Source organism: Sciurus carolinensis, chromosome 6 (assembly GCF_902686445.1).
Source record: "Sciurus carolinensis chromosome 6, mSciCar1.2, whole genome shotgun sequence".
Lineage (NCBI taxonomy): Eukaryota > Metazoa > Chordata > Mammalia > Rodentia > Sciuridae > Sciurus > Sciurus carolinensis.
Genome location: NC_062218.1, coordinates 4,272,548 through 4,416,726, shown reverse-complemented (window position 1 = coordinate 4,416,726; position 144,179 = coordinate 4,272,548). Strand labels below are relative to the sequence as shown.

At 45.3% G+C, this 144,179-nt stretch overlaps 1 protein-coding gene across 4 annotated transcripts; it reads right to left on the bottom strand.

Moving 5' to 3' along the window:
• Positions 1-84,405: 84,405 nt before the first annotated feature.
• Ice1 (interactor of little elongation complex ELL subunit 1) lies at positions 84,406-141,008 on the bottom strand. 4 transcript variants are annotated; one of them, XR_007109086.1, is made up of 20 exons: positions 140,701-141,008; positions 129,466-129,524; positions 128,893-128,927; positions 125,705-125,723; positions 124,803-124,914; positions 122,902-122,978; positions 121,860-121,897; positions 119,891-119,973; positions 119,660-119,699; positions 119,521-119,577; positions 113,448-113,534; positions 110,500-110,912; positions 104,001-108,788; positions 102,682-102,850; positions 99,832-99,992; positions 97,110-97,300; positions 95,200-95,306; positions 93,796-93,945; positions 87,693-87,791; positions 85,425-85,464 (listed from the first exon to the last, which is right to left on the bottom strand). XR_007109086.1 is itself a non-coding variant. In XM_047555491.1 (19 exons), the coding sequence occupies exons 1-19, from the start codon at positions 140,782-140,784 to the stop codon at positions 85,283-85,285; spliced, it is 6,801 nt and encodes a 2,266-aa protein (XP_047411447.1). In that variant the 5' UTR covers positions 140,785-141,008; the 3' UTR covers positions 84,406-85,282. The 4 variants fall into 4 exon arrangements, 2 of the variants coding, with proteins under 2 accessions (XP_047411447.1, XP_047411448.1); XM_047555491.1 differs by lacking the exon at positions 93,796-93,945 and having other exon boundaries at positions 84,406-85,464; XM_047555492.1 differs by lacking the exons at positions 93,796-93,945; positions 124,803-124,914; positions 125,705-125,723; positions 128,893-128,927; positions 129,466-129,524 and having other exon boundaries at positions 84,406-85,464.
• Positions 141,009-144,179: the final 3,171 nt, after the last annotated feature.

Below are 144,179 nucleotides of genomic sequence, written 5' to 3'. Positions count from 1 at the left end.
ATATACTCGACTTCAAAGAAGAATGAAATTATGGCATTTGCTGGTAAATTAATGGTGTTAGAGAATATCATTCTAAGTGGAATAGGCCAAACTCAAAAAGTCAAGCCTGAATTTTTCTCTGATATGCAGATGCTAATTTATAATAAAGGGGGAGGCACCAGGAAAGAATAGAGTTACTTTAGATTAGGTAGAGGGGAGTGAAGGGAGGGAAGGGGTATGGGGTAGGAAGGACAGTAGAGTGAAACAGACATTAGTACCTCATGTACATGTATGACTGCATGATATGTACAATCAGAAAAATGAGAAATTACACTCCATTCATGTATGATCTATCAAAATGTACGAATGCATTCTACTGTCATGTACAACTAATTAGAATAAAATTAAGTAGTTTTACAAAAGAGAGACAGAAAAGAAGACACAGGGAGGGAAGGCAGGGGTAGAGGCAGAGAGCAAAGCTGCCGGAAGCCAAGCAAAGCCAGCAACAGAAACTGGGGGAGGGGGAGGGGACAGACTGTCACCTCCCCCAAGAGGAGTCAACTCTGCCAAAAGCCTTGATTTGGATGCCTGGGCTCCAGATGCAGGAGGAAGGGAGTGTCTGCTCTTGGGTTCTGTGGTGTAGGCCTTTGGCTTCCACTTCCGTACCCCAGTACGCCTCTCTTCCTGGAGCATCCGTCCTAGCCGCGAGTAGCCCCGCCTGGGTGGGCAGCCCCGTGCCCTCACCTGCCATTGCAGAGTGGTGAAGGAGTGACACCTCCAGGTGCTTAGACAAGGCCAGCAGAGGGCCACCTCCACCCCAGCCTCTGCCACCCTGCCTGGTCCTCCGGGTCGGCCTCAGCCCGGCAGCCTCTCCCTCTTCCTGGGAACCGGCCTTGCTCCTTGTTTTCTGCAGACTCACTGTGCCACTTGGTCCCCCTCCTTATTTTCTGCAGACTCACTGTGCCACTTGGTCCCCCTCCTTGTTTTCTGCAGACTCACTGTGCCACTTGGTCCCCCTCCTTGTTTCCTACACTCACTGTGCCACTTGGTCCCCCTCCTCGTGGCAGCCATGCCCCTCCCCTCACAGGTGGGAAAAGAGAAGCGGCGCACTGCACACGGGTGGAAGCCCCTGCTGCTGCCGGAGGACGCTGCATCCCGGCTGCATCCTGGGCACACGTGTCCGCTCTCTTTAGAGCCCGTGACAAGCCACTGTGTATGTCCGCCCCCCGCTGCTCCACACTCTCTAGCCTGTCACCGTCCTAGGGAGAAATGGAGCCCGCCCACTAACAGGACCAGGCTCAGACCAGCAAGGAGCCAGGAGGGAGACCAGAGGGAGAGTCTCACTTCCCGACAAGTCACCTGCACTGTGGGCCCCTGCTCTTTGCCAGGTAGCTAATGTCTGCCTGCGTGCAAACATGGCTGGGCACAGTCCTCACACCAGTGAGCATCACGCCCGCTTCCGGGGACTCTCCTGGGGAGTTCTGCACTCCTCAGAAGGCTTTCTCCTTATTGCAAGGGGTCAGACTCTGTCCTCTGTGTACAAACCTCCAGACGACTAATGGAATCTATTGCAGTGAAATCAATACCTCCTCGTTGTTTGCACATCGTTTGCAGGAGGCAGACGCTAAAACAAAGCATTAGCCAATATTGTTTACTGGATGATAGCCAGAGCAGCGAGAAAGTGTGTTTTAATTTCCTTCTTTATGAGTTTCCAAGGAGACCAGCCAGATAATGAAGGGCGAGCTCTGTCAAGCATGCGCCTCCCCATCTCCGCTGGTTACCGTTAAAGCGCCAGGCGCACAGGCCTGATGTCTGTGTTGGTGGCAACTGACCCCTCAGTGGGCAGGTTAGACACAATGCTGCCTGGATGCCCTGGCTCCCTGTGGTGGCTCTGGCAGCAGCAGCCACACTGTTCTCCAAACCAAAGGAAAGGGTCAGAGGAGAGCGTCAGGGAGCACCATCCACAGAGCCATTATTACCCGAGTGCTGGCAAATACCAATAATCCATGGCAACTCTGCCAGGCAAAGTCCCATTTCAATCCTAGCCACAGAATACAAAGTTTCTTTTCATTTCAAATGTGTCAGGGGGATTAATATGACCTTGGCTGGCGGGAGCTGGCAAACAGCTCCTGTGCCAGATTGTACCAATGCATAAACAGCTTCCCGAATGGAGCTGACGCAGGGAAGGCGTGAGGACCAGCAGACCTTGCTGGCCCACATGGCCCTGCACGCCTGGACACCGGGCTCAGTTCCAAAGACCCAGGGTCACTTTGGGACTGAGCCACGGCCCCTTCAAGCCATCATCCCGTGCCTGTCACTCTGCACACCCTCCAGTGCTACCCAAAGCCTCTCAGGGATCCTGGGCTCAAACGTGGGACCACGACCCTGTGCTCGGAATGGGATGGTGTCTGTGAGCTAGCTCCCCCCAGGCTACCCAACCAGGTGGCAGCTAACCCATCCACCATAGGGTGTCTGCTTAGATTTTTGGTTCTATTACCCTGCACTTCCACTCGCTCCTTTGCTGATCACCTCTCAGATAGGGCACAGGTAACTAAGGACCTGGTTGCCATTCCGCTGGTCTCCTGGGGAGACACCCACACCGCCTTTAGCCCACGCCTGACATGAACGTGGCTGGACGGGCGGGGAGCAGCGGGAGGTGAGCCTTCCTCCTGCCCGCCTGCTGGGCCTCCCGCCTTCCTTTTCAGCACACTGGGCTCCTGCCTTCCCTCTTCACCCATCGGCAGCCTGACCGGTTCTCCATCAAAACCCACAGCCTGGTTTAGAAAGGGTAACGAGGGCCCACAGTTACTTCCTCCGCTGCGTGAAGAAGGAATGCATGCGGTGGGGGTGGGGCACACGGCTGTCACCCGCCCTCTTAGGGACTCCCAGCCGCTGTCCTTGGACGCCTCCTCTTCACAGAACCAGCTGGCCTCTTGACTCCCCACCCAGTCCTTGTCCTTGGACACTGAACTCAGGGTTCTCTACTCTCTATGGGGAGATCACGCCCCCCAAGTTCCCTGTACCCGGCCCTACCATCTGCAGGTAAGGGGGTTCACTGGATGCTCGACTATATCCCTTGTCCCTTTAAAACGTACATGTCTTTCCTTTTTCCCAACCTTCTTCTCCCTGACCTCTTCCCTGACCCTCTTTTCCCTGACCTTCCTGCTCTCTCCTCCCTAATCTTATTTCTCTGAATCACCTCTTAAAAAACCCCTGTTCCTCATGATGGGCAGAATCACAGGCTCTGGAACAGGAGTCCCCTACATTTCTCCTTTGCTAGCAAAGCAACGAAACCTTTCCTTTTCTCAAAACCCATCCCATCTTCATTACTGGGTTGGCGCTGAGGACGACGCCGAGCTTCCAGTCACGTGCACACCTGTGTGGACGCCCAGCTCCTCCCCAGCCTCTCCTTCTCACCTGCCCCACCAGTGGTCAGGCATGGCCATTCCCAGAGTGCAGCCAGGGATGGCTTTGAGGAAGCCTGAAGCAGTGAGCTCAGTTTGCGGGATGTCCAACTCGGGCTGACCAGGGCAAACTGGCTCACAGCACCCCCCACTGACCCACTCCAGCCCAAACCTGCACGGCGGGCCTTCCTCTGGTTCAGTGGCCTTTTTCGTGTGTGGCAACTCGGGCTCATAGCCGGAAGGGGAGGTCACGGTAGGATTTTTGGTAGTGGGAGCTTTTTCTCTTTCCAGTCAGGCATAATGGGTAAGGAGGGGAGAAGGATCCTGCCCAAGAGCCAGAGGGCTTGGCTGTGCACCCGCACCCTCAGCCCACCGCCTGCTCCTCCCTGCTTTCACTCTCCACCGGCTCCTGGGAGCAGCCCCTCCCCAACTTCCTCTTCTCCAGACACCATCAGGCCCTGGATCAGGCTCCTCACAGCCCTGCGGAGCAAAGCCCTGGCTCTGAGGCAAAGTGCAGGGCACGGCCCACCTGCCTACAGTGAGACCGACGACAGGAGGAGCGGCCATCGCAGCTTCCCTTCACAAATCAGAGCGCCTGGCAGCTGTCCGTCCGCATTTCCTCATGGCACCTGGCGGGGCCGGGGTCCCTCGGGGCGTCTCACTCTGTACAGAGCGCAGCCCTCCCTCCCCGCAGCAGCTTCTTCCAAAACCCATGTGTTGAAATCCAGTCCCTGAGACAACGACGGCATTTAAAACGGAACTTCGGAGGTCATGCCATTCACGGGTAGAGCCCTCATGACTGGGGTCAGTGTCCTTATAAAAAAGAAGCAGAGAGCCTGCTGTCCCCTTTCCACCAGAGGAGGACACCTTCGGAAGCCAGTGGTCTGCGGCCTCACTGGCACTCGGTCTTCATCCAGCCTCCTGAAATGTGAGAGATGGATCTCTGTTGTTTATAAGCCACACAGCCTGTGGCAATATGGTTAGGAGTCCGAACAGACCAAGATGCCAAGTAAATAAGCAGTCTACTCACAGAGGGCAGCTCTTACTGCTGGGACCCTGCACAGGCAGGGCCAGGGAGCATCCGAAGCCTCCACAGCACGGCCCTCAGTGGCTGCTCCCAGCATCACTTGGACCTTATGAAACACTGAAGCTCTAAGCCGCAGCGTGGGCATCAGGATTTAGGAGGTGCCCATGTGAATCTAAGCTGCCAGCACATCCTGCCCCAGGGCCTGAGGAGTCCCTTTTCTCCTGGGAACCCTGTGGCCTCTCAGATCCTTTTCTGTTTTCAGATTTCCCTGTTTCAGATTTGTTTCCTTAGTGTGTTAGAAATCTCCAGAAAGAAGAAAAAGTTAGCCTGCATGGTTTGATAAATATCTTGAGTTTTCATTTTATTTCAAAGGAACCTTACAAGAAATGGATAGAGAATGTAAATCTTTTGGAGATTCTCTGGTTTAAAAAAATACACATCACCTGTGAGATAAAAAGCCACAAGCTAGTAGAAGCAGAATTTGCATTTCAATGGTAGCACTAAATTGCTTAAGGGTGACATTCAGGAGTTAAGTATTTGGGGAAAGAGAAAACAGTTTCTTGCATCCTGACCAAAATGACTAGAACTTAGATTAAACAAGCAAGATAGTAGGGCTTCTTCACGTGGGTTAAAAGCCCACCATTGGCAAGGACAGTGGGGCAGGGAAAGACAGGTGGAAGGAAATTAAAGGCACACTATTCAATGGTGAGTGACAGATATTCTTCTCTATATGGGACTCATTCATCCCCACGTCACCAAGGACGGGATTAGAATTATTCACAAATGACAGCAAGGACATAGCCTTGAAAGGTTACAGCCTGCCCAGGGTGACACAGCAGGGAAGGGACAGAAATGAGAGTGACCTTCCAAAGCCTGGGATGGTAACAATTGTGCTCTCCTCCTGGTTTGGCACAGGAGGAAAGGGCTGGGCCAAGCTCTGTGCCCAAAGACACCCAGCTAGCACCATTCAGGTCAGCTAGCCAGAAGCTGTGACAAGAAAGGAGCCAGCCACCGTGTGTCCACAGGACCAGTGCAAGGTCCCAGGCAGAAAGCCAGTGAGTGCACAAGACCTGCACGTCTGGACCTATGGACGTGTACGTGTCCACGGTCTCCTCCCTGCTCTTCATGGGTGGTCGCTCCAGGACCAGAGTTCATCCCACCTCGGCTGCCTTGTTCTCCCAGGCTGCGGAAAACAGGTGCCACACAGATGGCTTTGCCTGCTGCTTTCACAGGACTGAGTGTCTAGTGGTGGCCAGTGGCCACAGCACACCACCTGGACTTCCTTTGGCTGGGCCTCACGTTGTAGCCATCTGCATACCACCTTGCGTGAGCATCCAGAAGCCCCCTCGTGTGGGGGATGGAACACGGTTGCTCCCTGGTGTTTTGTCCACACCAAAGCAGCTATTAAATCATTAGTCCTCACAATGTGTGCCACAGGGTACTGTCACTTGCAGTAGAAGGCGTTGCCTCCTAGCATATGGCCGGTGAGCACAACCAAGGAATTTTAGAGGACACGGTTAAGCTGCCCACAGACACTGTCTGGGTCTTCTCACTGTAATCACATTAGAAGATGCAAGAACGCGATGAAAATGTAATGAATGCAGGCACAGCTTGGTGACCTATTTATCCCTGGTGGTGGCAATTCAGTTAAACAGGTGCTTGGGAAATTTCCATTTCACTGGTAGCACATTCTGTCCTTGATGGGGTCCTTCAAGTTAGGGGAGCTAAGGATTCAAGCCCAGAGCTCAGGATCTTCCTTGACCACTAATAGAAGAAGGGTCAGAGGAGCTGTGTGGGGACGCACCACCCCTGGCTGGCTCCTAGTCCTGTGTCTGTGTGAACGGCCTGTGGTCTGACCAGCACAAGGTCATGGAGGCCATCTTCAGCTCCTCCTTTCCCTTATCCAGGTGGTTTATGTCACGTGGTGAGCTGCCACTGATCACCCAGACCCCACTATACCACTGAAGATATTGTAAGGGGCTTTATTTTCTCAACAACTCCTCCATGATTACAATAAGCCAGAATGCACGGTTCCCAGGGTGCATGGGGTTGGAATCTCGGGACCATGCTGCTGGCCATGAGACCCTCCACCTTCCCTCTGCCTCCCGGGCTCTCGCACACTTCATCACACCCAGACCCGCCAGCCCATGGCGCAGGAATATCACAGGGCACAGCTAGAGCCCAGGGAGCAGGGTCTCCACGTCCACGTGGTTTCAGCTCCCTCATGTCCAGGGCAGCCGGAGAGCAGCACAGTGGGGCTGGAGCAGAGCCTGCGGTGGAACTTAGCTCGCTTCCCTGCACCTGTCCCGTGAATCTGCATGATATTTAACGTCTCCGAAGATGCAACTTCAAATGAACCACCAAACTTAGGCTCCTGCAGGAACCGTGAGAGCCCAGCCTGCCGTGAAGGTCTGGCGGTCCTCTGGACTGGGAGGGAGACCTGGCCCGGGGCAGACGCAGACCCTGTTCTCAGAAGGAGCTGGCCCTCGATGAAGCCGAGTCCCTGAAGGCCATCTCTGACTCTGTGACTGACTGCTTTCACAGTCCCATCTCATGACCCGCCTTCCTTATGCCTTGGGGTCTAGGGACAGTTGTGAAATCATCTTTTCTCAAGTTACAAGATAACCCCAAGTCATAAAAGATGCCAATTATGAAACTCTATCCAAATTTCATAGCACGAGTGGAAAATCTGACTCTCAGAACAACAGTATGGTAGCACGTTCTCCCCAAAAGAGTTCTCAACACACCTTCTTACTTAGAAAACTAACAGATTCTTGGGAATCTTTCTGTAGATGCTAAAAAAAGAAAAGAAGAAAAAGAATATAATCATAGCTTCGATATTCCATTTAAGGTCACAAAACTCAACTTCAGGGAAGAACAAACAAGCCTCAGGGTAATAGAGGTGTAACCACCCAGCCCCACCTTCGCACACCCAGGGCTGTGCTGCGGATGCCATTGCACTCATCCTGGGGTCTCCTGCAGGGCAGCCCACAGCCTGTCCTCAGCCTTTAGCCTGGCTCAGGGACGCCCGAGGCTGACCGGCTCTGTTTCCCCTCCGCCACGCTGTTGACCTGGAACCCTTTGGCTCTGCTCTTCATTCTTGTGGCTTTAGGCGTTGCACCACGAGGATAACTCACAGGAATACCCTGTCCTGGAGTCTCCCTAATCTCAGCCTCCACCCCCAGTGGGCGGGGGTCACCTCCACTGATGTGGCGCTGTGGTGGGAATCAGGCAAGAAGCAGCAACGGCACCCGAGGAGTGGGAGAAACAAAGCTTTCTTTCACTCCTGGGAGCCCCGAGGAGGTCAGCACTACAGATCCTGAGCGAGGCCTACCACCTGCTCACAGTACTTATAGGCCATCCAGTGTCACAGATTTTCTGGTCTTAAACAATACATAGTTGTACACAAGGCTTAGAAAACGATATATGATCCTGAGTGAGGGTTTTCAAGCAGGAAGAGAGTTTGCAGAAGCAGCGTGGGTAGGACTGGCTCCCCTTGCAGGGTCTCTGGTAAATCTCTAGCCTTAGGCAGCAGCCTTCACAGGGCATTTACACTTCAAAGGAAAGTAGTTGGGTCCTGAGGAAAGTCCTTGACAGCCCCACAGCAAGGAGTGAATGGTGCTGACTGGGTTCCCTGAAAACCAGCGGCAGGAAAAGGGAGGTGAACGCTCTCCCTTCCCAGGCACTGATTTTCACAGACAGTGTCCTGAGTTCATCTTGTGTCCAGGCTGGGCCAGTCGCCCATACAGCACGACTGTCTCACTCAAGACGTGGAAAGTGGAGCTTCGCATACCTCCCCAGTTCACTCTGCCTCCAAATAGCCCGATGTTCCACTCCTGTTGGGTGTCCTCATTGGAAGAGCCCCCCGGTAATGCCCTCCCATTCTTTCAACGTTGGCTTCTGGATTTCTCCTGTCTGGGTTCCGTTTCCATTTGCACCGCTGCATCTATTCCACATGCTTGGGCTGCACTGATGTCCTTACTGTCACTCTCTGTTTTCCTCAGCTCACTTTCTACATGTATTATAAAAATTCAGCACAAAACCCAGTTTTGGATAGGAAAGTCCCTGCCCAGTGACCACCAGTGATGCTCATTTGGTGAGCAGGTTATTTCTCAGCCTGATACTCACATGACAGCTCCCATTACTCTCTTGACAGCTGTGCTAATTTCTTTTTTTATGATTCCTTCATTTCCTTCTTCAGTGCCAGGCACCAGGGCTAGTGCTGACCATTTGCCACTTTATTGTGTGTGAAATACCACAACCATCCGTTGGCAGATGTCAGTGTTCCATTTTGCAGGTGAGAGGAATGAGACCTAGCAAAGCAAGAGCCCTGCCACCGCCTCCTGCACCGTCCCACCACTGTGGTGTTGGCCACAGCCAGTGTCTTCACCAGAGCATCAATCCTGCCGCCATGTGGCTGAACAGTAGCTTCAGTTACGTGGCTCACCTGGACTTCAGTGGATTTAAGGAATCCATACTGGCTGCAGACTCTTTGGGCCAGTTCAGACCATCTTTGCAATGATCCTCAGCGTGGGTTTCGCCAAGTTCCTTGAGTCACCATGTCAAGATCTTTTAGATGATGATTAAGCCTCCCCAGCACCCACATTGTACCCTTAAGGGCATCACTGGGCAACGGATAAGAGTGGGAACTGCAGCTTCCTGTATCTCTTGTCGAACTAGGCACCAACCAAGGGAGAGCCCAGGTCGCCATCTCCATCAGCACTGAGCCCTGTCAGATGCCATCACAGCAGAGACGAAGAATAACCTCAGAGTACTAAAGAGAAAGGCAAAGGCCGGTGGAGGGATGTCACCTACAGGAGAAAACACCGATACCAGTTTTTTTGACTTTTCGCTTACTTTAGACACTAGCGAGGCAGTGGTTGAAGGATTCTAATTCACAGTCCAAGCATGGACACTGTATCTTCACCAAAGCACCTTCTTGAAGTAGAATGCATGTCCTCAAGCTTCACTGCATTTTTATTGTTCCCTGAGATCCAGTGACTGACCTTGGGGACCTGGAAATACTGGACTCCTAGGCCTGAGACCTGAGTGCTGTAGCATCCTGTGGCTTGGGCGGGGGGAGCAAAATGACAGGGTAGATGATGAATAATTGGGTTTGATCGGGAAGATGGGGACTGGGTGGGAAGGAAAGGAAATCAAATGCTGACCTCCCCAAAGCCCTCCCCCCTCCTCCAGACTGTCCCTAAGGTACCCTGCCCAGGAATCGTTCCTCCTGGCAGGGAGTTGCAGGAGTTGTTATTGAAAGCTCCCTGGGTTAGTCGCTTTCTGTCCATCCCTCTGAGCAGCTTGGTCTGCCCTGCTGGGATCACTCCTTCTTCACCTTGTGGCTCATCTTCTGGCCACATATGCAGGATGAGAAGAGGAGAGAAGATGATAGGGCAAAGGGGGCACGAGGAATTCTAAATGTATAAGAGGGGCAGGACACCTCCACTTCCTCGGATGCCCAGCCCCGGGCCCCTTCTCGAAGGAGAAGTCTGTCTCTGTCCTATCCTTTAAATAACTTGCTTTCTAGGTCTGCCTCAGCACCTCTCTGGTGTTCCATCTTCACATCTGGGGAAACGGAACTCGGCCCTGATTGATTCTCATCACCACCAGTGTCAACTGTGTGACCCGTGGGCTTTGCTTCTAATTGTCCTCTCTTCCTGGGCCCTTGGAACCTCCGGTCTGTGTGAAGGTCACAGGAGTGGCCCCTGCAGGGTAACTTATGCTCTTAGCAGCAGGGAGGAGTCTTACATCCCTCCACCAGTAGAATAGCCCTAAGGATGCCAGGGTGTCCCGGAATGTAAAGACCTACTGACCGAAGCCAGGCCAGGCCGGAATGGCCTTAGCTAAGGTGATTCAGGGTAAATTTCTTTCCAGGAGGAAACAGAAGAGGTCCAGCACTTAGACGCAGATCACATATCAACCCCAACAGCATGTTCCTAGGGCTTTTGTCTCTCTCCTACCTATCGCAAGAACGTGGTGCAGAAGATGACCAAAGAGTAGTTTCTGGAAATGCCTTTTAAGGTATGTTGACCAATAAGAAGGACTCAGACATGCAATTTGAGTGGGAGGAGCTTCTAGGCAGAAAGAAGTAAGACAAAGCCCCGCCATGGGAAACCACTTGGTGTGTGTGGAAGAGCTGACTGCTTCGTGGAGGAGTGAGAGGAAAGAAGAGGCAAGAGAGGAGGGGCAGAAGAGCCATCACCGTGTGACAGCGCCTGCAATACAGTGGCCAACAGTGAAAAGTGGAGACCTTAGTCACAAGGTAACATCATCAGAAATATGATAGAATAAGTAAGGTGTGGTGATGGCCCGCTTGCGGGCCCCCGCTGCACAAGGCCCCGTGCTCGGCTTGGTGTCTGCACGTGATGAGCATTCAGGAAGGACAATAAGCCACTCTTAGGGACTGGGAGGACTCGAGGATGGGGTGAGACCAGCCTTGAATAGCAGGATTGGGCCCCGTTCCCCCCATGTTGAAGATCAAACAGCCCAGAGATGTTGAGGCAAGAAAACAAGTTTTATTTCAGGGATAGAATAGAGAGAGAGAGAGAGAGAGAGAGAGAGAGAGAGAGAGAGAGAGATACTCCCTTGGAGAGGAGGGGTCCTGAGCTGGAGCCTGAGGGAGGGGGGGTGTCTTGCCCCTTTATAGATTTTAGTTTTCCTTTCTTCTTGTGCCTGTGTGACCAGAAGTGACCCAAAGGCAGGAAAAGAGCCCATCCAGGGGGTGATTGGTTGTGTTGAAAACGTGATTCTTTCCATCCCCCAGAGGCTGTGAGCAACCTGTTACCAGCTGGTGGTGGGAAAGTGCTATCTACCCATTTCCCTTTCTTTGACAATCAGCTACCTGTCCTTTGTCCCAGTTTCAATGGCTCTGACAAGATTGGGGGAGAAAGAAGGAAAGTGGGATTGAAAAGAATGGGTTGGGGGACGGGTTCTATTTCCACTGACGAGGCTCAAGTACTGGTGGGGTCCAGGAGACGTAATCACGGGGTAAGATAAGTGTGCTGCTGGTGCTGAGAAGGACAGGGACCAGAAATAAGTCTGAAGACGGGCCCACAGAAGTGAGAGCAAGGCACTGGGTGAGATGAGATTCCTAACAGCAGCAGGCCCAGGCGTGGAGCCCTGAGACCTCAGCGTGGCGAGGAGAAGAAGACTGCCTGAAGAAGATGAGGCAAGACAGGGAGGAGAACCCGAGTTCAGGGCAGGAAAACCAAGGAGGAGACGGGTCTGTCAGAAAGGGGCATGGCCTTCTCAAATGTCACTGTGGGGACTGAACCCCAGGAGAGCTGAGAGGAGGCCGGCTCCCACTTACATCACAGAACCAAGGCCAAAGAGAGGCTGGAAACCACTATAGAGGCTGCAGTCAAAATAAATACATGACAACAATAAGGAAACTAAAATATTTAAACCAATGGTCAATGTCTGCTGATTTAGAACGTCCAGAAAAGGAAAGCCTCCACACATGAAAAGTACCTGAGCCTGGCCAGATAGGACCCTTATGGAGCCAAGGGGACCTGTTTAATAGAAAAGGACAGGTGTCAACACCTGCAAATCTATCCTTCAGAGGGAAGTTTGCCAGAGCATCCCAAAAGCAATGGAAGGCAGAGAAGTCTTTCTAAATGATCCTTCTAGAACCCATGGATTCTCTTCCTTATGCTAGTATCTGTATCTGTTCACCTCCACAAGGTGTGGCTATTCAGCCCAAGTGAAAAGGAGGGAAAATTCCTACTTACTTCATTGTCTTCATTTAAGAGTTGGAGTCAATGAGGATGGAACCCACAGGGAAGTGCATTTTGCAAAATGACTCTTTGCATCCCATCTCCTGGTCCTCATTCTACTCTGCCACCCTCACATGTTAGGGGACTGACATATTTTAAGACTCTACTGTGTGGTCAGGCTAGAGAAAATCCACTAGTACTTCCAAACTCCAGGATCCAGTCTTTTTAACTTCCTGGGGATTGAACCCAGGGCCTTGAGGTGCTAGATAAGCACTCTATCACTCCAGCTCCTTTCTAATTTTATTTTTGAGACAATCTTGTTAAATTGCCCAGCCTGGCCTCAAACTTGGGATCCTTCTGCCTCAGCCTTCTGAGTTGCTGGCATTAGCCACAGTTCCTGGCTTCCAACTTTTTTAACAATAAAGATACAAACTTAAGCATCTTAAACCCTGAAGATTCAATTTTAGGGGAAAAAAATCTGTCCATAGGACCCTTTCCCAGTCTCTGGTCAGTGCCTGGTGAACAGTTTGGGAAGTGTTGCCAGGTGTCTTACCTCCCTTTGTTCCCACCATTCTGTACTGTTTCACCTCTACTCCCTCCAGGAGCCGCTGTCACAGGTCAGAAGACCAATGATGCCGTCCAGGACTGCATTCCACTCCTCATCCGGGCTGAGCCCTTGTGCACTGCCCTCTGTGACTGCAGGACCCTGACAGGTCACCACTCAGATCTGAGGGCCACCCAGGCCTGGGACTGAGCATGTTTGCAAGGACTGTAGCCCCGGGAACATGGAGACCACCTCCCGCCCCTGCCTCTGGGTCTCTAGCCCTCCATGCTCCCTCTTCAGTGTGTGGGTATCACCGGACATGGGTTCATCCACAAGTGCCCAAACAGTATTCTCTCACAGGAATTGACTGCTTCAACCAAATCTCAATTTCAGAGTCTCATACAGAGTGAAGTTAAACAGAGATTATTTTAAAGACCTTTTTCTAAGTGAAAAATGAATGTTTTCACAGTAGAAAAATGTGGAAGATCCAGCCAAACACAAGGACTACATTTCAAATCACTTTTATTCCCATATCCAAAGACAACTGTGCTGACATTTTGTTTAGTCTTCTAATATTTACAATATAAACATATTTAAGTACATCCTATGCATGCACACCTACCTTCCTCTAAAAAGAGAATCTCGCGGTACTTGCCAAACAATTCACTTTTCCACTTGCTGTGAACACTTTCCATTCGGCAGTGGTCGGCGCCAGCTAATCCAGCACAGTCTCTATCACGAGGCCACCCTGCCTGTGACCAAGCACTGCCGCAGCCGAGATCCCACCCGAGGACAGCGGCCGGGCTCAGCATCCTTCTCTGCAATCACAGGCCCGCGCTCTTCAAACTCAAAGCAACCGTGAGTTCGCAGGTGGGAAATCGAGGCACAGCTGGCTACCTGCCCAGTGTTACACAGACTATGTATGTGTGGTCGTGTCCAATTTTCTACTAAAACAGAATGATGAACATCTTTATGTTCGAAAATATAAAATATTTATTCGAGTGCGTGCTCATATGGTAGTTATTTCTCTAGGATGACATTTCTGTGAGCACAACTGCCGAGCCTGACAGTCTGTTTCCCGAGTGCTGACGTGCACTTTCCCAACCGTGCTCCATGCTGGTTTTCAGCTCCGTGGACCCGTGGGGCGGGGTGGATGCGGTGGCTTTTGCGTGCACACTTCCCGGGAGGCGCCGGCACCCTCACGTCAGGCCTCACGCCCACTGCAGGGTAGACGCCTGTCCGGCCGCGCTGACGTCAGGCGACCTCACGTGGGGTCACCGACGCCCAGGCCTGATGAGCGCTGCTTGTCCGGTGCAGCTGCGGAGGGAAGAGATGCAGCGGGATCGACCCACAGACCAACAGACCTTGTCTGTTTTCATTCGAGCTCCAGCGAGACGCACCTTTCCATTCCACATCCTCTTCAGCACCGCTCCTCGTTCTCTAGAAGCTTCTGAGCACAACGTGCTCTGCTCTGAACTAAATGACCCCCGGTGCTAGCATGCTCCAAGGCGGCTTGGGCGACCTTGCCCCAGGCCTCGCCGGCTGTTCTGCAGCGCCTCCCCTTTGCCTCCAGGACGCAGGCCCTGCCCAGACAACGCCAGGCTAATTGACCCCTTGGTGAAAATGCGCCTACCTGCCACTCTCGCTTCCTTTGCTCATCATGCTCTCCCCGAAAAGCCGGAGGAGCTGTAATAAATACATTAATTAGGAAAATTATTAAATGCAGTTGCCTTTATTACCTTGGCAGTCGATCTGCTCCCCGAGATGCTTGAAAAGTCACCCTCATGGGTGCAGAGCCGGGTCGAGCGCATATGCTGTCTTGGGCCTCCTGCGTGCCAGGCGCGGAGAGGGAGCTCTGCTAGCAACGGCCACACATGCCAGGGAGGGCCCCGGGGCCCTTTCTCAGGGCACTGCACCCTTGCCTTTCCACAAGCAAAAAGCACCTGCTCCCTCCCCCACGGAGAGGTGCTCAGTGACGAGGAAGTGTCTCAGGATGCAGGGACCCAAAGTCTCAGGGGCAGCTTACGAGAAGATTAGTATTAATATTCAGGGTTGACAAGGGGTGACCTTTCCAAAGAGAAGCAAACCTGTCCCCTTGTCCCCTTGAAGTAAGTCAAACAGCTCTCTCTGGGGTCGACTCCTGTGGTCTTACTTCCTGCTTCTCACCCCAGGTGGTACAGGGGGATCCAGTATATCTTACTCCATCTGGAACATTCTCAAGGACTGAGCTAAGGAGCACCCAGAGCACCCACCATCCGGAGCACTCCCTCTTGTCTGCTCTGGATCCTCCCAGTGAGTTCCCAGATGTTCTCCCTCCAGTTTCCCTTCAAAACCCAGCTGGGGATCGCCCAGCCTGGCAGCCCTTCCTGAGACCTCCAAACTCCGTTTCCTCCTCTCTCCTCTCTCCCACCTTTCTAGGGAGTCCCCTGTTGCACATTTCCCAATAAAGAGACAATCACTTGCACGGCATTCATGCCCACATCCTCGGGACAAGAGAATGTTGCCCAGTCCACAGTAGGTGCTTAATGAAAGCTTATAGAGTCTAAATCAGAAGCCCATGATACCTTTTGAAAGATTTAGGGAAAAGAAATAGGTCACACTTCAATTTCCACGTGAAAGTGATAGTAGCTAAAGTTTGTGAGGCCGTGTGACTCTGGGCCTGAGGCTCAGGGGGGACAGGTCATGGGGAGCTCACAGTCAAGCCACAGGGAAGGTGCAGGTGCTTCTTGGAATGACTGTGAACAGCACAGTAGTACCTTCCAGTCGCTCCTTGTAAGGTACAATCTCACCCTGACTCTCTATCTTGTCCTTCTATACCTCTCTGAAAAATGTAATCAAATCTCATTACAGGAACAGCTCATAAGTCAGGGATTTGGACATTTTCCACTTTCTGTGGGGAAAAAATTACCGAGTTACTGAAAAGAACCCAAAGTATTGAAAATCTCTTTTCCCCAATGAGTTCCAATTATTTGCCATTGACAGAACCCTTCCTTCCCACATACCCCGACCCCTTCCAACCACCTTGGGCCTCCAACACCTGGGGCAAACTGAGTCCAGGCCGAGAAAAATCCATGTGCACTTCTTACGGAACTCTGTACAGAGAATACCAGCTTCTGAAGACTGGCCTCCTTTTCATTAGTCTCAATGAATGAGGTGCTAAAGTCTGTCTCCATTTTTGGAGTAATTTTCTGCTCAGTTGGAGCACAACCACAAGGTCCCTGGATCCTTCAATCAACTCCTTGCAAAGGGAAGTCCTTCCCTCCCAGCTCCTCTGAGGTGTTCCTCATCCTTACCCCATGGACGTGGGCCGGAGGTCACTGCTCTTTGTGACCACTACAGCCCTGTTTTCTTGTGTAGGAAACACAGAAACTAAGAAGACGGCCAACCTTGGCTTATCTTGGATTGCACCGTGTTCCCCTGAAGTTCACATGGGGGTGCCCCACCCCAGTGCTTCAAACGGGACCTTCGGCCTCTGGGGTGCGAGTGGTGTCCTTAAAAAGGGACGATTTGGAGACAGGAGCATGCACACGGGAGGAGCCTTGTGAGGATGAAGACAGGTCGGGTTTCACGCGGAGCCATGCTGAGGGTCGCCAGCATCAGCCACAGTCAGGAGCCGCCTGGAACAGATCGCTGCTGTTGGGGCCGCCCATGAGCCAGTGTGTAGCCCTGCAGGAGATGCCCATTCCTGGCTGCTTTGCCATCTTGTGTCCAGCAGGAGGATTCCTGGAGACGCAGGGCAGGTGCCACTCTGCTGAGAATAGGACTCCCTAGAGTGGGGCCTCTGCTGGGCCTACCGTGGAGCCACGTGACCCCGAGGAGCGGGCTCTGGCACTCTGCCCACCCGGGGACAAGAGCAGCAATGAGGTTTTGCTCACCTGACAGATGAGTTGTGGGATTCGGATCCCCGGCCAGTCCTTTGACCCGACTGTCTCTACAACACCACTGCCAACCTCCCGCTGGGGTGCACGTACTGTGGAAGCAGTTCTCCAGCAACGTGAACCCCTTAGGACCACGTTCCCTATGAAGCAGAGGAACCGAGAGCCAGGCTGAGAGAACAGGAGAGTGAGAGCAGAGTGGGAGGGAGGCAGAGGGATAGCGCTGAGCCGTTGCTCCCAGGGGAGATGTCCCTGCAGGCAGCACCACCGCCAGGGGCCCCTGTAGGCCCCAGGAGTCAGCGTGGGCTGTGAAGCAGGTGCTTGCCCAGCACCTTCCTGGTCCCTAACCCTCAGTCCTCTGGCGTTGTGTCAGGAAATGTCTCCACCAGGGACCCACCACACTGGCCATGTCCCCAGTACCACACTAGGCCATGAAAACATTTCAAAGCAATGTTATCTTTAAATGCACAGGAAAGGTTAGAAATGAACGTGTGCAACGTGTGGGTGACGGTGTGGCTGCCCCGAGGAGCTGGCATCGAGCCCACACTGGGCATCCAGCTGCTGTTCACTAAGCTTGGAGAAAGGCAGGGGAAACTTGGGACTGGCCTCACACCCCAGCTGCCCAGCCAGACGGGGCTTCCTGCGCACCATCTTTACCAGTCTCAGCTGGAAGAGCAGCCTGAGCATCGAGGCTTGGAAATGACTTCCTCTTCCCCTCGCCTTGGAGCCAGTGTCACTGTGCTGCTGCTCTGACACCCTCACCTTGAGGAGACCTTGTGCTGCACCATCTGCACGTAAGTCACTCCTCTGTCCTTCCGGGGGAGGAGTCTGAATTCAGCCGCCTAGCCCTCAGCGGCGTCTCTTCTTCCTGGTATTCACACCTATGTCTTCTCAACATTCTAATGACTTTTAAATATGCATAATCATTTCCAAGAAAGGCATTCCACACTTTATAATCACTTGCATCAACGGGCCCATCTGGGGAGCTCGCCCCTGGAAAGGGGCACAAGCGAGCTGTAAATTTAATTTGCTTTCACATCTGCTGTCATCACCACAGGGCCTCCTGGGCTCCAGAACTGTCCAGGGCTCATGTGTTCCAATGCCTCATTTTTGTTGTGGCTGCTTTTAATTATAAGCACTTCCACCAAAATGAATCACCATTCAAAATTCCAGCTGGGGAAGCAATTTTATATATATATATATAAATATTTAGCTAAACTGAACTGAAGCACATTTGGGCAAGAAATGCAGAGGCTTAGAAGGAATCTATTGCAGGACAGTGGTCAGTGTGCTGCAGTCATCTGGACGCTCTCCTTGGGGACAGGAGAGCCTGGCATTCCCACCAGCACCCCAGCTTCCTACCTCTGAGGCAGTCACAGAGAGGCTAGCTCAGTCCCTGGTCCGTGTCAGTTTCCGAGGACCCAGGAGCCTCTCACCTTAGCAGCGACTCTGAGGTGCGGAGCGCACACTGCCCTTCGCACTTCCCGCGGGCGTCCTCTGCCATTAGTTAACGTTGATGAGTGAGAGCTCTTAAGACGGGGTGGAAACCGTCCGCCCCGCTTCACACCCAACATGCCACTGTCTGTCAAGCCAAATGGCTAAGGCCTCCCAAGGGCGCTCAAGACGCCAGGCTCCTGAAATGCTGTCGTGACTTGGGCTCCCGAGGCGGACACTTGAGGAGTCACGATGGAGGAGAAGAACACCGTGTGAGTTGGGAAGAGGATGAAATGGAGGCAGAGGAGGAGGCGGCTGAGGGAAGGCATTCCCGGAGAGCAGCCAGGAAAACCAGGAGAAGGCCTGCCTGAGATCTGGACTCTGCTGTAGAAGATCACTGGGTGGCTGTTTCATGTGCGCAGCGGCAGCCAGGACTGTGCTGGGCCACGTGCACAGGGGCTCAAGGAGACACTCAGCGGCGAGGTACCCACAGCCCTGGGGCTTTCAGAAGCTCAGCCGTTTCACTCAGTCCTTTTGTCACTGTGACCAAAGGACCTGGCAAGCACAATGTAGAGGAGAAAACGTGTATTTTGGCCCACAGTTTCAGAAGTTGAGTCCATAGTCGGCTGATTCGATGGCTCTTGACCCAAGATGAGGCAGAACACCGTGGCAGACGGGCGTGATGGAGAAAGGCTGCTCAGGACATAGCAATCAGGAAGCAGAGGGAGCTCCACTCCCCAGGATCAAAATGCAGACCCAGAGGCGTGCCTCCAGGGACGCACCTCCTCCAGCCACCCTCCACCTGCCTGCAGTCACCACCAGGTGAATCCATATGGGGGTTAGTCCTGTGATTAGGTTACACCTGACTATCAGATCTCTTCACTCTGAACATTCCTGCATTAACTCATACCTAAGGTTATGGGTGACACCTCATGTCTAAAAAACAAGAGTTGCTCTGTTGCTGAGCTTTCTTTGCCCACCCTGGATTTCTCCTCAATCTCCTCTCCAGACTGGAAACTGGCCAAACAAAGCAGAATAATCCTATGCATTCTACATGTACAAACTCCTTGAATCCTCCCCACGACCTTGGAGAACAAAACCATGCATATTCTCCCTTGAACAATGCGCAACTGAGGCTCACAGAGGTCTTTGCCCCCCTGACCAGCCACCAGGAAGAGCTGCCCCACACGCTGCACCCAGCCCTGAACCAAGGCTCACCACCCCATCTTCAGATGCTATTCTTGGCTTCCCCGTGTTGTAGATGGGGAGTCCGAGGCTCCAGAGGGCTTGCTGACTTCCCCTCTCCTCAGTGATTGGCGTGAGGCATTTGGCACCAGCCCTGGGACTCCATGCTCCTAGCCACTCTGCCTCCCCTTGTCATGGACGTGCAGGATTCTCACTTTAAAGTAAGGACCTAGTAAGTGGCTAGCAGCTCTCTCTATCACGCTGCATTGGCACCATGGCAGCCGAGGCTGTGGGAGGGCAGCTCTGCCCTGAAAAGAGGCTCCGCCTTGTTCCCTGGGGCTCCTGGGGTGTCAGCTCCCTCTGATGCTGGGAAAGCATCCCTGGATATGGCAGCCAGCGCTGTGGGCTCCGCCGAGCTGGAGCTGCAGGTGCTTTGGTGGGAGTGGGACAACGCTGGTTGGACACTGGATAGGGTCACAGTGTAGGACTCTGGTGGCTGCTGCCTCTGATGCCTCAGGTAGCTTCTCAGCAGGTGAGTCGAAAGCCATGACTTCCATGAAGCAGCTGCCTGGTGGGGACGCTGGGTCCTAGCTCTCCCTCCCTGGTTGAGATGTGGGCTGGGGCATCTGAGGAGGGAGCTCCGAGGCTCTCTTCTCTCCAACGTGATGGCTCCTGGGATCTCCCTGGCATTTTCCTCCCAGTGCCCATTGGCCTCAGCCAGGCTTGGCCCAGGCCCTGCTTGCACAGCTCCCTCTGGCTCTCCTCTGGCCACAGGAGACTTCCACAGTGAAGACTGGGGGCCAAGGTGGTGGACCTTCTGGATCCAGTGCACACAGCTACTAGAAAATTCTGCAGAGACTTGGAGTCCCAGAACTCCCTGCCCAAACAGCCTTGCTCTGCTTCCAGAGTTCCTCCCTAGCTGCATTCTCCTGGGACCCCGTCACCACGGGGAGGATCTCGAGCTCCTGCAGGCGGGCTGGTGAGAGGTGGCAGCCTGCAGGAAGCCAGCTGTCCCTGCAGGGGGGGGGGGCAGGGGGCTGGGAGGTGGAACGCAAGCCAGGCCCTAATGGAGCCATTTATTCCTCCTCACCCAACCCCAGAAGGGACCTTCCATGTCCCCAGGTCAGAGACACCAGGGCCAGGAGCCTCACCAGGGAACACACATGGCCCACAGAATTTGTGTGCGGTCTGCCTGACCCCAAAGACCATTTCCTAGTCATTTCACAGTGAGGTCAGAAAAATGCTTCTAGATGCCATAAATCTGTAAGACTTGGTAGTGAACTAATTGTGAAGCAAGAAAAGAAGGAAAATTAAAATGAAACCTGAAAAATCATTCGATGTATAAAATATGAGTGTGAAGACTATGTGCAGTCATCTGATCCCAGACACAGGTGCTAAAAACATACAATGGGGAAAAGACAGCTTTTTAAACAAGCATTCCTGGGAAAACAGGATGTGTATATAGAAGACTGGAACTAGATCCCTGTCCCCACTCTGCACAGAAGTCAGATCAAAGTGGATCAAGACTTAGGAATCAGACTGTAATACTGCAGCTGCCAGGAGAGCCATAGGGCCAACACTCCCAGGTCTTGGTGCAAGATCCCTAGAGCTCACGAATGAAACCGGGAGTCAGTAGGTGGATGGCGTCAAATCAAAGAGCTTCTGTACAGCAAACGACTAAAAGTATGAAGAAAGAGCCCACAGAGTGGGAGGAAGATCCGTGCCAGCTAGTTTCATGTCAAGGAGCATATACAGAACAAAAAACTCAACTAGTCAATAAATGGACAAAAGAAATAGACATTTCCCAAAAGAAGAAATGCAAATGACCAATGAATACCTTTAAAAAAATGTTCAAAATCCTTAACAATGAGGGAAATGCAAATTAGCACTACACTGAGGTTTCATCTCAGTTCAGTTGGAAGGGCAGTTATCAGGAATACAAATAATAACAGATGCTGGCAAGGCTGTGGGGGGAAGACACACTTGGATACTATTGGTAGAACTGCAAAGGAATACAACCTTTCTGAAAAGCAGTCTAGAGATTCATCAAAAGACTAGGAACGGGGCCTCCGCATGACAAGACAGCTCTTCCGCCCTTTGGTATTATCCAAATAACTAAAATCAGTGCACTACAGTGATATATGCATAGCCGTGTTTATAGCAGCACAATTCACAATAGCCAAGTAATGGAACCAGTCTAGGTGCCCATCACCAAATGAGTGGATAAAGAAAATGTGGGCATGTGTTCACAATGGAGTTTTACTTAGCCATAAAAAAGAATGAAATTATGTCAGTGACTGATAAATGGATGGGACATCATGTTGAGTGAAATAAGCCAGACTCGAAAAGTCAAGGGTCAAACGTCATTGTTCTTATGAAGAAGCTAGGGAGAGAGAAAAATATGAAAATCAAAGTGGGATCTCACGAAAATCGAAGAGGAAGTAGAGGAAGATGATTGAGAGAGAGGGAGGAGGGAGTACCATAGTATCACTGGAAAGTAGCTGGGAACGAAATCTGCCACATTGTGCCACATCCCGCTTACATAATTACAATGCATTAATTGAAATAATAATAACCGAAGGGAGATCAGTAGAGTAGAACAAGCCTTTGGGGGAGGGAGGATGGTAGGGAAAAGGAAGGTACTGGGGAAGGAAATCAATCAAACTGTGTGCTGTATGAATATGGCACCCTGAACCCCACTATTACGTATAAGTATAATGCACCAACAAAATGTGCTTTTAAAGTTAAAGTACAAAAGTGGGAGGTTTCTTGGAGGGTCCTTGGGGGGAAATATCATTTTCTCAGCACTAGGCAGATGGGCTTCATGATGAAGAGGAGCCAGGACAGACCAATCCACGGGCACGCTACACGTCTCCTCAGTTCAGGAAGTGATGTGAACCCAGGACCAGGGAGAGCGTTGGGAGTCAAGTCACGGCAGTCCAGGGCAGGGTCTGGGAGACAAAGGGAAATTAAGGAAGAGGAGGGGTCCACAATGTCAAGGGCCTCAGGGGTCAGTAAAGTTTTAAAAAGAACATCCTCAGTTTTGTTCCCAGCATGCTCTCTGTCTGCACTGTCCCTCAGTCAACAGGCTTACCCCACAGCATCCCGTTTTCTGAATAGGACTAGACTCTGAGACGTACTTCCGAACAACAGAGTATGGGAGGGGGAAAGTGGGTGTACAAGAGCTCCAGCGCACCCCTTGCCTGTGCCCCTGTCTTTGGGGAGGATTCTTCCCACAGGTGAGCCAAACAGGGCCCACGCTTGGTAGGCGGGCAGAGGCCACCTGCCTTCACGTGGGAACCTGCTGGAGTGCTTCATACCTTCCAAAGAGAGAGCATCCCAGAACCAGGGGTCTCCTCCGCGTACCATCAGCCCCCGGAGACTGACAGACAGAGCCGTGTAGCCAGAGCGCAGTCTCACTGAACTAAGACCAACCAAACAAGCACATGCCAATGAAAACACAGATGATCGGAAAGCAACGCTCGGCTGCCGGCAGATTCCCAGACAGGGAACCAGACCAGATAAGGAGTCTTGGCAGCCTCGCGGCATGCAAAGAAATCCCGTCTCCTGCTGTACCAGAACATCCTTCCCTGCCGCGGTCCACTGCAGCCACGTCAGAAAACAGTAACAGATGGTCCCAGCGCCCTCACTCACTGCAGAATTGCCAGCTGTTTGCTGAATGGGGGTTCAACTCCGCCGTTCTGGCGACCTTTAAACCAATGGCTTTGGAATACCTCCTCCGTGGCGGGGCTGAGTCCTTCCTTTCTGAGCACTTCACAACATTTGCGCATGCCAAGAGGTAAGTCACAAAAGACTTCTCGGCCTGCTTCTCTCGGGCCTTCCATGTTGTTCCTTGCATGAGAGAATGAGACCTGAAGAGAGATGTCGGGCAAGTAGAAGACGCTGGCATGGAGTCAGGCAAGCCGTGGGGTGGAGTCTTGCGTGCTCTCCACAGCCTGACTCGGGTCAGTGATGCCATAAGAGCACATACCTTTCTGAGGCCATTCCTTCACCTGGGAGCAAATATGGGAAATGACACCTTGCGCTTGCAGCTCTCCCACTTCCATGGGACGTGGCAGAATCCAGCAGAGACGCTGCCACACACCATGCCTAGTCCCAGCGACCTCAGGAAGGGAAGAAGTTGTGCAAGCCAAGCTAGAGGCTGGAAGACTTGGCCTCCAGACCCAGGGCAGGAGCCCGGTGTGCAGCGACCTCTGAGGTTCTAAGAGTCTGGCTAGTCACCTCGTTCATTTAAGCAACCATTTTCTAGGCTTGTCTGGATGAAAACCACCTGGGACGGCTATGAATTCTGGATCCCAGGCTGTGATTCAGTCTTCCAGCATCACAAGAGACCTTGAGACTGCATGAGTTTGGACACCTAAGTGTGGCCTTGTATCTGCAGGCGGGACTGGCAAGCTGAAGATCGGTACTTCAGACCTCGCTGCTGCGGCTAAAAATGTTTGTCCCTCCGAAACTCAGGTTGGAGTTTATCTGCCATGGGCTCAGGGTTAAGTGTGGGGCCTCTGAGAGGGACCAGGCCGAGAGAATTCTGCCCCTGTGGATGGATTAATGCTGCCATGGGGGCATGGTTTCGGTGTAAAGGGGCAGGTGAGGACTCTCCCTTCCCTTCTCCTCCCCGCTCTCTCCCCTTCCTGCTTCCCACCGCGTGAGGATGCCGTAAGAACGCTGTCACTGGGTGCAGGAGCCTTGTTCTTGAAGCCCAAGTCCAGAAGAGAGAAAGCGCTGTCTTCTTATGAGTCACCATCTGTGGAGTTCTGTTGTTACGTACAGAATGGACCAAGATGTTCCGTGAGGCCTAGCTCCACATGTCATTGTGGCTGACCTTGAATAGATGTAAAACGCACCTATCTGGAGTACAGAATAGAACCTACCACCTGCTCCTGGCGTTCATGTGTACGAGATCCTGTGTGGCCCTGTGCTGGGCTGCCCCCAGCATCCAGAGAACCTGGAGCCAGGTGTGGTGATGAAGGCATGGCCAAGATGGAGAAGAACCAGACCAGGTGTATGGGGCCCGGGAAAGGAGCTTGCGGCCCCCGGGCCACAGCAAGACCCTTCCACAGCATAGGTCCTTCCTTCCTTCCTTCCTTCCTTCCTTCCTTCCTTCCTTCCTTCCTTCCTTCCTTCCCACAGGACTGTTCTCCTGCAAAGGATGGTCCAGTAGGATCAATGGAACTACCTCTGTTTGATAATTTTGATTCATTCAGAAAACACCCATCACATTCCCCCTGTGTCCTAGACTCTCCCAGATACAGGAGAAGCACAGGGAGCAAAATATCCATCATGCTTGGCCCACGGAGTCCTGCTCCATCAGGAGGGACATTCACTGGACAATCCTTGTGCACTCATCCTTGATACGACACAACAGCAGGGAGGGGACAGTAGAAGCTGCTGAGTCCTAATTCAGGAGTCCTAATTCAGGAGGCTCCAAGACCCAGCATGAAGCTGAGGGGTGGCGGGAGCAGGCAGGGAGTGGGGAAGGGCTGGGGCCTTCCTGGCAGGAAGACCACATTGGGAAGTCTCCAGTGGACATCCATTGTCCAGACTGAACGTCACACACTAATATTAAAAGTTTGTACACAGCGTCAGTGAAATCTGCTTTGCGGTTCTCTTCCTCTTCCCACAATAACTCAGAGCCCTTGAAATCTCAGTGCCTGGGTTTTGCAGAGCTAAGAGCCCAATCCAGAGGATGTCTGCGTCTGGCCCTCTCTTGTCACCCCTCTGCCAGATATCTTAATGAAGACTTTTCTCATTGTCAAAAATGTAGAAAACACAAACAAACCAAGAAAACTTAAAATTACCCTTAAAATTAAAGCTAGCCGTTGCTGATAAGTGCTGAGTCTGGCCTTGAGGGTTTCCCACACATTATCTCATTTTGTCCTCTCACTAGTTCTGTGGGACAGAGAGGTCAAAGAACTTGCCCAGGGCTGCACAGCTGGAAAGTGACCAGGCCAGTATGGACCCGGCTGCAGCACCGGGCTCTGCCTTTCTGCTCCCCAGCTTTGGTCCTACCTCCTAGACAGAACCGCCGAGGCACGTCACGTGCAGACGCTCTTCAGCCTTCTCTGTGGGGTGTCCCCATGTGTTCAGCGACAATGGGGTCTCACGTAGGCGCTTCAAAACATAATGTTTGAGGTGACACTCGCCTAATAAACTTGATGGTTTTAAGGTGAAGTGTTCCATGGCATTTAATACACTCCAGGCTGCGACCACCTCCATCTCCTTCCAAAGCACTTCCATCATTCAGTCCCAGTAAGTCCCTTCGCCATCGAGCGGTTCCTTACCGTCCGTCCCCCAGGCTTCTGCAGCTGCGTCCTGGGCTCTGTCTCCAGGGATCCACCCAGCCCGACTCGTCCGTGAGAATGCAGTCGTCAGCATCATGTGACCCTTCACGTCAGGCTTCCCTCACTGGATAACCTTTCCTAGGTTCAGTGATGCTGTGTCCTGGGCCGGTGCTTCATTCCATTCCGTAGTTTCATGGCACAGCATCGTGTGCATCTTCCACCGTCTCTCTGTCCTTCTGTTGATGGGCATTTGGGCTGTCTCCATCTTCTGGCTGTTGCTCATGTATGCTTGACTTTGACCATGGACTTGTTGAGCACTTGTTTTCAATTCCTTTGAGTATTTACCTAGAAGCATAATTGCCAGGTTATATGGTTATTCCAGCTGCAGCTTTTGGAGGAGCTGCCAAGCTGATCTCAACAGGGGCTGAATCAGATTTTCTTCCAATTATTGGTGTACAAGTGTCCCAGCGTCTCCACATCTTCCCCAACACTTGTTATTTTCCTTATGAAATTAATTTTAACACTACCTAGGCATCTCATTGTGATTTCGATTTGCATTCCCTGATGACCAAGGATGCCGAACACCTCTTCATGTGCTTTTGTGGACATTCGTATGTCTTATTTAGAGTCATGCCCATCTTTTAGTTTACCTGTCTTCTGCTGTGGTGTTTGAAGTGTTTTCCTGTGTTCTGGACACTGGGTTCTCCTCAGATAGGTGACACACGAATATCGCCTCCACTCTGCACATTGCCTTTGCCCTCATTCAAGATGTCCTTCGATGTTTTAATTTTGGAGAAGACTGGCCTAGTTTTTTCTTTTGCTCTTACTTCTGGTACGTGTCTGAGAATCCACTGCCAAGTCCAAGGTTCTGGAGATTCGCCCCGTGCTTTCCTCTAATGGCTTTATGGCTTTAGCTTTCGCGTTCAGGTCGCTCATCTGTTTTGCATTAGTTTTGCACAGGCTGTGAGGTAGGGTCCTACTTCATTCTTCTACCCATGGATGCCCCGCTGTTCCAGTACCACATATTGGCAAGATTACTAATTCCACATCCAGTGGCGTTGGCACCCTTTTGAAAATCAGTTGACCAAAACATACGGGGTTGCTTCTGGATTCCCAGTCCTACTTCATTGGCCATGTGTCTAGATTTTTGCATTTTTGATCACTGTGGCTGCATACATTGCTTTTAAACCTTTTTGGTTTGACATAATAAATGGAAGAACTTCTGTATGACTTAATATCACAATAAATCATACTGCTCTGTTTAGTTTTTTCATATTCCTTTATTATCGAGACTGCCATCGTAAACATACTTGTGGCTTAATGAATGAACTGGCCCACAAGTAATTCCTCGGGATAACACCTGGAGCTGTGAACATTGGGTCCAAGAATACAAAATTCCTAGGCTTTTGTAGCTATTACCCAACTCCCTCCAGAGGAGCTCTGTTGGATTGTCCTCTGTCCAGCCTGAAAGACCTGCTCTGCTCTTGCTGTCCACTCCCTTCTCACCTCTGAAGATGATTATCTCTTTCCTCTGTCATCAATTTGTTGAGTGCCAACTCTCCTTTTTACAGCTTTAAAATTAATCACAAATTAGAAATTTCAATGCTCCCATTTTCTTTCTTTGGTTCTAAGGTTTAAAAGACCAGATTTCTTAAAAAGACCAGAAATCCCTGTTTCTGATGTCATGGTCCATCGAGGCTGTGGTACGTGTCATATGTGCCTCCTGGCTGTTAACCAAGTCCTACTGAGAGGCAATGGTGCCCTTAGTAATCAATCTCTCAGTAGTTATCCCAGAATAGACATGATGTGGGAGTGAAGAACAGTGGAACCCATTCAGCATTAGTGAAGTTACGAGTCTCCAAGATGAACCAGGTTGGTAAGCAAAGTCCTGCCAAGTCCCTGGGTAAGGGACACCAGGGAGAGAGCCGATGCCTCCTTAGAGATAGGAAGCAGCCCTTTCTCTCTGTGCTCCTGCGGAGAAGCCATTCAGGAAATCCCTCCATCAAAACCTCAGGGACTGTGAAGTTTCACTGAGGTGTGACCGGCTCCCTCTGCCAATGAGCTCCCAGTGGTGAATAAGACCATAAACTCTCTCAGCTTTCATCATTGCCCTGTGTACATGTATGATTATGCAAATAGTATGAATCTGCATTGTGCACAACCATAGAAACGAAATTATGTACCCCATTTGTGCACAATGAATCAAAATGCAGTCTGTAAAAAATTAAAAGCCAAATAAAAATAATAAAAAAAAAAAATTAAAAAAAAAATCAGCTTTAAATGGCTGATCCTGGGCTGCTGATGCTTGGGGCCGACCAACAGAGCTTCCTCACCCAGGTCTTTTCACAGAATGAGAGCACTCTAAACTACTTCTCTTTTGAGCATTAAAGCACAAAAGTGTAAAAATTTAAAACTTCGAAGATGAACCAACAGAGCTGGCTGAGCAGGGAGCCTGGAATTCAGGGGTGCCTGCCATTACATCCCACCAGCCCTTGGGCAGAAGGAGCCATCCACAGGCAGATGCCTTTGTGCTGAACCAGCACTTTCCCACAGTGCTTTCCCACAGTGCTCCAGGGCGCCAGCTGCCGTTCTGAATGAGGCCTTCCCTTTCTGAGTGGATGGAAAGGCAGCCCAGTGGGCCAGGCTAGGCCAAATGCTGCCCTCTGCAGGCCAGAAGGAATGAACTGCTATTTTTACTCCTCTTGACTTTTCCAGGAAGGAAGAAATGAGAATGAGAGAAAAGAAGATAGGAGAACTTCTGGGACATCTCGGTGTATTTTCTGGGCATGATTCCCCCGCTAGGAATGGAGCGGGAGACTAGAGAGGACATTCTCCCATTTAGAAGGAATGCATTCCCCTCTCGTAGAGCAAGGTGGACACTTTTGCTCCAGAAGGCTTGGTTAGAGCCAGGACGTCAGCATCAGGGACACTTGGGGGGAAGGATCTGGAGTTGGCATGTACTTCCATGTTACATGATAGCATACTGAACATGTGAAATTGGAAATGAGGGGAAATGGGAAGGATTCTAGGATGGGACAAAGAAAACCTGCTAGAGAGAGAGGGCCTGTTTCCCCCTGTGGAGCAACTTGACGAAGCTCGAGAACTATCAGCTCATACTGTGGTACCTCCATTAGCTTGGCCTTCCCTTTCTGAAAGAACAGTGAGGCAGAGCAAGGTCCCAAGCTCATCAGTGATAGATGGACTTGGCTCACGTCTCCTGATTCCCACGGGCTCACTGGCCGATGGTAAAGACAAAAACTGAGAAGAACAGGGATAGGAGCCCAGAGAGGAAGAGGGCAAGGAGGGGGTAGGAGCCCAGAGAGGAAGAGGACAAGGAGTTGCAGGAGCCTGTCTCAAACTGTCTCTGTGCAGAGAGGGTGTTCACAATTGCAAAGCCTCTTCCTGAAAGGAACAAGACACGGCAAGCTTGAGGTGGGAGGAAGGTGCTTATTTGCCAAAGTCAAGGGCCCAGCTGGACCAGGGTCTTCAGAACAGGGGCCGTTGGTAGAAGCACAGAAGCCAAAGGTCAAAAGAACAGCAAAGGCAGCAGATCCAGGGCGACTTCCACCCTGGCCGCAGGAGCAGCTTCCACTGCCCGCGTGCAGGCTGATCCTGGAGACCTGCCACAGAGGGGCACCTGGAGGACACTCAGCTCAGACACTGGCCACAGCTTGGCAGTAGTTCATGTTAAAGATTCTGCTGATACACCTTGTTTGTCTTTGATGTTACTTGACAAGGATGTTTTGAAGAAGGGACGTGAAGCTAATTGGGCAATTCCCATGAGGACACTCTGATTGGCTCTGACCTGCTACTTCTAGTGTCTTTGTTTCGGGGCTCTGTATTCAGAAAACATGGTGATTAGTTTTCCTTGGAGAAATGTTGGAACAGAATAGGTTTGAGTGGCCATTAATCCCTGTGACCTCATTCACTGTCCTCTTCAAAGAGCAAAACCCAGAAACAGATTTCAAATGAGATCTCCTCTAATGGGTGCTGACAGTCGGGTCACTTGGGAGGAGCCACCCCGTGCCTGTGATCAGCCTCTCGGTGCCCAGATGGAGCGGTACCGGGCCCACACAGAAAGCATTGCACCTGGCACAGTGTCCCTCTGCAGGTAGCCCTCTCGGACCTGTGATTCATCTGTTCCCTGTTCCCATCAAGGCCAGGCACAGAGGTCCGAAGGTAATGAGCCCGTCTTATTCTGTCTGACCCAGGGGTTCTCGGGCAGGGATGACGTTGTCTCTCCAGGGCACATCTGGCATGTCTGCAGAGTCATCAGGACTGGGCAGAGCCACAGCGGTGCTGTTAGCATCTGGTGTGTGGAGGCCAGGGGTGTGCTAACAGCCTGGGGTGCACAGGACTGCCCTGGGGATTCCTGTCAGGCCAAGCGTCCTCCAGCAGAGGTGGGGAAGCCAGATGGGGATAATCGGCTATTCTGTGCCGCCTCTGACGCAGGAACTCCTTGCCACTCCTGAGGTCGCCTGCTTTCCCAACAGCAGGATTCCAGCATGCACGGAGTACAGGAGGCCGGGTGAGGGAGGCCTGCTGTTGCCAGTGAATCGAGTCACCTCTTCACGGTCAAGACCCTGCCGGTGGATCATTCAGCCGTGGGCACGATGATGCAGGGCGCAGGACTGTTCCAGAACTCCATGAAGGCGGGGGAGGGCAAGCGGCAAGAGAACATGAGCAGAGTGTCCCAAGCCAGCTTCCACCCAGGAATTCAGGAGACCTGCCCTCTTACACGTCTCGTTTGATGCTTGACTGACAGAGGTCGGCGGCTTTCTGGCTAATTTTTCCTTTCAGGACAGGATCTAGTCAAAAAGGACTCTAGAAAACTAAAGGCCATTCTGTAATCCTGAACAAGAGTCTACAGAGAAAGTGGACCCTGTTCTATGCTTAGCAAAGGGAGCTTTGTATTTTTAAAATTTTGTAGCAAAAATCACTAAAAAATGAAAGCATTTATAAAAGTAGATAGATCCCAATGGACCAAAGGTGGAGACAATGATGTCCTCAACCAATGAGTGGATAAACAAAATGAGGTCCAACCACATACGGGATATGATTTGGCTACAGAAAGGAATGAAGCACTGGTAGGTGCTACGCCGTGAGCAAAACATTATGGGAGGGAAGGAAGCAGACGCGAAGGAGCGGCCGTGGTTTGGATGTGTGGAGTCCCCCAAAGCTCACGTGTGACACAACACCAGAATGTTCGGAGGTGATGATCAGATTCTGAACTGGAATAATTGGGTGGTACGTGCAGACTGGGGTGTGGCTGGAGGAAGTAGGTCACTGGGCGCGTTACCTAGGCGACTGTGTTTTGTCTCTGGCCAGCAGGGCTTCCTCTCTGCTGCCTGGCTGCTCCTGCACGCCCTTCTGCCAGGCCCAGGGTGATGGGGTCAGCCGAGCATGGACTGAACCTCTGCAACCATGAACCAAAATAAGCTTTTCCTCCCCTACACCGCTCTTCTCAGGTCTTCTGGTCACAGCAACAAGACAGGTGACTAAAGCAGGAGTGACTGCGGATAGGCACAGGGTTTAACATCAGAGATGGAATGTTCTGGACTAAGCCACTAGGATTGCAGGTGTGTGCTCTCAGGCCCAACTGTAACTATCTCTTAGTAAGTGGCTCCCTTTCCTCCTCCCCCCGCAGTGCTGGGTGTGGAACCAGGGCTTCTCTACCATGGAGCTACATTTCCAGCCCTTTTTATTTTTTATTTTGAGACGAGTTGCCCAGGTTGGCTTTGAACGTGCCTTCCTCCTGCTTCAGCCTCTCTGGTTATGGGAATTATGGGCGTACTCCACAACTCCAGGTCTAGCCATTCTGAAAAGCAGGTGGTTTTAAACCAAAGGAGCACAGGAATAGACTTGGGCATTTCCAAACAGAGGTGGTAGAATCCCAGGACCAGCTCACATCCGTTCACAAGCCCTGCCTGGAGATTTCCACTCAGCCTGCCCACTCCTCCATCACCATGTGACATGAACCAACCTTTGTCTATACCAGAATCTCCCTTCTTTTTAGATGCCACCAGGAAGGGCAGATTCCAGGCTTCCAGAATATTCCAGCTACAAGCCAATCCTGCAATCAGGGGAGTGCAGAGATGTGAGCACACTCTCTTCACAAGAAGACAGGCAGGCCTGTCCGGGAAGTCCACCTACAGTAGCCTCTCTGCTGTGGTGAGGTTGGATCGCATGTGGGTGTTCCTGGCTCTTGGCAGGCGGAGGTGCTTTCTTCTTTGGTTTGAGGCAGAACATAAAACTCACTGTGGCCAAGTCAAAGCTATCCAACCATGAGGAAAAACCAATTCACCTCTTAAGGTCTTAGCTGCTCAGATAGATTGGGTTTTCCAAGTTCAAACACAACAAGAAAACAAATGAACTAATAGGTAAAGTTCCCCAAGTAACAAAAATGGCGTCCCAGGCTTCTCTGGCACGCAGTCACATACTTATGTGGGGCAGCAGACAGGCCACAGAGGGACAGCATGCACCCCGGGCCCACACACAGAGACAGCTGGCTTGTGGAAACCTGTCCTTAAGGGAACACAGCAAGAGGGCCCATGCATTACCACACCTCCCACTGTTCATGCCGGGGCGAAATCCCTCCCCAGGGTCCTTACTTCCTCCTTGGGAACCTGAACTGCTCTTACGACTGTGGATACACATTCGATTCTTAACTGATGGACGGATGGTCAGAGGGTCTTCACAAGGCCTCGGAGAGCACAACCTCATGAGCAGGTCCTCCATGGGGTGTGAGCCTCTCCTACCAGCGCTCTCACTGCAGAAGGTACTGGAGGATGGGAAGCAGGCAGAGGCGAAAGCTGGTCTCCTCCAGTGAGGCACGAAGGAGAGAGAGGGGTCGGGTGGAAGCTGGGCTGGGCACTGACCCCAGACTGCTCTGGGGCCTACCAAGAGGGGACCTCCTTCTGTCACTGAGGACAGTGGATACACATGAGCCCAGGTGAGGGGGGACCGTCTCGCCTTGCTCAAAAGGACACTCAGGAGACTCAGGTTGGGGGAATCGGAGCTGGACCGCAGTGGACTTGGATGCCGGCTGGTTCTCCCACATCCAAGTGTGATGTCTTTCTTCCATTTGTGTCTTTGTCAGCTGCATCCAAAGGCCAAGGACAGCTGAATGAAAAGCAAGTTCTTTTTATTATGGTCTGAAAAGCCACCGCAGGGGTGCCTGGAACCCTTCCTGGTTGGAAAGTCAGATGGAGGTCCCTCTGCCTCCACCGCCAACCTTAAAGTGTGCTCCTCCCCCCAGCGTTCCTGTGTGCACGGTAAGCCTTCATCCTTAGGAAGGTGTTATGGTCTGATGTGACGCGTCCCCCAAAAGCTTACAGTGCAGGAAGGTTCAGAGGGAAAATGATGGGTTGTGAGAGTCTTAACCCAGTCAGTGAACTAATCCGCGAGGGATTTATTGAAGTGGTGGGTGTGGCTGGAGGAGGTGGGAATTGGGGCGTGGCTATGGGGTGTGTATTTGTATCTGGTCTCTCTTTCTCTCTCTCTCTCTCTTTCTGCTTCCTGATGATACCAGCTGCTTCCCTCTGCCACGCTTTTCTGCCATGATGTTCTACCTCACTTGAGCCCTGAGGAATGGAGCCAGCCTTCTATGGACTAAGGCCTCTGAAACCGTGAGTCCTCAGATAAACCTTTCCTCCTCTGTAATTGTGCTGGTCGGGTCATTTAGTCACAGCAGTGAAATCGCAGACTAAAATAGAAGTAAGCGCACGCCAGCTCGGGAACAAGGGGTAGAGAGGCCAGAACGCCAAGGGGGGAACCAGACCCATCCCACCTCCTGTTTTTAAATGAGGATTTTAAAAATAGTACTATTAAATTAATTATTTTTAAACCAACAGATAATACTGTATGTGACACTGTTCAGTCGCTTACACGCTGTAAGCAGTCTGCTTTCCCACAGCTGTGCGGGGCGGTTCGAGGGGACTGTGGTCTGCAAGGCCTGACCGACGCACTGCCTGACCTCGGCGGCTCAGCCCAGGGCCTGGATGGAGGAGAGATGCGGGAGGCCTGTGCCATCACGCGTGGAAATTGGTGGGAATGAGCTGCGCTCGCCAGGTCTCAGAGCTGGTGTGGGTTTCTTAAAGCACTTGAGCTTAATTTCACATCCTCTAAGCAAGTAGAACAACACTTACTTCTTTGGTTCTTACGAAAAGGACGTGCAGCAGTCAATACCGCAGTGCAGCACACTAGGCCAGTTGTCACTGGGCACGGCTTCTGCGTGGGTTCGTCACTGTGACTAAAGTCCCTGACGTGGACAACTAAGAGGAGGACACATTTACTTTGGCTCACACTTTCGGAGGTCTCACGTGTGGCCAGCAGAGCCTTGCTCTAGGCCTGAGTTGAAGCAAAGGTCATGGCAGAAGGGCCTGGTCGAGGGGAGTTCCTCAGTTCTTGGCAGCCAGGAAATGGAGAGGGAGAGGAGGGAAGGGTCCAGGGGTGAGATGTAGTCCCCGAGGGCAGGCCCCAGGGACCACTCCCTTCAACATGGGCCCACCTCCCAGAGCCTGCACCAGCTCCCAGGGTCCACTCAACACAAGGGAGTCCACGCACCGACGAGGTCAGAGTCTTACAGATCCAATCACCTCCCGAAGCCCCACCTCTGGGCACTGCTGTGTTGGAGGCCAAGCCTTCAACATGGACTTGTGGGGAACATTCCAGATCCAAACCACAGCAGCATCCAATATTAATTAGCTTTCTTTATCTAGGGGCCTTTCCTCCATTCTAAGAATTCTCCAAGTTCAAAGTTCTAATGGAATTTTGTTCATGGGTGACTCACACTAGTAATTCATCTATAGACAGCTATTTTCCCAATAATGACTTTATTGTATCAAAATTAGAGTTAAGCACGGCATGGCATAAATGGTAAATTGTGCTTTTTCTTTTGCTATTATTAACTATTTAGGACTAAGTGCTAAAATTTTAAGCATCATTTAGTGCTACACCTTTAAACCAGCAATGAGCCTATGACTCAGAGCCAGGCTGGTCGACACAACCAACCCTGGCTTTCCGTACCACCGGTGGCAGGTGCCACATCTGTGGCATGACCTGTCTGTGCTCCTGAAGATCCCAGAAGAACTTCCACAGATCCCAGGCCCCTGTCTCTGACCACTCCACAGCTGTAGACAGCTCCCATCAGCCAGGAGTCTCCGAGCGCCTGCTCACAGCCCACAGGCCTTCACAGAGAAAGCCCCCTCCAGAGGAGCACTGGATGAAAATGAAGTCAGAGCTGGGCCTCTGTTTTCCTGGGTGTAAATGGGAGGGAATATGCCAGAACCCACCTCCTTCTACTTGAAGTCCACAGTTCCAAGAGTGCCGAGGTGTCTTCCAGATCACCTCAGAAGCCATGATAGTGCACAATGCACTTGTAAATCATCCATACAGCATTTCTGACTATTTGAAAATAATATTGGATGCTGGTAATTTGCAAAACTGTTCCAGTGGTTACTAGTGAGCTATTAGAATATGAAACAGAAAGCATGTTCTGCCAGATGTTTCCCCAGAACACGATCTGTACCCACTGTGTGTCTGCAAAGGCTTGGGGTCAAGTCCTTAATCTAATCAGATTGTTATGGTGGAATCTGGAATGTGCCCCACAACCCTGGGTGTGGAAGCTTGGTCCTGAGTCTAGCAAGGTACAGAGCTGGGGCTCTGGGGAAGCCGTTGCATCGTGAGACTCTGACCTCACCAGTTGGTTAATGCATGGACAGCTGACTGGACCACTGGGGGTGGTGAAACTGGGCAGGCGGGGCTTGGTGGAGCAAGCAGGACAACAGGGCTGTGGCCGTGAGGACTCCCTTGTCCATGGTTGCTTCCTCTCTCGCGCTCTGTCTCTCCTTTCCTGGCTGCCTTGAGCCAAAGAGTTGTCCTTGCCACACCGTTCCGCCATGATGCTCTGCCTCACCTCAGGTTCAAAGCAATGGAGTCAGCCGACCATGGACTGAGGCCTCTGAAACTGTGAGCCCACATAAATCTTTCCTGCTCTAAGTTGCGAGATACTTTATCCACGGCAAGGAAAAGCTGACACATACGTAGATAAAACAGCTATTCGTACATTGTGTGTGTGTGTGTATGTGTGTACAGAGAGAGACAAAGGTAAAGTCCAACTGTCAGAATTGACTCAGTCAGAGACTGGTGTGTCTGACACCCGTGGGGCAGGCTGGCAGGATGCAGCCCAAGCCGATGCTGCTCTCGAGTCCATCTGATGTCTGCAGAATCCCTTCCTCCTCAGGAAACGTGTCTTACTTTTTAAGAACTTCAACTGATTGAATGAGGCCCAATCACATTAAAAAAGTCATCTGCTTTACTCAATATTTACTGATTTAATTCCAATATAATTCCAATTTATAAATCACAATTGAATATGTTTATGGATTGTGTGTGTATTTGTGTGTATGCATATAAATGTGGAATGATTAGATGGAGCTAATATACCCACTGCCTCTTTTACTTATCATTTTTTAATTAATTTTTAAATTTTTTATAATTAGTTATACATGACAATAGAATGCATTTATGCATTTTGGTAAATCATACATAAATGAAGTGTAATTTTTCATTTTTCTGATTGTACGTGTTGTAGGATCACATGGGTCATGCAGTCATACATGTACATGAGGTAATAATGTCTGTTTCACTCTACTATCCTCCCTACTCCACACCCCTTCCCTTCCCTTCACTCCCCTCTACCTAATATAATGTAACTCTATTCTTCCCTAGTGCCTCATCGCCACTGCCACTTATAGTGAATTAGCATCCGCATATCAGAGAAAACATTGGGCCTTTGTTTTTTAGGGTTTGGCTTATTTCACTCAGCATGATATTCTCCAACTCCATCCATTTACCAGCAAATTATATACAATGTAATACTACTCAGCTTTAAAGAAGAATGAAATTATGGCATTTGCCATGAATGGATGGAGTTGGAGAATATCATACTTATCTTTTTTATGGTAAGATGTGTGATTTACTTGTGGCTATTTTTTATGTAATATATATTACTGTTGCCAGTAGTCACCCTGCTGGGCAATTGATCCCAAGAACTTATTACTCCAGCCTAACAGAAAGTGTGCCCTGTTTGACTGACATCTCCCCCTCCATGAGCTCCACCTTCTCTCCACCTCTGGAAACCACTGTTTTACTCTCCTATGAGTTCAGCTTTCTCAGATTCCACATTCAGGAGAGGTCATGCAGTATATGTCTTTCTGGACTGTTTTGCTTAGTATACTGTTCACCAGTTTCATCTATGGCATTCCAAATGACTGAATTTCTTTCTTTTTCAAGGGTAAATAGTGTTTCATTATCTATATAATACCGTAGTTTCCTTATCCATTCATCTGTCAATAAACACTTATTTTGATTTCATGCTATGGCTATTGTGAGTAGTACTAAAATAAACACTGGAGCCGAGATGTCTCAGACTTACTGTTTTCAATTCCTTTGACTATGTACCCAGCAGTAGAATTGCTGGCTTGCATAATAGTTCTGCTTGTAACTTCTTGAGGAACCTGCATACTATTCTCAATAATGGTGACACTAATTTACATCCCACCAACAGTGAGCCAGGATTCCCTTTCCTCTACATTCTCACCATGCTTCTTTCTTCCTTCCTTCCTTCCTTCCTTCCTTCCTTCCTTCCTTCCTTTCTTTCTTTCTTTCTTTCTTTCTTTCTTTCTTTCTTTCTTCTTTCTTTCTTTCTTCCTTCCTTCCTTCCTTCCTTCCTTCCTTCCTTCCTTCCTTCCTTCCTTCCTTCCTTCCTTTCTTTCTTTCTTTTTTTTTTTTTTGATGATAGTTAATCTGACAGGTATGAGATGAAGTCTCATTGTGGTTTAATTTGAATTTCCCTAATGACTAGTAATGCTGAATACTTTTTCATGGACATATTGGCCATCTGTATGTCTTTCTTGAGAAACACGTATGCAGGATTTTTGCTCACTTTGTTGAGCTATTTCCTCGGTATTGTTTGAGTTCTTATGTCGTCTGTGCATGTTCACCAGAACGTGCTTCACAAACATTCTCTCCTGTGATGTCTACCATCTCTCAAGTCACTCACTGTTCCCTTTGCTGGGCAGAAGCTTTTCAGTTTGATTCAGTACCACTTGTCTTTTTTGGGGTGAGACTCAACAATTCATTGCCTGGACCAATTTCATGAAGATTTTCCAGGATTTTTATGCTTCATGGTTTCAAATGTATTGATTAAATATTAATCACATATAAAATAGAGCTTCACAGTCACTTATTGACTGGTGTTCGACTAAACTCTGGGCACCCTGGCTTAGCCAAGTTGACACATAGAATTGACCATCACATGTATACATGAAGACAGAGGAAAAAATTATCTAGGTAGTGTGAATCCCTCCATCTAGGCAAAAGAACCCACCAAGCAAAAGGAAAACAGAGTAAAGAAAGTCTGTGAAAGGTACTGCTTATCTCCCTGTGGGTGACAATATATTTGATTTCTTCCCCTGAAGTTCTATTAAACTTAAAAATAAGAGAGTTGCTGACGTGCTTCATCTCCTCATGCTTGGGACTGAATCCTTCCTTGTGCCTAAGCTGCCTTTTCTGGAAACCGGGGAGATTCTCTTTGCACAGATTGTACACAAAGCAGTGGTGTGCGGCTCAGAAGCACAGGGGTTGGAGACGCCCACCTGGGTTCACGCCTGGCCACCCGGGAGCTCTCTGTGTGACCTGGGGAACCCAGTCCCTCTCCTCGAGCCGTCTCCTCACCTGCAACGCGGGTGTAGAGCCGTGAAATTGCCACTGACGGGAGGGGAGCAATTGAGGCTAAACGGAGAGTGTTTAATGACAGTCAGGCGCACTCAGTGGCCTTCAAGTGACGGCTGTGCAAGTGAACCAGGAAGGTTTCAAATCACGCTCTGCTGCACAAACTGTAAGAAAGGTGGACTCTGGTGGGCACCACGATGACCCTGAGCAATGAAAGCCAGCTTCCAGGAGGAGGAGGCCAGGGCACAGGGTGTCCCGGGCAGGTGGGGACACGAGGAGAGCAGCCAGGTGGCCCAGCACAGGTCAAGGGGGCCAGTCTCCATGCTGACCTCACAGGCCACTATGTCAGACACCCATCAAGGCAGAGGCAGGTCTAGGTGCCACGGACATTTCAGAGAAGAGGACGGCAGTCCTGACTGAGAGCTGTCTCTGTTGGCGTGATGGCCGCCGTCAGGAAGAGCCAGGCTGAGCCTCAGGGACACGGGCCCAGTTCCTGTCCTGTGCACTGCGAACAGCGAGGTACTGAGGAAGATTCATGTGATAGGTAGTTAGGACATTGCTGTGCAGATGAGTTCCAGCCCCCCGATAACAGACTGGTCTCCCCAGCGCGAACAAGAAAATATTGTTTGAATGTGTTCAAAGTTGTCAGCTTAAAAAAAAAATCAGAGAACAAATATTTGAAAGAAAGGTAAAATTCAGAGACCCGAGTCTGGCATCTGGGCCCATTTCATGCCTGAAATCTTCTCCCTGTTCTGAGGCAAAGTGCAGAAGAGGTAAAGATGAGCAGAGCTTTGACAGTCCAGACGGGGGCCGAGACTGGAAGTCAGGGCACTGCCGGTATGGAGGGTGGCTCGGGGACGACAAGGTCACAACCGAGGTATTCCTGGAGTGAGTGGAAATACATTGACCTCCGGGAAAAACAGTGCCAATCCTGAGGAGCCCAAGGGAGCCCCACGTTCAAGCTCCCCTAACCGGGTACCCACCAGAGCCAACAGACGCCCTCTGTGGGCGGCAGCGTGTCCAGAGCCTCGGGTCATCTCTGCAGCACGATGTCTGTGCCTCGTCTGAGATTCTCATGCCATTTCCAACGAAGGCAAGGCTGACCTCAGAGATGGAGGTCACCGGCGGTTAGCAGGGACGGGAACAGCAGGGCCAGCACCTCGGGCCTGACGGCGTCTGTACCTTGGTCTAGAGGTGGGAACACCAGAGAGTCAGCGGTAACAGTTCATTGGATGTGTTTTATGACCTGTAACTTTTATGTGTAATCACCAAAAACAGGGGAGCATGCTTTCAGGTGTCAAACGTGACTGCCCTAAACTCTGATGGCTGCCGCGAGCTGAGCTCCTGGGAACCTGGCTCACCTTTGGCTGGATTCTGATATGAGTGGTGCACAGTAGATTGTGTCTGTGGCTCCTGAGCTTGGTGTGCTAAAAGAAAAAGAGAAAACAACTACGAAACAGGTAAGTGAAACTTTGAGCAGAGACAGTATTGCTATTTGGAGGGGGTAGAAGAACAGGCTGCTGGAGGGCCCTGCTTGAAGTCACTCACCACAGGCCTGCACACCTTGATCAGGGACAGGCGTGTCTTTTGACCCAGAAACTAGCACTGGTAAGAGGATCCTAGACGCTTCAGAAATTTGGATTCTCTCTTGGCCTCTGCTGGAAAAGGACCATGTTGATTGATGCATGCACACATACACACACACACACACACACACTCACACACTCTCACACACACACTCTCTCTCACACACACTCACACACACTCACACTCTCACACACACTCACACACACTCACACTCACAGACACTCACACACACACTCACACACACACACTCACACTCTCACACACACACACTCACACACACACACTCACACACACACTCACTCACACACTCACTCACACACTCACACACACTCACACTCACACACACTCACACTCACACACACTCACACACACACTCACACACACTCACACTCACAGACACTCACACACACTCACACTCACACACACACACACTCACACTCTCACACACACACTCTCACACACACTCACTCACACACACACACTCACACACACACTCACACACACACTCACACACACTCACACTCACACACACTCACACTCACACACACACTCTCTCACACACACACACACTCTCTCACACACACACTCACACACACTCACACTCTCACACACACTCACACTCTCACACACACTCACTCACACACTCACACACACACTCACAGACACTCACACACACTCACACACTCACACTCACACACACTCACACACACTCACACACTCACACTCACAGACGCTCACACACACTCTCACACACACTCAAACACACACACTCACATGCTCACACACACACTCACACACTCACACTCACACATACTCACACTCACACACGCTCACACACATACACACTCACACACACACACACTCACACTCACACACACACTCACTCACACACTCACACACACTCACACTCACAGACACCCACACACACTCACACTCACACACACACTCACACACACTCACACTCACAGACACTCACACACACTCACACACTCACACTCACAGATGCTCACACACACTCTCACACACACTCAAACACACACACTCACACACATACACACTCACACACACACTCACACATACTCACACTCACACACGCTCACACACATACACACTCACACACACATTCACACACACACTCACACACACTCACACACACACTCACACACACACTCACACACACACACTCATACACACACACTCACACTCACACACTCACACTCACACACATTCACATACACTCACACTCACACACTCACACACACACACACACATGAAACTTCCATGTAGCACACAAATTTAAAAGACCACAGTTTAGACCCAACACAACTATTAAATTGTTATTTTAGCAGTGATTTTAATCTGCAAGATAAAAAATAGAGACTTTATCCTCAAAAGCATGAAATGTTATAGTTACAGGGCTTTATTTCTATAAATGTAATGAAATATAGATGATTTATGATGAGAATTTCCACTGGAGATGGAAGTGGATGGATCATAAAAAGCAAGGATCTGGTGAGAGATCAGGAGGGCCAGCTCTGCCCAGGACGTTGCTGCAGATCAGGCATCTCTGCGATCTCGGGGACGGAGGCCTGCAGAGACACAGCAGGAGGCCCGGGCCTCCCTCAGCTCGAGGTTTCTGAGAATGAGCGTGCAGGGCTGTCGTGCTGAGGGCATGTGCAGAGCTTCAGTCGGAGCTTGGGCCTCTTTCTCCCTGGCCTGTCAGGAGAAGCTCTGCCCAGGGCAAGAAACAGTGGCATATGGTCCACTGTCATATTCCTGCCCCATTCACATTCAAAGCCACCTTACTTTGAAAGGCATAAGGCACTGCGGTGCTTCTAGTGAAGGTTCTGGCATTAAGTCCCCCCCACCCTGCTGTCTCAACCTCTGCCCCTGGTAAGGTCGTGTGATAGGGAGAGTATCTTGACTTCAGCACCACACATGCAGGGACAGGTCCACGGCAGGGAGGACCCTCCTAAGAGGACATGTAATGGTTTTTCCAAAACAGTTGTCTCAAATAAGGAGATTCCACCAAGGAGATTCACCAAGTCTGTGAAATCGGGCCAATAATAGTAACTATATCTCAGGACTTGAAGCTGAAACTAGAGTGGGCACCTGAGAGAGTGAGCTCTCTAAATGTTAGCCATGACCACTACCACCATCACCACCTTCACCACCGTCACCACCTTCACCACCATCACCTTCACCATCACCACCTTCACCACCATCACTACCACCACCATCACCTTCACCATCACCACCATTGACATCACCATTACCACCATCACCTTCACCATCACCACCATTGTTATCACCATTACCATCACCATCATCACCTTCACCACCATCACCACCACCATCACCACTATTGTCATCACCATCACCGCCATCACCTTCACCATCACCACCACCTTCACCACCACTATCACCACCTTCACCACCATCACCTTCACTATCATCACCTTCACCACCATCACCTTCTCCACCACCACCTTCACCACCACTATCACCACCTTCACCACCATCACCTTCACCATCACCACCACCTTCATTATCACCACCTTCACCACCACCACCTTCACCACCATCACCTTCACCATCACCACCTTCACCACCATCACCACCTTCACCACCATCACCTTCACCACCACCATCACCACCTTCTCCATCACCACCACCATCACCTTCACTATTACCACCTTCACCACCATCACCTTCACCATCACCATCATCATCATCACCTTCACTATCATCGCCTTCACCATCACTACCATTATCACCATCACCACCACCATCATCACCTTCACCATCACCATCACCACCATCACCATCACCTTCACCATCACCATCACCATCACCACCATCACCTTCACTATCACCACCACCACCTTCACCACCACCACCTTCACCACCATCACTACCTTCACCACCATCACCTTCACCACCACCATCATCATCATCACCATCACCACCACCATCACCTTCACCATCACCACTATTGTCATCACCATCACTGCCATCACCTTCACCAACACCACCACCATCACCTTCATCATCACCACCTTCACCACCATCACCTTCACCATCACCATCATCATCATCACCTTCACTATCATCGCCTTCACCATCACTACCATCATCACCATCACCACCACCATCATCACCTTCACCATCACCTTCACCATCACTATCACCACCATCACCATCACCTTCACCATCATCACCACCACCATCACCTTCACCATCACCACCTTCACCACCATCACCTTCACCATCACCATCATCATCATCACCTTCACTATCATCGCCTTCACCATCACTACCATCATCACCTTCACCATCACCACCTTCACCACCATCACCACCTTCACCACCATCACCTTCACCACCACCATCACCACCTTCACCATGACCACCACCATCACCTTCACCATCACCACCTTCACCACCATCACCACCTTCACCACCATCACCTTCACCACCACCATCACCACCTTCACCATGACCACCACCATCACCTTCACCATCACACCTTCACCACCATCACCTTCACCATCACACCTTCACCACCATCACCTTCACCATCACCACCTTCACCACCATCACCTTCACCATCACCATCATCATCACCTTCACTATCATCGCCTTCACCATCACTACCATCATCACCATCACCACCACCATCATCACCTTCACCTTCACCACCCTCACCTTCACCATCACCACCTTCACCATCACTTTCACCACCTTCATTACCACCTTCACCACCACCATCATCACCACCACCGTCACCATCACCACCCTGTCATCACCATTACCACCATCGCCTTCACCATCACCACTATCAGCAGCAGCATCACCACCATCCCTGAACTACTGTCATCATCATTGACACCATCAGCAACTGCATCACCCTCAGCATCAACACCATCTTTACCATCAACATCACTCTGAAATTGGTAGATTGCTTCTATGTTTTTTTTTTCTTTTTTTTTTTTTTTTGGTTTGGTTTCAGTGTCATTCCTACACCACTGAGTACTCCACCTGGGACATCAGGATCTGAATGCACTAACCATGCCCACCACAGAGGTACTGGTAAAGTGACTATTCTCCTCATCCATAGGAAGATGGCAGGGACACACACTGACAGCGAACTGTGCACAACATGAGTCAGACACATTTGGACAAACCTGGATGCCTGTCTATGGGCTCGATAGATGCAGAGCAAGAGGGCTTCCAATCCCAGGAGGCATCTGACCAAGGGGATGAGAATTAAGATGTGAAGAAGCTGCCGCCTGTGATCTTGAAAGTGCAACCACTTGCTGTGGCAGGAGCCTTTCTGAGACTTGCCTTCACGCTCAGAATGGAGCTCATTGTGATGCATGCCTGTTCTGCTTATTGACAGTGACGAATGAGATGAATCCCAGGTGAGTTCTTTGGCAGCAGGGAATGCTGCTATTTTTAATCAAAGCAAATAAAAGACAATCTTTTTATTGAAAAGCTGTATCCTCAAGGCCTTTTACAGGCTGCAGATGTATGCCTCTTCATCTTACATTCCTTTGAACACTCTTGAAAAGCAATCTATATGTTCCTAATTTCACAATAAAATACTTGACTAGTTTTGAGTTCACAGAGAAGAGAAAGGTCATAACTAAGCCTCTGTGTACAGGAACCCACCATTCCGTGGGACAAAAGACCCTGGAAGGTAAAGTCAGGGATAGTGCATCCAAGGTCACCAAGCCCTAAGGCTGGCAAGGGGTAAACTTGTTATACAATATGGACGTTAGAAGTCAAGACGACTGCAAGACAGGAAGACAAAAGAAAGAGTGGAATAGGAAACCGTGTGTCTGAGGAGGCCATTCCTGCAGATTTACCTTCCGCTCTAAAAGACTTCCTGCCCCCTTGGAGATTAAGTCACACACCACTGAGTGTATCCTGCTCACAAACAACGCAAGCTAGAGGGAAATAGATGGTGCTGGAAAGGCACTGGGAAGCACCCACCCCAGGACCTCAGCGGGGGCCTGAGAAGACAAAAGCTTGCTCCGGGAGCAGCGGACAAGAGCCAGCTCATTCCTCCTACCAAGCAGGAGAGGGGTTAGCATTTGGTGACATTGCTACAGAAAGACAGCCAAGATTTTTAAATACCCAGGTTTCATGACTTGATAGAAGACAAAGAATGCATACAAAATAGATACTGGCACGGGTTTGTAACATGATTTCTCCACCCAACTATCACAGAAAAAATAAACCATATTTCCAAGTTACCAATTGTTCAGGTATTACTTTAATTTTCCCAAGACTGGTGTGTGGGGTGCAGCTATAACTTGGTTATTTTATTACTTACATGACTCTTTCCATGAGACCCATTAATACCTTGGGAAATCTTCACCGTAAGACAGATGAGGGACAAAATGAACAGAGCTAGGGGCAGTGGGACGCGGAGCACACACTTGCCAATTCCCCAGAAGGTCTCTCCTAGACTGAAGCGTGTCTCTCGCAAATCCATGTCCATCCTGAACCTCTGAACATGACCTTATTTGAAAACAGGGACTCTGAAGATGCAATTAGTTAAATGAGTTCACACTAGATTCGGCTGGGTTCTAACCCAAGGACTGATGTCCTGATAAAAAGAAAATAGAGACGCAGAGAAGAACGAGGAAAAGAGACGTGGAGACAGAGGCAGAGCCACGTGCCTGCCACTGCAGTGTGCTCAGAACAGCCAGTGACCTGCGAAGATGGAGAGGCAAAGAGGGATTCAGAAGTGACTTGTGGGACTTCCGATCTCCAGGATGGTAAGAGAACAAATGTCCGAGGTGTTAAACCCCCGAGTCTGTGGTACTTGGTTAAGAAGTCCTAGAAATGCCACGAGGTCCCTTGGTCCTCTAGAGACCAGCTTCCACGGATGAGCACCCTTCATGAGTCCGCAACCCCTGGGCATCGAGTGCCTTTGAGAGCTGAGGAGGGAAGAATCCGTTGCAGTCGCCGATGTGAGTAAGGACTCCAGGGCCCAGAGGGAGCCTGTCCTTCTGCACATGCCACCAGGACTTCTGTCAATGCCTGAGCTGCTCCGTCGTTTTATTCTTGGTCAGCCTCATGGAAAACTAGTCCTCCTCAATCATGTAACTTGGCATTTTCAAAGGCCTTGCTGGCTTTCCTGGATGATAAATGGTACGTAGCTGAAGTCCAGGAATTTTGATCCTGTCGCTGAGGCCAGCCCTGCTCTGGTTATTTGCTCTGGGTCCATTCTTTCTTCTCCTGTCTTCTTTCCTGCTGCCTCTGTCCCCTCAGTCTGACATGTGCTGACAGGTCATCATGGCATGGGTGGCTTCCTTGGCGTCAGTATCTTCCTCCTTCCTGGCCCTCTCCTTGTCTAGTGTCTCAGGGTGTCTGGGACAAAGCTCCACAGATGGGGGTGTAGACCCCAGATGGTACTCCGAGTTCTGGAGCACCGGAGTCTGAGAGCAAGGCATGCGCAGAGGCCCCGGCCCCGGGGAAGAACCCTAACCTTCCCTGGTGTCCAGTCCTCCCGGCTGCCGGCTGGGACTTGGCTAGAAGCTGCCCTGTGCTGGTCTCCATCTGTGCGTCCTCCCCTCTTGTTCATCTCTGTGTCTCTCTCCTTACAAGGACACCAGTCATGGGATTAAGACCACCCTGAACCAGTGTGACCTCATCTTAACTTGATCGAACCTCAAGGACCAGATTTCCAAACAAGGTCAAATTCACACAGGACTGGGGGCTAGGACTCGAACAGATCTCCCTGACAGAACCATGTCCGCTGAAGCTGTGGGAGGGACACTGGATGGTCTGCCTTTCCTCTCCCACAGTCTCGCCTAGGACTGGGCTCTGCATCCCCCCTGCAGGGCTCTGGCCCAAGTCCGCCTGCTGGGCCTGGTTCTGCCTTTCCCACGTTCCCACCTTGGCTGGGGTACTGAGGGCTGCTGGGTCCCCGACCCCCCAGTTGCAGCTGGAGGCTCTCTCACATCAGAGTTCTCCTCACAGCCCCGTCTGCTCGCGGTCTGCACTGACCTCTCTGGAGAGGAGAAAGCCCAGGAATCAGAGTCTGACCCTCCGCCTGAGCCCTGACCCTTCCTGCTCAATCCCCCTGCCCCAACTCCTGAAATCCACTCATAGTCCAGGACAGAGTGGTGACTGGGTTCAGAGCCGCACATTTCATTCAGTGCCGGTTCTTTCTGTCTTTGGGGTGCTGGTGCTTTAGTTCTCTGTCCCCTCTTCATTTCTGGTTAATGTCATCATCGTTGAAGACTGAGTACTAGGCTGGTCCTCAGGAAGGAAGCTGTTCTTCACTCCGCCCAGACCTGGCCAGGCCTGGCCAGGCTGCTCAGCTGCCCCTGGGTCCCCAGGACCTTGTGCCCCCTCCTTGTGGCCACGCACCACTCAGGGCAGGATTTGCCGGCACACCCAGCCTCACAGGGCCTCCTCACTCTGGGTGCACCGCTGACCCCTCTCTGGGCCTCAGCCTCTTTATGCATGAAATGAAGAGGTGAGGTGGTGTCAGGTTTAGGGACGTTGTGGTTGCATTAGGTTTTTAACAGTACAACAGCCTTATTGTAAGGTCCGTAGCTTAACATCTGTGCAAACATTTAAAGTCCTTATTGCCATTTTATAAGGTAAGTTTCATCTTCCTGCCATCCAGAGGTACTCCCAAAGAAAACAAAAGTTAGCAGGTAGCTTCCCATCCAAATTTTGCTTTCCTGCCTTAGAGAGGCGTTTGCAGAGAAAACAAAAGTTAGCAGATGGCCCCTTGTCCCTTCATCACTGTTAACCAGCTTAGCTGAAGCCTCCCCTTGTCCTCCTCGGAGCTACCGCAAGACTTGACACATGAACCTCATACGAGGAACAGCTCACCGCAGGCTCCACACGGGTGGTTCCTGGGAATTGCACACCTGGAGCTGTTAGGAAAAGACCACCGCCGGGCTTCACGTGGGCAGCTCATGCAAGCCTCCGCAAACAACCCTGTGAAATGCCCCAGAGTGAGATTTTCCCTGCCCCCTCTCATCTTTTTGAGTGATGGCCTTTGTCAGACTCTGCCTGGCAGATGAACTTTCTGAGTGTGGATCTCTGCCTGGTTTCTGAGTTGCCTGCGTTTCACTTTCCTTTCACTTACCACCAAAGCAGGCTTGTTTCCAGGGGAAGGACAGCTGGGAGCCAGGCACAGAGCCCACGGCCAGCTGCAGTCGCTGCACAGCCTGGGGAGGGAGGCGGGGCCTTTGTTCCCACAGGAGAGCTGAGTTCCCCTAGGGCACAGGCTGGCGCCCACAGCCTCAGCTTGGGTCAGGTCCCTTTCCCTTGGCCACTGGTTTCTAGAAGGTGGACCCTTGGCCACCCACTCTGGATCATCCCCTGGGGTGAGAAGCACAGCAGCCCTGGGGATCAGGTGCCCGCGCTTAACAGCCTGGTTTATTTCACTTCTCCGTGTGTGAACTTGCCTCTGGAGTGGCAGCTCTGGACAGTGCATGGAGCGGGGAGGCGGGCGGGGAAGAAACTCTCCCCAGCTGCGGGGCTTTGTAGCCTCTCTTCCCTCACCTCCGGCACTCCCTGGGCCCAGTGCAGTCCCGGCACAGTGGAGAGCCAGTCTTCAGTCACCCAGAGAAAGGTCGTGGGGGGCTCTCCATGCCAGTGGGAAAGGCAGGTAACAAAGGGCATGAACCATGGAAACCATCCGTGTTCTGCAGGAGAGACGGAAACCGGAGGTCGGGGAATTCTCTGCTGGGAGGGCCAGTGGAGGCGCGGCAACCCAGGGAGGGTGTCCTGGGCACAGCTGAGCTGGGCAAAGGTCCCCAGCCCGGCAGGGAGGCTGGTGTGGCTGGCGGAGAGCCAGGCCAGGAAACCCAGGAGGGCGCAGGCGCAGCGCTGAGGAGCAAGCAGCCCAGCTGAGGGACGTCTGCTTTCCCCACAAGGGTAGCGAAAGTCGCCAGGAGGCGGTCCACAGAGGAAGGCCGCAGTGGGGTACTGGGGTCCAGGCTGCTGGTCTGAAAGTACTTGGGCAGCAGGAGCCACAGGGACGTCAGAGGGCACCGCTGCACACTATGGTGGGAGAGAAGCTGTTCTGATCAGGCCAGTCGGCTGAGGTCCGAGGGGTGCAGCAGGACTCGGGACATGTGGACAGGACACGGCCGTCAGGACGTGCTGAGGAGGGGACACCGAGGACAAGAGGAAGCGGAGAGCAGCCCCCAGACCTGAGGCTGGCGGCGGGAGGATGCAGCTGCCACACTGTGCTCACAGGAGCAGGGCCACACCGCAAGGCCAGGGTCAGAAGGCACGTTCCGGACATGCCACAGGTCGGGGGCCAGGGAGGCTTCAGTCACGCTGACCTAGAGTTGAGGACATTGCCTTGGCCAGAGATGCAGCTGGGAACCTCCTGTGAACCTGTGATATTCAAACCGAGAGAGAAGAGAGGGCGTCGGGAGGCAGACCAAGTTCTGCAGGGCAGGGGACGGGAGCGCCGCAGAGGGGACCCAGGGAGCGCCCGGTGGCAGGAAAGCCCGCTGTGTTCCGGAGCAGACCTCACAGAGGTGCAGAAGGGTTTCTCAGGAAGGAGCACCAGCTGAGAGCACTGCTCAGAGAGGAACCTTGCAACTAACCCCTGGCTGCGGCCCTGGGGCCATCGCCTGTGACAGTGACCAGAGACCCGCAGCAGCGGGGCCAAGGCCTGATCTGAGTCATGTCGAGAGCCGCTGCTGCTGGAGGGAAAGGTGTTTGAACGGTGCCAGCATTACAGTGTGCCCTCGTGCTGACCGAAACGACCCATCGGGTAGTGCAAAGCTCATTGCAAGGGATTGTCCTGAGAGCCAGAAGGGGATGGGTCCTAAGGGACAGGTGACGCAGGAGGTGGGCTGCGCATCGGAGGTGCACCGGGACTGAGCAAATCTGCGGCGACCCTCTCTGGTCACTCCCGCTGTCGCTGACTCTAAAGAAGCCACGAAATCAGCTGAAATAACGAGGGAGAAAGAGCCGGTGCAGCCTGCAGGGGAGACAGGGTTAGGGGGAGACGTGGGTGCGTGTAAGGCCAGGCAGCTTCGGGACTGCCTCAAGTCCACAGCCGTGGGCCTCATGGGGAAGAGGCCGCACAATTGTGCCTTCTCCAGCCTCATTCTGCTGCACGGGGAAAGGGTGGGGTGACCGAGGACAGGGACCCGCCAAGCAAGCCAGGTGCAGGAAGAGAGGAGCAAGGGACTTCTCTGGGTAAGTATTATTCTTTCCTTAAAACAATAAAATCAGGTCAGTGAGTTGCCCAAGGTCATTAGTAGTGAGAAACTCCCTTGTGATTTAAATCCAGGTCTAGGTGACTTGAAAATCCTTGACTTTCCACTACGCTGCTCTCTCCCTACTTGACAAAGAATCCCTTGGTGGTTACAGCCGTCCACTCTGGGGCCTGCTCTGGATTCTCTGCCCTTTGGCTCATTCACGCCACGTTGCCCACATTATTTTCTTATTATTCAGTATTGCTTCTTTCTTTTCCAGAGTGCTTTACAATTTTTACATTTAACTCTAGTGTGGCAGACAGGAAAATCAGAGTCGAGAGGTGTCCAGCTCGGTGAGTATCATAAAGCGATGACTATCGATGAGCTTCTGTGCCTCTGGACGGCTGTCTTTCGCTGGCCTGGGGACATTCTCAGTCCTCTGCCTCTCGAGTCTGCCTGATCCCTTCTGCCTTCTTGCCTTCAAGAGCACTCATTCTGAGGGTCAGAACTTTCGTCCAACACTCTTCTTTCTTTGCTGTATTTTCCATCATTTATTCTTCTGTGATACATTATGGATTTTTTTTTGCCTATTCTCTGGTTGTCTGGTGAGATTCCTCAACTTTTACTTCTGGAACACGTGGTCCCTGTCGTTTCCGAGTCTGGTCCGGTCAAGGCCTGGGTGCTTGTCCCCGTTTCCGGTCTTCCTCCTTGCTTTGGTGCACTCTCATTTGTTTTCATCTCTGTCACGTAACTGCATCTGGGAGCCCGTCTGAGCTCCTGGGGTGCATGGCTGCTCTGCAGGAAGGGCTTTCTGGGGTGCATGGGCAGTCAGGGCAGGGCTGGACCTTACTCCAGTGCAGGATGGTGCTGACTTGCAGCTCCATCTGTGACTGACCCTCCCTCTTGGGAGTTACCCTAGGAGATGGCACCTCTCCTCGCTGCTGGTCCAAGACCTCTGGTCGTATCCTCCGGGGCTGGGTCGCTGCTCAGGTTCTCAGACTGGGGGCTACTGCAGGTTTCCCCAGGGGAAAGGGGGTGCCTGGTGTGAGGGCTTCTCCAAGGCTGTCCCCTTTCCCAGGGCCCTGGCCACAGGGCCCCTGCTGCCTCAAGAGCACTGGGTTGTCGCTCTCCTTGTCCAGGGTTCAGTTTTTCCTTAAAAGGCGGTCTGCATTATCTGGTTTTGCGTCAGTGGTGGTTGGACCAGAGGCAGACACCCGCCAGAACCCAGAAGGACACCCTTCACTGTGGTGCCCACAGATCCAGGGACATGTGGCTTGGCACAGGGCATTGTTAGTACTTTGCTCTTCTTTCAGGTGGTTTCCCTAACAAAACGCCTCCCCTCCCTGTCCTCCTCCCAGCCTCTTTCCCCTCCCCCTCCCTCCTTTTTCCCCTCCTCCTCCCCCCTCTTTCCCCTCCTCCTCCCCCTCCTCCTCATGTTCCTCCCTCTCCACCTCCCTCCTCTTTCTCCTCCTCCTCCCTATCCCCCTCCCCTGCCCCTCCCCCTCCCCCTTCTCCTGTTCCTCTTGAAAGACCCTACACGTAGGGTCTTTCAGGTACACAGGCGCCTGCGGGTGCTCAGTAAAACCTCAGCCGGAGCTTCGGTGAACTGGCACACCGGGCTTTGGGGTACAGGTTTTTTATAGGGTAAAGGGGCAGGTTTCGCGCACGCGGTAAGCAACAGGTATCTTATTGGCTATTTTGAATCCAGCACATGGGTCACCTAAAGGGTAAGGTCGTTTTTTTGTACTATGTTCCTGGAAATTTTTGCTTGACATCTTTATGGTTCCTGCCTATCAGTTCCTGTTTGTTCAGAGATGGTCTGTGCTCTCCCAACCGCCCTGTTCTTTCTCAACCTGTTTATCAGTTTGACGACCGGAGGTCGTGCAACCTTCCCAGGGGGGGTTGGGTGGAGTGACCTAGGTCATGGGTTTAAGACATAGAGCTGGGGCCTTTCATCCCCCCCTTTTTCTTTATCATGGATAGAATCCTATATCCATTTGTCCATCCTGCCTCGGTTATGCTGATGTTCTAAAAGTCCCAAGAAGTGAGCGCACCCTACATCCCCTATAGGTCAAAGTTTCCTTTGTTCTCCAGTTCTCTCCCCCCTTACCTCTCTCTCCTTCCTGCCTACGTGACTAGGCCCAGTTTTGCATAAGTGAGAAGCCAAGGGCAGGGGGAGGGCCAAGGTGATTCAGGCAGGTAAGGGCCCAGGGGGCATTAATTAGCATCTCCTTGCTTGCAGTCCTTGATAAAGGCAGGTAAATTTGGTAATCAATGGGCTCCGGAGATCCTTGACATTTTCAAAGGCAGATGGCTTCATGGCTTCATTTCCTCGAATTGACCTGATTCCCTATTTCTACACTAACTACCTGTCCTTAATTCTGGCTTCATTCCCCCCTTTAGCTATAGGAACTCCCAACTGCTTTAAGGAAAAGGGGGCGTCGGTCGTTCTGGCTGCTTCGAAGCTGAAAGGGGGCAGTGAGGGGCAAGCAGTTTGGAGTTCCTTTTTTTAAAAATTGGGTCAATCGAGGGGTCCAAGGTAGAAGTCTGGTTGGGGAAGAGCAGGTTGTAAAGTCATCTGGGGGTGGGTGCTTCTATATAGAAGAACAAAAAGACATGAGTACCGAAATGAGATTAGTACAAAGTAAATGTTGCAGCATCTGGAACATGCCACTGAGTATCATGAAAATGACAGAAGTCAATCTCTCACCAGGAGGTGGAAGAACTGAGAAATTGTTCCCATAACTAGACCTAGCAAAGGCTGGAAAGGACAAGGCCTTTATTTGGGAACTTTAACATTGTCCAGGTTATCAGGAATGTAAACACAACATGTAACTTTTAATGTCATAGATATCCCAAAAAATATAGTTAAGCTACTTAAGTCATCTGATTTTGTAAAATATCCTTTTATTGGTATAACCTATGTTTAGTAGAGAGCTCTATACTTCTGTTACTTAGGGCTAGGTAATCATACGAGCAAACATAGATCAAGTCTACCTGTATAGCTTAGGAAGGTCTGCAGGCCTTAAACTGACTAAAAACTTCTGACTCTGGGAGTTTCTCTTGATAGTTATCAGGCACATTTGCTGAAGAATCTTTCTTTCATTTGTAGCTTCCAGTTTTTATTCTAGTGGACTAACACAAGTGTACATCTTAAGTTACATTTAATTATTATTCCTCTTAATGCCCAAGAATGGTTATATTTTGGTTTTAACTGTTTTGCTGGGTGTCTAAGATCAAGTTGGTCAAATTGACCTGGTTCCTGTCTTGTTAAAGAGTCAGCTGAGTTCCCACAGGGGCCACTTGTAGAGAACTTAAGGGCAGCTTCTTAACTCCACCAGTGCCATTGGTTAGGCAGGGTCTCCTTGATGAAGTGACTTCCTTTGGAAGCATTAAGGGATGTCTCCCTTTTTCCATGACCCTCCTCTGCAGCAGATGCACTGAGTGATTTTTCATCCTCTAGTCTCAACAATCTCCTTGATCAGGAGGTTGTGTGACCCAGAGTTGCAGCACTCCTTAGAGAAGTCCTCTTATTCCCTGGGTTCAGGCTGACTGAGGGCAAAAGATCCAAATACTGGTCTATCTTGCCTTCTGTATTTAATTCCAATCTCTAAGTTTGATCTTAATCATCCAGCAAGCCAGTCTCACCAGTCATAAAGTAAGAGTACTGGGCTTTAACTTTAATGTCCATAACTTTACAGTTATTTACCCTTTTATCTAACTGGAGTCTGCATTAGTTCTGGAAGTTACCACTATCTGTTCTGGTATCTGTTACCACTATCTGTTAGGTGATGGCTTATTATCACAAGTTACCTAGGTTGCGTGTTCTTGAAGCAGCTACTTCTGCAAAACATTAACAGGTAACAATTTCACAAAATGAAGTTAGCAAGAGTAAAAATATATTCTGCTTGTATAATAGCTATCTTGAATTTTGACTGAGAACCACATTATATTCCCTATTTAAGATCATAGTAATTTTACAACAAAAACCAATCTTTTGATTACAGAGACTAGACCATCTACATAACTTTTTCCCACAACTGCAAAGTGCAATGTTAGGAACTCTGTGTAGCTCTCAAATAAGTCCACTGTCCAAAGTTACTGTAAGGTGGGCAGGAACTAGAGAAGGGAACTGATGAAACACTGGTTATCTAGCAAAACAATTTCTTTCTGCCCAAGAGCTGTGTGCCTGATATCAATGTAAGAGCTGATAGGACTCCTGTACAGAGCCTCCCCAGGGAGGTTACTGCCACAGCAGTTAGGCATCTTGTGCTCCTACACAGGAACACTTCCAGGCACCAGGCATGCTACAGTCATGAAGTCAGGGACCCCAATCTCAGTCATTGATGTCCCATTTTTGCTATAATGCATTATACTCTTTCTTAAATGTCATTTTAAGAAGTTTATATATATTGATTTCTGAGTCCATATGAACATTAGTTAACACAGTCTAACATTATATCCAAAACAGGAATCAATCAAAGAAAGGCTGAGAGAGCTTTTAACTTTTCTTTTGTGTAGCAAAATGCTTTTACCTTCTACAATATTAACCTTTAAACAAGTCAGGCTCTAACTTTTATAAATACATTTATATTTGAAATTCTTTATCTCAGTGTAAAATATAACCAATTTTACATATACCCTATTGATAACAGGTCCTATAATAGAACATTAAATGATAGAAATTAATCCCCAATAAAATTTACTCTTTACAAGTTTAAGATTGCCATTACAGACAAGTTTAATCTGGAGAATAGCAGCTTGATAAATTCCCTGCTTTAAAACTTGTATACCTGAAAAATATGAACACATTTAATATACAACTAGTGACCACTTCACAATTACCTTGACACTTTTTTCTTACCAAATTTAGTTTTTTAAGAAAAATGTAGACTCTGTAACACAGTACAATACTCTAACAGTTATTTAACCATAATTGTATACACCCCAATTTTTAAGACTAATTGTTCTAAAGAATAAATCTTAATAGACACAAAGTTAAGAGTAAATTAGTGTTTCTAAGAAATCCTTGTCATTTTACCATATAGATTAAACTTTGGTTTATATCAGAACATTAGTATTTCACCTTAGGAAAAACCTTAAATAGCTTTAGCAGTTTCACATACATACAACCAACTTAGTTTCACACAAACTTGTTGAAACTTGCCCTTTACTTACACAGACTTTCTTAGCACTTACTTAGACCCTCATGTATTTCATCACACAAGCACTTTCTTACCCAGAAACATTTCCTTTTCCCTTTTACTAAATATATTTCCATACCCAGACCCTTTTATTTTCTCTTTCCTATCTGTTGACACCTTTTTGTTCACATTCTGAAACAACTCTTATGAAATTTCTGAATTTAGATAAATTACTCTATTTTAATAAGATTGAATATTTTGCTGTTTATAGTACTCTAATTGAAACACAGTTGAAACTTTTGGGACCCTTTGTATATAGAATTGCACTTGTTAGGACATAACTCTTAGTAACCTTGTTTTTAGGTTAGTGATGACACAAAGCAAGTTTAAACCCTTTTATTTACCAACCTATGAAAACACCAATAAGGTTTAAGTATGATACCCCATGGAATTTGAGGAGTTAAGAGTACCTGATGTTATTTAACAATGAGCATTTTAATTTTGCAAATTAATCAGATGTCACCAACATGCACATTTGAGTAATACCATGTTAACTCTAATTCACTTATTCTGTAAAAACCAAGAAAGCAGGCAAGTGTCCTGAACAGTATTTGCTGTCTCTTTCCTGTTGAAGAAAAGTCCTAGGAACAATTGATATTAGACATTTTATTAACATCAATATTTTATTAGCTTGACCACCTAGAGACTTGTGAGTTATTTTCAAAGACATTTTACTTTCATTAGTTTACCCAATTTGAATTGAACCTTTAAATCACGTGAATAAAAGTATTTGGATCCATTTTTAAATTTTAATTTTAGGAGTGCTCAGTTTTGCTACAGACAAAACATGACATTAGTACGACATACAAATAACACAAAATCAAAGGCCTTGTAACTTTAACTTTATAGGTGAATCTCTATTGCAATGTAACAGATGTTCAAAAACTCTAGTTGAATAAAAATAGAACTGATCAAAAAGAAAAAAAAATCATTAACCTAGGTATGCAGGATCAAAATTATGAGCTCAAAAATACAGCATTAGAGAAAAACAAAACAAAACAAGAATCCTAGAGAATGAGTTAGTTCTGTGTAGAAGTTTAAAACGGACACCTTTTTTTTTCTTTTCTTCAGGTTACTCCCCCCTTCCCGCTGAGACTGCTGCAGTTTACATTCCAATGCAGGCTTTGGCAAGGCCAGGCAGAGGGGAGGGGGGGATCACCTAGGACTTTTTAACCCTTTTTCTTCCTGGTTGAGAAATCAGGTTAGGTTTGAATGCAGAAAATAACAAAACATTATTTCTTACTATTTTTGAGGAATGGAGCTGCTGAGCTCTCTGCCTAGGGGGATTGGAGTAAACAAATCTCTCAGGAACAAGGAGAAGGACTGTAAAAGTACCCTGCAATGAGTATCCCTAAGCCTAAGATTGGATTAACACAATGAAGAATTTAATAGAAGGCAAGAGTAAAGACCATATAGTACAATACACAAACAGACACGTAGCGCGCTAAATCAAAAATTGGCTAGCTGGTACTTTGTCAATAAAAACAAACAATTTCCAATTATATCAAAGAGTTGCCCAGGCGCAACACAATGCCCAAATGGGGCCGAGTTAACCAGATGCGACAAGTCACCAGAATGCAGCACAAAAGCTGCTCAGATGTGAGAGTCACTCAAATGCGACAGAGTCGCAAAGACCCTTCTTTGGGCCAGCCTACATTGAAGGTTGGCCATTCAGAGTGCAGAGGGCTACCCACTTCTTCTTTTTGACCTCGACCGACAAGTTGCCGGCACAGTTCCGGACGTCTTGCCAATGGTCGAGGGTGAGACTCAGGGGGGTTACCATGGATTGCCCCATTTCAGTCTCGCTGGTAAAAAGGAAATTAAGAAACAGGCACAAGCACAAGAGAATGCAGACAAGACAACAGATTACAAACGCTGCGCGTCTTCGGTACAGACCGAAAGTACCAAGCGGCGTCGGGGAGCGCAAGCCCCTCCGGCCAAGCAACAAATTACAAACGCTGCGCGTCTTCGGCACAAACCGAAGGTACCAAGTGGTGTCGGGGAGCGTAGCCCCCCTGACCAAAAACAAATTACAAACGCTGCGCGTCTTCGGCACAGGCCGAAGGTACCAAGTGGTGTCGGGGAGCGTAGCCCCCCTGACCAAAAACAAATTACAAACGCTGCGCGACTTCGGCACAGGCCGAAGGTACCAAGTGGTGTCGGGGAGCGTAGCCCCCCCGACCAAAAACAAGTCCCGACGAATCGGGCACTAGGACCCCTAGGACGTCTCCCAGGGTGGCAGGGGAGAAGTCTGAGTTCGTCAACTCCTTCTCGGGCTGCCCAAAGTACAAAGTGACCACCGGTGATCGTACAAACGCTGCGCTCAAGTGACGTAGAAACAAACACGAGACACGAAACAAACACGACAACGAGCTCAAGCTGGCCAGTTTACCTCCCAGTAGTTCTTCCAGAATTTCCTCGGGCAGGGATTCGGGGCAGCAAGAACACAAATCTCGGTGGGACCTCCAGATGAAAGACCCTACGTCCCCCTCTCCAAGGAAGATCACGCGAAGACACTGGCTGCAAAAGCAAGAGGCTATTTATTGGTACACAGGCGCCTGCGGGTGCTCAGTAAAACCTCAGCCGGAGCTTCGGTGAACTGGCACACCGGGCTTTGGGGTACAGGTTTTTTATAGGGTAAAGGGGCAGGTTTCGCGCACGCGGTAAGCAACAGGTATCTTATTGGCTATTTTGAATCCAGCACATGGGTCACCTAAAGGGTAAGGTCGTTTTTTTGTACTATGTTCCTGGAAATTTTTGCTTGACATCTTTATGGTTCCTGCCTATCAGTTCCTGTTTGTTCAGAGATGGTCTGTGCTCTCCCAACCGCCCTGTTCTTTCTCAACCTGTTTATCAGTTTGACGACCTCCGGGTAGGTCGTGCAACCTTCCCAGGGGGCGTTGGGTGGAGTGACCTAGGTCATGGGTTTAAGACATAGAGCTGGGGCCTTTCACTCCCCCTCCACCTCCTTCTGTTGTCAGATGGGACCTGAAGGGTTACTTTCTATTTAACTGGGAAGCCTCTCAAAGGACTCAAGTCACATTATGTTCTTAGGAAATTCTCTGGGTTACTTAATTATAAGTTTCCAAGTAGTGGTTGGAGCCGGGTAAAGAGTTTCACCATGTACAACTTAACCTCGAACCTAAGAATATGTTTTCAGGGGGAAGAAAGAACTTTAATTAAGAAAGCAAAACCACAGATGAGAGAAGTGTAGTCAAGCAAGTCAGCCTTACAGCTCCTTACTATCCATTTCCTCCTGAGCCCCTGTCCACACACCCCACCCAGGTGATGCCCACCGACTGGACGCTGTCCATCAGCCAGAATGACAGGGCTTCATGTTCAGGAGTGTGGAATGGAGGCCAGAGAGGCCGGGCCTCCCTGCAGTGCTCACAGAGGCGCCCAGGGAAGAGGAGCCCCGTGCTCTCCTCTGACCAGGGTTTAGCTCCGCCCCGTGGGCTCTCTCCTGTCTCTGGAAAAGCATGCGTTCTAAGACCAAGTCAAGTCGTCTGCCAAATCTGATCGCTGGGCACTGTGTTCAGAAAGCCGCTCAGTCTGAATCTGAGTCAGGGAGAGAGGGCGCTGACAAGTGGCATCAGCCACAGGCCTGGGGCCTGTCTGTCCTTCAGCTCCTCATTAGAGCACTGTACCGTGGGAATCATCCACCTGTTCCGGGCAGCAAGGCACATCGCCGTTTCCTCACTGGCTTCTCAAACAACCTCGTGACGCAGGCAAGAGCGGTAGTGTGAACGCCATTTCATAGCTGAGAAAATGGCAGCAGGGACACTGTCCAAAACACAATGACTACTCCCTACAGAATAGTAAGTGACTTTGTCCACTCCTGTTAAAAATTAAACACTAACTCAAGACCTTTTATAAGAAAAATATAAACATGATGAATAAGCAGGCATAAAGACTTATTTCACACTAGCAATGAAATAACGTAAGTAGTTAAGGTTGCAGCCTTTAAGGAGGAAGAAAAGATGCCTCCGCGATTGAAAACTTTACCAAGTCACTCTGAATACCCAACAAGCAGGACAAAAGCCACTCAATTCATCTACACACACATTTACTTGGACCAGAGGCCAACTGCATAGAATGTAATCCATGAGCTGATGTCCTGGCACAATCTCGCAGGGCTGGGCGAGTGCCCGTGTAATGCACTCCAAGGCAAGGTGCGATAGTGCCAGTAGAGAGACACAAAGGGATTTTTGTGAGAGATTTGGAAATTGCCATTCAGAAGGATAACTGAAGGAAAATAATTTTCATGTCTTAAATACTTAGAATTTATTCACAATTTTTAAATATTTGTTTTAAGGGTTTAAAATTCACTCATGAAGAAAGATAGTGGAAGGGGGACCATCTTCCATATCTGTGGCTTCCAAATCTGTGGATTCAATCAAGGTTCAAAATATATGGAAAAAACATTGCATCTGTACTAAACATGTACAGATACTTTTTTTCTTATTATTCCCTAAAATGAGAGAGTTAAACAATTTACATAGTATTTACATTGCATCAGGCATCACAGGTGCTCTGGGGAAGATTTAAAGTGTACAGGAGGATGTATGTAGGTTCTATGCAAATGTATCTTATGGAAAGGACTTGAGCAGGCACACATTCCAGAACCTGCGGGAGTCCCGGAACCCAGCCTCCCAGGAGCCGGACAACCGCACTTCTTCCAGTGCTGTGTACTGACTGTGATCCTGCTTGCCACTTTCCCCTGAAAGCCTCAGACGGATTGAGCACATCCTGTCTGTAAGGCACAGAGTCCATTTCCTGGAACCTTTCTAGGATGGCATATTCTGAGCCTTGATGGTAAATCAGTCCGTCTCAGGCTCATGGTATGGCTTTTAATTTCTACTTATAAATCCTCAAAGATTAGGAAAAGAGCAAGGTCCATAGAGGCCCTGTAGCTCCCACAGGGTCTTGGGTGCTCACTGCTGGAATTCTCAGAACACAGCACCCTGAAGTGAGGAGCCCAGAGCCAAGGAGAGGCCACGTGTAGGCACCTGCTCCACGGCCCCGGCGGGGCCTGCCTGCTGGCCGTCCCAGCCACAGCGCCCACAGCGTGTCTGAGCAAAGACGCTTCCTGATGGTTCTGCTCATGAGCCCAGGACACCCGCAACTTGAGTCTTTCTGAATGAGACCCAGACCTCCCTCTGCCCTGGACAACCTCCCGGTCCGCAGAGGGTGTGAGCACAGTGAAGCAAGGCTGCCTCCGCTGCTAAGGGGAACACCTGTCGTGCAGCGCTCAATCACCACGGCACTCAGGCACACCCAGAGGTCCACGGCTGGGCCTCCACCCGCCCCGCCACCTCGGTCCTCAGCAAACTGTCTGTCTCGCCACTCCTCTATTCCAAACTAATATTTTCTCACTGGAATATTTTCTTTTCGTGTATTTCCTTCCATTTTCAAAACCACGTCTTTATTATGGGACTGTTATGGGACATTTAGGTTCTTTTCCACATGGGGCGATTATGAATAATGCTGTCTTTCACATCTGTAGGCGTATTTCTGTGCTCAAGTTTGGGCTTCATTTTATGGGGTAGATTTTTCAGAAGTTCAATTACTGGGTTAAAGAGGATTAATGACTTGAGACTCTTGAGGATTTGCCACATTTATTTCCAGAGGTGTAGGAATTCAAGTGACATCAATAACAGGTGAGCATGCCTGTTCCACTGTAGCCTCTCCAGCCAAATTTAGTTTTGTGATTAAGAAACTATTACTTCAAAGCATAAAACTCAGAGTTTGATTTATCTCACAAACACATGTAGAAAGACACGGACACATATAGCAAGGGCCAGGAACAGATGAAGGACGACCTGAAGAGGAGAGAAATCAGAAAGAGTGATTGACAAGCCCGGGAGAGAGGAAGAGCCAGGCAGAGTGGAAGGGTGACCGAGCATCTCTGCACAGCCCTGAGACAGGGCAAAGCCCACAGCGTTGAGGCCTGGACCACGGTGCTGAGGACCAGGTGGGCGGACCCCTGGTGGGTTGGGAGTGAGGCTGGGTGTCTAGGGATTAGATCAGGGCATGGGACACCAGACAAGGGTTGCTCAGCAGCAGGGGACCATCTCCATTGGCGTGTTGCTGTGACAGAATTCCCCCCTGTATGACACCCTGCTTCCTGAGTGCATCCTGGACCAGAACACAGGCTTCAGGTAAACAGCATTAGAAAAACAACGATCACAGAAAAATTGGAATGGGGTGAATTTTGCTAATTTTGGTGAGTGTCAAATACACTCACCAGTATTTTCCACAATATCTAACACTCCAGCTTCTCTTAGGTAAGTGAAGTTCCTAGAATGAAGAAACTTATGGGAAAATTCAAGACAGCCATTGAAAATGTAGTTGTTTATTTATTTGCTTTTAGTTCTCACTGTGCTGTGGCCTCCATGCTACACTGTCCTGTATTTCCCCCAGAGGCTGGTGAGAGACACACCTGGTGTGTGAGCGCTGGCTCTGCCATTAGCCCATTATGTGAACATCTGTTTTAAAATGCTTCACACAGTTGAAACTGATCTGATCGGCCACACAGTTTTTCTAAGAACAATGTGGGATAAACCACCAATTAAGCCTTCTGAACAAGAGGACAAGAGAACAACAGATAAAATAGCAGGCTTCGCTGGGGAACCTAGGAAATTCAGGATGCCTATGGATGCCTAGAAAGAAATCCCTTTTCCCCAGGATTCTCCTACCTATGAATTCAAGTTTTATGTTCTTCTTGCAAAGGAAATGACAAACTAAGAATTACAGTTTGTGGAATAAAGAGTGCTGATGTATTGGCTGTGGGCTCCTGTCCCCACCGTCACTGTATCTGTAACTCACCTACGAGGTCACGGTGGTTCCCACTTCTCATCCTCTCTCGTTGGCATAGTCGTTCTGACCAAAGGAATGGCTATTCCACGGTTCAGAACTCTGGCTGTGGTGTTCACCAACTGGCTTGCACGAGGATGTCCCACAATGGAGAGCAAGATCAAGGCCCTGTGAAGCAACGGGGACTCTTTGAGGCCACGTTCTGCCACTGTCAGGGGCCCGCAGTGCAGGGCCACACCCCACCTCACATTCTGCTCCCACCTGGTGGTTCTCTGCCATTGCAAGAACAGATCCCAGAGCAGCCCGAGGGTCACTGCTCTTGCCAAAGCACACTCCTCAAATGTCCCTTTAAATTCTACCACCATAGTCCCCAGAGGACGTCCAACACAGGCTTTGAAGAAGGTGCGTTTGGGTCCTCCGCACCCCTTGCTGCAGTGTTTCCTCTTGCTCACGTGGGCATGCGTGCAGTGGAGAGTGGCCCCTGGCGTCAGGAGCTTCTGCAGATGGCTGGTGTTCTTCAACCTGCTATGTGCACAGTCCGACATTCTCCATTTGGGAAACATGGATTTCTGTTGTGGGCCTCAGGAAAGAGCTGAAAATACGATGGGGCTGTGACACCATTTGGCTAGACCAGGGGAAGAGGCTGGCTTGGGGTTAGCCTGGCTGGCTCCACCTGAGGCCTGGTTCTCAGCTCCTGCTCTGCACGTCAGCAGATTTCCCTCGAGGATGAGAAGAAACATGATTGGGAATGGAAGGGGCAGCTGGGCAGAGGAGAAAGCTGCCAGCGGTTCCTTCCAGAGTCCTCGCTGGGGATTGGACAGCCTGCCCCAGGCCCTGTTTTCAGGGTGCAAAGGGTAGTGTCCAGCAGGCAAATGCATCTGCTGGGCTGCTGTTCCATGTGGAGACCTGCTCCCAGTGCACGATGCTGTGCGGAGGTCTGAGCCATCTTGCATCACAGGTGAGGAGGGGAAGTGGGGAGGTAAGGGCAGATTCTGCGCAGGTGTGGCCCCAGCACAGCCCTTTCTTAATGACAGCTTTCACAGTCTGCAGAGAAAGCACAGGCCCGTGCAGGAGAGAAGAGCAGAGGATGGCCCCCTGTCCCTCCCTCTGCTGTGGGGCCCAGATGGAAGGCTGGCTGTCCTCTGCAGCAGACGTCTGCACGTGCTGAACCCCAAGTGTGCTCTTCCAGCTACCGTGCCACCTTTCCCCTGGTGTCCCCAGGAAGCCCTTTGGCATGCTTGGGACTGAAGTGTAGAATAAAAACAGAGGGGACTGCAGGACATGTGCCCTGGATTATTCCACAAGATCCCTAAAAACGCACAAGCGCCACCCAGTCAAGATGTCTTCTTGGGAGATGGTGGCGTTTCTGAAACCACTTGCCACTTATTGAGTTCATTACAGCACAGAGGAGTTATGCAACTTTACGGTATTTGGTTCTTTCTGACTTACCGATTCTGCAAGCGACTTCCCCATCTTGGGAAAACGAATCCCGTGTTTATGGAGGGGTCAAGTGGCACTGGAGTGTCAAAGCCCCTCGCATCTCTTCTTCATGTGTTCATGGCAGCATAGGGGCTGCTGGCCAGGCCACGGCTCCACCCCTTTCCTTCTAGCCAGAGAGGAAATCAGAATTGCTCCTACAAAGTTCTTCATCCTGTGCTATTTCCAGTCAATTTGGGATTGTTACTGGAGACAGGGAGGTGGACAATGGCTGTGGTTTGGATGTTGTCACCCAAAGGTTCATGTGCTGCAGACTCTGTCCCTAGGATGGCAGTGTGGACGGGGCGGGGCCTTTCAGATGTGGGGCCAGGTGGGAGGCTGGGGGTGCTGCTGTTGGGAGGGATTTACGTTGTTCTCATGGGACCCTGGTTAGTTTCTCAGTGAGCTAATTGCTAACAGATGGGTGTCTGATCCCTGAACCTTCCCATCTCACATGTGATTTCTATGCACACATTGCCACCATTGTGATGTCACCCACCAGAGGGCCCTCACCAGAGGTCAAACTGAGGAGGCTGCCTGACCTTGAACTCCAGCCTCTACAACTATGAGCTAAATAAACCTCCTTTGTTTATAAAGTCACTGAACCTCGGGTATTTTGTTCTAACGACAAAAAAATAACTAATACAAGCAACATACATTGTTCTTGGGCAAAGGCCCAGCACAGCAGCCCTCCAGTCGATAGCCCCCTGGGAGTGACGGAAGGAAGCATATGGGGCTTCATGTAGCATGGAGGGGCAAAGCAGGGGGCCTGGGGTGGTGGAGACGGGGGCAGCTCTCTCCAGAAAGGGCAAGAGGTGAAAAGGGCAAGGTGAAAAGAAAGTGGCCGTGTTGGGAAAGCTTAGAACTTGTCCAGGTGAACAAGAGGACGGAATCCCTGAGGATGGCATGGTGAGCAGCACCGGAGGACGAGTGGCCCGGTGTGGGAGGGGAACTGGACCAGCAGTGGTGAGTGTCAACGCCCGCGGAGGTGAGGCAGGCGACGTGCCGTCAAGAGAAGGTGGTCGTCCCCACAGGCCAGCCAGAGTGGGATGGGGTCGCCCAGACAGGGTGCACAGCGTGCAGGGCCGGCAGAGACCCCACCCGAGGTGGGAGAAGGAAGGCTGCTGTGTGTGCGTGGGATCCGGGAGAGGGGTGGGGGAGCAGGCCCCCTGGGCCCACCGGCTCCTCATCCTCCCTGCCTCTGACGAGGGAAGGAGTGGGGGGGGGCGAGGGCCAGTGCCGCGCTCCTGGCCTGCAGCAGGTACCTGAGGACCTGGGGTGGCAGGGCCTCTCCGCCTGCCTTCTGCCTGGGGGCTGTGGCCCATCTCAGGTTGAAGTGTCCCCTTCAGCTGTGTGCTGATGGCAGTCCCACAGTCTGCCCGCCGTCACTGTGCTGCAGCTGGAGCTGTGTGGGCTTCCACCCCTGGGCAGCACTCTGGGGGACAGCAAGCCTCCAGGTGGCAAGAGTGGCTGCTGGAAGGAACTTCTGAGTGAGGCCAGCAGACGACTTTGCAGCAGGGGGCCCTGTGCACACGACTGCGCTGGCCTGGACCTGGGGGGCCGTCCAGCGGGAACACAAAGTTCCCAGTTCCCTCTGGGGCTCCAATCACATCCAAGGAGTCAATCCAGAAGTGACTGTGAGAAGCTGACCTTCACCCAGTTGTTGGGTTCACGGTCTGACAGTCAACAACATAACTGTCCTCTGGGAGAAAGAACACCTGCGATTAAGAAGCCCACAAACCCTGAGATGGAGAGATGAGATCTTAACTATTTGCCACTTACCACTATTTTTCACGGAGGAAATAATGAACAGGTACATCATGAAGAATTATGTGATGAGCAGCACAACACCCCGTTTTAGGAAGTCTGGATTCAGAAATATGAATCGAATATGTCCCTGCCCCCAAATATGCCAGCTGGAAGACACCATCATCAATCACTTCAGGAACATTTCCTTCCAAATAAATGACCTTTCGCACTGGGCCACCTGCTTCCTCTGAATCTGGATGCTGTGCTGGTGCAGAGGGAAAGAGCTGGCGTATATTAGACAGGGGTCTCCAGGGACACACAACCAATAGGGCACAATGGCACAGGGCAGTCCTGTGCCCTGGAGGACCCGGCTAACGTAGGAAAAATGAGAGGTAGATAGGTAGAAAGAGATGATAGATAGACAGATAGATAGATAGATAAATGATAAATAGATGGTAGCTAGGTAGATGATAGATGATAGTAGATGATAGACATGAATGGATGATAGATACTAAATAGATAAGATGACAGTTTATAGATCCCTGTGGGGACAGAGATTTTAAGGAATTGTCTCACATGGGTGTGAAGGCTGACAAGAGTGAAATCTGTGGGCAGGCTGCAGACTCCAGGATTCAGGCAACAGTTGATGTTTCCTTCTGGGGTCTGATTACACCGGGCAACAGGCTGGAAAGTCAGGCCAGGCTCTTGTGTTGCCATCTTGGGGCAACCTCAGGGTTTGCTCTGAAGGCTTTGATTGATGGGACGAGACCCATCCACATTAGTGAAGACAATCTTCAAAGAGAACTGACCCTACATATTAATCACTTATAGAAAATACCTTCATAGCAACATGCCTGGACTGGCAATTGACACCTAGAATTAACCACTGCAGGGTGATATGTATCCTTTTTTCTACAGTGTGGGACCGTTATCTTTCCTCAAAGAGCAACCAGGCAGCTGGGTCACTACCTGCTGCCCAGAAGTCAGAAGAGCTTCTTGTGAGGACAAAGAGAGAGAGGTGGTCCAAGGGAGCAGGCAAGCCAGCGATTCTTGGGCTACACCCAAATTCAGCTCCTTTTCACTTAGAAATGTCCTCATTAAGCAACCTCCAGCACCTCTTTAGTTTCAGATCTGCTCTTTCACCCTCAGGGTTGACAAATTATGCAAATTTACACAAGAATAAATTTATCTCAGTGTAATTTTCACACTTAGGTGCTCAAACCTCAGGTGTGCTGCCCATCAAGTCCTTGAGTCCCTGTGGTATCTGGGGCACTTGCACATCACAAAATGCCCAGCCCTCTCCTGGTCCAGCCTCCTTGCCAGGCAAGCTCTGGACTGCTGTCACCCACCACAGTCTCCTCTGCTTCCTGTACAAGTTCTCATGGGCTGAATCACAACCATGTGCTGCTCTGGTTGGGCATATTTAGTGCTCATCTTCGAGACAGGCATGTTGTGTGGCAGCAGCTCACCCCTTTCACTACTGAGCAATCCTCAAGGGGATGCACAAAGCACAGAGTGTCCATTCTGTTCACCAGCAGCCCAGCTCCGACTAGTATAAAACTTTGATAAAGGACCTTCTAGGGATGCATGCATCTGTTCTGGACAAATGCCTCACAGTGGGATCATGCGGGTTGCGTGATGGGAGTATATTCAATGTTTGGAGGAACTCAGAGGTGGTTTGTCAAAGTGGCTGTAGCACTGGATTTTGGCACCAGCAGCACCCGAGTGTGCTGGTGGGTAAGTGTCTCAGCATTGACCACGTTCGACCGGCGCTTGCAGATGTGGCAGGGAGCAGCCTCTCCCTGGGCCTTTCCCATGCACCATCCTGACGGCTAACTAGGTGGAGCAGTTTTCTATGCACTTACTGAGTGTTGGGTGAAGGGCCTGTTTGTTGTTAGGGCTGCACTGTCCTATCACCCAGCTCCAGGTCTTCACCTGCTCTTGGTATGAATTCATCATCTTGTGAAGGCATTCTCAGTCTGTGCCTTGGTTATTTCTTTCATTGATAATGTCTTGTGATGAAGAATTTCTTAATCTGGATGAAGTTCAAATTGATCATTTCTTTAAGAGCACAACTTTTGTCTCTGATATCTTTGCTTGTCCAAGATTGCAGACACAATTTTCTGCTTCCTTCCAGAAGTTTCTTGCTGTTTTGCCTTTACCTTGAGGTCTGTGAACCATCTCAAATTGATTTTGTATAGAGGACATTACTGATCAGGACTCTTTTTTTAATGGATCTCACATAAGGCATATTGAAAATCAGAAGCATTAGTCCAGAGCGACAGTACCACTTTCTTTATGGGGCTGTTAACACAGGCTGTGTAAACGGGCTCTGGGCTAGGGTGCTGCAGCAGCTCAAGGAACAACCTCTCCTTGCTTCCCCAGCTTCTCCCCAGGGCCACTCTGACCCAGAACAGCTGTTTACCACTGTGGAGAGCAGGCTATGCCCTACTCTGAATTATTCTTTAATATATTCAACAGTAGCTTTCAGGCTGTGCCTAAACCTGACTTAGTGCAGCTTATAAAGCCATATTTTGCCACAAGAGCCTCCATTTTCAGTACAAGTGCCAAGGTAACACGATTGACTCCAAACTTTGTACAAGTAAACCACCATCATCTGCCCCGCACCACATAAGGCACTAACTGACCGGTTATCAAACCGAGTCAAGGAGCACCTGGACATGTACTCGTCCCAAATTGCAACAGGAACACAAGACATGAGAACTTATCAACCCCACCATACAAGAACCCCTCTCCAGAGATCCATAAAGGAGGACACCCCTGAGACTTGACCCAGTGGCACCCTGACCCTGACACCTCATCACTCATCATGAATCTTGCCCAGGAAGATCACCACAGTACAAACCTCCAACTTCCTGTGCCCATCAGGCTTCAGCAGAGTGTGTTCTCTCCTGCCTGTGAGGACCACCTGCAGCCCACTCCAAGCTGACACCTCCAGTTGACACTGTGCCACTGAATCCGCTGTCCTTCCCGGCCCTCTGCTTTGACAACTCTGCAGAACTGGTTCCTTAAAACCCTCATCTGAATACCTATAGTGACTCCAGCCCTGCACTCAGTCTCTGCCTGTACTCTAAGCTCAGGGTCCTGTACTCTACAGCTACTTTATCCCTTTCTGTGACCTAGTCATATATCACTGTGTGAAGTATGTGTGACTTGGGTCTTTAGATATTAGAAATTAAGACTGGACTAAAAAAACTTGTGTTTTCCTGGCTTATGGCTGCCAGGTGACCTACAAGTATTCATGAACTAGCACTGCTGAAAGGGGATAGCCTGCAAGTTTATTTTTATTCAGTGAATTCTGACATTGTGGAAAGACACAGATGTGTTTGTTCTAGGTTAATGACAACACGCTCATGACAATCACTCAGGCTCCTTGCTGTCACACGTTCTTCTCATCCCTCCTTTGTGTGGCTCAGTCCGTGACAGGCATTCTCCTGATGGTGTGACCTCCCGTGATTTTTTAAATTGTGAAATTTACCATTCATAGGTAAATAAGTACAGTTTAAAGAATAATACCCCCTTCTTGCTCTTTATTTCTCACACTGTTAAGTTTTTTATCTTTATATAAATATGCACCCTACTTTTCTTCTCTTTATTGCTTCCAACAGATTCAGGGTTGGATCAGATATAATTTTTCTTCAGCCTATGGAAATTCTGATTAGTATTTCTGGCAGAGAAATGATGAAGAAACATTTTCATAGCTCTTACCTTTTGAAAATGTGTTTATTGTACCTGCATTGCATAAATTAACCTTTTGCATTTGAGATAATAATGCAGACACATGCAGTCAGAGACCCCATTTATCCTTTACTTAGTTTCCTGCAATGACAACATCTTGCAGAGTTCTAGCGATACGTCATAACCACAACACTGCCTGGATACAGTGAGGAACAGAGCAGCTCTGTCACTATACAGCTCTCTCACCACCCCTCTTCCAAAGGCACCTAACCCTTTCCTCCTACATCCACCCCTGACCTCCAGTAACCAATAATCTCCCATTCCTGTAAGTATGTCATTTCAAGAGTGAAATGACACTGCAGGTTCTCTTTGAGGACTGGCTCACCTTCATCCTGAAGGCTGTCTTTGCAGAATGCGGGGGCCAGGTGGATAGCTGAGTGTGTGCACACGTATGCGCTCTCCTGTGTCCTCGAGGACTTTAAAGACAGTTTCTCACTGTTCTCTGGCCACTAGTATGTCTGGGGAGAAGTCAGTGGTCACACTTGCCATTGTTCTCCTGTACATGATGTGCCCCTTTCCTTTGGCTCATTTTAGTAACTGCTTTTCAATTTTGTTTTTTAGTCCTTCCATATGATGTGTCTAGGTACTTCATTTTTCCTGATTCGTAATTTTCATGTTTGAATTTCTGAGAGGTCATTCATCAATTTTAGACTATTCTCAGTAGATACTTCATTTTATATTTATTCTTCCTCATTCTCTTGTGTCCTTCTTGGCCTCAATTATACATGTTGGACCATTGGATATTGCCTGACAAATTAAGATGCTCTCGTTTATTCTGATTTTTGGTTTAGTTTTATTTTTTTCTCCTTGCATTTCAGTTTTAACACTTTCTATGAATCTGTCTTCAAGTTCACTGATTAATTTCTTTGCTGAGTCACTCATTGAGCCCAAAAGATATATTTACTTCTGATATTGTATTTATTTCTAGCACTCTAACTTTTTAAAATAGTTTTCATATCTGTGTGAAATTCACTGTCTCCTCATATATGCTTACAGTTTTTCCAATAGACCACTTTGCACATTTCTAGTTAATTTAAAACCCTGTCAAATAATTGCAATGCCTGGGCCACATAGCAGTATACTTCTGCCAACCATTTCCTTTCTTTGCTATGAGACAGCAGAACTGCCGAGACTGGAGTAGCTGGCATTTCCTTTGGCAATGGACACCCTTCATCTTGCATCAGGCCACTGGTTACCAAGACTGAGTAAACTAGGTCTGTAGTTAAGCTGGGTCAGTGTTTTGGCAATAGCTAGCTTCAATTCATTACTAGTTTCAAATACTTTGCAAATGGGCTGATTTTTCCATTCTGCAATTCTCAGGTTCTGAGCAAACGTTCTTCATGTATCACCAGTGTCCCCAACTACCAGGTGACCCACAAGTATTCATTGAACTGCGCTGCTGACAGTGGAATAACCTGTGAATTTATTGTTATTCAGTTGCTCCTGACATTTTACTCTTGGCTCAGCATCCTATAACCCTGCAGCCAATTTAGCCCTTTCCAGTCTTTCAGTGACCTATTTATGCACCATCGAATGAGGCAAGAGTGAAGGCTCTCGCTGATTCACAATGGGATGGGCTCTGACCACCCCGGCACGGTTCCCCCTTCTGGCCAGTGCAGCCCAGCTTTGGGGTTCCCCAGAGTTCCTGCTGCATCTGGAACGCTATGGCAGGTTTCTTTCCCCTCTCCTGTCCACCTGCAGCTACTGTCAGTGGGAAGTCCGAGAGCTTGGGGGAGAAGAGGGGTATCTCAGGTCTCGGGCTTATTCTCAGCACTTGAAGCTGAAAACCCAATGCCTCAGATTGGTTTAGTAGGTAGTGGCTTTGGCCTTGGAGAAGCTCTTTTGAACCACAGGGCCCCTCTTAGCCTTCCGTCTGCCCCAGTCTCTGGCACCCTGGGCCTCGCACTTGTTGAAGGCCTGTGAGAAAGACTTGCTGGACACTAGGTGCTCAGATCTAAAGTCAGCTGTATGCACCAGTCCTGCAGGTTGCTGAGCCAAGCCAATGTCCCCATCCTCACCTCCAGCAGCTTCACTTTCTCTTGCCTCTATAGCAAGAATGGGAACAGTGTGGGACCCCTCTCTCTTCTCTGAAAAATCAGTCATTTTCTAGAGTTGAGTTCACTTACGTTTAAATTTTTTTTTTTCATCTCAGCTCAAGGTTAGTTCAGAAAGGTGGTGATTCTGTGGTTTATACATCTTGCTTGAGCTGCTGAGCAACAGCCTCATCATTTTCTGCATCCTACAAACAGAAGAAACATCTCTAGTGCCTCTTCCCTTCTATTGTCTATCATTTTGTCGCTCTCAGCTGCTTTTTTTTCCTTTCAGAGCAATCTTAAACAAGTTCACTCATCATTTGTAACTAATCAGATTTTATCCTGTTCCTTGGTTTAAACTCTGAAGTGTGTTTTTGTAGAAGTTTCATTTTTTTTTTCCAAATCTATTCATTTTCATCTTTTGTCACACTTCATGGTCCCTGTTAATTCTTTAATCATATGAAACAACTCATATTCTAACTGATAAACAAAGCATGTGCAGGTATACACATCTGCCAAGTTCTGAACATTCTCTCCTGGTGTTTCAAAATTGTCCATGTGTTTAGAAATTGAGAGTGAGCATGAATTTATGCTGCCTGGAACTGTATCTTTGAGAATTCTTTTAGGAATGGGTTAAAGCCTCCATTCAGCGAGGATCTGCACTTGCCTTTCTGGGCACTGGGTACCACTTGACTGGACAGAAACTGGGCCAGGTGGTATGCACTGCTGCCCTGAAGTCACAGGAGCAGGACTCGGCTCACAGTGAGGGAGCAGGCAGGTTGGTGTCCTCTCCTTCCTCTCCAGGTCTCTTAGGGTTTACTCCAGAGTCCTCATCCTTCCTCCCGTCCTGGCTGGATGAGGTGGGGCTGTTGCTGGCATGGCATCACCTTATTCTGGCCTCAGACTTGTCCCCTTGGCTCTCCGGATGGCCTGTTGCCTTAGATCTGCTATTCCCAGCACTGCTCCCTGCTAGGCAAGTGGTTCCTGCGCTCCTGCCCTGCAGATTTAAACTTTCTTGTCCTTTCTCACCTTCAGGAGATTCCCTTGTTTTCTGCCAGCTCAGTCGCACATTAAGAGTGCTTCTAAAACACATTACTCAGCATTTTCAGTCGTGCTTAGTCTGTGTCTCTGCAGCAATTCCCACTCCACCTACGTCCACTGGCTCTGCTGACACGAGGAGCCTGACTTGCCAGCTGCCCACAGGGGCCACACTTGGGTGCATACTGAGGAACTGGGTAAGAGGGGGATGCCGATCCTGGATAAGGCAGCCACAGTCACCTGGATGTCCATCATGCAGGGGGTCAGATGGGAAGGTCTTGCTTCCTTCAAGGTCCCTGGTCCATTGCAACTTAAAAATAGTGTGTTAAAATGACTTTTATAAAAGCTTTTATTTTGGTAATGGTAAATGTTGAAGTGAATGTGACATGGCCATGTTTACAAGTAAATGTATTTTCCTGTAAATACACTTTCACCCAAATTAAATCTCCAAAAGCCCTTATGATAAAAATGCTCAATAATAATTTCTAACTTTAATCATTAGGCAGAAATAATGTTCTTACAAGATGGCTAGAAATTATGCTAATTTCCTTTAAGCATGTGTGAGTTCATGTTTTGGTGGAATAAATCTGCTTACCTTTAATCAGTTAGAAGGAAAGTGCACAATCTCATCTGGAATTGCACAAACGGCTGACACAATTGGGTGGGAAATCCATCCCATAAGGCAGTCACCCTGAGCTCTTTGAATGCTTCTTCCTTCCTATGTGCTGGGAGGGGCCACGACAGTGGCAGGCCAGGAGGAACAGGTGGTTCCAGAGTGAAGTGGAAAAGACCTGTGCAGTCCTCCATGCCACCGCCCAGCTCTTCTGCCTGTGCGCCTGCGCTGTGGTTGGCCGTGGCGCAGGGATGCGGGGAAGGCCGAGGGTGCCTGGGTCTGCAGGAGGCAGGGCAGCAGTGCTCTGGCTTCTGGGGCGTGTTACCCCTGTCCTGCACCACTGGCCAGCCTAAACCAGCATTCTTTTCCTTCCCCAAGAAGAGCGAAAGCTATAAGCCATGTCTGACCTTCCCACTGTCTTCCTCGTAGCTCTGCCCTGTCTAAAGTACCATGCAGGGTCTGCAGGACCACATTCCATCTTTGGCTGTCAATACTTCATGAGGATGTCAGAAACAGCAGGTGGGTTTAGGCAATTCTACTTTACACGTCTCTATCTTCACTGATGTTAAAGTCCCTCAGTTTGCCTGCACCTCAGCTTTAGAAGCAGGAATAGTGATACTAATATCTGCTTTCAGATGCTCTAAGGAAGACAGGTGTGATAGTACTTGATTTAAAAAAAAATCAAGCAAAATCTTTAAAAGTTAATTAACTAAAATTAGTAGCAATGGGCATGGTGTTTTACACTTGTAATTCCAGAGACTTAAAAGGCTGAAGCAAGAGGATGGCAAGATTAAGTCCAGGCTCAGAGACTTAGTGAGGCCCTGTTTCAAAAACTAAAAAAGGACTGGGGATATATAGCTCAGTGATGGAGCACCTCTGGGTTCAATCCTCAATAACATACACACACACAAAGGAAAAAAAAAATGAGTAGCATGTAACTTCAATAGTTAAGAAATACTGAGATTATCTGTGCATAAACTTGAACATGAAATGCAAATCCCACTCACTTCCAACCCCACAAAACCAGAAACAAAATGCAGATCTCTGCTTATTCCCAGTCCCCAAACCAGAAAAAACACAGAAAATAAAAGCCAAAGAAAGTAATCAAAATCATACCATTCCACTGGTGAAAGTTGACTAATTCTGTAAACTAACCACCTGCCAGGACCCTGCCAGAATAACTGGATGCAAAGAAGTATCCCCTAAACTGAAATGTCTTAGGAGGTCAGGCCCTTCTAAGCTTAAGCGATGTTTCTCAGGGGCACTGTGTTTTCTACAGTAAAGAAGTTTAAGTGCCCTCCAAAAAATTAGGTGACTCTTATAAAAATATTATTTATGGTTTACTTGCCTTGTTTCATCATTGCGACACTAAGAAAAAAGGAAAAGTCTCAGGACTTCAAGGAGCCCAGCAAAGGAACACATACACGTTCTCTCCATTTAACCTCGATGTGAGACACACAAGTGCACCAACCCTGCTATGAGAATCCCAGAACAGCTGCACTGAGGTCATTTTTAAAGAAGTGTCCAGTTTCTCAAGGCTGCCTCTGAAGTCCTGTACCCAGTTGCTCTGAGCTCTTCAGAATCACTGCCACCATCTGCTGATGCAGCCTTTGCTCCTGAAGAAATTTATCCCTTTAAACACACAGCACTGCATGTTTCAAGTTGGACTGATCTGAAACCCAGGTTGGATTTTTCCTTTCCTAAACCTGTTTGCATGTGCTGCAGGACACCCTCAGCAGGGGTGGGCAAGGCTGAGTGTCATCCCTGACCCAAGTGCAGAGTGCCCCCCGCTGGAAGATTGGGTGACTGTAGGCCCCAGCTGGAAGCAGAGCAGGGCTGTTGCACTGAAAGTACTTGTGAGGAATTTATAATTATTATTAAAAAATCAGCCTGGGGAGCTTGGCACAGAAGTCTTCAGGATTTTCTTCCTGACTCCTTTCTGCTTGCTCAGCTCATATTGTGGAATTTAACTGTAAAGGAACGTCAGGTAAAGGACAAGGTATGAAGTTCAACCTGTGAATAAATACAAAGCATTCACAGTAACACTTAAGTGCATTTTAAGCAGGGATGTAAAGCTAAGAAAGCTGTGGGGCGGGGGCAGATCAAAGTCACCTTACAAGTCCTGGAAATGTGTTCATCTTGCTCTTGTTTTTGTTTTGTTTTGTTTTCTCCAATGCCAATGTTTCTACATAAAAATTAAAGACATGCCAAACTGCATGAAAATCCAGAAAATATATTTCCTCATCATCAAAAAGTAGGACTCACAAACAGAATGATGCATTTAAAATATTATTCTGGATGGTTATCAATGTGATAAGGGTTGAATCTCATTCTCTTTAAAAATACAAAATAGAAAAGGTCAGGAGGGAATGCTTTAAAAATTCTATTTTCTGCTCCAGTGCATATCTAACAAACAGATTTTCAACATGCAAATAAGGGATGGCCCTCACTCACAGAAAATCAGAATGGGAGGACACCAGGCACCTTAAGTTCTATTTTCTTTCTCCAGTGAAGTTGTAGCAGCCACGGTGCAGCTGGCTCTCAGTGCAGCATATCAGTCTCTTGGTTCTTAAGCAGGAAGAATAACCACGTGAAAGGCATTATGAAAAATTACCCGCACAAGAGGTGTGTGAAGTTTTCTAAGTTTCTTTGGTCATATTTGTTTTTTTCAAGGGATCTCACCTTGGTGACCACATGTCTACTAGGAATGAAGGACATTACCCTGAAGGGCAACACCTGCTGTCATTATGAAACCCAATTCTGCTTTTCCAGATTTTTTTGCTTAATAATTCTAAAATTCAAATTATTTTTAGCTAATATACAAAACCATCAAAATTTTACATACTATGGGGTACCATGTGATACTTGGATAATGCTAAATCAGGTTAAAAATTGTCTCCCAAACCTGTGTCATTTACTTATGGTGAAAACCTTCAAAATCCTTTCTTCCAGCTTTTTGAATGCACTGCACATTACCTGCCGAGGCCCAGCTGTGCAACTGCACACCGAGACCACCCATCTAACCATCAGTACCCAAGGCCTCCCCCTCTCCCTCTCCTCCCGCCTGCTCTCCTCAACCTCTAGGAACCGCCATTCCACTCTCAACTTTAAGAAACCAAATTGACATTCCACTTGAGTGAGATCGCCTGGCCTGCGTCACTTAACATAATTTACCCCGTCTGTGTCATCACAATGACAGCATGCCGTTCTTCCTGCGGGGTGCAGTCTGCCCTTGTGCATCTGTACCCCATTCATGCCCTCAGCAGCAAGTGGGCACTCGGCTGTTTCCACCTCTCAGCTGTGGACAGGGCTGCAAGGGAAGGCAGCACAAACACAGCTGCAGTGGGAGGCCTCCGGGGCACCCCAACATCCACCCGCGGGACAGACGCGCACCCGCAGCAGGGCTGGATCACACCGCGCTCTATCTCCGGTTGCTGGAGGACTGCGTCGCAGCAGGACACTCCCATTCCCTGTTCATCGTGGATGCCCACCTGCAGCCTCGTTAGTTGTGCTGCTGTCAGGTTTTCACAACTGGGTGATACTTGCTCACAGAATGAGTCTGGAAGAATTCCTTCCTCTCCAAATATTTTTGGGATTCTCCAAGAATCCTTGTTCTTTGAATGCTTGCTGGAAGGCTGCAGTGGAGCCATCTGGTCTGAGGCTTTCTTAACGAGAGTCTCATCATACATGATTGGAGTTCAAGTTTCCTGTTTCTTGGCAGGGTGTGTATGTCCAGGAATTTGCCTGTTTCTTCTAAACTATCAAGTATTTTTCTTGTATAGCTGTTCATAATAACCTCCAACGAGCCTCTGTATTTCTGCGGTGTCAGTCGTAATGTCTTCTCCTTCACTTCTGATATAATTTGAGTCTTTCTCCTTAGTCTGGCTAAGGATTTGTCAGTTTTCTCTCAAACAGCCAGCTATTTGCTTCATTGACCTTTTTATTGTTTCTGTTGTTGGTGTTATTTGTTTCTATTTCACTTTTTTCCTGCTCCAATCTTTAGTCTTTCCTCTTATTTTGTTTTTCTAGTTTCTTGATGTGCGGCAATAGGTTGAGATTCTTCTACTTTTTCAATGTGATTGGTATAAACTTCCCTCTTGGTACGGATTTCCTTCTCTCTCAGAAGTTTTGGTATGTTGTGTATTCATTTTCACTTATTTCAAGAAATATTTTCTTTCTTGATCCATTGGTTGTTCTGAAGTAAGTCATTTAATTTCTATGTATTTGGATGGTTTCCAAAGTTCTTATTGATTCCTGGTTTTATTGCATTGTAGTTGGAAAAGCCAATCAATATGATGTAAATTTTTAAAGATTTGTTGAGACTTGTTTTGTGGCCTAACGTGGACCTTTCTGGAGAAAGTTTCTTGTGCTGTTGAGAAAAATGAATTGATATTCTGCAACTGCTGGAATGTTCTCTAGATGTCATATGGTGTAGGGTGCAGTTTAACTCTTCTATTTGTTGATTTTCTGTCTTGTGGGCATTTCTGAAAGTGGAGTGTTAAAATTGCTACTATTGTTATACTGGAGTCTATCTCTCCAATAGGCCTATGGATATTTGCTTTATGTATTTGGGTGTTCTGATAGTGGTTATTTCCTCTTGCTGAGTTAATCCTTTATCAACATATAATTTCCTTGTCTTTTACTGCTTTTGATTTAAAGTCCATTTTAGATGGTCCATTTTTATGACTATTCTCTCTGGATTCCATCTGCATGGAATACCATATTTAATCCCTTCAGTTTCGGTTTCTGTGTCCTCAGAGGTGAGTTTCTTGTAAGCAACATAGTCAGGTCTTGTTTATTTTTATCTTTTTATTAATTTATTTGTCCTAATTAGTTGTACATGACAGTAGAATGCACTTATATATTTTGATAGATCATACATAAATGGAGTGTAATTTCTCATTCTTCTGATTGTACATGCAGTAGAATCACATGGGTCATGCAGTCATATAGGTACATGAGGTCATAATGTCTGTTTCACTCTACTATCCTTCCTACCCCATACCCCTTCCCTACCCTTCACTCCCCTCTACCTAATATAAAGTAACTCTATTCTTCCCTAGTGTTTCCCTCATGGTGAATTAGCATTCGCCTATCAGAGAAAACATTCGGCCTTTGGTTTTTTGGGTTTGGTTTAGTTCACTTAGCATGATATTCTCCAACTCCATCCATTTACCAGCAAATGCCATAATTTCATTCTTTAAAGCTGAGTAATAGTCCATTGTGTATATACACACATTTTCTTTATCCATTCATCTGTTGAAGGACACCTAGGTTGGTTCCATAGTTTAACTATTTTGAGTTCAGCTGCTATAAACATTGGTGTGGTTTAAGGTTTGTTTTTGAAATCTTTTCTGTCACTGTGTCCTTTATTTGGGGCATTTAATCCATTCCATTTTAGGTGGTCATTTTGTAACTTGCTTTCTGGTTTACTGCAGGGAGCTTTATTTCCCCCTCTCACCAACTTCCTTTGTGATTAAATGTCTTATGCTGTTAGTGAGTTTTGATTCCTTATTATTATTTTTTGTTTTGCTGTTACAATTTTTGCTTTGAGGTAACCAAGAGGTTTTATGAGAAGACTCTTTTCCTTATTTTTTTTTCTTTTTATTTACTTTTGAGACAGGGTCTTGCTGTTTTTCCAGATGGCCTGGTATTCACAATTATTTTGCCTTAGAGTCCTGAGTGTTTGGGATTATAGGCACACAAGAAAATAAATTTAGAATATAATAAGCTATTTTGAAATGAAAGCAATATGACTATAAATGACTACATAAATGACTATGACTTTATAATGTGACTATGAAGATAAAATACAAGATAAAATATATTAATTAAAAAACCTCTATACTCAATTCCTCTCATTTTGAACTTTTCATGTTCTACTTTATATCTGTGTTGTCTTTTTAAATGTATTAACAGTTACTTTTAAACTGGTGTTATTTTTAATACTAAACATATGAATGGTTTAAGCATCATGTTTAGAACATGAGAACATTCTGAATTTGTATTGTTACTTTCACTAGTGAGTTTTATACTTTCTGATCTTTCCTTCTTACTCACTAACATTTCTTTCAGTTTGAACAACTCCTTTATAACATCTCCTACAGGATAGGACTAGTAGGGATATGTTCCCTCAGCTTCTGTTTATGTGGCAATGATTTTATTTTTGCTTCATTTCTAAAGAATGACAATCTCATACCAGTCCCTTCTGATCTGAGAAGTACCTGTCAGTAGAACTGCGATACCTCTGCTTGCTATTCTTTCTTTTGGCTTGGGAATCTTCTCTTTATCATTGGACTCCGAGATGTTCATTATAAGATGTCTTGGGGTAGTCTTGGTTGAGTCTGACTGTTCACCTTGAACCTTTCTGTACCTCTATCTTGTATTTTAAGTTTGGGAAGTTTTCTATCTTTTAAAATAAGCTTCCTATACCCTTGGCATTCTAAACTCCCTCTCCTTCAGTGCTGCCTCCAGGGGTGATGTGGAACTAGAGGCTGTTTCATGAGCAGCCTCTGAAGTACTGACACGAGCTTCCCAAAATGACCAGGGGGCGCAGGATCACGCGCTCCACAGGCACAGGTCTATTCTCCTTCTCTGCCTGCTTCACGTACTGGGGCTGACAGAGGCTCCATTTAGCAACAGAAACTTCCATGGGTTGAATGTCTTTACAAAGGACTCTCCAGAAACTTACTTTTCCCTCAAGGGTAAGGACTGGTCTAAAACGCAGGGACACAAGTCCACCCAAATGCAGAGCTCAAGCACACAAACTGTCTTGGGGTAGAGGCTGGGTGAGGGGATAGGCACATGCTCCTCTAAGCTTTGTCCAAAGCACAGCCACTCTGCCAGGCTGGCCTTCTGGGGACAGCAGAATCCCTGGCAAAAGCTCGGGAGCCCAGAGCTCCTGACTTCAGTCTGTGCACTGCCCTCCTCCTTTCCTTCAAGTTGGAAGTGGAAACTCCTGCCTCCAAAAACCAAGAGTACGCAGTCTACAGCCTTGACTTCCAGCACCCTTAGCTTTTGAGGGCTACTAGCTCCTGCGAATAACCAGCAGCTCTTCCCCAGCTACCCAAGGGGAGACCACCCCAAAAACCCTAAGGAGTCACTTTCCAGGTGGAGACAAAAGAACACAGGCCAGAACATAGCAGGGGGACCACATGAGGCACTTCACATTTTTAATACCCTCCAGGATCAGAAATATACAGAATGGACAAGTGGTGTGACATGACAGGGTCTACGCTAGATGACGATATGCTTGCTCTGGGACAGCCTGAGGCCAACAGCGCTGCCTCTGCAGGGCCTGGGTGATGGGGGCACAGCACCCAGCACATGGCTACTACACACATACGATAGCGCAAATTAACATGAGTTGATCAACTAGAACTCAAGGCATCACTCAAAGTATTAAAGTGAATACCGAAATCAACACACACACACACAAATGACAGCTTTGAGGGGCAGTTTCTGGCTTAGAGACATAGTGGCTCATGTTTTCAGCCTTTCATTGTTCCTTTTGAGTTTTGTCAGTCATCCACTCAGGATTTAGGGTGAAGTGAATTCTCAAAGCAGCAACTTATAAAAAAAATTCTTAAAAATGTCAGCAAAAGAAGCTGGGTATAGTGGTACATTCCTGTAATCCCACTGGCTCAGGAAGTTTAGGCAGGAGGATTGTGAATTCGAAGCCAACCTCAGCAACTTAGCAAGGCCCCAAGTAACTCAGTGAGACCCTGTCTCTAAATATAATATAAAAAAAGACTGGGGATGTGGCTCAGTAGTTAAGTACCCCTGGATTCATTCCCCAGTACCCGCCCTTCCCTCCCCCCCCCCCAAAAAAAAAAAAAAAAAAAAAACAGAAAAAGAAATCCCTCTAGCAACTGGATTCAGTTGAATGGATTCGGTTCAAGATGCTTACCTTGTCGTCTTCTCAAATTTCCACTGAGGTAGATCAAGAGCGGGAACAAGAAAAGCCATGGGGAGACCAGAGACAAGGCCTTCTTAAGGTAGAAAGCGAGGGACAGGTGTGGGCAGACACCCAGAGCAGGGCTGGATAGGTGGGAGCAGTATTAGGGGCACTTAAAGGGGAGTGCTCCTGGAGTGCCCCAGAATTTCAAATTCAGGGGGTCTGGATGAGGTTCTAGAATCTGCATTTCTAAAGAGCCATGCACTTGAGAACTGCTGGTCTAGGGAGCAGCCCACCCACCTCCCTCTCTCACACTGTGCAGAGGCCTAGGAAGGTGCTGGGCAGCTCGACTCATTCCAAGCAGGAACACCAAGGACAGCCTGGATGAGGGCTTAGCCCACATCCTGCACCCAAGGGAGGCGCACCCGTGCGTGACCTGAATGGAGCCTGCCCAAGTCTTGATGTCCTTCACACCACAAAGCCCTTTCTACATATTTTTTTCTTTTTTTTTTTGTGGTGCTGGGAATTGAACCCAGGGCCTTGTGTTTGTGAGGCAAGCACTCTACCAACTGAGCTATCTCCTCAGTCCCTCACAAAGCCCTTTCTAAAGTGGACATGCTCATTGGTATAAAACTGAATCGTACCATCGTTCCTTTACTCTTCACTCACAACTCTACCTCTGCCTCAACTGACCGCAGAACAGTGATGGTCCGACTCACAAACATTTCCAAGTATATTAAGATGGAAATGTCATGAGAGGAGGCAGTCCTTAAAGTTCTGTTCAGAGGGGCAGGAAAATGAACTTCCAGTGTGGCTCACAATTGCACACCCTGAATTTCTTTGAGAAAATGTCAGGTAAATGGGAGGAAGCAGGAAACGGTTGAAAAGTTGATGGCTCTGACTTTAAAAATGTCCCTACATTTCGAGAACATGCCTCACTGAAACCTTTGTTGCAGTTTCAGTCTTGGTGAGACAGGTAGGTTAGATTCACATTTGTGACTTCAATTCATATAACTCCTTCATAACGTGGTTCTACGGAAGGTGCTAGGGGTCACCTGACAGGCAGTGAGCATGCTCACCGTGGGTAGGATGATTAACTCACTGTATGTGGCTGGAGTCAGTTGAAAGTGTCAGATCTGATCATCCATCCTCCCTATCACTGCTAACAAGCCACCAGAAACATGCAGAGAACCTAATGCTTTCGATCCTCTTTTGAAATAGGCTCTCGAGTGACATTGGCTTCACACTGACTCCTGGAACTACTACTGGGCCTAGGCAGGCGCCCAATATAAATGACGAGCTTTCCCTGAGGACAGGTTGGGAGCACAGCCCTTCACACCGCAGCCGACTCCCATGAGGGTGCCCGCTCGCCTCTGGCTTCACTCACGGGCAAGTCTGCAGCGCCCTCTGGTGGCTGCAGTGCAGTCCTTTCTGTTCACATGGTACACATTTTGGTTTCATGTTCTTTTCCGATTAAACTTGCTGAATTCCATGGGCACATCAGATCTTAAAAAACGAGCTAAACAATGTGACTGAGCATCCTATGTGCAAAATCATGACCTGGAGTGTCATTAGCCAGCACACTGGGCTGATTCTGAACTTAGAATGCAAAGCCAGGGATGGCACAAAGGTGCATGGCAATTGAGGGCCAGCTGACTGTAGGGTCACTGAGATTACTCAGCCCTCTGTTCACCACCCCTTCTCGTCCTCTAGCTCCTTAGACTTCCTGCACCATGATCACTGCCCAGATACAACAGGAAGTGCTGCTAGTGGAGCAGCCCAGTCTGCTGAGTCGCTCCCATCAGCTCTGCACTGGAAGACTTATTAAGGTGCAGAGGACCCAGCTTGATCAAGCTGTCCAGCATCTGTGCACTACTGCAGACCTCCAATGACAGCCTACAGCCCCACCCAACTCCAGATTTATTTGTTTGCTGTTTGATTCAAATCATAAAACACTACAGCAATACTCTGCTTGGGTTCTAGAAATTAAGTTTAAATTCTTTCAACCTTAGAGGGGCATGCAGCATGGTGGGCAACTTATGATCGGCTCACAGCATGGAGCAGATCCTGACAAGTGAACTTGGGGGAACACAGAGGTCGAAGTGCAGCAACCAGGATTGGCCTGGTGCTGCTCAGCAGCAGATGACAACAATGTGCCTGTTCTCCTTGAATCAAACACAACACTGCAGCGGTTACAACCCGGATCCACCTGACACATCCATTCAGGGAAAGCGTCGCAGCTGTCAGCAGACTGCTCCTGTCTCCTCCTTACCTCCTACTCACAGTAGGCCCAGCATCCTGTGGGAAATGCTCATCGAGGTCACTCCCATCCACTGATGCCCCACACCTGGTCTGGAAGCTCCCTACAAGGGCAAAATCCATCACCCAACTTCCCCCAAGCGCCCCCGCCTGCCTTCTGTTTCCTCCTCCACCCTCTCCCACACCACTGCAAATTCTACGCTGGCCACAGTTAGTTATTTTTCTCCCTGTACAGAGCTGTGAACAGCCTCCATATGCTGCCAACTTCCGAACCTGTGCCTTGGTTCCTTTGGCAGAACCTTACTGGTGAAGGTTACTTTATTGACATCTGCATGGCTCAGGGCTCCCATGTCAAACGGAAAGCACGGCACTTGTCACTCTGATTACCAAACCTGTGCCCCTGAGCCCCACTCCAGGTGCCCAATTCAGTAACCTGGGACTATTCTTCGATTCCTTCCTGCTCCTCACCCCCACTTAATGGATATAGATCAATTCCACCCACGTGATAGATTTTATTTATTTTTGGTTTTGCATGGTGGGGATGGAGCCCAGGGGCCTCCTGTATGGGAGGCAAGTGCTCTACCTCTGAGTTACATCCCAGCCCGCCTGGAAGGCTTACAGCTATCGACCTGGGTTGTCTGCACTGCCATTGCTCCAAGTCCCCTTCCAGGTCTTTCTGGCTCACTTCTCAGTCCTTGCACATCCCTTCATCTTAGAAGAGACAGTGAACTACAACCTCATGTGACATCTCTGCTCAAATCTTCCTTGGAGCCTTGGATTCCACTCAGTGTGAATGTATGTCCGGCTGGGGTCAGCTGTTCAGGTCCAAAGTGAATGGCAGGTTCCCAACACAATCTCATGGTCACTTGTCCTGGGTTGTGGCCACGGCAACCGCCTTCTCATACACAGCTTCTTCCCGCACAGGGCCACCTTCTACCACACACAGGGCGCTCCCGTGTGCTGAGGCTGGCTCCTCATCCAGGTCTCTTATGCACCGGCTCCTCCTAGCAGGAAGAGAAGAGGGGCGTCTCTGCTCTTCTCCACTCCGTGCTCCCTTTCTTAATACGGCACCTTTCCAGAAGGTGACGTTGCATTTACTGGGTGGTTCCTTAGGGATTTCTCTACCCACAGATCATAGTTCTTCAGGAACCTGATTCTCAACTGCCCTGACCAAATGCTCCGGGTAGACACATGCCCAATGCACACTGGTGGACAGGACAGCCACACGAACAAACAACTTCCAGAGCTTCACATTGTGTCTGTGATACTTAGGAAAAGAGGTGGGAGGATTAGCAGAAGCTGTCAGATGCAGCTTTTTAAAAGGGCAGCAATTAAAAAAAAATAAATAAATAAAAAATCATTGCGACTCATTCAGCATTCACCTGGCTTCATCAGGGAGCAGCTAGCTCAGTGAGTGCCCCACTAGCTCACAAAGGCAGTGCCGCACCTGCAGGGCAGGAGGTAAGGCTCCTGAGGGACCGCTGCTGACTTCTGCCTTGGCTACAGTATTTTCTTCATCTGTGGTAGAGAAATGCCAAGTGTCACACTTTAATAATCCTAACAACAATGTGCATGGCTTACTTTTATTTTTTATTATAAAAAACACATACAAGAGTTTTAAGAAATGATGAATATAAGACAAATCAGAATCACGGTGAGTTATTAAACCCATTTTCTATATACAAATACTAAAATTCCCAAAGTGGAATATCATCCAATGTGAGACACATCATAGCACTGTCCGTATGTACACAGCACACAGAGCTCTGCTGCGGCCACCACTGAGTCACTCAGACACAAGTTCTGATACAAAAGCCTGCAGTGGGACATCTGGGGTTCACTTCCTTTCCTGACACAGAGTTAGATATTCTTAAGAAACTTGAGAGATGTGAAGAAGATGCATTAATGTGAGTTTCTACCGACGGCTCTCAGTGTCCTACTGTGGTCAGTTAAGCACTACCTCTCGAGAGAAACTTCTGTAGCCCATTTCCAGCTAAGAGAGCGGAAGACACTTTTAATTCTTTTTTAGCCAATTTGTTTCTTCCTAGTCACTCATATGAGCATCAAGTCCAAAATAGCTCAGGAACCAAATCATGTTTTTATATTGTTAAATTCATTATAAAATGCCACTCAACTTTTAAAAGCCACTAAAAGGACACTTTCTGCAGCAAAAAAAGGGCTAGGTTCAAGTGTTTGTTGTTTGACCAAGACACAGTAACACAACCCATTATGTCACATGATCACAACAGCCAAAGTGAAATGCATGTGGCTAGGAAAGAACAATCATGCAGCCGCCTGCTCCTCCCTGCCCCAGCTGGGGAGAGCTGCTGCCACTCCACCTACTTCCGTCCTCTGCGTTGGGACCTCACACGGTATTCCTAAAGCTGAGTAGTGTACGGACAGCGGATGTGTCAAGGCACTTCTCCAGCCGCAGCGGCCCCTGCCTTTAGCTGAGCCCCTCTGCGCTCAGGGAGCCGACTTCTTCCAGGCAGCTGACGACTGCAGATGGGATGCTGTTGGAGGTCTGTCTCCGCCAGGCTTCCAGGATCTTGGATATTTCTGCTGGGTTGCTGGGACTCAAGTCACAAAGAGCATACACGGCTGCTAACTGTATACCCCATGGTATATCTGAAAAGAATTTTCAAAGCATAACAGAAGACAGTATTTCAATGTCATAATCTACAGGAGTGCGTTCAGACACAGAATTCCTTCTGCCAGCAATGAAAATTAAACGTAAAAGAAAGGTCCCACAGTAAAAAAAATTCATTTAAGAACTGTTCACAGTGAAAAAGAAAAACAACCTGCCCCTCGCTCCTGAACTCCTGGCACTGGCTGTGTGCTGAACTGTGATGTGAGGGAAGGGGGAGAGGCCAGAACTTCTCCACCCAGAGCAGTTCCAGAAAGCATTCACATATGAAATTTAAGAAGACAAGGAGCCCCTACTCTCTGTCCAATATGAATATATTCAAGATCCACTGAAAGTGTTCATAAATGGGCTTTGGATATGAAAAAATGCAATGAGATGAGACAAAATGAGAATCTGTTCTTGTGGCACACTTTAATATGCTAGATACAGTGCAGAATATAGATATGATAGAGCATATCTAACTTACAAACTACAGTGTAATATTACAGTTCTCTTTTAGCAGCTTAGGAGTTGTTTAAAATTAATTTAGTTAAAATTTATTTAAATTTAGTTTAAATACTTTTAGGAGTTATTTGAAATTTATTATTAACTTATGTGTTTCATTCAGTCTCTGGGAGTGACACACGGGCCAAAAGAGCTGACTTGCAACTCGTACTGTGCACCTTATCTGAAATGCTTGGAAGAGAAGTGCTTCAGATTGTTGTGGATTTTGAAATACATGCATATAAATAATGGGATATCTCAGGGATAGGACTCAGGTCTAAACACAATATTCATTTACACCTTATACACATACCCAAAAGGTAATTTTATACAATATTTTAATAATTTTGTGCATGGAAATGTTTCATGGTTTGAAATTTTCTTCTTGTGGTATCATATCCTGGATTTATGGATTAAGATTGCTCAACTTTTATTTAAAATCAACAACACAAACACACCACACATTCAAACCTTAATGTTTAAGATACAGGTAGAACCAGTGCTTCCCACCCCTACCCCACCTACAAGCACTGAGAGAAGCACAGAGCAGGGTATAGAGAAGGGCCAGGACTCAAATTAAAATGCCAAATGAGAGAAAGACAAGGAGCTGAAAAAAGGACTTTATGTAAAGGCAGCGGTGCTGTTTGAAGAGCGTGGCTCTGGAGTCGTGTGGACCTAGGTAAACAGGGCTGGCAAGGCACCTGCTCCTTACCGTGACCGTACCTTAGCTTCTCCCTGCCTAGCGTATGCAGTAAGGATGGGGTGTGGCAGGGGCAGTGCCACGCAGCACCTCACTGACACAGCCCACAGCAGTTCCGGCCTCCTCATGGGGAGGGCTGCTTGATTTCTAGGTTACTGCCTCCCATCCCCAGCAATGGGGCAAGTCTGCATTTACTGGCAAGATGACGGTCGGGGGCTGCCCTTGGCTAGGATCCATCATGTCTGCATGCTGAGCGTGAGAGGGAGGAATGCTCTTGCAGAAGGAAAGCACCACCCCAGTAGCCGCCCTGAAGTCAGCAGGTGCTTAGGGAGTCACCTTCAGGCTGTGCTCCACCAGCTCAGCACCCCGAGCCTCCCTCTGAAAGCTCAAGACAAAGTGCTATCGTATTAAGATTACCTGGAGTGTCATGCAGTATTTAAGATGTCACTAGTGCCTTTCTGATGAACAGTTGTTTAACTACATTATTTCTTGATCGCACATACTCAAAATAGAAACTAGATACATCACTTGTAAGGGTTACTTTGAAATAAGCTTTTCCCACAAGAGTAAGACATAAAATTAAATGCTATGTAATATGTAAATGAAAACGGAAATCCCATCTCACAGGATTTCCAGCTGTTTAACCTTCTTCTGATGCTAAGCACACAACAGTGGGGGGTCCCTCACTGTGCAGCACTGCCTCACATGGGACTTCAGCTGGTCAGGACACAGCTCCAGCAGGAGGCCTTGCAGAGGGCCAAGGTTGAGGCCCAGGGCTCGGACAGTGTCTGAGGCAGAAACAGAGAGAGCACCTTCTACTTTCAAGAGCACTGCCCAGCAGGGTCAGCTACTGCCAAAGAACAGACCATACCACAGACCTCACATGCACAAGCAGCAACACTGAGTGTCTAGCTCATATTCCCTATGTACAAGTGCAGAGCAAGGTACACAGTAGAGACTCAAACAAAAAAAAGGTCTAAGAGAAACTCAAGCCATGTAAAAGCAATTTTAATAAACAAGTTTTACCTTCATCCTGAGCATGTTGTATGAACATACCAATAACTGAACTAATATTTTTCACAGCAGTTGGAAATCCTTCCTTCAAACCCAATTGGCCTAAGCGACCTAAGGAAAACAAGACAAAACACAGAAAACCTGGTGAGGTACTGATCACTCTTCATATACACTCTTATTTGTTTGCTTTTCCTTGACCTTAATGCTCTAAGCCTAAGAACCCTGAACGGAAGTTGTAAAGGTGCCTGCTCTTAAGTGAAGACAGGGAACAGCAGGGCATCGAGACGTCGTGGGCAATGTATCTTCCAGGAGTGTGAGGAACAGACACTTCCAGAAGAAGAAATACCACTGATCAATCAATGTGAAAAGTGTTCATCATCTCTAGTCATTAGAGAAATGCAAATCAAAACTAAATTTCATCTCACTCCAATCAGAATGGCAATTATCTAAAATACAAGCAAAGCAACAATAAATATTGGCGAGGATGTGGGGAAAGGGCACACTCATACATTGCGGGTGGGAATGCAAATTGGTGCAACCATTATGGAAAGCAATATGGAGAGTCCTCAGAAAACTTGGAATGGAACCACCATTTGACCCAGCTATCCCACTCCTCAGTTTATGTCACTACAGTGACACAGCCACATCAATGTTTATAGCAGCTCATTTCACAATAGCTGAACTATGGAACCAGCCTAGGTGCTCTTCAACAGATGAACGGATAAAGAAACTGTGGTATATAAATAGAATAGAATATTATTCAACCATAAAGAATAAAATTATGGCATTTGCAGGTAAATGGATGGAACTGGAGAATATCACACTAAGTGAAATAAGCCAATCCCAAAAAACCAAAGGTTGAATGTTTTCCATGATAAGTGGATGATGATACGTAATGGGGGTGGGGAGTAAGAGAAGAATGGAGGAACTTTAGATTACATAGAGGGAAATGAGAGAGGGGAGGGGGCAGGGGTATGAAAGATGGTGGAATGAGATAGACATCATTACCCTATGTACACGTATGATTACACGAATGGTGTGGATCTACATCGTGTACAACCATAGAAATCAAAAGTTGTACCCCGTTTGTGTACAATGCATCAAAATGCAGTCTGTAGAAATAATAAAAGAAAAGAAGAAATAAAAAAGAAAAGAAGAAAAAAGAAAAAAAAAGGCCAATTGTCTCTTCTTTTACCCTGACAGGACAACAATGTGCAGCTTTCTCAGTTCAGCTACAACCTAAGAAATAGAATCTGACATAGTAGAGAGAATGTTGCAGCAGGTCACATGTCAATGGCTGACTTCCATTAGGTTAACAGGTCCAATTAAGACTGTGGTCCCATCCAAACACATGCTTTTGGTCTAACTGCTGTCACAATACAGAGCAGCAATTTAGTGGGGCTGCAGGTTCCTTGGAGCCTCAAAGTCAGAACCCTAGGAAGGGTCACCGACCCTAGGAAGCTCTGTGTCTCCAGCCCAGTGCTGGGACTGGGACGGACCATTGTGCACAGATAGCAGCAGACCATCTTCAACTGCAGTGAGCCTGGATCAGGGCAGTGGCCCCCCGCTGGATGGCACCATTCCTTATCACCAGCCGCCTGCAGCCAGAAAACTCACTTTCATTTAAGAAAAGCCCTTGGTCAAGTTACCAGCATTCTCAACAGATCTGGACCACAAAGCACCAATCTCAAGAAAAGCACGCAGGTCTCTGTGGAGTGCAGTGAGGCAGCTTTCCCGGGCAAGGTCAGCTTCAGCTGAACCCTAACAGCCAACGGTAGGAGCAAGAACCGTGAGCTGTAACTCCAAGGAAAGGTTTTCTTGTGTAGATGACAACACTGGAGCCTTTAAGCATAATTAGAATTTTGGGAAAATTTCTGTCAGTCACTCTGAACCTGAGAGCTTTCATATAATCTAGAACACTGGTGATATGATATGTGGGGTTTTGGGAGTGAGTATGTTTTTGTATTGTTGACACCTAAAAGATGTGAACGAATCAATTATTTTCCAAGTGAACAATGGAAGACACAGCATCAATGGGCAAATGGAGCCCTCCACTGGCAAGCATGATCACTGGATGGTAGTGAAAGAGTATCAGAAGTTCACTGACAAGATTTCAGATTACAGGCTGTGGCTGTGGCTCGGTGGTAGAGCACCTGCCTACAAGCGTGAGGCCCTGGGTTCAATCCTCAGTACAACATAAAAAAAATCAATCAAATAAAGGTTAGATTCTTCAGGGCAAAAAAAAAGACCTCATACTGCATACTGCAAATAACTTGTAAATTACTGCTTCAGCAGGGGCAACACAGCAAGACTTCCATCTCAAAAAAAAAAAAAAAAAAAAAGGGCACTGCTATTTGTTGAATCTTACTGTAGTATCAAAGAGAAGCATCTAGAACCTAAAATTATCCAAATATTTGAAAAGGCTATTAAAATATTCTTCCTTTTAATCAACTACATATCTACATGAGTAAATTTACTTCACATAGGTAACCAGAAGAGCATATTGCACACAACTAAGTGCAGAGCAGATAATGAGAAAACGGCTACCTTCTGACCACACAGACAGCAGGAAGAGAGCACCAAGGCAGTGCAGTCCAGCCTCTCCTGCTGGCATCGGAAACATGGTATTAAAAATCTTAACATATCACTAATGTTAATGAGCTTATTACTGTAACTTTAAATGAATAACTAAATATTTTGAAAATTTCTCAGTTAAATTTCTAATAAATACTGACAAATATAATTTGGGGTAACGAAAGTTCTTTGGAGTTCTAAATAAATACTAACAGTACCATAGGGGTCCTGAGACTGAAAGTTGTAAAAATACATGATCCGGGCCACAGGTCAAGCCAATCAATGAAGAACAACATCATTTATGGAGTTCTCAAACACCTGAATCCTTCCTTTATTCCAGAGGGTTTCCTATAATGCAGGTTTGTTCCAAGACAAAATCCTGTTTCCTCCAGCAAGCAAGGCCTTCATTTTCATTTCACTGTTTCCTTTACAGAAGATTCTGGAAGATATCTTGGATGTACTTCTATAAGAACACTACATTGAATGCTTGTCTGATGGTCAGGTTATCCCTCACTACTACCAACATTACCCAGGTTGCTCTGTGAATCCAGTAAGTGAACTTCATTTGTTTTGAATATGGAGAAACTGAGGAAATGTACACCTACAGGAATTACGCCTAGCGCTTGCTACGTGCACCTGGAGTCCTGTGACACACAGCAGATGTTCAGTAAATATCCACTGATCTGAGAATATCTGGATACTTCCTAGTCCAAAATGACAACTGCAAATATCCAGATAATTTCTTAGATAACCTTTTTATGAGGTTGAAAAGTTATGTACCTCAGAGATCACAAATTTCAGGTTGTTGTTATCACTTTTAAATACCTCCTTGAAATTAGATCAAACCACTCATTGTCTGCTGATGTACTCAATGCATAACTGGTAGCAGAGAGGGACATGTGCCTAATGCAGCAATGGGATATGAGTTCCCAGATAATGATACACCACCATGTTTTACAGTGACTCCCTTTGTTCAATTCAATGTACTAAATGAAATTGTGTTTCATACATGTCTTAAATGAATGGAGTCATCAGAATAAAATAAAATAAATCATGAGTCTGAGGTAGATAGTTTTGGGAAAAAAGACCCAAGTATATGATGAACAGGTAAATCTGCCCAACAGATGGGAAGAAAAGCCCCCACAGAAGGGATGTGAGGGGTCCAGGGTCATTTGACTCTACGAGAATACAAACAGAAGTGTGGAGCTAACTTCACTGTCAAAGACTACCTACTCCACAGCACGCCAAGGCCACTGAGGAGAGTGATGGCTGTGGGCAAAGTGAGTCTCCTGGTGGACCGGAAGTCATGATGAAGACAAGGCTCTGGCTTCAGGTATGCTAAGGAAATTCCAAAGGACAGCTGAAAACTGACAGGAGAATGAAGAGAAAGCATCAAGTCATGGCTATTTCTGACTTGCACAAACCTGACAAGTGACAGAGTGTTTTCCTAGAGTGTAGGTTCCAATTAATGCAGGTGGGCGATTTATTCACAATTTAATGAGCTCTTGCGGGCAGAGACACAGCACTACACAGCTTTAAATTCCACTGAATCCAGTATAGGCAACTTCCTGCCACGGCTCTGCCACCTTCCCTGCGTGACCTCCATCCAGGGTTTTACTTCCTAGGTCTCGTCTGTACCAAGAAACAAGGAGCGCTAAAGGTAGACATGGTCCTGTCACTCTTCCATGTCTCTGAGTTGAGGGCCAGTTAAAGACTCTACAGAAAGTTTTGGACACGTTGTTTTTAGAAAAGGTCAAAGTAAACCCCAGTCAGTAATCGCATATGACAACTGGCTAATAGCAATGTTTGTATTTCAGTTCAACAGTGGGTGATACTACACTTTGACAGAAAGCTTGTTTTACTTACCATGTATTAAGATTCATTAATTAGGACTTTGCAAATTTGGAATTAAGAGTAAAGACAATTCTTTCTATTTTGTGAATGATTAGTGTGTGACCTCAGTTGGTGTTATTATATCAAGGCCAACCAACTTAATTATTGACTAAATTCTTTAGTCATGATAGCCACAGACCTGGCAAGAAGGTTCACTAACAGAGTTTTGAGGCCTGTAGCAATCCAGATAAGGGGGTGGGGGATGACTTTTCTTCTCAGGCTGCAGCAGGTCTGAACTGCAAGCCTCAGCTGCCCTCCTTCTGCCCTCGGCCTTCCCAGGTACCAGCGACTTCACTGTGCAGCAAATGCTTGCTGTGCAGGCCTTAGTGCCTAATACCACAGCACCAAAATGCACGTGGGACAAAGCTCAGCACCATCTCCAGCCCCTGCTGCCAGCACGCTGCAGATTAGCTGCATCCTGCCTCCTCCATACCTGTCCCTCTCAGGACTGCCAGCTCCACTGGCAGATCCAAGCAGCATTTACCATTCCAGAATCTGCTCCTTTTTCATACTGTACTTCCTAATTATCCATCCTTAGAACTACATGTAAATATTTAGTATCATTTTATTATATGGTATTATCAGTTATACATTGTTAATTATATACTATCACCATAATAAAAATTATATCAATTTTATAAGTGTACATATATTACACTAAATAATACAAATTAAATATGGTATAAGTTATTTGGCTATCATTCAAAAGGCAGAATTTTAAAGATTTAAAGAATGAACTAGCTTTAATTAGACGTAAATACAAATTGAGTTTTCTTTTTACATTACACATACTCCCTCTTGATAAACTATTAACAAATTCTTTTCAATTCACACACAGACTATGTTTTATACTACACAATTAGGTATTTTGTATCATTTGTTTGGAAGAGTTTTGTGACATCTAAACCAGTGTATTGCTTTTTTTTTTTTTTTTTGGTACTGCAAACTGAACCCAAGGGTGCTTAACCACTGAGCCACATCCCCAGCCCTTTTTATTTTTTTATTTTGAGACAGGGTCTTGCTCAGTTGCTGAGGGCCTCTCTAAGTTGAGGAGAATGGCCTCAAACTTGTGATCCTCCTGCATCAGCCTCTAAAGCCACTGGGATTACAGGTGTGCACTGCCATACCTTGCAATGTATTGCTTTATTGAGGCAACTGTCATTCCAAGCCCACGTTATCAGAGGCTTCCATGAAAGGTACTGAAGACCATCTCTACACTGGACCATCAGAGAGAGCCCTGGGTGGGGACCTGAGAATGAGCATCCTAAATATAGCTTCTCAGGCAATTTGGACAACCAGCCAAAGTTCTTAATTCCAGTGAAAAAACCTAATTAAAAAGTTCCTATTCAAGTGAGAGAGGAGCTACCTGTATGGGTGACTCTCCTGAACTAAAGGCAGAGGCTGCTTCTACTGAGCACTGGACACACCATCCTCAACCCCACTTCCCCTCTTACTGCCCAAAATAAATACAGAATCACAACCACGGCAACAAGAACAGGAGAAGTCATATTTTAAAGTGTGGTTTCAAAAAAAACAAAAAAAACAAAAATTCTTTAAAAAATTCCATAGATACTTCCTCTGAGTCAACATGTATTAACAGACTTATAATATCTCTCCTAATTTTTCAAATTCTCAAAAAAGATTTTACCATTTAGAAAGAGTTAGTCCACAGTATGAACATTTTTCCTGAATTCATAAGAGAAACTGCCACTGAAATCAGAATTTCCAGAAACGCAGGTGTCACTTGATGGTTGGATTTGTTACCACTGGCCCTTCTGTGTTCCTTACTGCTTCATATCTAGGAATGGAAATCGTTGTTGAACCAAGGAATTCAGCAAAACAGTTTTGAGACTATGCCCAACTGAGTCCATTTTACTCATTTCCACTTCTGTGCTGTTTATATTTTAATACAACTCTTCTGAATTCCTATATTGTTTAGCAACCTCTGGTCCCCACATTCCTTGGTTGGGTAACTTAACTCCAAATATATTTTGGTTGTTTCCATCTAAATGTGTAGCAAGCAAGAAGTTCTTGCACTGCCTGTGCAGTACATGTGAAACCTGAATGCCCAGCTGCTGGCGTGGGGCCAAAGCGGCAGGGGTATTATGACCTGTCCTACTGAGACACAAAGCTCACTTATGTTCTCAAAAGCAAACTTACTTCAAATGTGTTGTATCTTAGTTCTTATATTCTTTTTTTTTTTTTTTTTTTTTGGGTGCTGGGGATTGAACCCAGGGCCTTGTGCTTACAAAGCAAGCACTCTAGCAACTGAGCTATCTCCCCAGCTCCCTGTATCTTAGTTCTAATTAGCTAAAATCCAAATGTCAAAGTCACATGGACCATCTTAAAGTATCTGAAGGACCACAATACAGCAACCAAAGGACTTTGGTTTGTGTTCCCCTGGGGGGTCAAAGAAGACATGCCACTGACAGATGAGTTCAAAGCTAGCACAGTCTTTTAATAATCAGAACTCGTCCCTGACAATTCTGCAGGGCTTGGACAGTTTGTCACAGATGAAACAAAGGGAAAAAAAATAAAGAAACAGGGCTTAATGGAAGGAATATAACCAAATGGCCCCTGAGGTCCTCTTTAGATCTGAGGGTAAAGAGAATCTAGGTCTCATTTAAAACATTTTTATATGGTGAATTTAATTTCTGTATTCCCTTACTTTCTTGCCTTATTAGGCAAATATAAAAAACTATGGTAGGTTTTGTGAAGACATTCTGATTTTAGAAACCAAGTGAGACTAGAGTGTAATTTATAGCAATTTATGTACCCTGGTGTGTATGTGTATTAATATTAGAATCTAGAATCAAGAGTTCAATCATTTGTCAAATGTACTAACATGAAGACTCTTAATCCCTGAGAAAGATGAACCTAACACTAGTTTTTATAAGGCAAGAGCATGAGTAAGGAGGATGAATTAAACACCAAATTCTTCTGAAGGTTGTTATGGCGAGGTTTCAAAGTCAACTATAACAGTAATACTTTTTCTCCCATTAAGATATTGACAATAACAAGGAAAAAGAAAGCAATAAAACAGATAACTCACCAATCAGTCTTAGTATGGATGCTATGATAACATCGGGAGTATATGCCACATTTGCATGTCCTTTCCTGTACTTTATCCACTTATCCATGACGGGCCACAGCTCCTTGCTAGAAAACAGTAGCACAAAGAATCTGAGTCCATCATCATTCGAACAATAGCTGGTCTTAAACATGATCCACATTCAAGGAGGAAAGACCAGTTAAGTGCGGAGGGAAGTGCGGAGGGGCTCACCTGTCGACCTGAGTGAGAGCAGACACTGAGGCTCACACCTTTTCTAACTCCTCAGGGTATGTGTGCCCACACTGGCTTATCAGGGGTTACAGATACCCATCTGTGCGGGCCATCTTCTTCTGTTTTCATTCTTGACAGCAATTTCAAAGTCACAGGACTAGGAGGAGGTGGTGGAGCCTGGATTTTCCCATGGCCCCTCCAGGCACTCAGGCAGCCTGGGTTCCAGAAGCCCATAAATAAGCCACAAGTGTGAACAGAGCTAAGCCCAAGGGACACTAACACCAAACATCAAAACACACTTTAGATGGATAAAGGGAACCTTCCACAGACTGAAAACAGTGCAATTCCTCCTCCTTTTCTTTTCAAAAAGGTATTTACTTCACGATGTATCACAGGAAAAATTAAGTAGACAAACAAAAGAAAAATGGAAAATAAAAAGTACTCCAAAAATCCAAGTCTCACATAGTCATTATTCCTCTAATTCTGGCTTTTCTTTCCAGACACTTCTCTATGTAACTGTAAACAATGCAGTGGGAGCCCCCAGAATGCTGAGGCAGGGTCTGGAGTCCCTCAATCACAAGTCCTGAGATGCCGTACTATCCTCACTGATGATGGGACTGCGGACAAAGTGCCCTTGTCAGATGCCATCCCCGTCCCCTTGTCCCTAACTGGGGACAGAGGTTTTTCTGCCTCCTGGGCTGATGTGAAGAATAGGGACTGGGGGCCTGCATAGGCCCTCATATCACCACACGTGGGCACTGGACACACGGCTCTGCCACCTTCTCATTTAGTAACTGACTGTGAACTATTTTTCTGTGTCAAAACACTAAAACCTATTTATAGCTATATGTTTTAATATAGCTGAATCTCCTTCTACAGATGGACCAGGATTCAATCCCTACTGTTTACATTTAGATGCCTAGTCCTCCTTTGTGTCGGAGGAGTGACAACATCCTTGACACAGATGGGTCCTCGCAAAAGTCACTTCACAGAACATATTCTTCAAGTATTTCAAGGACGTGGGTTACCTGTGGTGAACGCTTTTTTAATATCATAAACTCCCTTGATCCAGTCTTTCCCATCCACAGTTCTACAAGAAAATTAAGGCCTATAGGAAATTATATGAGTGACAATTTTCTCCATTCTCCCAGAGATGGTACAGAGTTAGTGCCAGAATGACAGGCATGGAGAAAAACACTAACTTACTGGACATGATGGCTGCCTGAAGCATCAGGCTCAATTCTCTCCCACATGAAAAGTTGCTATTTTAAATATTTCTGTTCCCTGGGAATTTTCCAAAGTATCTGTATGTTATGCGAATAATTGCGACACATTATTCAACGCGTATTTGCTGGGTGCTTCCCTTGTATAGGCACTAATCTACATGCTGAGGGCACAACAGTGAACTAGAAACTACCCGCTTTCTGAGAGTCATTTCTCCTGGTGAGAAATAACAACAGAAAGTAGTGAGATGTACTGAAGAAAAATAAAGCAAAGGAATGTGATGTTAACAGATATTTTAAGAGTTGTTTTATTAACTTTCATTTAAGTAAAAATGTTGTCATTTGTAAACATTGCCTTATATATTAAAAAAAAGACCAAAAAACCCCTACAATTTAGTATTCAACACACTAATATTCAGTTAAAAAAGCTACATTTAAGTTAGCAAAATAGCTAACCTTATGATGTTATCATGTGTCCAAATCCATTTCTTATGACAGCATAGCAGATCAATGGCAAAAATGTATTCCCAAATATTATCACTTAAGTCTTCACCAAACTTCTCACTGGACTGAAATTCTGTTTTTGGACATAGCTGTATGGTCAAAAGCAGCTTAGAAACCATGATGCCAACATCTACAGGTGCATTCTAACAAATAAAAACATAAGTGAATTAAAAAATAAAATGGGAGTCTCAAATACAGTAAACCTTAAATGTATAATTAGCAATCTCAAACATAAAAACATGCATCAGATGAATATCATTTTATCTTAAAAAACCACTTTTTCAATCACATTTTGAATAACAAACTGTTTCTGTAGTCATAATACTTAGCATAAAATGATTACAGAATGGTAGTTGATAGGACAGGTTTAAAAAAAAAAATCTACAAGGCAGGATGCAGAATTCAATCAGGTAGAAAAGAGTTTAGGTATATGTAATTCAGACAGGAACACACTTTTTCACCAACTCAAATCAGAGAATTAAAGTTATAACATCAGTTAATAAACACATGAACAAAAAAAACCAAAAAAACCCAAAACGAGCTTTAAAAACATCTTTAAATTCTGTTCGTATGATACTGGAGTCCAGTCTGCCTTTTTCAGAAATCTACAAAACTGAATGTGACGATACTGGACAATTACATTTGGCTTCCTTCACATTTCTTTACGATGCTTTTTGATATTTATCCATATTTCTGCAATATGGATACTTTGAACATTTCTTTTTATCACTGAGAAGCAATCGTCATATGGACTTACCACTACTTGATAGTCAACTCACCTGTTGATAGACATCGGGGTTAAGGCCAGCTTTTGGGTTTTTAAAATTTTGTTCTAATTTGTTGTACATGACAGCAGAAGGCATTTATACATTTTGATAGATCTTAAATAAATGGAATGTAATCTCTCATTTTTCAGATTGTACATGTTGTAGGATCACATCAGCCATGCAGTCATATATGTACATGAGGTAATAATGTCTGTTTCACTCTATGAATGATATTTTTGTGAGCATTAATGTGCACATCTTTGTGGATATAATTTCACTTCTCTCTATACCCAGGAGAACTGCTGGGCCCTTTTTAAGAATACACTTCACTCTATAAGAAGCGGTCTGCCTAGTTTCCAAAGCACTTGTACCATCTTTGGACATTTCCATAAGCACTGCATACAAGTTCTAATAAAAACCAATACATATGTAAATCACACATATTCTCCATACAACACAAAACCTGGGCTCAAAAAGTTTTGATTTTGGAGCATTTTGAATTTGGATTTCAGATTAGGGATATTCACAGTGTAAAGTGTATGAAAGTATTTAAAAATCCACAACACTATGAAACCTGAAATATTTCTGGTTACCAGCACTGTGAATTAGGAATACTCCTTCTGGAGGGGGATGCCTATGTGACTGGGGTGTCCTTTGGTGCGAGTCAGGAGGGAGGTTTCATCTTTTTTTTTTGTCTTGACTGAGGATGGAACCCAAGACCTTGTGCATGGTACACAAGCATGCTCTTCAACTGAGCTAAAAACCCTAGCATGTGAGGTCACATCTTAAATGACCCACTGGAATTTGTGACAGTACCTAATGTGAATGCACTTTGGTTAATCTAGACAGATTGCTGAAGAGGTGATTACAGACTTGCTGCTTCTTTTTTTTTTTTTTGACACAGGAGATTGAATTCAGGGGCACTTAACCACTGAGCCACATCCCCAGTCCTTTTTTATTTTGAAACAGGACCTTGCTAAGTTGCTGAGGCTGGTTTGGAACTCTTGGTCTTCCTGACTCAGCCTCTTGAGTCGCTGGAATTACAGGTGTGCACCACCATACCTCGTCGGACTTGCTTTTTAATATTCACCTAACTTGGAACTGCCAATAACCCTTCCATTTCTGTTTTTATAAAAAATAAAACTTAATGAACACTGACATCAACAAGTACTTAAGAAAAGCAAAATGTGTAAAATTAAATTCCAAACATAAGTCATTTGAGTTTTTAAAAGATAAAAGTAACATATGCTCTTTAAAAAGAGAAAAGCAGATAAAAATTCACCCCTCTGATTTCATTATCTCTACTTAAACTGCACTATTATCAACTGGATCCCATTAGATAATATCTATAAACAAAAAAATGCCAATACACTAAATGCCAACATACTAAATGCCAATACATGTTAATAACCAAAGAAAAACAAAACTAATGAAAGGTAATATAAGAATCACGTATTCAGAACAAATACAAATTCTACTAAGAAAGAAAAATATTGATTCAGAAAAAAAGCCTTACAAAAGGAAATTTAAGTATCAGCTCTTCCACTTCTCTAAGCACCTATTGTACAACCAAATATTTTGCAGAATATATTACAGAACCAAATACATATATATGTATGAATTTCATCATTCATAAAACAAACTCTGTAATGTAATCTGGGTTGGTGTATAAAACCAATTGTTAAAATAACAATCTATAGTTCTACAATTATTCCTGGACTGTCTTGTGAACACTTAACAAAAAAAATGCATAAGCTGAGGATAAAATGATATTTTAAAGAATCTAATATGAAGATGCCTATGAACTTAAATGCCTACGAACTAATGCAAAACTAAATAAAAAGCCAGATAACAACACCTACCTAAAGTTTACATGTACAGTATTGTAAGAAATAAAAACAGCTCACCTTTTCCCAATTGAGAAAGGCTCTCAAACAGTTCAGAACCTCTCCCTTGGCACGCTGCCTGGCAACCAACTGCATGGCGGTACTCATCACCGAGGGAGAAAGAAATACATCATGCCACATGTTGGCAATAAACAGAGTCAACTTCTCAGACTCTGGAAAATCTACAATAAAGAAAATAATATAATAAACCTCTGTGATCAAGTGAATAAATCAAAATACAAGAATAATTTTACTTATTTCACTGGTGCCTGGTAACACTGCATCCTGAAGCTGAAGAGAGTACAGACGGAGGGCCAAGAGAAAGCTCTGGCCTTGGGAGCTATTTCAGCATCTATTCCTTTTTTCCTCCACGTCAGCACCTTTTCTTTAGTTACACTTTAAACATAGTGCACAAAAGTACAGCACTGTATGAAAAAGGACAAATAAGCCCAAAACTTGAAAACAAACAAAATTCACCAAGAACCTTCTCTCCAAATTTCCACAGTCTCAGATTCTTCTTTTGATAGGTGTTATTACAGCGCATTTAACGCATTTACACTGGCTGAGCTTATGTGCAGGATACAAAGTTTCTGATCTGAAGAGTTTTCTTCTAATGAATAATGAGTGGCAAGATTTCTCCTGCAAATACTTTCTTTGACACTCTGTCTCTCTTTTTAAATTAATTGAAGTACAGTTTATATATAATAAAATACTCTCTTTTAGTACACAGTTCGATGACTTTCAACAAAGAGGTATAAGTCCATGGAACCACCAGCCATAATCAATACCCACCTTCTCCAAACTGCTGACTCCAACCCCTAAGTCCCCTCACCCCCAAATTCAGAACCTCTGACCTGCTTCCTGCTACTATAAATCAGTGTCTTTCCTCAATTATTTATTCATGGATTGGTGTAATGTGTTCTCTTTTACTGACTCAGCATGAGGTTTGCACTCCATCATGTGGCTCTTGCCCATTAGCAGGCTGTTCCAGTCCCACCAAGCAGTACTCAGTTGCTTGGTAGATAACAATTTGTTCTCATTCACCTGCTAATGGACACTGTTTCCAGTTATGGGCTATTATGAATCACTTCTAGTATAATATTTGTACCAGAGTCTATGTGAGGATATGTCTCTATTTTTGTTGTACTGTACCTAGGAATGAAATGCCTGGGTCATATAATAAGTGAATGTCAATTTTATTTCTTTAAAAAAAAGTTTTCCAATGTGGTTATATGGATTTTTATACTGTTTGTCCTAAAGGCACATCTTTCTCATTTCCTCTGTTCTTCTTATCTATAAAAATTTTAAAACAGTGGGTAGCTCAGGGCATAAATTCAATACACTATTTCAATCTGTTAATTAAGTCCTATGCTTATCTGATGGAATTTCTTCCTGTCACTGGACTTCACAAGTGCTCTCTGCCTAGAATTCTCTTCTTCACTCTCTACTTATATACTTCTTGTACATCTATACATCTCAAATTCAAAAGTCAAATAGACTGAGAAAACTTCCCTGACTCCTTCTGCCAGGTGCAGTGGTGCACACTGAAAATCCCAGTTCCTAAGGAGTTACAAGTTCAAAGCCAGCCTCAGCAACTCGTCAAGGCCTTAAGCAACTTAGCAAGATTGTCTCAAAATTAAAAAAAAAAAAAAAAAAAAAAAAAAATTTTTTTTAAAGGGATGGAGATGCTCCTGGGTTCAATCCCTGGTACAAAAATAAACAACAACAACAAAAAATTTTCCTGACTCCTCGGACTATGAAATTCACCTTCCAAAGTATAAATCACTCATTTAACAGATGGTTAATGACTGCTAACAATCTGGGGTAAGAACAGACTGTAAATGACACAAATTATGTCCTTTCAGATTATACATTCTAGTGGGGGAGAGGGATGGCAAACAAAAAGATGTATGAGATAATAATTAAATGACATGAAGGCAAACAGAAGAGAATAAGGGATACAGAATGACTAAGGAAGAATGTGAACTGTGAGTGAGCCCTAGTAGAGCTGAGAGAAACCAAGAGAAATCTGTGAGAACAAAAGCCTGGTGAGAATGAATTTGCTATGGCTGAGGAAGAACAAGCAAGCCATTACAGCCGTGGGCTGAGCCCACGTCCCTCTCCTCTGAAGCACCCATCACTGCAAAAACCAGAGTGTTCATGTGATGTTACTTGGTCTTTGATTACCAGTTGACAGTCACACCTGCGTCTGATTTTGGTCATTGCAGAACTCCTAAGTCTTTGCAAGCACCTCGTCAAGGTTTGCTGAGCAAAATGAAAGAAAGAGTAAATGCAGAAATAAAGGGGGAAGAACTTAAGCAGAGTTTCTGATATACTACTAAGTCCCACTTGTGTATCTTTTCCCTATTTAAAAACACTGCTGCCATGATGCAAGGAAGAAGGATTCCCAAGTAATTCCTGAGTAGGAACTAAAGAATCAGTAGTAAAGGGAAAAGGTGATCTTAAAACAACCCTCAGCCTCATGCCTTTTCCTCTCTCTCCAACACACTTCCTTCATGAGCTTAGAAATCCATCTTCCATGTGCTACCCCTTCCAGCTCCTGGCACAGCAGTGTGGGCTGCTGTATATGGTCCTAAAGCAGCAACAAAGGAATAAAATACATATATAGTAATGAGAAAAACTCTAGTTATACACAAGTGAAAGTGTTATGTGCTGACATAAGTAAGTTTTTCTCTGTTCTGAAAACCAGGTGCAGTTAGGAACAGCTAAAGCTACTTATACCCTTTAATATATGCACAAAACAACATCATCTTAAAACATGTGATAGTCAGCTGAAAAACAAAGATCTGTGCATAAGGTAAAAGAGCAACAGGATTTTTCTCATACAAAAATGTCACCATCTAAACATACCTTCCTTAAGCAGACTGTAGCAGAACAAGCGAGCTCTTTCCAGGTCTCCCAGTTGCCGGCAGATGCCCACATACACCCTGCACAGGGCATGGATGTAACTGTGGTCCCTAGATGTCTTCTGAAGTTTTAGCTCCGAGAGAATGGAGTGAAGCAAGCAGTCTGCCAAATGCTAAAATGGAAAAAATAAATGAAAAGGTAATGTATATTTTGTATTTCTACTTAGCTCACCTAAAATAGCAAAAATAAAACTGGAAAAATAAAAGTTGCACGATATTAGCAGCTAGTCACAGTTAATAAAACTTCCCTAACACAGAAAGCCCAAGTATGGTCCAGGGCTAAGAAATCCCCTTGCTTGTCTCTTCCTATGGTAGGTAACACTACAGATACCAGAGAGCAGCATGAACATCTCTGGATATCTAGTTTCACTCCCACAACTCAAATCATAACTTCCCAGTGCTTGCTCAAACAGTCTGTGCACGTGCACACTAAACCAGTCAAACTCTATCCCCCTCCTTGTGTTCTAAACTCTGATATACTCTGTGTGTTTAGATCTAAAAGTACTAGGTGACATTTTTCTTGCTCAGAAAGAGCAGCATGAAATGACAACTGGAAATACTTATACACTTGAAAATAAATACCCTTTCAAAGATACTTATAGTGCTCTTTATGCTCTCCGAAAGTAAGCCATCAAATCCAAATCAACAAAATATTTATGCCACAAGGGCTCTGAGGATGTGCACATAACCACTGAAGTATGAACCACTGAGTCCTGAAAGTCACCTAAGTCACCTACAGGAGGCATCACTGGATACTTAGAAAACATACAAGTATCAAAGTCCTAATAAGCTACATGTATAAATCTGCACAATCCCTTTCCTCCACTTTTCAAACAAAGCATTTGCTCCTGTCTGATTTGTGACATCCATTACTGAAGAGTCTTTCTATAAAACTCTCAAGCACTTAAAAGTGTATATACTGGTGTTCAAGGAAAAAAAGGGTCTATTATATGACAATCTGAAGTGCTGAAGGAAATCACTTTAAGCCTTTAAACATGACAAGATCAAGAGGAAATATGCAATCTTAGTTCTGACAGATTGTTCTTCTCTAAAATTTTAAGTTGTTTAATTAATATAAATTATCAAATCTCCAGTGTCTTATTTCAAATTTATAAAATGTTTGCTAGAAATAAAAATTTGTCCTAACGATTACATGGATAACACTCAACCTGTGAAATAAAATTTGTGCTCAGGGTTATCTATACTCTGTGACAGAAGACAACTGCTGTGAGGAACAGCACTTAGAGAAAAGCATCCACATACCTTTTTGGCTGTGCTAAACTCATAAACGACCTCCTTCTCCTGGTCTCTCATTACCGGCTTTTTGGAGATGTTGCCCACGTACACATGACTACGAATGACAGGTAACAGGTCAAAAGAAGACTCAGCGACTTTCTTGAGAGCGTGAGCTATGGCCGTGCCATGCAAGTCCACGGCTTCTTCAGGGCTGACAGAGAACCGTGACACTGAACTGCCAGCTGGGACCGAACCCTCCTCTGCCATGACAACTTCAGCCTGAGGGAGGCTTCCTGGGAGGCTCTGGTGGACTTCTTCTGTAGGGGCTCCCCTGGAGTCTGGTTCTGGGGACTCACTGTCCAGGCGCAATCTCTTAGCACTCTGCAGGGTGGAAGCTGACAGCGCTCTTTTCCCACCTGACTCCTGCTGCGCCCCCATCTCTCTCGACCTACCTTGGCCAGCACCACTGGCAGAGCTGCCCCCTGTTTTGATGAAAGCAGTTGATTTTGAAGTGATGGCTTTGAAGCCAATGAGAGCACTGACAGGCCCTGCTGAGGCCTTACAGTCTGCAGAGGAACCTCGGGAGAGCTGGATGTTCCCCTTGAGGATGTTGAGGGTCCGTGCCCTGGCAGATAACTCTGGGTACATGGTATCAAGGATTTTGACAGAATTCTCCTGTGGCCCTCCTCCAGCAGTGTGGCCAGGAGCACCGGGTGGGAGTCTGCCGGGCACAGGAAGTGCATGCTTTGGTGTGGCTGCACAGAACTGCAAAGGAGAGGACACTATTCTGCCACTGGTCACTGCAGCAGATGGAGATGGAGAGGGCCCTGGAGAGGTCCGCTGGGGGTCTTCTGGCCAGGGGGACAACATAGGAGGCACTGGAGTTTCACATGAAGGAGAAATCTGGCCAGCAGGAGAGGCAGGTGGGGAGGGACTAGAACTTGATACCAGAGGAGAAAGTGGCTGTGAGGTCCTTGGAGGGGTAGCTATCAGAGGAGCAAGCAGAGGAGGCAGAGGGGGGCCCACCTCTTGCCTTATCTTGCTCAGCGTGTCGGGAGAACAGTCGGTGGGAGTAGAGGTATCTGCATTTGCCAGAATGGGCTGAGTTTGACTTCTTTGAGTTTTTGTGTTACCTCTTTCACCTGAAGGCAACTGAGGAACCTCACTCTGATGAGTTTCACCTTTTCCTGATGCTAAAGTCTTTACTGGTTTGTTTGATTGATCTTTGTTTGACATCTTTGACCGATTCTTATTTTTGCCAGATGGCTCCAGTTTTGAGTTAAAATATGTGTGATCAGATGCAACATTCTGAGTCTCAAATGATTGATCGTATATTTGAGAACTGATCCATATGCTGGGCTTAACAGGTCTGTTCCGCAAGCGACTTTTATCAAAGTTGGTACTCTGACCACTGTTTGAAACATCCTCTTGAACACCTGAAAGATTACTGCCACAAGGAGGCCCCTGAAAGGGAGGGTCCGTGTGACTGGTCTCTGGGGACTTTTCCACAGAAGTCACTGAAACAAAACCAGCTTCTAGCCCTCCCTGATCCTGAGAAACAGCTACGTCCCCAGGGACGTCACACAGTATAACCTGGTCCACATCTGGGGAGACAGACACACCACTGATGATTGTCCAGTTGTCCCCCTTTTCAATGACAAGATTCTGATCCTTATTTATAAGTACGTTGATAACTTCTGAGGTCACTGTGGATATCTGACACTGAAACGTCGCCTCTGCCTCCCCACCAGAACTGTGCTCCACCCTTGGCTGCTCTGTGGAGTCAGGGCACAGGGCCAATGGCCCCCCACTCTCTGGCAGGCCCTGCTCTCTGCTGTCAGGGGTCTTGGCTGCATCCTCGTGTGTGTCCCCAGGATGAGATCCATCACTCACAGGAGAGCCACTTCTATTGTCCCCAGTGGTGGTAAGTGGGGGCAGTTCAGGGGTATGGGCTGTGGAACTACTTGTTGGCTGACGTGGGGCTTTTTCTTTCAATTCTTCAGTTGTCAGACTGTTAGGTATATCTACAAGAATTAAATTACCAGTATCCTTACCACTGCAGTCCTCAGAGTTTGTCTGCAGTTCTTGCCCAATCTTGGTAAGAACCTCAGATAGTGTTTCCAAAGAACACTGAGAAAGTTGGCTTGGATCTTTTAAAGAACAGTTATCTTCTTCAGATTCAACCCACTCTTCGGGGGTCTCAAGTGTTTCTTCTTCACAGTGTTGCTCCCTACATTTTTCTCCAGAGTTTCCACTTTGCTTTAACTCTTTGTTCATTTCTTTGTTTAGGGTTTCTTTACTAGAACATTCTGAAACAGAGTTCCCTGAACTAAAATCCTTTAACTGACAACTTTCAAGAAACATTACAACTTCTGATGTAGAAAGTCTGTCTATGTCAGTGAAAGTACTTATGTTAAAATCTTGCAGAGCTGAGGTCAGATAAGCCATCTCTAGGGAAGGTCCAGTTGCACCAGCCCCTGGACCTCCCAAATCTTCCCCCGAGTCGCTGGTAGCACACTGCTGTTCGCTTCCCAGCATGGACTCAGCCTCATGCTCACCCTCACTGCAGCTGAAGGCCTCACTCCCCTCTACCTCGGTCTCCTCTTCCCCTCCCCCCCGGATGCCTGTGTAGCAGTATGAGGTGCCAGGAAGACTGCTTGGGGAGAGAGCTGGTGCCTCCTCATCTTTTCTGCAAGACACTGAAGAAAACGCAGCATCTGTGGTGACAATGCATTCTGGAAAGGGGCCACTAGGCATTCCAGATGCCAGCTGTGAAAGCTCGGGCACATCCTGCGGTGAGTTAGAAGGGCTTGCAGCAGTCAGGGCCTCAGTGACAGGTCTTGCTGTGACTCCACCGGGCACTTCAACAGGACAACTTCCCAACACCCTTGCTTCAGCCGGAAGCAGCTGACTGCCCTCCCCCACACAGGGGTCTGAATCTGTGGTGTGAGGAGAGGTCCTGGGCTCCCTCACCTCTCCCTGCACTGAAGCTTTCCTTACAAGGTCTTGACTTTGGATGAAGATGTTTTCAGGCGAGAAAGACAACTTACTATTTGTGGTACAATCAAAATTTTCTGCTGGTAAAGATCCACTTGGAGAACTAAAATCTAGTTTTCTACAAGAGGCAGAAACCTCTGGTGAAGTGCTTTTCACGGCAGCCACTTCCTGGAAGTCTGATGTCACCTCATCCTCTTTTCCACATTTCGCTGCAGAAGAACCATCATCAGCTTCGTTACCACAGTTTTCTGCTGCTGAAGTGGGCTCATTCCCAGGAAGTCTCACGTGTTCCAAGTGAGCACTTTCAATCTTTTCAGGTCTTATCTGCTTTGTGATAACTGACACTTGATTAGACAGCAATGAAGCAGTGGCCTTGAATTCTACTGGACAGTCATCTTCTCTGGGAGATTCAAGCATGGCTGCTGAACCTCTATTCTGTAGTGCTGGCACTGACTTTTCTAGCTGCTGATTAGTCTTCTGTTCATGTTCTGAGGAAGCTCTCAGACTCTCTTCACCACCTCTCCTTAGCAAATCACTATGGTGCCAGGAAGTGCTTTTAACAAGACTAGAGCCACTCCTGACCAAGCCAGCCCGAGGATCCACTAGTGAGGTCAACTCTGACTTACGTAGTGTGAACTCAACTGTTGGTTCTTGAGTTTTACACTGCCCCTCTTTTGTGACCTTCCTAAACACCGACTGAGAAAGTGAGTAGACTTCAGGCCTTCCTTTTACAATGCTTGCATGTTCTCTCTCCCAGCAATTCTGCTCTTCAAAATGAGATGCTCCCAATTCAGGGCTCGAAGCACCCAAGCTGTTCTTCTTCAGGTTGCTTTCTAGTATAGAACACTCTGCTGGCTCAGACTGCACAAGTAAGGTGTTCAGAGTTTTTGTTGGTACCTTTTGTTCTGAATGATGTAGTTCAGTTGGGATTCCTTGAGTTGGAATATCTGCGTCATTAACATACTTTAGCCGTGAAGACTGGGAATGACTGCAGACAGACCCTGGGACCGAGGTAGAAGAGGAACAGAACCTGGCTTTAGCATCAAGTCCTGCCAAACTCATTACATCCCTTGGATTGTCCTCTTGTGGTTCAAGTGATTCTCCCACAGTGGACCCTTGCACATCTTCTCTTTCCTTCACCACTTCTCTAGATATTCTCTGAAAATGGCCAGAACTTGCTACACAGTCTGATTCAGAAGTCATTTCATCAGGAAGTGTCCACCTAGTGAATTCTGATTTGGGTGATCCTATCACTTTGGATGAAAAGGTTTTTCCTTCACATCTAGTGAGTTCACTTAATGGCCTCTTGCCAATGGGAGAATAACACAAGTCTGACTTCCCAGTGGCTGCCTCCTTCTCTTGTGCTAAGCTGCCCGACAACTTCTCAACCCAGAGACCCCTGGAGGGCTTATGAGATGTCTTCTCCATTTGCACAGACTGAACCATCTCCCTGATCTCCACCTGTCGTTTTGCCTCATTTAAAATGTCTCTTTTTCTATTGCTCGTAAATTCAGATGACGCTGTCCAGTGCTCTTCCCGAGCTAAAGAGGATGTGGTTGTTGAAGGTTCTCTCAGTGTTGCTGTTAAAGTCTCAAATTCAACCGTTGTCACTTTATTTACTCCCAATTTATTTAAAGCCTGGATAGCTTCATGTGATTTGGTTTTCTCCCCCCAGGTACTACTCCCTTTACTTTTTCTGGATAAGCCAAAATAATCCTGTGATTCAGTTGTATCATCTTCTGAAAGAGAGTCAGTAGAATTTTGTAGTTGGGCTGAGTCATTATCACTGGAATCTGTATACTCTCCAAAGTAGGTTTCCTTAAAATAATATGAATAATACCAGTTAAACTCTCATTCAACAGACTAAACATGATTATCAATACCAATTAAATGTTCTTTAAAAAAAAAAAAAAGCACATATTTCCTGAAGAATTCTTAAAGTCAGCTTGGGAAGAGCTGTCTAGGCTCTGAATCTCTGAGAGTGGGCAGACTCTTGTTTCTGAGGACAAGGAGAAGGACAAGGACAAGGACACTCTCCACTGTCTCCTTAAAAAAGCCTGGCCTTTCCCAGAAACTCCCACCTCACTTTCACAGCTCTCCCAGAACAAACACCCTCCCAAGCCCCACTTCACAGGGTCCAGGGTTCTGTGTATTCTTTTAACATTCTTATTTTCAAACTCAGATGGGCTCATCTCTGGTAAAAAAGACGCCTGGACATTGCCGTGTGGGGCCGCCGGCGCTGCAGTGCTCCAGCTCCTTCCCTGCCAGCTGTCAGACCCACTCCCGCGACCCTGCCTGTATGCCAAGCCTCACCACGGCTCCTGCTGCTCCCCACATGGCTGTTCTCCCCTTCCTGTTCTCCAGCCAGTCAGAAACTGCCTTTGCTCCAGAAAGCCTCCACCATCCCATCTAGACCCTCCACCTGTGTTAACCACTTCTACCCTAGGACATCCAACACCTGACCTCCGTATCAATAAGGGAAGATGGATCAAAGGCACCACCGCTGACACGAACTTGCTACTACTGCGAAAGTCCTCCCCTGTTTTGAACTCAGACCATCCAGTCTCCTGGCTTTCCACTACACAGCAGTACAGTTTCACTCTCCCCTCTGCTTCCCCTCCTCCCTCTGTGGCGTGCCAATGAAATATTCCCTAGGATTCCGACTGGGTCTCCACCTCTTCCCTTCCACACCCTCTTCTCCACACCCATCAGGGGCCAGGTGGCTTCTACTACACTCAGATGCCCACAGGTCCTAAATGTCTAGCTCATTCTTTAAAAACTGGTGTGGGGTCCTTTTCCAGAAGTCCTTGTGTCCCCCACCCCACCAGGCTGGAAAAGCTCTGTCCTCTCAGGCAGAGTGTGGTCCAAGAGCTGTGGAGCTCAGTCCAGCAGGGCAAGTGCCTGCTTCTTTATTGTTCCCACCTCCACCTGACAAACCAGGTACCACATCCTGATGCTGCTCTATGCTGCCAAGGCCTGGCTAGTATCTGGAATATAACAGACATGCCAGATTTTTCCTACAGGAAGCAACACATTTATGTGCTCCTTAAGCAAGAAGGCATGAAATTGTGCTTCAACAGTGACTTCCTAGGAAACGTACAAAGAAGCTATCACAAAGCATTCTGCAAACACACAAAAAGGTGATGAACTTCACTGAAAGTGGGGAACTGCACAGGCCTGTGGGCATGGATGCTACACTGGGGTTTTCCAACCATTGCAAACTCCATGCTGTCATGGTCATGCTTTATTCATCCCAAATCTACTAGGCCCAGGCATGAGTGATGAAAATACACAAGACACAACCATCCAACAGGAAACTTATAATTTGGTTGTGGTTAGAGATAAGAATGTGACCATAATACACACTAAAAACAGTCATAGTATAGCTATGCTAATCCAAAGGGAACTGGCATACCTTAACTTCTCCTTGTCACTTCTTATTAAAATATGCTAAAATGAAGTCTTCCCTAAGTCATTTTGCCATATTAAGACAGACAACACACCCAAGAAGAATAGAGACCAAACTCACAGGTGCGAGTGAAGAAGGTAAGGAGCCCGGTTGATGTGATGACATCAGAGGGGGTGAAGGTACTGGAGACAGAAGAGGAGGAGGGAGTTTGAAGAAGTCAATTGCAGCCTGAAGATCTTCATCGAAAAACTGACCATGGTCAGACAAGTCAGTCCTGTCACCATCATCAGCAATCTGCACCGAGACCTTGGCACTCCCACCCTCACTGGAAACGTGGTCAACAATGTGGCTTGTGCTGCCGGGTCTCTCTCTGTCCACACTTTCACATGAAGCAAAGTCACCCTCCATCTCCAGGGACAGTTTTGTGAGGCATGTCTGCACATCTGAGGCCCTGAGAGGACCACCTTGTGCTGGAGGTAGTGTGCCATCTTCCCCAGATGCTCCAGACCTGGTATCTTCTTTGGCAGGTTTTCCTGTGGGGTGAAGGTGGGGTATTTAATATCAAATATTTAAAATGTCAAGGAAATTAAAAGGAAAAAACATTATCATCCTAATAGTTCAAAAATGCTTGCAATGGTAACTCCAAGTAAGTAGAAATACTTTTTAGTAGGGAACCAATTTATAAATATTATCCTACGAAAAGTGAGAGAGGAAAATGGATGGATGAACAGATGAGACGAACCCACCCAGCTCAGCAGGACCATGGCAGGGTAATGGCCATACTAACCTACTAAGGCTTTATGAAGATTTCCAAATATACCAGTGGAATTTGGCAGAGCAACAATTCTGTGCATACAGGATGGGACAGACACTAGCTTCTGTTCGAAAAGTGATCTGAAGTCAAGCCATATCAAGCCTACCCATGCCGAAAATGAGACATAACTAGTTCACATGAATGGTTTGTGTAATGCATCAGAAAAGTTTCTGTAAAAAGCCAGTTATTTTTGGGGTACATATTGTGAACTTCGGTTGTACTGATTACTAGCAAAGACACATGGGTCCCAGGAAATCATTACAAATCACTGTAATATCTGAAAGATGTAAAAGTGTTTTACAGAAGATTCAGAGCTCCTTGGAGAAGTGGCTGATTATAGGGCTAGGAAGAGAAAATAAAGTTGAGATCAAAACATCTCTGATGCCAGAAAGCACAGCATTTTAAATAGGATGGAGTATATCTGAAGCACACAGGAATCACTCTGGACGAGTTCCAATGACCAAAGCTGGAACAATTTAAGCAATAATTAAGGATGGTAATGAATTATAATGCATAGAATAAAATAATTACCTACAACCATACAGAGATATAGATTAAAAAACAAGTAAATGGAGAAGGAACAGCTCTTCATTTCAAAAGAATTATAAGTAATAAATGCAGAAGGAATGAGAGAAATAAAAATTTGAGCAAACACCAAAGTAGTAATTGTAGCAGGCAAGATCCATTACTTAGGGAAATTATGTGGATAACAGTTTGATAATCCGTGTCCACATCACCTATCTCCAGCACAATGCCCTGAGCAGATGGAAACGTCACCACTGTGGTGTCCACACCACAAATACACACCATCAGTTCACCATGAGAGAACATCAGACACACCAAAAGCATAGGCTTTCTACAAAATCACGCTGTCCAAAAGTGCCAATGGAAAAATTGAGGAATGGTCAAGATGTAGAGGATTAAAGGAAGATGACTGCTAGAGGCAACGTGGGGGTGTGGGCTGGATCCTGGAAGGGAAAGAGAAATAACTGAGGAAACTAGTGAAACTCACATGAGGTCTACATTAACAGGACTGTCAAATGTTTCAGTTTTGATAACTGGCAATGAAAAATGATAAAATTGGGAAAATGTATGAGGTGTCTAAGTTAATTCTTCACACTATTTTTGTAACTGTTCCATATGAAAAGAAAACTTTTTTAAAAAAAAGATATTCTATGGTATATTAGGATTCCAAAGATGCTGTGCTTTCCATTCTCCCGTGGAGAAGTTAAATAAACAATAGACTTAGCCCTAAAATGGTGATTTTAAATGAAAGCATCAGATTAAGTGAAGAACAGTCTTTCAAAAAACAGTTTTAGCAGCATTTAAAACCAAGCACTTCATGTATAACTACTGACTGGCATAGAAGGCTGAAAAAAATATCCAGACTGCTTCTGCATGAACAGATAAATTCTAAACTGTAGAAACTAATTTAGGAATTGCAGGAACCATTTGATTATTATCAATGTTACTATCTAGCAAGAGAACTGAGGGAAAAATTTATTTAGAAAAACCCCATCGAATATGTTTGTTGACACCTGACAAGTTCTGAATCTAGCACAACCAAGAACCAGCATTTGACCATGACTGTTCTTCTGAGGGAACTCTGCTTTCAGAAACCTGTAGGAAAATTAGGTACACATGCTTTTACTGATTTAGATCTTTAATGATCTATGAATTTATAGCAGCTTATCTTAGGAAGTGAGTAAAATGACAAGGAGTTAAATAAGAAGCACTTGAATCTTATCTACGTCTGCTATCTCTCTTCCTTCCACTAGGCATGCCTAGTATCAGATTCCCAGATCTGAAATCCTGAGAACATGTGTGTACACAGCAGAATGTCTCCACATCATCTTACTGAAAATCAAGGAGTTCAGCCAGCAGAACTGATGAAGTATACAAAACACAAGTTAAACTGCTAGTGAACCAATCAAACACATGGAATGATTTTAAAAAGCTGTGCATCCTCCACTCTTCCACATATACCTGCCAGATATATCACTGTTTTTTGTCCTTCCAGTTTGACTGTTCTCTGATGAAAGCTGCTATGAAAATATCAAAAGCTAAATGCACTGGCTAAGATTAGAAGGCACACTGAAGGCAAAGAAGTTTTGTACAATAAGAACTGACCCCTAGACTTTGGTTCACTCCTCTACTGTTAGATCCAGGAGACACTAAAAACCACAGGCTGCGATGCCCATAATGAGTTTTCTACTTTCACATACGAAAGGTACTTCCATAGCTTCTCTCTCACCTGGGACACGTCTGCTGCCTTCACTGGGTAGTCGGTGTGCTGTATTTACACAGAGCCAGAGTTCCTTAAGGAGCAGTTTCACTTTTCCTGTAAAGAGTAAAGCCATTAAAACCATGTTATTTAGTTCAAACATATCTGTGTGAAATCAGGATTTATTAGGGACTCAGAAGACTACATATCCAAACACCTTCCTCAAACTCAACCACTGTGCACAGCTCAGTTAATTATCGATGGAAAGGTCTACAATGCTTTAGGTAGAAATTAAGTAGCACAGATTTCTTTATTTTTGGTGAAGGTTTGGGGGGGGGGTGACACCCAAAAGTCCCTATCTACTTAGCTTAAGGCTTCATAACCTTTATCTACACGTTGGACAGATGAGTTCTGTCCACATACAGTCTCTAGAGAGTGCTAAGAGATGGAGAAAGGAGGCCGAGTTAATCAGTGTGAAATGAGGGAACAGGGCTGTGTTCCACCAGAACAGCAGAGAAGCATCCCTCAGTTAGATGAGACTATCGGCAAGGTCAACAGCTGACCATGCTGTAACTCACCTGGGGGAATGCATGGATCTAGAAAATCCAACGATGAACTTGAGGGGAAGTGGGCTGGAGGCCAAATGTGTGGATGTGAATATGTGGACAGGGAGAAGCACATGCTTTCATAAAGACAGTGACACCTTTGGAATTTTTATATATTTTCTTAGGGTCTAGACTCTAAAAATGGTTAAGAAATGCTGATTCAAGTTGAAAGGCCAAGGAAGTAACCAAGACAGTGCTAATGAAATTCGCAGGAATATTACACTAGGGTTTTAAAGTTTTTTAAAATGGTTATGTACAAGATTCCAAAAATACCTTCTAAAACAAAAAGTATTTATGAAAATATAAATATGAATAGCTTGTGGTAAAACGTGCATAAAAAAACAACCTACATTAGTAAAAATTCCATGAAAACTAGCTTTAACTATTAGTTAATTTCAGTCTACCTCAAAGTTTTATTATAATTTCCTTAAGCTTAAGTTTCTAAATTAACCTTAAACATTTACTGAAATTAGTAAAATCTTTAATCCAGTTCAACAGGATATGAGATGACCAACCCTTTAAACCAAAGTATCTCCAGGAAATCAACCACAGATTTTTAAATAAGATTAGTTTTATTTAAGAGCAAATTGTGTCATTCCAAAATGAAGCCCCCAGAAAGGCAACCAGGACAAATCTGGAAGACACAGCCAAAAGCAACCTTCTGATTACCACTGTGTGAGGTACATTCACTTCTGAGTTCTAAAATTCTGTGATTGAATAGCTTATCTACATTGTGATTTAACCTACCCAAAAGCCTGCTTCCAAATATTGTAATCCCCTTTGCTTAAATGACCTGACCAGGATCCCTGCTTATTACGTATACCCAAAGCAGCAAACAAGGAACCTTAAAAAAAAAGAAAAAAAGTTACTTTTCCATTCCTATGGAGGCTAATAAACAGAGCTATGCCTATTCTAATTGAGCACGCATTACTTCTCATTGACCATAAAAAGCTATCCATTCCCAACAAACAGTCTTCAGTGAGGCTTCATTACTTAATTGTGAAGATAAAATCTCATTAAATTGAACATACACTTGTCTTTAACTCTTTAAAATGCTTCCATTACCAAAATCTAAGGTTTATAGGAGTGTTTCTGGCCTTTGCCATTCCACTGCTTTGTCAGTTTTTGTGTCTATACCACACTTCTTTAACATGATAGATAGTAATTACATCGTCATGGTATGATCCTTGCTCAGTTATTTCCTTTTAAAAAATTTTATTATTCTGAACATCTACTCTGGACAAAAGAACACCTGTTCTTTTCCATAGAATGCCATAATGGGATTTCTAGTGAGACTAGTTATAAATATGTTGAAGGAAGAATCTCGCATATTCATGCTTTTTGAGTTTGCTCATCCAAAACATAACTGATTCAGTGTCCATGCCTCTTCAGAAGTCTGCAGTCTTCTCCCAGAGGCACCGCACACTGCTTTGTCCTCTCCCAGGCATCTGGCGGTCCAGTCGTCACTTAAGAAAGGGCTTTATATTCCCCTTGGTGCACTGTGAATGTCCACTGTACAAGTCACAACCTGATCAAGTAGTAACAACTACTTTTCCCACTGAGACCTCTGGGTATTCCACATGGTCATATCATCTGAAATAATGGCAATTTTGACTCTTGCTTAGGAGTATTTGCAGCATTTACTCTGTTTATTTTTCTATGCTGATTAGGGCCTCCAGTACATAAAGAATGGAAGTAACAAAAGCATCCCTGCCTTGTTTCTGACTCTAAGAACTATGCTTTCAATTCTTCGCCTTTGTCAAGTTTGAACTTTTTTTCCTATTATATCACCAATTTTTCTCTTAATTAGAAATGAGTACTGAATTGAGATGAACATAATATCCTTTGAACCAGCTGTCATATTCCTGAAATAAATCCTTAGATCATAATTTGTATTCTAAGTAACTCATGAATTTGATGCCTTAAATTTTTATTTAGTATTTTTACAGTTATGTTATCAAGTAACAGAGTTCTGAGTCTTGAGGGTGCTCGTTCTTATCATCTGGTTTTGCTATAGGGAGATGCTAGCTTAAGAAAATAGGAGGGAAACATTCCATATTTTCTAAGTTCTAAAACAATAAATTAATAATAAAGACTTTTTTCACTCAAGGCTTTGGAGAACTCACCTATAAACCATCTGCAGCTATTATGGACTAGAACTGAAATTAATTCTTAAAACTTTTTTCTGGATTATTTTCTGTTCAAGTCTATAACTATTCTGAATCAATTTGAAAGCACATTTTCCTAGAAAGTAGTCCAATTCATCTGTTTTTCACATTTGGATATGAAAGTGGGAATGAAGAACTAAATTGTACTTTCACAGCTTCCCAAGTCCTGGTGCAGTGGGTTTTCCTCTTGTTCACACTTGCCACAGCTACTGGTTTCTCCAGCATCGTAATGATTGGCCATCCCTTTCAGTGGTTCCAAGTCAACTGCTGCACTTTATTTCATTAACTTACAGAAATGGGGAGGTATTAATATCTCATATTAAATTGTAGATAGTCTGCTGTGTATTTGCCAACTTTTATAAATGTTTGAGAAGTATTTTAAAGAACTTGGTGTGGCCTGCAGCATATGTAATTATGGTTCCGATTTCATCTCCTGACTGCCCTCACCCTCAATTTCTTTCTTTCTTTCTTTTTTTTTTTTTTGAAGAGTAGAATTTTTTTTATTTTTTATTGTAAACAAATGGGGTACAACTTGTTTCTCTGTTTGTACATGAAGTAGAGGCGTACCATTTGTGTAATCATACATTTACACAGGGTAATGGTATTTGATTCTTAACCTCAATTTCTAAGAAATACACTAAAGTTGCTCATGATGAAGAAAAATGTGGCTATTCCTCCTAGAAGTCCCAAGAGTTCTTTTTCCCATATGATTTCATGCTTTTAGGTACAGGATAGTGTCCACTTAACGACTTGTGTTAACCAACTTAAATATTCCCTTTTAATCCATGTGAATCTGTTCTTAAACTTGAAATATTTTCTTATGTTACTCCTTTCCTGTTAGCACTTTTGGAAGACCATTTACCTATCCCAACTTTTTTTTTTTTTTTTTTCATTTGATTCTAGGTATATACCAAGAACATGTCAGAGGTGGAGTTTATATTAAAAAATCACATTTTACACTTGGGAGACCCTATCACTATGAACATATATGGGTATTTTCTGCACAGTGAATTTCTCCTTTATTACTTCTTGATCTCCTTCTCTCCTTATGGTTCTGTTCTCCCCCTGAAAACTTCTGAGAGGTGAATACTGAGACAACTAGCTTTACCCTTCAATTCCTTGTATTTTCTTTAACACCGTTTGTACTCCATCTTTAGAGACACCTTGGACTTAATCTTTGGGTTCACTAAATCAATCATCTATTATAGTCCATTCAACATTAGCCTATTTAGCAGATTTATTTCTGAATTCACATTTTAAATTTCCAAGATCCACAGTGGCAGCTTGTGGATATGCTCTTAGACTTTCTCTAAGAACACTAATTCAGGTTTTAACCCTTACTTCTCATTCACGATTTAGTATTACTTCCTTAGTCTTCCTGAACCGGGCACCTTTCTTTCTTGTCCCTCCCTACATCTGTCAAGGTTTTAGAAGAAGGTGTGGGCAGAACATCTTTGGGAGTGTATTCCTTCATGCATGTTTGTAGTCCTGCTCCTCTGGCAGTAAGTGTGGTTTTGTTCATGACCCTGCCTTGGGAGGCAAGGGTGAGTGGATGCAAACGTGCAGGTTACACGGCGAGCACTAACATCTTACTTCCCAGGAACAGGAGTGACGAACACTCAGAGCAGCCACAACTACTCAGTGTTCTGATATCACCGCCCTCTGGACCTCTCATGGCACAGCTACCATTTCAGAAATCTGCACTTGGGGCACAGTCTATGGGCAAAGCCAGACATAGATTTTGAAATGAGAAGGCTGGCCCACCTTCACTCTTTAATTAATTACTTGCAAATGCTAAAGACCTGTTCCTACCTCCACCTGTCCTCCAGTGATCTGGGGAAAGCCCAGGCTTCTGCAGTGAAATTTGCTTTTTGCAGGCTGTGATTTTCTCTGCAACTGTTACCATCTGCTTTCCATTTTCCTCATTAATTTACCCTACTGATGGTAAACTTCTCAACTATCCAGGAAAACTATTTTTCACTTGGGTTATTTTTACTGGATTTGAAAGGAAGGAAAGGCAAAGTACCACTCAAGAATCCTTTATGTAAAGTGAAGCCAATTCAACATTCTTTAGTGTTCAATTTGCTAATGTCTTCTAGCAGTCAAACATTCAGTATTAATACAGAAAAGTGCATAAGGACTGGGAAAAAACACCCACACAAAAATAAGGTAGAAAGTAAGGATAGAGAACTGTAAGGAGTGGGTAAAAGGGGCTTGACTGAACAGGAAGGCCTAAACAGACCTGGGAGTCCAGAAGGGAACACAATCAGATTCAACCACTGACTGTCGGCTGGGAAAGCAGAATGCAATGCCTTCGGTCTTTGAGTGCTCTCGGCAACACCCATCGCTCCATCTCAGGAGAGCAAGGGCACAGGAACTGCGTGTATGTGATACTGGTGCCCAGGCAACTGAAGGTGTGAAGAGTTAATGGACTTAAACCAAGGAAAACGTGAGCTTGTTCTCCAAGTTAAAGAAGGGGACAAGGGTAAAGGTGACATCTCAAGAGACATTGCTTAGCTGCACACTAAAATTTAAAGGTTTTTAATTATTTCCATTTGGAAGTTTTAATAAAAAACCCATATTAGCATGATGAAAATGCCAACATGTGCCTAACAAACATGATTTCAACTCCACAAAAACTTACAAAAGCGGAAATTCAAATTCATAACCTCTACTTTTAAAAGGGAGAAAAAAGGGAAGTAAATGCCAAGGGTCAAATAATAAACAGAAGTATTAAGGTGAAAACTCCCAAATTCTCACTTTCAAGTTTTTACACCTTCTCTTCTACACACAAGGCACTCAGTAAAAATGTGCAGGGACACATCTGGATTTCCCCTGCAACAATTCCACGGCTGCCACTATTTTACTTTTCCTCCTTAAACTCTTGTGCCCTTAGAAAACACACTACAAGGTTTTGACACTATGGTTTTCCTGCCTGACTTTAACAATGTTTATATACTTGGCACCTAGATATTTAATATATTAATCTGATGAGCTGCAATCTGTGAGAACCTCATTATTCACACCTGTAAACTATAATCTAGTGAATACCTAATTATTGATAACTATAGAAACTACACATATTAAACATTTTCCTTTCCCAAACAACATTCTTTATTGTATCTCTCAATCACTATATTATATTTTAAGATAATAAATTGGTTAGAAATCTATATTGATCTAAAGCCCACCCCATATATATGGCTTCTTCTAACACAGAACATATATTTAGCCTGGACACTTTTACAACTGTATGTTAGAGTAACATGGAATCTTCCAAACCACTAAAATTAATACACAAAATTAAAGTAAAAATTGCAGTATACTCACTTTTATCTATACTTCCATATGAATCACTTGAAATTTGTGTTCCAATATGTCTCAATTCTAAAAAAATGTGGGGAAAAATAATTTAAAAATATTGCATATCACTACAGAAATTTGAAGTAGACATTAACTGAATACTCACCCTTCTCATTTTTCTGTTTAGAAAATTCATCAAGTCTTTCCTGTGAAAACAAAACACTAACAGTGTTTATGCTGGATGAGAGGTGCAAGACTGGTAGTCCAACCCTAACAGGCAAGTGTGCTGCAGTCACTAGGTGGACTCTGCCTGGCTGTTACGTCTGTCAAAACAGACACACCATAGAAGTCCTGAAACCAGGAACTTCCAGTTTGAATGCACTGTTTAATACAGTACCTGTGTCTTCTTAAATTCCTTTTCAAGTATTTTCTTTTCATTTCTTAGTTGTTTGAAGTCTTGAGTTTGCTTGACAGCAGCCTCTGCATTTTAAAATTACAAAACAGAAACAAAAATAATTTACTAACTGTACTACTAAAGTTAATGAATTACCCAAAATCTGATCTATTGTAAGCTTTTCTCATTTCTTAAAGTTTTCGAGTACTTTGTCAGGGCTAACTGCAGGACTTTTCCTTTTTCCAGCTATTTATAAAATTATAAAATTGATGCAGGGTTTAAGAATATTTTCCAAGCCCTTCTAGGAAGGGCCACAATCTACTGTATTAGGAAGATGCCATGGTATCCCTGCAGTCTATTCATTTCAATAATTAAAATCTTAGAGATTTTAAAACTGTGATCTTATCTCAGAATTAATACCATTTTATCTGGTGCAGGAAAAAAGGGGAAGCTTTCTTGATATTTGCAGAGATAGTAATTCTTTTCTGGAATTCCCTTTCTTTCCCCACATTACTTTATTGCTGCTTTATAGTTGTACATAATGATGAGACTTATTGTTACATATTCATATATGCACATAATAATATAATTTGGCTAATATCACTTACTAGAACTCCCTTTAACAGGTTAACTAATCCTAACTCCAAATACCTTTGTTAGTGATCTACGCTTTAGGAATTTTTATAGTTCTCTAGATCTTTAGCAAATCCTTCATTCCAGATTTTGGTTCTGAAATACCAAATACTCCACACACTATTAAAAATCTAAACAGTACTAATTTTACATGGATGTGCTCACACATAATTGCTAAGAAAAGCAAAATCCCTAAAACAACAAGGTAACAATACTCCAACAAGCTTGAGTATTTTTTCCCTCAATAATCTTCATTATGTCATACCATTTACTAAGGGGAAAGTGTTTTTCGACATGAAAAAGGTGAATTTTGCCTCACAACTATATATGGAGTCTTAAAGGTCTTTCAGGTCTCTCAAAATATTTCCTTAGACACTTATCCTACACACTACCAAGAGAAGAAGACTTAGAAACACAGCAGTGTCCTTACTGTCAACTGTCAACATTTGTACACCAATCAAATCTGAGTAACGTGTTATCAAAACATTTATAGAGTAAGTCTAAAACATTTGGCTCAATCTAGATAAAGTCATGACTGGGACTACTAAATTTAAACCATCACTTCACACACTAAATGAAACAAAAAGGCACCATCACTGAAGCAGGGCACTGTCACTGCAATGGCAGGAAATCCCCAGCGGATCAGATGGCTGCTGAAGCTCACACTGGAACTGAAGGAAGACCACATGCAGGGACAGAGGCAGCAGAAGCTGCTCCTGTTTCTCTCTAGTGTGCAAGAGGTCCACACCCCAGCCACCCAATGCAGTGGGGAAAAGAAAGAAAGAAAAAAATAAAAAAAAAAAGACCTTGAGTTTCATTCCTGATTTTCGAAGTTGTCAGCTGAAACATGAGGACCTAAGAGATTACACTCTGCGTTTTTTTTGTGAACTAGAAGCACCTAGCAACAGTGGAGTGTGCAGAGTACATGATGTAAACTGGACAATCCCTAATGAGTTTTAACAGAAATCTTTCCAGGTGTGCCATAAACACATCAGTTTCTTGATATTAAAAGCAGTATGTGTTGTAGTATCACTAGGGAAAAATAAGGAAGTCCAAGATTCAACTTTCAAAATTCAATTGTTTCATTAATTGTTATTTTTATAATAAAAGTGCAGGGTGCTATTATTTTGAGTATAATAAACATTCAGGGATTGGCACATTCTATCTCCACATTCTGATACGATTACTGGAAGAAAGAACAGGCCCCTGCTTCATTCATCCTGGGATGACCCAGAGAGGTATCAACCAAGTTCACAACAACTCAACCATTTGATCAAGTTCTTCAACCTGTTACCAAGGATCTGAAATAGCTGCCAAGTGGTACAATAGTGCCACTTACCTTCCAGCTTCTTCACCTTAGCTTCGAGTTTCTTCTTCCTAATAATAAAATATCGTAAGTTAGAAAGTGAAAAACAGTATGACAGAAAATAAACTGCACAGCTTATGACATTTTTTAAATTACTGAGATTTGTATAACAGATTATTTCAGTCACAACTAGTATTAAGTTATCAACAAGTGAAATTACCATCAATTGTTCTGATAATAGAACCTACGAAAGAACAATATGCCATTAATGTGCAATATTTATAAAATGGATTTTTTTTAAAAAAAATCTATCTTTTCCACATGAAACACAAGCTGGGGACCTACTTGGGTTCTGCCACATGCACATCTGGGACTGCCCCTAGAGGGAGTGACCAAATCTAGAGCTGATGGTCTTATTCAGATGGTCTCCAAGAGTCAGTCTAGCACTAATCAATTTTACTTTTGGGGAGCATGTGTGGTGATTGTGTGTACACAGCAACCTTACAGGAGGCAGAGGCTGGAGACTCTCCCCAATTCTAAGATGGATTCTTAAGAGCCAAGAAGGAAGGTAACTCCCTGAGAAAGAATCTCAAGTCACTGATGAATCACATCCACATAAACCACTGTCTCTACAGTTCACATGACTACTTCGTGTAGTACCGAATGTCAAAATAATCAAGGGATATTTTTAACAGCACTTTTCATTAATGGTAATAAAGATGCCCATTCCATTTGATACCTGTTGAAGTTTCAGAACAAAAAAAGAAATCAATAGCTATGTTTATATACACAGAGATACACAAGCATTTGTATAGAATAAAAAACCTTTATGTACTTCTTTTTGTAGTCCTTTAACATTGGACCTTCTAAACCTCCTCGTAACTGCGCAAAGTAGATAAAACTCCCATTTTACAGAGGTAGAAATCAAGGCTGGGAAATTAACTACTTCAAGATCACACAGCTAATTATGGCCAACAAATCCAAAGGCAGAAAAAGGAGAAATACTACTGATTTATGGAGTATCTACTTTCAAACACAAAAACCCCGTTTCTGCAGTAATCTTAAAACTACTCACTGTGCATCACTTTTCAAGCATTCCTCTTTTACACGAGCATATTCCTGGTGAGTGTCCTGATACAACTTTAGAGAACTCTAAAAAAGAAACAAAAATATTGTCCAAATAAAAGAAACTGACCATAGGTCTTTACTTGTTTTGACCTGGACAAGCCAAATTGTCATCCTTTCACAGCATGAAATTAACCAAAAGAACAGATATATTCAGCAGGAAATCAAAGTACAATTCATTGAATATTTTAATGAGTGTAACCAGATTCTTAATACAAGTAATATAATTGATAGTATAATCCAATAAAAGTTACAAAACATAAAATCATAAACTTATTTTAAGACAATTCCAAACCTTTATAATTGGTTTAAATATCACACAGCTAATATTTTTGTCTCAACCAATAAAATTCAATAAATCATGAAGAAATTTAGAGTTCAGTAAATATTAGTTATTAGTACTACTGTAGAAAAATACAAAATAAATCACTCAACTTAATGACAACTGGGAAAAATGTATGAACTCTAGTAAATACACCCTGATGGCCCTATGGACTGGGAAAGACACTGTAATTGAGGGTCATATTGCAGTGTGACATTTATATATATGTCTCTCATCTCAATAGCTCTAGAGGCTTTTTACAAATGAGTCCGATTTATTTTTTCAAAGTCACAGTGAATGAGTTTTATCATTGAGGTATGACTCCAAGGTTCATATTTCCTCTCAGATATAGATTATATAATCACCAATAGACATCACTGAACACTGCAATTGCTTCTGTTTAACTTTTTCTGCATAATTAAACAGTAAAGAATTTTTACATAAAATAGTAAATAAATATGTATCATTCAAGTACCTAAGATCTCATATAGTTACATGTCTGCAGTGAAATAGCACAATGTAAGAAAGACCAGGGAGGCACAAATACTCTCATACAAGAGCCAGACAATGGGCTGGGAAGGGAGAATCACTCCAGGGTAGTGACAATCTGTCTCATGCAAGCCATAGAACTTAGCAGATTTCCAATGATTTTTATCTGTAGTAGCCATGAGCCCTCTTTTAAGGTTAGCCAAAATTTATATAGTGGTATTAAAAAAAAAATGTCTCCCAGGAACTTCCATTTTGAAAAGGAAAATAAACTCCACAAAAGGATAAACTTAACAACTTTTTTTTTTTTAATCTAAAATAGGTGTCTTCTTCCAAGACGTCATCATAGCATAAACAGAATCAGATTCTTTCAAAGAGGAAGTAGCCTCTAACCTGAACACTTACCTATGAGAGCAGGTAATATATTAGTGAAATACTCTCATTTTATGCACTGCTCACAGACAATGAGAAACCACAAAGAACCAAACATAATCACAAGAAAGAACAGAGATCTTAAATCTTGACCAAACCAAGCCAGCCAGGCAATACTGGTAGAAGGATATACAGATAGTGCTTAATACATTAACTAGTTCATGCATCATGAGATGGAGTTCTCTATAAGACATCTTTACTCATACCCTGAGTCCCACCCTGGGCTGGTCAGCACTGCTGGAAGAAACCAAATTCTCTCCTACCCTCTCAGTCACAAACAATGATTCCACTATATTTAAGTGTGAATTTTTGTACATTTTTCACACTTAGGGAGAAAATATGAATTTTATGTGCAGGACACATAAAAAAATAAAAAATTCTCAGTTCTAAGTTTTCTCTATTGATGCTCTCAAAAAGCAAAAGGAACTAACATAGTATGGTAGAGCTAGTAATCACTGCAAAGCCATTAGTCGACTAGCTCAAGGTTCTCTAAGACAATGATACTTAAAATTTATTTCCTCTGTTAACACATTAAAAGTCTCCTTTTACCAATTATAGTGAGAGAATTAATTTACTGACAATAAGCCTTTGTAGGAAATGACTTTAGGTACCTTCTTCTCTTCTAGCTCTGCTTTTAAAGATCCCAATTCTTCCTGACACTTCTGCAGAGGAGAAATTTTCTGAAGCATCTGCTCCACTTGGTGATGTAGAGTACTATTTTCTCTAAAAATGGACAATGCAATAACAGCATTACGTGAGAGAATCTGCAGTGAATACTAAGTACCTACACTGATGATCTGAAATTTCAAATTGGAACCAAAACAAAAAAGGAGAATAATCTCTTTTTAAATACATTTCTTCTATTTACTTCTACTTACACTGGTAAGATATTCATGTTGCTTTTTATTTCTTAGTCTATTTTTGATAAAAATATATCAAAAAACAACTTGAGAAACAAGTAAAAAGAGACCTCCCCGGAAGTCTCTCTCTGCTGGAGAATGTGCTCAAGAACTGTCTGCAAACGTGGCACTTCCAATCTTAAACACATTCCTATTTATTCAAATTAAGTGATAGGCAATTTTGTAATTTGGTTTGAAATCACATTTTGCCTTTTTCTAAAGGATAACTGTAAACAAAACATGAAATACTGCTAAAGTTTTAAGTAGGTCTATTTAAACTAAAATAATACTAGTTAAACAACCATGTTAAACAGAGCAATTCATGTAGACAAAAGTAATTTGAGAACAATAAACTTAATGTCAGTTGCAATGTAGTCAGCAACAGTTATTAAAAAGATGAAACACTGGGCTGCAACTTAAGACCTAAGTAAATTCATTTGAATGATTTGATAGGAAAACCAAATCTTTTGTTATGAGCAATAAAGCAACATATACTACATTAAGGATCAGTCCTAGGTATGTTTTGTTAGATTTTGTTTAAAATCTGGCCTACGAATTCCAAAATGAACAATCAAACAAGTGGTATCATCAACTATGAAAACAGGTTGGCTTACCTTCTTGCAAACTGCAGCTGTAAAACTTATTAAAGAAAATTCTGAGAATTTTATCTTCTGATACTTTTACAATTATCTTTAATAATCTGTATTTAATGTGTATACAAGCAAGATCATAAACCCTGGAAAATGATATTTAAGTTTCTATAACATAGTAATGTCTTTTTGCTGAGTTATTCCTATTTACCAAAATATCTATTTCTCTAAATAAAAACGATCCTGTGAAGACATGATTGATGAGAGTTAAATGACAGGAATAGAGGTCAAGCATTATACTAGTAAATAGAATATATCTTGAATTCTCAAGAGTTATGTACTTAACAAAAATCACATATAACTACACTTAATGAGTAAATAGAAAAGAAAAACAAGGAGAACATAAAATTCACAAAAGATAGAGACCATATCTACAAAGGCCTTCACTCTTACAATTCAGACAAATTGATAACCCCATTTCCATTTTATTGGTAAATACTCTAAGACAGCCAAGAGCAATTCTTTGAAGTTTCACCTCCTAGCATCCTGTATTTACTCACAGCGCAGCAAAGCACATTTGTTCTTAAAAGCACAACTGCAGCTTCTGCTGTCACCACCAAGTTTCTGAAGCCTGACATACACTTTATTCTTTCTAAATTACAGCACTCTTTGATAAAGTTCAAAAAAATAAGTCATGAAAATAATGTATTTCCTGCCCTTTGGAAACAGGCAATTATAAACAACAAAATGGTCAGAATTAAACAAAAAAGTAAAGCACTAATATAATGCTGATTTTAACAAAGTACACTTATTGAAAAAATAACTTTCTAATTTTGAAAAAAAAGAGGAAATCTGTTACTATTTTAGTAGCAAAAAGAAGCAAATTATATAAGAAAGTCATAATAAACATGTGACATTGGGTCTTCAAGTTGTAGAGCAAACTACTGCATTTTTAAGGTATAACAAAAACATATTTGGGGCAAATGCCGCATGTGTTTTTAAAAAATTCAGTATGGAAGAATGGGAGGCTCAGAAATGGTTTCGTTTGTTTGTTATTTCCACAATCCCACAATGCTGGGGACTCGAACCCGGGCCTCCAGCATGCAAGTCAGGCACTCCACGTGATGTGCTATATCGCCAGCTCCGCCTTGAAGAATGATAAAATTATGGCATTTGCAGGCAAATGGATGAAAGTGGAGAATATCATGCTAAGTGAGATAAGCCAATCTCAAAAAACTAAAGGACGAATGATCTCGCTGATAAGCGGATGAGGACATATAATGGGGGGTGGGAGGGGTTAGCGTTAGGGTTTGGTTTAGGGTTAGGGATAAAGAGGGTGGTAAGAATGGAGGAAGGAAGGACTGTATAGAGGAAAAAGGGTGGGAGGGGTGGGGGAAGGGAAAAAAATAACAGAATGAATCAAACAACATTACCCTATGTAAATTTAAGATTACACAAATGGTATGCCTTGACTCCACGTACAAATAGAAAAAAAAATAAAAATAAAAATAAAAAGTAATTGCAATTAAAAAAAATACAAAAAAAAATTCAGTATGTGAAGCTCTCAGGCTGAAGTCAAATATCACTTCACACAATAAGCTTCTGGCAATCAAGAACTGAAAGTCTCACCTACTTATAAAGATTTATGCTGATAATTCTTATTTAAACACTTTTATAAACAAACTTTAGAAGAGTAAGTCAGTAATTTCCTTGGTACATTACCCATGACCTCAAAAAGTTCACAGCACTTCTCCAAAACCAATACAATGAATACTACTCCAGTCTGCATATAGGTGTCCCTGTATTATTAGCTTGTGTATTAGACAAGGTAGCAACATTTCAAAGTGAAATGATTTCATTATGAGAGCTGTAACCTCACCAGTGGACAGATCCTCAACCCCTTCCTCCCTTATCATCCTTCTGGGCTTCTAGGTTGCCAAGAGCTGAGCACCTTTTCTCCACCACTCTCCTGGGTCATCTTATTCTTCCTCACCTCCAGCCCAGAACAATGGAGTTGACTGACCAAGAGCTGAGATCTCTGAATCCATGAACCCAAAGTAAACTTATTCTCCTTAAAGTTGTTCTTGTCAGGTATTTTGGTCACAGCAATAAAAAGCTGATTAACATAAACACATTAAGAAGCTGCTCATCTATTCTCCTATTTAGCTATCAAGAAGTAGTTGTACTAATTGTTTCTGTGCCACTCTTAAAATCAAACATGTTACTCTTGCAATAATATGCATTTGTAATTAAATGAATTAATAGTTTTACAAAATAACATGAGAAATTTTTCAATGACCTCCAATTTTTAATGTAATAAAAATTCCAACACTAAAAATAAATCTAAATATTAACATCTTGATTATATTGCTATAATTATACAAATTAAATATCATGATATAAATACAAATAATTGGTGATCACAATTAAGTGATCTATGCCAGAAATAATATTGAAGCAGGTCTCAAGTTGCTTTCAAAGAAACTTGGGATTCAATAGTTGTGACAGCAGAAATCTGTCCCAACATTGAAAATAAAGTTGAACTACCAAGATCTCCATAGGCACATGCATGTTTATTTTCATGGGAGAAATTTTGTATTTTTATGGGAGAGACATAAATCAAGGCAAGTATTATTACCAAAAGATGTGGAAAGATCAAGTAATATAGACCTTTCTCTGGGTGCTAAGAAAATATTTAACCAGAGCTAACTAAATTACAGGTGCTCTGTAAATATTTATTGAACAAACTGAGCCCAATAATTTACTTATGAATACAAAATCATATTATTTTATATGGTTTTTGATACACACTAACTCACTACAAATCACAACATAGGTAACAAGTCAATTTCCCATTTTGAATGTTCTTGTTGTATACTTTTTGCAGATTCAAAGGAAAATTCAGAAAGTTATTCCAAGTGTCAAGAATATGTCCTAAGATGCCTCATCCTCAGTACAAATGACTTTATTATAAAGTTTATGAGACCTTAAGAAAATTCAAGTAATAGAAACACAAATAGCTTGATCTCATCTTAGAACCTATAATTAAATATGCATTAAAAGTAAAAGGATTAGCTGTCAACTAAGCCCATGAGAAACTTTCTAATTGAGTCTATAAATAACTGCCTTCCAAAAGATGACAACAAAAATCCTCACATCTCTATTATACATAAATCCAAAAAATTCAAAAGAAAAAAACAGTAAAAGGATATCATCACATTTCTTCTGATATTCTGTTAGCAAATTACTGTAACAAAGAAAAGAATTAGATTATTGTTTTATTTACAAAATATGCTATGTTGCAAATCATACAAAGCAGCCTCACCTCTAGGTTTCCAGAAACAATGTATGCTAATATGTATTACCTTAAATACCTCAAAAGCATTGCACTAACATGAGCTTTTAGTTCAAAGTCCCTTTGATCAAAGTAGCATTGTGGCCTAAATTTCATTAAGACTATTACAGTATTAAAAAAATTAAATTTCAAATCATGGCTATAAAATACTGTGAGAAAATTTTACATTTCAGCATAAAGCTAAAATGATTTTGAAGACACAAAACAGCTTTTAAACAATTCCAATTCAGCAAAAGTAACTTCCTACTAACCCAGGAGCTTTGTTTAAAAGACCTGTGAGCCACTAACCAAGGTTTAAGTTGCTGACAGAACTCACAGGCGTGTTACCAGAATCATCACCATGTAGATAAACCCTCAGGGCCCAAAACCACCAGGTACTTCAGTTTGTCAGGCTTACAAAATTCTACCAAACGCATGCAAATATACTTACTCTGTATTGATAATTTTTTGTTTCAAGGTAATCAATGCATCAACATATTCATTTAAGTTCTGAAAGGAAAAAGCTATAATCAGCTACTTAAGTTTCTATCACACGTTAACTACTTTGAATGTCTATGATATTTATTATAAAATACAAATGTTGTTTGGTTTAATATTACACAAACTTATAAATGTAAGCCCATTATTTATATTGTGTATAAACACACACATTTCCAGCCCATGCTCTCCCTCAAACCTCTTAATCAAAACCCTACCACTCCTTTTAACAATAAAGTAGTTGTAAAGATGCTTTCATGGTGTGTACAGGATCACAGTTCAATAAAACATTATTTTAGGTCACTGGCTATTAATCATCATTCTTTACCCTACATAGTTTATGAAAGAATTTAAGACTACCCCAAAAGATGATCAGTTCTTTTAAAAATGGCAGAATAACAAAAAGTAATATGGAGGAGACAAGTTGGACAATTACAGTGGATCCAAGAGTAAGTGAAAACATTTATTCCATAAGGATCCACGTTAGAACTTACAGACCAGTAACTAATCTGGCTCTAAGTCACTGCTATAAACTTTAAAATATTTTTACCCTGTTAAATGAACACTTGGATAATAACATATTCTAAAATATAACCATGCTAGCTTTTCCATATTCCATACAAGTAATAATCCCATAGTATTTTCTTACCTTTCCAAGTGGTTGGGGCACATATAAACACACTTGGATGCCCCCAATTTACCAAGTCTCTGTAAAAGACATTTAATACTTTCCAGTCTTTCCTAATAGCATGCAGCAGATTTCCTTGCCCATTCTTTTATGACTTTTCTGTTTTTAAGGATGAAGTCCAAACAATGCATTGCTAGACCAGACTGTTTTTACATGTTTAACAGCAAGCCACCCTCCAGAGGTGAGCCATCCCCACCCATCGTTCCTGCTTCCAGAAGTCTTACCAGCTGAGTGACAACTGTGATTTTTGTCATAGTAATGAAAATTCTCTTGTATGCTCTTGTGAATAGTTACAGCATCCATAATGATGGTTTTACCCTTCCTTCAATTCATGATTATGCTTTGTTTCTTGCCCTGGTCTTCCTGAACTCACTAATTCCTCAACACATGGCTGAATAGTGAAGAGTAAAGAAGAATACTATGCGTCCTTGTCTTAAATTAGAATTGTTTGCTCTACTCCATGTTTTTCATTGATATACTTTGATCATGTCATGAAACTTGTGCTGAAAGATTTTATCATGTCTGAGTATTAATAGTAAATTAATTTATGCATCTATTTAGTTTAAATGTGCATATTTTTCTCCTTTTACATATAACTGTAGTAGATTAATTAAAACCACAGTTTCTAATATTGAAGTAGCCTTATACTCCTGGGATAAAAGCAACAGAATACTCCACTGACTCTAACTATCCTGATGAATTCAATGTGCCATCCCAGTTAGGTTGTGTTTTTTGTTTTTTTTTTTTGTTTTTTGTTTTTTTTTTTTTTCATTTATGTTCAAGAGTGATAATGTCTAGACTTTTTTGCACTATGTCCTGTATTCCTAATGTTATGTGTACCCATAATATTACTTAGATACCTTTTCCTTATTCAAAAAGTGTGAAGAGGAGGTAAATCATGAGTATTTCTCGTGAAGGAAAAATATTTTTCTAAGTAGAGAACTGTTAGTCACCATCTGAGAGTTGCTGAATGCTCCACTCCCAAAACACATGCTGAAGTCCAGCCCTCCCTGCCTATCTCAGAATGACCTAATTTGGAAACAGGGTCTTGGCAGCTCTAATCAGAGTAAACTGGATTAGGGTAGGCTTTTATTCAGCTTTTTGGACAGAAAGGGTAGATACATTCTCCTGCTTTTATTTCCTCCTTTTATTGTCAAAGGACCCCCCCCCCCCCCACACACACACAGGTAAAATCAACAAGGTTGAGAAGATAAAAAAAAATGGAAACTGGAAAGCAGATTTGGTACCCAAGAAAACCAGCAGTGTAGAACAGTTAACTTCATCTATACGGCAAAACTTCAACAAGCTTGGAAATCATTGACACAAGTTATTCTGAAAGAAAGTAAGGAAGTTGAAATAAAATAAGAACTACTTGCAAGCTTTTTGTTAAGCATTGTATCCCAATCCCCAACTCTCCAACATGCCTCAGGAAACAGCTCCTCCACCATCCAGCAGCAAGCTTGCTTTTAGAAGCGGGTCTCTGAGTGGAACACCAGGAACACTTGGGTCAGGAGTACCACACCAAAAGCAGAGGGATTAAATAAACCTAAGCACACTGATCTGAGACTGGTCACCAGTTTCTCACTATTAAGCTCTGGAACAGAAGCAAACAGTCCTTCTGTCCTCCAGAGAGAAGGAAGCACTTTCCCTGAGAAAAGATCTGCAGGTATTAACACTAGCTATTCCTCCATCAATAAATGGCCAAGAACACTATTCTGCAAAGCTGTGCAGGGTCCAAAAGCCTCACACACTCAATTTACAGCCAGTCTATCAGGAACCACTCAGGAATAACTGAGGATTTCTGAACACAAATCACAGGGCTACCATTAAGAAAGAGAGACCAAAACAAGCAAAAGCAGTTTGAAGTAAATGAGACCTGGGAAGAAAACTCTAATGTTATTTATTAATATAAGCTGATACTCGTGAAATTATAAGCTATTTTTAAAGGACATTGAGAATTCTTAGAAAGTGGGGAGGAGCTCTTAAAATCAAACACGAACACCCGCTAATATGGCTAAAGTTTGAAAAAGGATATTAACAAGTGTTGGTAAAGACATGGAGAAACTAGAACTTTCAAACATTGCTGATGGGAATGTAAAATAGTTTAGCTGCTATGGGAAAGTTTGGCAGTTCCCTACATTAAATAATCACCATAGGATACACACCCAAGAGAACTAAAAGTACATGTTCACATCAAACTTGTACACTAATATTTATAGTAGCATCATTCACACTAGTCAAAATGTGAACATAAACTTAAATATCCATCAAGGGATAAATGGATAAACAAAATGTTATAGATAAGCTAGCCATATAATGAAATACCACTGGACAATGAAAAGGAATGAATGGTACATGCTAAAACAGTGATGAATCTTTAAAACATTATGCTAAGTTAAAAAAGCAAGTCAGAAAAGGCCATCTATTCTAAGATTCCATTTACATGAATTATCCATAACAGACAAATCCAGTATACTGGTGGCTGCCAGGAGCTGGAGAAAGGAAGGAGGCAATGGATGCCAGTTGGTAGTTTTTCTTTTAGAGAGCAGACAAAAACATTTTACAATTAGTAGTGATGACTGCACAATTCTGTAAATATACTTAAAACCATTCACTACTCACATTAAAAGGGTATATCTTATGATAACTTGTATTTTAACAATGCTATTGTTGCTGAATTAAAACCAGGAAAGCAAAAATTAAAGCCTCAGAAAGCTCTGACCATAAAGTTGAACAAAAGGTCCCAGAACATAAAGCAAAAACAATGACATGAGAAAAGAAAAAGAAATAACCAGTGTCATAAAAGTGTCTCATACGTCCAACAAGAGTTACAGATAGATAATTTTAAAAAGTCAAAGAAACACCAAGGAAATACTGATATTAAGAAAAATTTCCAGAACTGAAGCCAGATGTCTTCAAATTGAAATGACGAGGCACATGGATTCAAATAAGATCCAAACCACAAAATGTCAACACTGAATGTCAAGCCATTACAGAGAAAGCAATGAGCCTCTAAGAATCCCAAAGAAAAGTGAAGCAAGTCACACACCAGGAATCTGGCACTGGGAGGGCTTCAGCCTTCACAGCAACACTGGACCCAGTGTTGGGCCTAGAAAGTGAGCCCATAATTTTGAAGCAAAATTTAAAATGCTGTACAATAAATATTTGGGTATTCGAACAGTCTCCACAAACTTACTTTCCAGAGACATCCTTCCTCAGGGAGGTACTTAAAGATGTGAACATGCTTCACCAAAAGAATGGAAGAAGCCAAGGGAGAGGCTCAGCTCATACAGCAGACAGAGATGCAGAGAAGCCCTGGGAAGGCAGCTGTGCCCCAGATTAGAACAGGAAAGAAGTTTCTCCCCTGGGAAGAAAATGCCAGTGGGCGCAAAAGTATTAAAGGGCATTCATAACAGACTACCACAGAACTGTGCGCGAATGTCGTTATTTTGAGTGAGGTATATAAATCATTATTTTTTAAACAGAAGTGACTCTGCCTTTTTTCTCCACATTCTCTTTTGAGTTCTTTGCTATTCTATCTCATCTTTCCCACCTTGCTTCCAGATGCCATTAAGTAATGTCAGTACTAGGCTAGAAACATCAAAGAAACGTCTGGCATTAGAGTCACACACATATGGATTCAAATTCCTGTTTCATGACCATTTTCTGGCTGAGTGACCTTCGACAAATTTACTTAACCCTGCCTTAGTACTATTTACAATTTTGAAGAGGGAGAAGCTGAAATACAGAGGTTAAATGGTTGGCATGCTATCAGGATTAAATAGGATGAGACATATAAAATATTCATTCTAGTCCCTGGTGCAAAATAAGGATGCATTAATATTTTCAAAATAAAAAGCTGAACTGAGGATGTGACTATTAGAGAAAACAGGAAAAGTAATAATGTACACCAGAGCTTAGCTCTGAATTAACATGCAATCATAAAATGTCAAAACCAAATACTGATCTGAAACCTAAGTACATTGAGAGAATGGGGAGCGGGATATGTCTAGGCACGGCACCTTCCAAAGTCAGAAATCCAACAGATATGCCCAAAACTGAAAAAACAAGAAGTAGCAATACAAACATACTAATAAGAAAGTTTGCCATAAAACATACACAGTGCAAGCAATTAAGAATGGTGTCTCCTGGAAAGGAGGGATAGGTGGAGCTGGGGCTTGCAGACTATCTTAAGGAAACTTGTGTATCTAGTTGTCTTTCTAAACTGTATTAATGCATAACTCTCAAAGAAGTAAAAACAACACATTCTATGGTGGGGGGCCTTCTTAGTTAACCTCCAGCATTCTAGTCCCTAACATTATTTCCTAAGACCTTGTTTCAAGTCTGTTTGAATTTAGTCAGATACTTCTTAACCTAGTAAGACCCTTTTCGTTCTCCCCTCTCGTAATAAGAATCAAATATCATTTATGTTGGTTGAAACAAAAGTTTCAATACAAAGAGCTTTAGATCCATGAGAATTTAGCAGGGTAAGCCTGGGTGGAGGGCTTGCAGGTTCCCTCCTCACTCATCCATGCAGCTGGAACTCACTACTGCCCATGCTCCACAGAAGGAGGTGAAGGTCCAAGTGTTCTTCTCTTCCAGAAAACACGAAGGGGCTGTCTGTGATTACTGTTTTCCTCTCAGACTCCTGTTCTCCTCTTCTGAAGCTCCTACACACTGAGGATGCCTTACCCAGAATGCTTGAGATCAAAAGTTTTTCAGATTTCAAATTTTTCTGATTTTGAAATATTTGCATAGACTTTACAGGTTGAGCATTCCTAATTCAAAAATTCAAAATATGAAATACTCCAAAATCTTAGATTTCAGATTCTGAGTTGAGCAATGTTCAACATGTATTATGTTGTCTATAAAAAAGTTCTGAATTATTCTTAATTCTGTCTTCTATTTTCTGATAACTAATGACTTATTTTTCTTTGATTTCTGGGTGATTCCCTCAAGCTATAAGGCAGTTATTTACTAAAATAATTTCCAGAGCACTTCATTGTCTTTAAAAAAAAAAAACCAACTTTTTTTTCTTTATTGGCTCCTTTTCTATAGCAGACTGTTTTAATCTCATCCATGCAACACCCTCCTGCATGTCACTGTGTATACTGCTGCCATAATCCCTCCTTCCCTTGGGAAAGTGAAATCAGTGCAGTGGCTGAACACACTGTGAGGAGGGTTTGGCAGGACAGCCCTGGAGAGGAGGAAGTCAGCAGGAGGAGATGAGCAGGTACACAGAAGAGATGGCCAGTACAGCTGGAAAAAACAGTTACACTAGGCAAAAAGTAACTTATACAGATAATAAGTAAATTCATAAATAAAAATGGGATAAGTAGATTGCTTGGAAAATTTTATAAATATAGTTGGCCCTCTATATCCATGGGTTCTGCTCCATGCATTCAATCAACCACAGAAAATATTTGGGGGAAAAAATGCATCTGTACTGAACATGTACAGACTTTTCCTTATCATTATCCCCTAAATAATATAGTTCAACAACTACTTACATTATATTAAGCATCATAAATAATCTAGATAGGATTCAAATACAAGAGGATGTGTGCGTGTGATATGCAAAATAGTGTACTTATGTCATTTTACATGAAGGATGTGAACACAGGATTCTGGTATCCAGAGGGGTCTGGGAACCAATCCCCTACATGAACCAAGGGGCAAGAGTATAGTGAGGAGAGAGGAGAGTTTCTGTCTCAGTATTAACGACATTTTGGACTGAAGACATGCTTGCAGCGCCCCAGGCCTCCGCAAGTGGGCCACAGCACTCCCCTGGTCTCCAAATGGGTGTGCAGCTGTTGACACAGTAGGCCTAAGAGTCCTCTCTTTAGAAAGGCCTGCTCACAAGGTAGGTCCAGACTGACATTTGGAAGCTTGGATTTCTGGAAGGTTCCCTCCCCCTATTCACCAAACTAATCAGATTGGTTCACTGGGCCTAACCTATGTAACGTGGTTTGTGCTGAACACCTGCATTCCTTCTGCAAGTCTGGAATTTAGGTTATGTGCTAGGCAGAGTGTGCCTACATGATCAGTCCCCAGTAAAAAACCTTGGACACTGTTAGGCAACACTTTACAAATGTCGTCCCAACACACTGCTGGAGAAATTATGTCCTGTTTGACTCTGCTGGGAGAGATTTCTAGAAGCTCACACCTGACTTCCCCATTCTTTACCTGCCACCCCAATACCTTCTCCTTTTGCTAATTCTGCTTTGTCTATGTGCCCTGAAATAATCCACATCCATAAGTCTAACTATCTGCTGGTGCCTATGAGTACTGCTAGCCAATCATTGAAACGGGGCAGGGTCTCAAGCCTTGCCAACTTCCCAAGCAATGTAAGGCTCTATTGTTCAAACTATGAAAACATGAAAGAGGAAAACTAAATGAAGGAGGGTAAAGAGCCATGACAATGAAATACAACATTCCTGACAGGATCATGAACCAGAAAGGAAAAAGGTACTCTCCAACCAGTCATCAAAATCTGAACGGGGCTGCGGACTGCATGGGACTGCTGCACTGACGGCGACGCGAGCCGTGGAGGCTGAGAATCGTCTTCTGAGGGGATCACCAGGCACCTTGGGCCAGTGCTCCAGCTAGCACGCACTACTTTCTCCCTTTCAACCTTCCGTTTGAACGACTTTTTGCACAACTTGTTCCTTCTGCCACAAGACTCTCCCTCCATCTCTTCCTTCTTGGTTAACTGCAAGCCATCTTTCAGACCCTAATTTGGATTCACTTACTCTAATGAAGCCTTGAGAAATCACATAAGTCCAAAGAATTGGCCCTCTTCCACGATCCCATTTCCACTCAAACTTACACTATATTTATACCGAGGTTGCTTTTTGTCTCAACTACAATCTTAAATAGAATAAGCTTCATATTTGTTCTATTCATGATTGTAGTCCATAGTACATGCCAGGGTAAAGACATTAATGGTGGTAAATGAATGAATTATAATTTCGTGAGTTTTCCTTGCATAGGATGATTTGTAAATCAACCTGTCTGGGGAAAATATGTTTCAGATTCCAAACAATGAAGTTCAAACTTCTGGAAATTATCAATGGGAGTTCAACAATAAGTTTACATATAAGATCAGTTCTGTCTCTTGAACAACTAGCTGACTAAATCTCATCTAGTCTCATGAACTGAACATATTCAAACTCTCATCTGAATTCCCAAGACAGCCCAATTACTTTGTTTTGCAGTGAAGTTGGGCAAAAAGGGGCTCTCCTCTACCAAAAGAAAGTGACTTATGGCAGTTAATTAGCCTGACTTAAAACCTTAAGACTTGTGTAATTTAGTTAGGCAGTGGTGCACACCTGTAATCCCAGCAATTCAGGAAGCTAGCAGGATGACATTAAGTTCTAGGACAGTCATAGCAACAAAAAGACCCTGTCTCAAAATTTAAAAATAAAAAATAAAAAGGCTTAACAGTGTAGCTTAGAGGTAGTGAGCCCCTAAATTCAATCCCTAGTACCACCGGAAAAAGTAAAAGAGACTTGCTTAATTTACATGTCACTGCATTGGTTTCTATGACTGCAAACCACCTGGACACTGACATTGGGCTCCAGATCAGTAACAAACCATTAAAATCAATGATGGTGAGAAAATAGAGATGAGGTGATTTATGAGACTGGAAAAAAAAAAAAAATTTGCATAATAAGTAACTATCTCTTCAACTTCTAGAGAAAATAAAGAAAATGAAGAGAGAAGAAAATAAAGGATGGTTTAAGACATGAAACAAGATTTCCTGTGCAGCAAACAACTGCTCAATTCAGGAGAGATTTGTTAGCTTAATGTTACAGATCAGAATGAAGCCACAGCATGGTTACTGATGGGTTACTCCTATAGGAGGATTCCTATATTTTGCTTGCACACTTTCTGCAGTATAAAGAGTTTCAATGTGTTAAAACTATAGAGCAGGATATCCTCTCTCTGCATCTTTAGTTTCTTTCTCATGCAAAAGTTTAATCCAAGTATGCTTGCTGTAACATGCAGCAAATCAGAAATGTCTTCTAAAAGCTGCTCGTCCACCTCCCGACTGACCAATGCAATTGCTTCTCTTCAGTTCTCATTCCTTCCCATCTCAATTCCCTATACCACACACTATTTAATTCTCTAATCCTCTTTATCTGTCTCATTTCTCATCATTCCATGCTCACCTCATCAAAGGCTACTCAGCAGTCAGCTAGGTTTTTTTTTTTTTTCCACTGACCTCAGGGGCTTTCAGTTTTGTTTTGTTCTTTGAAGTGACAGAACATACTCCCCCAGTCTCCCATCCCTACTCCACCTCCAAAATGCTTACAATGAACTCAGTGCCCAATTAACAGGCTCTCTCTTTCCTTGTTAGCATATTAGAGTACCTCCGCTTCACAAACAACAAATCTGACAAGGGCTGAAAATCACCACCTGATGATTTTTCAAAACTTCAGTCCCATACTTCCAACGTCCCTCCCATCTTGGTTTCCTCTACCACAGTTCTCATGTCATTCAAGATTTTAGTTTCTGAACCTTCCATTCCTCTGATATGAGAGGTATTTTCTTTTCACTTTCTCATATTCAGAATCTTTTTCTTCTGTACTCTTATTCTTAGAACACTTCGATTAACTTAGGTTTTTATTATCAATAGTACACAATAGTAAAATAATTTACCTTACTTACTATGCCTCTCCCATTCATTCTACACATCACTACCTGTATTTCTACTACAAGTCCTGCTCTGGTGTGATAACCAGACAAAAACCTTCAAGAGTCCATAATGCTGACAGAAATCAGTACAAAATTTTAAAGTGGTCATCACTCAAGGTTCTCTATGATCTGCCAGGAATCTCATTGTCCAGACTCATTTTACAAAATTAAAGAATTATTCCAGAGACACAACTCAAACTGATCACACTTCTCCCCTAAAAAGGTATTCCAATTCCAGGTAACAGATTATCAAAAGTTAGTACAGTGTCCTGATGCAGAGAAGAGGTCTGCAAACCAAGGCTCTCCCCTTGTTTTTTAAAGTTTCAATGGAACACAGCCACATCTATTCTTTTAAATTTTGTCTATGGCTGCTTTTGTACCTCAAGGTAGAGTTGAGCAACTGTGAACTAGCCAAGGCATAATAATTTATGATTTTTGACCTTAGAGGGAAGTATCTAGGTCTAGTTGCCTAGATACTCACCAGGACTCTTCTACTGCTGTTGTGAGAATCAACAGTGGCATGGAGGGAAGGAGAAATCTTTAAGAGACTAATAAATAAACTCTAGGTCACAAATGAGGGTGGTTCCCACCAGGGTGGAAGCAATGAAGATGGTGAAAAGTGGATGGATAATGACCCAGAAGCACAGTTGATGGAATGGATGAAGGCTGAGAGGAAAGAGGGGCACCAAGGAAGACATTGAGCTTCTGGCCTAAGCAGCAGAAGAACACAACTTCTACTTTAAACAAGGTAGGGGCTACTGTGGATAAACAGGAGACGGAAGATCAGATTCATGACTGAAAAGCATAGCTCACACCACTCTTCTCCTGTGCAAACACCTCCAATGACTCTATTCAGAGAAGCTCAAACCCTTACAGTGGTCTACCCAACCCACACAATCAGGTCTTTCCCTTCCTTTCTGATCTCATCAGACTCTGGCATTCAAACCACTCCAGCCTCACTAGCTCCCTCGGTATCAACAAACCTCATTCTCTCACCTCTTTGCTCAAATATAACATTCCAAGACTCCCTAAATTCTTTGCCCCCTTCTGGCTCACTTATTCACTCCCCTTGTCAGTCCATTTATCACCAATGTATTTATTACTTTTTAAACCTAACTTTCTTGTCCTGCCCCCATCCTACAATGGTTAAGCATGTCTTTTAAGTGAGACTCACATCTGGCAGTTAGGAGGGTCGCTGGAAATTATTTGGGACTATTTCCGCTAATCCCATGACCAGGAGCCAGATTATGACAACTCAGTGTGGAGCACAGTTCATGATCGCTGTTAGAAACTCACAGTCTCTATATGCCTTTAATTGATCACTCTGAAAACTGAAACGTTGCTGACTTAATTGATTACTTGATTAGTTTTAACAACAAACTAGGGATGACATACCAGAGATAGACTGAAATATGGTCCCAAAACCTTTGTCTAATGATCCAGACAAGACACATGTCACTTAAGATGTACTTCCACGCACCAAATTCTTAGCCGGGGTCAGAAGACAAACACAGGTCTTACTCTGCGACGTCAGTGCCCTCAGCATTTCACCTGTCACTCAAGGTGAAAGCCCGCCCTGGGAAGCCCCGAGGCTGGGCATGCCCTCCAGAACTCCGCACGCCGCCCCCGCCACCACTGCAGCCCGGTAAGTGAACCCTGGTTTGCAAGTACGAACAAAGCAAAGCAAAAGGTCCCCAAATCATTCGAGAGCGGGAGGAGGCCCTAGGGGGAGCTCCCGCCGAGGAGCCGGAGAGCCCGCTGACACGCAGCCCGCGCCCTCCGCCCGGGGAGGCGCCGCACCTGCTGCAAGGAAGCACAGCCCTGACACCGCGAGAGGTCCGCCGCCGTCCCGGGCGCCGCCGAGTGGGTCTCGCCCGGCATCATGGTGCCGCCGCCGGGCCCGGTGGGCACGCACGCCTCAGGGACCCGCGGCCTCGGCCCTGTCCTGCCTCTGCTGATGCCGCCCGGGCCGCCGCCTGCCAGGCCGCTTCCCGCCGGGTCCGGGCGGGTCCATCCGTGCACAGAGGTTCCCGTGGAGCTGGCTAAGGGCTCTCCGAACCAGAGCCGCCTCAGGCACTGGAGAGAAACGGTACCCGGCGCGGCCCCCGAGTGCGACGCAGCCCAGTCAGGACCCCGCCCCGCCCTGGCCCGCCCCGCCTCTCCGTGGCGCGGGGCTGCCCGATATGTTGCCTGAGCAAAATCTGGAGAGGGCCCGCGCGACGCGGCGCCAAATATGCCCATAAAGTCAAAGCCAAGGAGAGCAGAGGCATAAGAGATGCAGTCCTTTCACTGTTAAGGGTTAAAGCCTTACTGTCAGCATGTCTCACAACAGGCGTTCCGTAGACACCTAAAGTCTGCGGCCATGGAGGAGGAGGTGACCCGCCGATGACGTAACTCCAGGCGCCGGCTCTTGCTAAGGACCTGCGTCCAGTACAGGAAAGTGCGCGATTTGTAACCCGAGGGCTTCGCGCAGTCCCTGAGCCCAGGTTGCGGGAGGGAGGACTACGACGTGCTCCGGGCGGAGGGCCCGCCAGTCCTGTTGGCCATACCGGTGCGCTTCAGCATCGGGACGCGGCCTTCGCCTCCAGTGGCCGCTCCCCTTGGCAGGCAGTCATCCCCTGTGCTCCGGCCTCTCCACCACGCCCGGGCGGCGCAGCCCGACGCCCAAGCGGCGGCTTTCTCGGTCGCCACTGCCAGGGGCCATAAGCAGCGCCAGCCCGAATCCTCCTGGGCGACCCGTTTCGCCCGTCTGCGTCATTTCGCAACCACTCTCATGTTTTGTCATTTTTACCTCTAAAGAGAGGGAAAAGCAGGAGAAATCCTCACCCTGGGCGCAAGTACGAGGTGAACTGAGACCCTGAACCTCTCCCGAATCGAGGTTTCTTTTCATCTTTCGTCACAGCCTGTTGCGAACAGTGTCTTTGCCCTGAAGCCTCTGGCTTCTCATCTTCTGGTTACGATGTCCACAGATTGCTTATTCAACCTTGCATGTGTAAAATACACGTGACAACGGTCTGGTGCAGATAGGGAGTGGGTCCTTGTTCCCCAGTGTTGAAGAACAAACATTGGAGAGACACAGAGGCAAGCAGAGAGCTGGTTTTATTAAATAAAGTGATGGGAGACAAATTCCGAAGAGACGTGGTGTCTTGGAGCCGGATGCTCGTGGGAGGGGGTGCGACTTGTTTTCATATAGACCCCAGAAACCTCTTTAATTCTTCTCCATATATGTGACTGGGAGCAGGGGTGCAGAGGTTCATTGTTAGCAATCCAGAGTGCCTGGATGAGCCCAATCATTTAAGTTAACCAATTGTTCTCCGGTATCCAGGAGTCATCCTCAACCCCCATCATTCATGAGTTTTGCCCCTGACACAGTTTGCTGAAGAATGTGACATACCCTGTCCACTTAGGCTAGGCAGGGCTGCAGGAGAATGGCTTTTTGGCAAAGAAAGCTTGTGGAGATCAGCATGTGGGTCCAATTTATAGAATTATTCTCTTTACCTCCTGTTTCTACCAGCCTCATCTGTCTGTCCCCTAACACACATCCAGACCTCACCAATCTCGTCCCAGCTCCCTAGATGGTAAACACAGCTGAAAAACACCCCCTCGCAAATAAGTCAGCTGGATGTTTCTATGAGTTTTCTCCAAATCTTAGACCCCTGCCCTTGCTTGCTCGCTCTGGCCACCACTGGCAGTGCAAGGTAAGAACCAGATTCATCTCAACAGCTAGATTTCCCATCAGTGAAACGCGAGCAAGACAGGCCTGCACATAACTGAAATAGTGCCCTGGGAAGGGCACATCTGTATGGAAGTCAAGACCTCTCCTCCCAGACAGGTGGCAGAAAACAAGAGTGGGTGTCAAAGAAGCAGAGGAAGTGTGCAAATGGCACGGGAGAAGCAACTGTACCTTGAAGACAGACCATGTGGCTCACTGGAGTAAGATGAGACCTGGCAAGTTGCTAGGATCCATACAGATTCCTGACATTTATCTTCATCTTTCCCAAATGAGTATTTTTTCTAAAGTATCTGAAGGAGGAACCAGCATCATTTCCCTCTGGAGAGATAATTTTCATTCACAGCAGAAACCACTACACGTGAAACAGTCACCCCTATTCCTAATGAAAAACATAAGCACCCCCTAAGATTCAGGGAATAAAACAGAAGGGAATGTGACAGCCAAACTTGTTCAACCTTACAGGGTTTGCAGAAGTGCTAGACTTAAGACTTAATTGAAAAGGTCAAGTCTCCAAGACTATTAATTAAGACTATGTACCTGGAGATGGGAGACTGGGAAATCAGCTCAATGTTTGAGACCACATGTTCAGAAATGCCAAAAATGGGCGTGAATCAGAAAGTTATTTCTAATTGGTTCCATTGGGACAGGACAATGGTCTGCACTTTAGAAATAATATTGGAGATTCTCAGATGATAAGAAGTAGATTCCAGATGGTGAAGAACAAGTGCATGTGTAGAATAGTCACTGAAGCTGGGGGCGGTGGTTCACACCTATAATCCGGTGGCTCAGGAGGTTTAGGAAGGAGGATCACTAGTTGAAAGCTAGCCTCAGCAACTTAGCAAGGCCTTAAGCAACTTAGCAAGACCCTGTCTCTAAATAAATTTTAAGAAGTTGGGGGCGGGGAGCTGGAGATGTGGCTCATTGGTTAAGTACCTCTGGGTTCAGTCCCTAGTATCCAAAAAAATAATCTCTGACCTAACAAACAGCTTTACCTTAGCAAAGCACAGCCCCTAAGACTTAAAATGATAAAGAGATATGCTGTATGTGCAGGAGCACGATGAAAAATGAGGCACATACACTAAAATCCCTCCTGTATATTTGATGACCTCAGGAAGCTGGGATCCTGCTCACCCTGCAGGTCCTGTAAAAGCTGCATGTTTTGTCCTTTGCTCAAGCTAGTCACATACTCCATCAGTGCAGTTTCCTTTCTGGTTCAAGCAGACAGCACCCCCTACACACAACAAAGCCTTGCCCCTGCTGGACCCTTGCCTGAGCCTAGTTTCATTTCCATGGTCTCTAGACCCAAGGACCCAGATTCAGTACCCTTAGCATTGTGGGAAATGAACTGCTGCCTTGACGGGGATGATAATGATTTTTATGATTCAGAGGTGAGTCTAAGTTTTAAATGCTAAAAGTGCTGCATATTGTGGGCACTAAATAAATGTCAAAGTGAATTGAATTCACTGCAACTAATTGAAACTTTAAAAAAGTAATTTCCCTTCAAAAATGAAAATTGCATTTTTTTCACCTTTTTCAAAGCCAGTTT

What these genes read in the sequence shown, in the direction of transcription:
- Ice1 (XM_047555491.1), bottom strand. Translation starts at nt 140,784, where the DNA reads ATGATGCCGGGCGAGACCCACTCGGCGGCGCCCGGGACGGCGGCGGAC. An exon ending in AGTTTAGCACAGCCAAAAAG is followed by an intron (nt 102,851 to 104,000) that starts GTATGTGGATGC and finishes TTTCCATTTTAG; the next exon opens with CATTTGGCAGACTGCTTGCT. An exon ending in ACACATGATAACATCATAAG is followed by an intron (nt 95,307 to 97,109) that starts GTTAGCTATTTT and finishes ACTGTTTTCTAG; the next exon opens with CAAGGAGCTGTGGCCCGTCA.